The sequence below is a fragment of the Hetaerina americana genome, unplaced genomic scaffold (assembly GCF_022747635.1).
Source record: "Hetaerina americana unplaced genomic scaffold, ioHetAmer1.1.p SCAF_56, whole genome shotgun sequence".
NCBI classification, from domain to species: domain Eukaryota; kingdom Metazoa; phylum Arthropoda; class Insecta; order Odonata; family Calopterygidae; genus Hetaerina; species Hetaerina americana.
The window spans coordinates 1,146,254-1,276,551 of NW_027287161.1; the positions used below are offsets into that span (position 1 = coordinate 1,146,254).

General features: G+C 42.1%; 3 protein-coding genes across 3 annotated transcripts; 2 read left to right on the plus strand and 1 right to left on the minus strand.

Annotated features, from left to right (window-relative positions):
* The first annotated feature begins 46,306 nt into the window (after nucleotides 1-46,306).
* LOC139694822 (uncharacterized) lies at nucleotides 46,307-47,518 on the plus strand. Its single transcript, XM_071593339.1, has one exon. The coding sequence runs from the start codon at nucleotides 46,307-46,309 to the stop codon at nucleotides 47,516-47,518; it is 1,212 nt and encodes a 403-aa protein (XP_071449440.1).
* Nucleotides 47,519-59,357: 11,839 nt separating this feature from the next.
* LOC139694819 (uncharacterized) lies at nucleotides 59,358-118,505 on the minus strand. Its single transcript, XM_071593337.1, has 4 exons — nucleotides 118,482-118,505; nucleotides 116,213-116,262; nucleotides 66,611-70,568; nucleotides 59,358-60,513 (listed from the first exon to the last, which is right to left on the minus strand). Coding segments are annotated over exons 1-4 (4,503 nt in total). The 5' UTR covers nucleotides 118,484-118,505; the 3' UTR covers nucleotides 59,358-60,020.
* LOC139694818 (uncharacterized) lies at nucleotides 88,311-111,357 on the plus strand. The gene is made up of 3 exons (XM_071593336.1): nucleotides 88,311-88,570; nucleotides 107,302-107,494; nucleotides 110,360-111,357. Exons 1-3 carry the CDS (start codon nucleotides 88,435-88,437, stop codon nucleotides 111,147-111,149), a joined length of 1,119 nt encoding a protein of 372 aa, XP_071449437.1. The 5' UTR covers nucleotides 88,311-88,434; the 3' UTR covers nucleotides 111,150-111,357.
* Nucleotides 118,506-130,298: the final 11,793 nt, after the last annotated feature.

A 130,298-nucleotide genomic window follows, 5' to 3' on the forward strand; every position in this document is an offset into this window, starting at 1 on the left:
GGTAATTTGATATGGGTAAGATGTTCAGGGAACGGAGGAAAGGTGGAGAGAAACCCGGCGTCGACATTAACCTACTCTTGTCGAAAGGCGCCAAGGGGTCCGCAGTTTAACGTCCCATCCGACGGGCGGTATGCTCACATAAAGTGCTCTCCACAAAGCTCCTCAAGTAGGGATCGGCGAAAACATAATTAGAAACATAAACACAACATGCGCTCAGAATTTTGTTTTTTTTTTAATTTAGATGAAAAATTCACCGTTATCAACGGAAGGAAGAGGGTTGAGAGGCCGGGGCGATGAGCCGGGGGAAAGGACCAGTGAGGGGAGAGTTGGGAGGGAGTGTTGGGCAGGGACGGGGATCGCTGGGAAGACGGACGTACTCGTACATCCCCTAGTTGGCAAGGTCCGATCAACCCCCTAGGATTCAAATGCATGTCGCCTCGAGGGTTTTAATCTATAGCGTGACGTGTGACTGGGGAAGGGAAGCGATGATTGATACCTTTGCAACAGTAGCCAAAGGAAAAATGGTGGACGGAGGTATGTTTGGGAACTGGTAGAGAGGCTGGTGCAGAGGAATGATGGCATGTGACGCAGTGATTGTTCAGTCGGATATTGAGGGGTGTGGTGCGTTGCCCAACAGGGGAGGGGCAGAGCAATTCATTTGCTAAATCATATAATGGGATGCGTGTGAGCGAGCACCGATGGGATTGGAGAGAATTGGCTAGTTGAGAGGGGAGGCAAGGAGTGGCGAAGATGGGGCATGTTTTACATTTGGGGTCGATTGAAAAGTATCCTTGGTTATAATGGAGGGTTAAGATAAAGACTTACATGTCGGATGGTTGGCGAATGGTTTAGTTATTTTGCGTCAGCCCGGAAAAAACACTTCGACCTTTACATCGAACTTTGAACATTGATGTAACAATTTGACAAATACATACACCCAAGTAATGTAGACCCTTTAAGGTAGTGTGCTTGACAGACCAAGTTAAGAGACAACGGAATAGCAGGAACAGTGCAAAGATGAAATAGTCTCTAAAGGCGAATCTGCTCCGAAGAAGGCGAAGATGGTGAACTCGGTCCACGGTTTTTTTGAATGTGCACGGACTCAATGATTGCTTGCAAAAATGACAAACGATAAATGGGGAATATTATGCGCCGTTATTGCACCGGTTGAGCCAATAAGTTACGTAAAAACGTCTTAGGGCTTATAAAACAATTCTTATCCATCAAGACAATGCACTGGTGTATTTTTCTTCTAAACTTGAAAAAATGTCTCGGCAGAAGACGATTCACGTCGAACGAGGAGATCATTGCCAACAATTTTGAGTATCTTCCGCAATCCTACTCTTTGGATGGCTTGAAAAAGCTGGAAAACGCTGGGAAAAGTGTATAATGCTAAAAATAGATAATGATGGCAAATAAAAAATATATATACCCAAAATAATGTTTTTCTATTTTCCCCCCAAGGACTTAATGAGCGACCCACTACGTGTGTATCCTACCCAGAAGACGTTCGAGAGGAGGGGATCGAGATGGTGCGGGGGCTAACGTACTGGCTTCCCACCCTGAGGGCGCGGGTTCAAATCCCGGCGGTGTTGAATATTTTTCAGTGGTATCTTGATCCCTACTTGAGGTGGTTTGTGGAGGGCACTTTGAGTGAGTACGTCGTCCGTCTGATGGGACGTTAAACTGCGGACCCCTTGGCGCCTTTCGTAAAGAATAGGATAATGCCGACGCCGGGTTTCTCTCCACCCTTCATCCTTTCCTGTCCATCCCCTATGGCGCAAATGACCTTAGCTGTCGGTCGCCTCCCCTAAATACTGCTACTACGACGTTTCAGGAAGCAACAGGGAAGGAAAATTTTCTCAAGGAGGCCACGGCAGAGGTTTGAATATGAAGGGCTGAATCCTCTTTGTAACGCACAGATATTGAACTGAAATTAATATTTATTATGGAAGGAGGAGAAGGAATTGTGGATAAGGGTAAAGTGGGAAAAATTCAAAAGACACTCAATGCTGAAACTATGTGGAGTGGGATGTATGGATAGATAGAGGCGGAGGGATGAAAAACCTTCCGAATGAGAGAATGAAGTGTAAAGGGATGCGAGATTGAGGGGAGAATGAGGTTGAGGAAACGTTCACGTGTCTTTAGGACGTTAGGACATAGGACTTAAGAGCTATCGGTTGGAGGTAGTGGCCCACAAAGACAGGGATGCTCTCTGTCGTCGACTAGTAGGAAGAAAAACTTGTTCGCGTGGGGTATGTGGGTGAGGCGGGCTAATGATGGACATACTATCATTGGAGGTGAGGCTTAGAAAGGAGCAATGATCATCAAGAAAGGACACTATATCTGCCTGGAACTCGCTATTTGGATCGTTTGGCACGGGCTTGTGCGGAGAGGTGTAAAATAGCAGTTTATTTGCTTCCTCAATGTAATCCAGTGAATTTAGAACGACTGCCGTAGAATGCGTATCGGGCGACGGATGTGATGAACTGGTCAGGATTGTTGGCGAGTTTTTTAAGGCTGCGCTCTCACGTGGAGATGGGATGGATTTGGGATTTGGGGAGCTGAGGAAAGAGGGAACCAAGAATTAGAAGAGGAGGCGAGAAGATTAATGCCCGCAGGTCAACCCCCGAAACCCCGCCTCTTCCCTCCCTTTCATCGCCTCTCGCACTCCCTCTCCCACCCCTTCCCTCCTACCTCCCTTCCCGTCCAGCCCATCTCTCTGATCCGCAGCCCTCCTCCTTCAGTTGAAAAAAGTGGTCGGTCAATCGAAATGTCAAAGTAAAACCCAAAATTGTGAATACCATTTTGGTGTTTATCAGTTAAACATGCCACGCCTCTGACTAACCAGATATGAACGCCACTTTTGTGAACATTTTTCGTGAATACGTGTACATTTATTTGAAAAAAAATCGTGCGGAAACGTGGTCACTGAAGCAAGATGATAGAAGTAGATTAGAAGCTTTTTAAATATGGGTGTGGAGAAGGATGGAGAGGTTGAAATGGACCGAGAAGAAAACAAATGAGGAAGTACTTGGTATGGTGGGCGAAGAGAGGGGTTTGTTGGGAGAAATCCTGTGGAGGTTGGAAAAATGGATGAAGGTTGTATTGATCGGCAGTGAGATGCTGAAGACTGTAATAGAGGGGAGAATGTTAGGCAAACGAGGAAAGGGCAGGAACAGGATAGGGATGTTGGACGGGATGAATAGAGGAAGGAAGCACACAGAGGTGAAGAGGGACTTGATGTAGAGTAGGATGCTTGATGGTGTTTTGTTATGAGTCACAAAATAATTATTTGGTAATTATGTCCATCCAAAACCTACCGTAACCGGTTTATTACCCATAATAATAAAGTAATAATAATGTTCACATATTATTATTGGTAATCTAAAATACGCTTTGGGTGGACTAAAGCTACCAAACGGTAAAATGACAATTTGTTTTCCCCCTCCTCAGAAAACACAACGCAACATCCAAAAATACCATAAGCCCCTCTTTAATTCTGCATACTTTCTTTTTCCCTTCATCCCGTCCAACACCCCTATCCTGTTCCTGCCCTTTCCTTACTCACCTTACATTCTCCCCTCTATCACAGCCTTCAAAACTTCACTTCAACTCAAAATGCTCTGCATCCATCTTTCCTGCCACCTTTGGATTTCTCCCAGCAATCCCCTCTCCCTGACGACCGTTAGAACATTGTATCCGTTGGAGCATCGCTGAGCAAGGTAACGGGGAACCATTCCCTTTAGTCATCCGATGAAACAATAATGGACATAAACCCGAGTAGGAGTGCAGGGAACCAGAGAACTCGTCCAGGTGGGCCGTGTCATGCACGGCAGCGGGAGAGTTAATGCTTACGTGGTCGTCATTTGCCTTGCTAAGCGAAATCGACAGCAGCAGCACAGGCGACACGGAAAAGGAGGAAACCAGTTAAAATAGGCACTTGGAATATCAGGACGATGTTGGGGAAAGGAAAATTAGAAAATATAGTGCGAGAGATGGAGGGAGGGAATGTAGATACAGGGTGCGGGAACATGGCTTCCTTTTTTACACACAAATTGAATTGAAAAAAGGAAGTCGTGTTGCCGCACCATGTATTAGGGACAATTGAACGATACTGCTCAGTCCAATAAATACGCGAACTGAGGCCATAAAAACTACAATTTGTAAAATTTAGTCTACATCGATTTTGTCCCCTTCAAAGTACTCCCCATTAATTGCTACGCACTTATTCCATCGTCTTTTCCACTGTTTCAAGCGCCCTTGGAAGTCCTCGGCAGTTAGGCTTTTTAGTTGACTCGTCATTTCTTGCTTTATTGGGTCCAAATCTTCCCAGTGGCGTGCCCTCACCACATTTTTGAATTTTGGAAATAGGAAAAAGTCGCAGGGGGCGAGGAGATTGATACACGGAGGGATCAGGCAAACACTTAGAATTTTAGAAAGGCACAGAGCTCCCAAGTTTGCAAAATATATATTTGCGTATTTATTTTTATGTACACATTAATACAAAAACACCAGTTGGCCTAACCCCCTCCCCCGCTACACGCATTTGGAGTGGCATAAATGGCATTTGTAGTTTTGGAGACATCCAAGCACTAGGCTTGCGTAATATTGTAGGGGCGGGGTGTTGGAAAAGAGAGATGGCGGATGAGAGACAAATGATAAGCTCTTGTGATGGCAAAGATGGTGAAATTAATATTGAATAATATAGATAATTTAAACGTGTAGCGAATAGGGGTTAATGCTATATGAGATAAAAAATAGGAATATTACTGAGCATTCCAAAAACATACCCATAATAATATAGGAGCAAATGAGTTTAGATAAGAAGATTTGCCTCAAATAATGTGTTCAAAAAAATATTTTAATATTTTTGGGCAACATAATCAATCATCCCTCGAACTTTTATTTTCCTTAAAGTAGTCCCCGCCGGATTCATTGTATTTTTTGTCCCTCCTTTTTTCTCCAGCCTTTGAAGATATGTCGGGAGCCATTTTTGGATTCTTTGCTCTTCTAACGCGTCCTTGACGTTAAATATATCACAGGCTCAAAATAGCTGCGACTAATTAGCCAGAGATAATAACAAACGTGGACATAACTGAGAGCATTGGCGACCATGAAGCTATATTTGTAGCGGTGAAAACTTAAGATCGCGAAAGCCATTAAGGAAATTCATTCAGGATAACTATTCAATAAAAGGAACTTTGCTGGGCTTCCGGAAGAACTAAAAAGCGAACTGCAAGCATTCATGTTAGAAGCATACAGAGCTAACATGGAACACACTTGGAATAAATAAATACATTAAACATGACGGATTGGAGATTTTTTGGCACAAACCCAAACAAGATGGTATAGTCTACAATCCAGTTTTCTGTTCTACAGTCTTGGTGACTGTAGAACAGAAAAATCATCAGCACTTATGAGGTAAAAACTTCACTCATATTATAAAAATGGTGAACCAAGCATGGGAAAACATAAGTTATGCAAAAATATTATAAGCATACACATATTATATATAAATAATATATAAAAGATATTCACATAATGCGGGGGAAATATTATCATGCGCATAGCCACACATAAGCAGAATGTAATTCGAATGTTTGGAATGCAACTCATTTCATGTTATGGAAATGCAAAGGAAACCCCCGACTGTACATTCTTTAAAGGCAGAACATGGTGTAAGGTAAAAAGTGCTAATATCCTGGACATTGTTTTTCAGAAGGTTCAAAGCTGAAGTATCTGTGTAAAGTGAAGACCCTCAAAAATCTGAAGAGCTTAAGACCGGCATATTATTGTCCCTGGAATGAAAAGAAGCTCCGAATCAAAAGGATAATTTTAAGTTCCAGGTCCGAAAGAAACTCCTGCTAGAATACAAAAGGACCTCGCTGAATGCGTGGTGCTGTAGTTAAACCCACTGCTTACGAGCTAATGGAAAAGCTTCAGTACTAGTAGCCACGTGCGGTTGACTTGAACGCCTTTTAAAAGGGCGAGACTTTTTAACACCATAATACAGGTATACTGGTATCAGTATATGTTAACCCGAGTGTATGGTAATACCACTCACTCGTGTCATGATAATACGAGTGTACTGAAGTCAGATAAGGCTCACGATGTATTTTTAGGCTTCTAAGAAATCCATTGACTATTGCACCTCACACACATGCAAACACACAAACTACTAACTAACATCCACAATATAAAAATAATAATGCACCTAAAAATATACTTGACATCTTTGCAATATTTTGATTCAACTTGTAAATCAAATGTTTTTAATATTTCCACACTGACTTCGGTTTCTTACTATTATGATTTCTGATTGTTCGGGGAAAGAATGAGTATTTGTATCCATCTGCAGTGGAATCTATCTCAATTATTTTATCTTTGTGGTCTGATCTACCTAAGTAGTGTAGGGCCATTAGAATCCCTTCAGTGTCATAGTTAAACTCGTATGTTCTGAACCTTTCTAAAAGTCTAAGGCCTCGCTTGTTCTCTCCGCACTTCAAGTGGTTCCCAGCCTCAATCCCCTAGGAGACCTGTCACACTTGTGTTCTTATCATAACAATTTTAAACGAATCTAGCAGATTTTCTCTGGACTTTATCTAATTCTTTTTTAAAACTAGAATTTTCTCCCAAGGATCCCAAATACTTGCGGCATACTCCAAATGACGTCTAACTAGAGCACAATAACACCTCTCTTAAACTTTTTCATTACATTTCCCTGCTACCCGTTTTATGAAACCGAGGTTCTTTAAAGCTGAACCGCATATTGTCCTGATATGTGCTCCCCATGAAAGGCGTGGTGTTAGAACTACCCCCAAATATTTAACTTGATTGGCCGTAGTCAGTACTGAACCCTCTATTTCGTAGTTTATATCCTGTTCCTCGCTTCCTTTGTTCCAAAATGTCAAAACTGCGCATTTATCTATATTAAGTGTTAATTCCCATGTATTGCACCATTCTGAGATATTGTCTAAGTCTCTAGAGAGTAGCTCGCGATCTAGTTGGCACCTCATTTCCCTGTATACCACCGTGTCGTCAGCAAATAACCTCAGATTGCTACCAACGTGTGTGCTTGAGTCATTAATGTATATTAAAAACAGAAGAGGCCCTATTACACTTCCCTGGAGGACGCCCGAAGTTACATCTCTATCCGTTGAGCACAACCCATCTATGACCACTATTTGTTTGCGATTTGACAAGAAGTCTCTAATCCAATTAATTATTTTCTCATTGATTCCATAGTATTTAAGTTTATGTAACAGTTTATTGTATGGGACTTTGTCGAAGGCTTTTTTGAAATCCAGGAATACTGCATCGATTTGTATTGTTTTCTCCCGATCTAAGTATATCGTGAATGAAGAGACCAAGTCCTGTTTCGCAAGATCTGCTTTTCCTAAATCCGTGCTGGTTGTGGATTAGTATTTTCCTACTATCAAGAAGTTCCATAATGTTAGTGACAATAATGTGTTCCAATATTTTACAAGAGATCGATTTTAAGGAAATGGGTCGGTAATTAGTTGGTTTATCCCTATCGCCGCCTTTATAGATGGGAGTTATATGGGCTAGCTTCCAGTCGCGAGGCACAGAGCCTTCTTCTATCGATTTTGGAAAAACAATATGTAAAAACGGGGGAATGTCTTCGGCTGATTCCTTTAATATTCTAGCAGGTATTTCTTCCGGACAAGGTGCCTTGTGTGCTTTGATACTACGGAGCAGATGTACTATTCCCTGCTTGGTCAGAATAAGATCGCTCATGTGTTCCCCGGGTGGGTGTGGAGGATCGTTTGGTGCGTTTGTGTTTTTATTGTAGACGCTCTGGAAAAAATGGTTTAAAATATTTGCCTTTTTCACGCTATCTGTAATGATTTCCCCATTTTCCGTCTTCAAAGAATGAACAGTTGGACGTTTACTCTGTATTTCCCTAACATAGGACCAGAATGACTTTGGTTTTTCCTCAAGATATTTGCTTAGCATTTTAGATTTAAAAGAGTGTAGTGCTGTGTGCATAATACTTTTCGTCTTACTACGACATTCTTTTAGTTGCTCATTGGATGTATTCATATAAACTATATCGTCACTTTTTAAACTCTTTTTGAAATTCGACTGTAGCTTTCTTTGCCTTCTTAATGCTGATCTGACTTCCCCGTTGTACCATCTAGGTTCCTTACTGTCGCATTTGAGTTTGGACGGGATGTCCGTCTTCATTCCTTCGCGTAAAATATTTAAGAAATAATTCCAAGTGTTCTCTGTATTGGTTTTCAGTGTTTTGGTCTTGTATTCTGGTAATGCTATTTTTAAATATTCTCGTAGTCCGTTAAAATTTAAAAATCCGTTGAGTCCTGCGTCAGATGTGGGCTTGTTTTTATGTGGTGTGTGTGGTCGGGTGGAGCGGTGGATTTTATTTTGTAGTAGCTTTTCTGGGTAACCGCGTTTGAGGAGTGCAAGATGTAGATTTTCAAGGTATTTTTTGAGAGTGGCTGTGGTGTTGCAAATTCGTTGTCCGCGGATAGAGAGAGAGAGTTAGGAATCGAGCGTTTCATGTGTTGAGGATGACAGCTTGTGTGGTGTAGGTATTGCTGATGGTTAGTGGCTCTTCCATTTCAGACTCCACCATCACCTTTCTTGACACAGACATTTCACTTCAAAACATCAAATTCACCACTTAAGTACACATCAAAGCCACTAACCATCAGCAATACCTACACCACACAAGCTGCCATCCTCAACACACGAAACGCTCGATTCCTAACTAAGCGGCGCTAAGCTTTGCCGCGAAACTGGTCTCAGTGCTCTCCAAGCTATGGAGGCGGTAGGATACCAGTTACTGTAAACCTCTACCCGCTGTCCGTGTCACGACGAAAATGGAATCGACGATCGAGCAACGTTAATTTATTACTAAGTTTTCTTCTAAACTGAAAACATCTCTTGAAGAGACTAACAAAATGATTCACGAGGCTTACGTGGACTCTGCTCTGTTCTACTCAAACGTTTCGAGGTGGTAAGAGGCCTTTAAGAAGGGTCGGGAAAACATTTACGACGAGCAACGCTCTGGGCGGCCGTCAAGCAGCCAAACCGAAAACAATTTGGCTTGCATTCGACAATTGTTGGACTCTCACCGTTGATTGAATATCAAGATGGCTACTGAAGATTAAGCGATGAGGAAAGTGTGCGCCAAGCTCGTGCCCAAGGTGTTGTCAGACGACCAAAAGATCAACCGAGCGGAAATTTCAAGAGAACTTTTGCAACGTATTGAAAATGAACTTGAATATGTGTACAACGTCATAACTGGTGATGAAAGCTAGTTTTTTTTAATACAACCCAGAAACAAAACACCAAAGATCTGGATGACACACCGACCAGTACCTCAAGCCCAACAAGGCAAGAATAAGCAAATCAAAGGTGAAAACAATGCTCATTGTCTCTTTCGACAGTAAAGGAGTGCTCCATTCATATATTTTCCCTCAAAGACCGACAATTGTGCTGCCTACTACGAGGATGTGCTGGAAAGACTCCGAAAAAGGGTCATCAGGACGAGAAAAGACATCTCGGCTACCTGGCAAATCCATCACGACAACGCACCTTGCCACAATGTGCCACGGGTTCACGAGTTCGGGGCCGAAAATAAGTGCCAACGCTGCCCCACCCCCCTTTAGCCCTGACGTTCCCGCAGCAGACGTCTTTTTGATCCCTCGGATTAAGGCAGCCCTGACGGGAACCCGTTTTTATCCATAGAATAGATGCAAACAGCCGTGACCTTGCGAGAGGTCCCAGAAGACGCCTTCCAGGGCGTTTACTGCTCATGGCAGAGTCGCTGGAAAAATGTGAAGAGGCCCAAAGACAGTACTTTGAAGAATGTTAAATGTTTCTGATTAATAAATTACTTTTAAAAAAATTGCATTACTTTCGGCACGGACCCATTATATAATATATATATAATATATATAAAATAATATATATTATATATATATATATATATATATATATATATATATATATATATATATATATATATATTATTAGGTAATCTACCGGTTAAGGTAGGTTTTTGGATGGACACAGCTACTAAATTAATATTTTTTGACTCCTAGCAAAACACAACATCCTACTCTACATCAGATCTCTCTTCATCCCTGATTACCTTCTTCCTCCCTTCATCCCTTCCAACATCCCTGTCCTATTCCTTCCCTTTCCTCGTTTGCCTAACAGTCACCCCTCTATCACAGTCTTCAACATCCCGCCGCCGGTCAACACCCTATTCATCCACTTTTCCTGCCTCCATAGGATTTTTCCCAACAAACCCCTCCCTTCGCCCACCATACCAAGTACTTCCTCATTTGTTTTCTTCTCGGTCCATTTCACCTTCTCCCCTCTTCTCCACACCCACATTTCAAAAGCCTCCAAGCTACGTCTATCCTCCTGCACAATGACCACGTTTCCGCGCCCTACATAGCCACGCTCCATATCAAAGTTTTTCAAGTCTTTTCTTAATATCCTTACTCAACGTCCCTGTCATCAACTCCCTCCTCCTTGTGAAAGCCTCTTTGCCTAGCGCAATTCTTCTCCTTACGTCCCTACGACATTGACCGTGTTGGTCCAAAACACTACCGAGATACGTAAACTGTTCTACCTGCTCTAGTTTTTGCCCTCCTATGTAAATGTTTAGCTTAGCCTTTTTCTTTCTAGAAAATCGCATAACCTTTGTTTTACCTGTATTAATATTGATTCTCATCTCATACCTTTTGTAATGAATTTCCAATTCACTATGCAATGCTTTGCAACCCCTTGGCTGACTGACAAACTAAAGCTTGGTCATCAGCAAACCTAACTGATTTTACGAATTCCCCGCCCACTTTCATTCCTACCTCCGGTTCTTCCCATGCCTCTTTAATCATTTCCTCTGCATACAGGTTGAACAGCAACGGTGATAATGGGCAACCCTGGCTTACACCTATTCCTAACACTGCCCATCGAGACTCCCGTTCCCCACCCGCACCTGAGCAATGGATAGTACAGGCTGCGGATTAGCCTCCTTTCCCTCCAATCTATTCCTATTTTCTGCAATGTACTCATTAGTTTTTCCCAATTCACTCTATCAAACGCTTTTTCGAAATCTACGAAGTAGGCAAATACCTTCTGGTTTGCGTTCTATATTCCTCTCGATTAATAATCTCATTACTGCAATGGCATCACGCGTACCTCTCCCCTTCTTAAACCCAAACTGATCATTCCCTAAGTAATCATTTGCTCTACTCTCTATCCTTTTGTTTATGATCCTGAGAGCAGCTTTAGCTGCGTGGGATATCAAACATATTGTCCTGTAATCCTCACATGATGTAGCCTTTACCTTTTTCGGGATAGGAACTAAAACTGATCTCACAAAGTCTTCCGGCCAAATTGCTTCCTCAAAAATACTACGAATCAGCACATATAGCCTCTTCCTCCAACATTTCTCTAAACATTTCAATAGTTCCGCGGGAATGTTATCCACCCCCACGGCCTTATTTAGTTTCATCTCCCTTAAAGCCCTTTCTATCTCATCGCCTAGTATGCCTGGATCTAAGCTATCTTCCTCTACATCATATTCTTTTTCTATGTCTAACTTTGCTGGTATAAGTTCTCTACTTTCCAGTTCTTTTATATATTCCTTCCATCTCTCGTTGACCTTTCCTGTGTCCACTATTATCTTACCCGCATTATCTCTAACTGTTAGTATAGATCTTACTTTCTGATAAAGACTTAACTTTGCTGTGCAGCGCACCAATTTCACCCTTCCTCTGCAGACTTTCCATATCCTCGCACTGCGTCTTCCATCATGCTTCTTTTGCATCATTTGTTGCCCGCCTCAATTTATTGTTTAACTCTTTGCACTTCATTTTGCCCATCTCTGTATTTAAAATCTTCCATTTTCTCCTCTCATCCATCTTTGTAATCATCTCATCCGTGATTCATGGTTTCCTAGTCCTTTAAATATATGGTACAAATATTTCCTAGTCCTAAATATACGGTACAACTTCCACCAATGAATGCCGTCCGCCGAAGCCTTGGCCATCTCATCGTGACCACCTCAGATAGTAATGCATGGCGTCAGGCTATTACAGACGGGGTAATTTTCCCATCCCTTGAAATTAGAAAACATTACCTTCCCAGGGGAGAGTGAGACACATTAAGCCCTCACAAGGAATAAGAAACATGCGCTCGCGCGTCGGGAAGCATAGGAATCCCAAGATCCCTAGTTAAGTAAACGCCAAAAGATTTGCAATGACTTCTACAAGGAGTTCTTTCTCTAAAGAGGATTTGACTATCCTTTTGTGCATTCTTTTTATTTGAAAATTTTAAATGCTTACTCTTGCTTGCATTAATGCTCATATTATTATTTTTAACCCATTCACCAAGGCGATCAATGTCATTTTGTAGTTCTACGCAGTCATTTACATGCTCTACCCGTCTGTATATAATGCAATCATCAGCAAAGAGTCTTACTTGGGAATGTTATTTATACGGTAGATCGCTTACGTAAATTAGGAAGAGTAATTACTCTGGAACACTGCCTTGTGGAACTCCCGCTATGACGTCCGCCTCCTTTGAAAATGCATCCCCTGTTTTTACTTCTGGAATTCTGCCGATAAGAAAATTTTTTATCAATTGCTTTACCCTTAAATTGAATGGCAATGACTCCCTCTCTAACAATTTTATGTATCGCGAGGCACTCGGTCGAAAGCTGCCGAAAAATCAACGGTTATCGCATCGCCATCCTTTCGTTCATCACGCTTCCGCCTCCAGTCATCCGTCTCCGATCGGCCGGCAGCCGGTCGGAGGTCTCGGGAGCCTGGGGGAAGGACGAGGGAGCAGGCGGTGGGTGAGAGGAGGAGAATGAACTCACCGGCCGCACCACGTGGGCCGATTCGCTCGCTCCGATCCTGTTACCAATTTCGTCGAATGAAAACTGACTGCAAACATCCATGCGAGCTGGGGCGAGTGAAATCAATCTTGCCAAAATAAATTTTGCTGAGTCATTTGCAGATCTGGAGCGAATTGGAATAGAACATGGTCGATATTATCAGATTTAAACATGGGGAGACGCTTATTAAAAATAAACGATTTTAGAGAGAATCCAATCCGAATTACTTTCGTTTGGATTCATCAGCGACCGTGGCTGGCTGGCTTCCAGCCTTGGCCATCACGAAATCCCCGCGCTTGCATTCCTCTCAATCGACGGATGAAGGAGACGAAACAGAAATATTTGAAAACAATCAGTTGCAACAAAAATGAAAGAAAATTTACGTTGAAAACTTGTTTGTGAGGGTTTCCTCATCATATTGCATGCCGATCGAATTTACCCTGAACGGTTGAAAGGCTGCTTTCATAGTTTTCCCATTAGGATACACATTTGCATTTGAATTTTTTGGTACCCTGAAAGCCACCGATAGGGTGCGTGGCAGGGATTGAATTACACACTAGACTGCTTTTGACCCTAAATACTCTCTACACCTAGCGCTGTCAGACAAGGCTATTCTGATTCTTTGTCGATCGTGTAACAAATGACATCTTAAATCTATCTTTTCTACCCTTAATCTCTCTAATTATTTTGACATGATCTCTCCTACCCCCATAGTACTACTATGGGGGGAATAACACATTTTTAACATCACTACTAAAGATACCTCCTTTCAGTTAATGCAAGAGATTTAATCTGTAATTTAACCTTCGCTCCGTTATACAATCATCACATCTAGCTCCTCGGCAGTGCACGCGATCCAATTCGGCAATCAATCCAACTTCGTGAGGATACCCCATACTTGCAGACTATTATAAATGAAGCCTGAACAGGGACAGCTAAAATTTCTCTTTCAGCTTTTCATCAGATTTACCGAGAACTCTTCCATTAAATCCTAATTTCTTGGAAGCTTGTCCACACATTCCCCGCATGTGTTTCACCCAGGTGAGATCTTGAGTAAGGGTAACGTCGAAGTATTTAATCGAGTCTACACGTTCCATTTTGGCGTTCCCAATGCAGTAGGCGTTCGGGAGGGAATTGTTCTCTTTCCATCAATTTATCACTACGAACTTTTTTAAGAATAATTTTAATTGGTTAGTGTCGCACCAGCGTTGTATAGCATTAAGGTCATCTGATAAAGTTTCTGTATCCTCATGATTATGGATATCACGGCGAACTACTGCACCGTCGACAAATAATCGTATTTTACTAGTGACTAGGAGCCAATTTCGATAACGTAAAGTAGGAATTAAAGAGGTTCGATAGCACTTACCTGGGGCACACCTGAAGTTACTTCTACTGCAAAATATCACAAAACTGCGTCTGCTTTCACACAACTGCGTCTACGTAATTGCTTAAGATTCGCCATGAGGGTCTGTTGGCAAGGGTTTTTTCGGGTACTTTTACTATCGTATGAATACTGGTGAATATGATGCATTTATCCTAAGGATTTTGGTTGAAATTAGCCGAAAATGAACTTCAACCAGATGACAGTTAACTTGAGAAGGAAGGATGGGGAAAGAGCAGAGCATTGTCGTTCGTATTGCAAGAGATAATATAATAGTTCGAATAGTTCGATAATAGAATTGTTTGTCGAAGGAGGCCATTGCTTTATAGCCATTAAAATATGTGTCATAGAACTTGTGAAGCACAGCATTGCCTGAGAATAGCGATTCCTAACAAAGAACTTTGCATTCGTTCAATGGATCGATTGCCCGATACACTTTGGCAATCTGGTCCGAAGGTGAAATCATCGTGCTGTCGGATTCAGGCGGCCAAATCTGATTGGATAAGCGGAACATTTTGGTTGGGCATTCGATCGTTATCCGCGGTAGTTGAAAGCACTATTTAAAAAAATGAATATCGATATTTCGATGCATCGGCAGAGTCCTCGCCCGCTAAAGCCCAATAACGTGTCACGGAACGGATGTTCGCCCGAACTTTTTGTTAAATGACACTCCACGGAGCCACAGGGCCTCGTGAAATGTTAACTTATGTACCGCGCAAATGGACTAGGCGCAAACTCGCTTTAATTGTCAAGAACCGAGTTCTCCTTGAATTCCCACAACAAACTGTCCCTAAATCATTAACGGCCAAAGGCCTTGATTTTCAGAAAGCTTGAAAATTTATTTTTTTCACTTTTCTCAATTTGTTGTTCGTGCACAGAGTTTTAGTAGAAAACCGAGGAGATATACTTATACATTAAATTATCTACGCCTACACTATACCCTGAGACTCACTGCAGAAGCGTATATCAAGGGGTGTCAAACCATCAATCATATAACACGTAAATTAACGAGAATGTGAATAGGGATTTTAGATGACGATTAGATACTATGGGCATTACAGCTGGGGCACCTATTTTTCCTCTTTCCTCTTCAGGAATTATCTGCCTATGTATCGTGCAAACCTAATGATTCTCTCGGTATCCAAGTCGTATTTGGAGCAACTCCTTCCTAATTTATCAAATAACACTCCTCCACTTTCTTCTTATAACATTTTTTACCACTTTTACTGATTTTCTTTGAACTTGATCTAATGAATTAATTTACACCCTCCGAAGGGTCCCTTGTACTCGGAATGTATTCCCAAAATGCGGGGGATTACTAATGCTAAGCAACGGCTTTCCTTTGCTTTCTCATTGCATATTCCAGGCATATTTTAATGAAAACAAGTTTATTACCGATAGATATCTTATGAAAGAATTGAGGAGGGGGTACGACCGTAGCGATTTCCCACATCGGCATTAGCCTCCTCCGAACGAAGTCGGGGCCGCTGTTTTATTTCCATTCAACGGATGGTGTCTGCGGTATACTATGTACTCTCCGAACGGCACAAGTGTACATATATATATATATATATATATATATATATTTATACACTTATGTATATTTTATAATTTCGACGGAATTATCTAGAAATAACGTGTGAGTGTTCTTTTTATGTGTTTCTATATTGCTTGTTTGTTGCTGTCCAATTTATTATCCGGCACTTCCGTGTTACGTCGACGAAATCATCTATATACTTATATATATATATATATATATATATATATATATATATATATATATATATATATATCATATATATATATATATCATATATATATCATCATGTGAATATATATATATCATCTATATACATATATATATATATATATATATATATATATTTATTTATTTATATATATATATTTATATTTTCTATATTTATATACATATAGCACATGGCTCCCTTTTTCAAACGCAAAACGTTATCAAAAAAATAAGTTGTCACCAAATCCTGTACATGGCGATAGCTTAAAATACACGAAAGATCGCTTTGCGTTTAATCTATTCCAGCTTACTTCCACTTACTTAAATAAAATGTATTTTAATGTAGTTTTACGCATTGATAAATCACATAGACCGTCACACCGGTGTCGTGCAAAAGAGGTTCGGGGCCATTCAACCGCAGCCATTAGCTTGGGGAGTGTTCTGGTAAATGACAGCACAGAGCCTATATTTTACCCATTAAATCGCACAGTGTCACCCACTCAATCACGCGTTCAAGGTGGAAAAGATTGTATTCTTTTTCCCAGGGAAGTTTGTATATGCTTACTCGTATATATTCATTCAGATGAATAAAGATACAAGGAAATGGGTCATGGGAAAAAATATAAAAGACGAACAAAGAAATGGATGGGAAAAGTGGAAACGAGCAGATCACAAGCGCAAAAAAGTTTCCTTGATCGAAACTCGAACCACGGATATTATATTTCTTTGGGGATAAGAAAAATTCTCGTCTACCGTAAGTACCTTACTTCTTAGACATATACACGTATAAATATACATATATATTTGAGTAGGATGCTATATATATTGTGTTTTGGTAGAAGTCACCAAATATTTATTTAGGAGCTGTGTCCATCCAAAAACCTACCTTAACCAGTAGATTACCTAATAATAATAATAATAATAATATTTATTATTATTAAGTAAACTACCAGTTAAGGTAGGATTTTGGATGGACACAGCTACTAAATAAAACATTTTGTGACTCCTAACAAAACACAAAATCCAGAATCCTACTCTATATCAGGTCCCTCTTCATCTCTGAGTACTTTCTTCCTCCCTTCATCCCGTCCAACATCCCTATCCTATTCCTTCCCTATCCTGTACCTTCCTTTTCCTCGTTTGCCTAACATTCTCCCCTGTATCACAGTCTTCAACATCCCCCGGCCGGTCAATACCCCCTTCATCCACTTTTCCTGCCTCTATGAGATCTCACCCAACAAACCTCTCTCTTCGCCCATCATACCAAGTACTTCTTCATTTGTTTTCTTCTCGGTCCATTTCACCTTCTCCATTCTTCTCCACACCCACATTTCAAAAGCCTCCAGTCTACGTCTATCCTCCTGCTTCAATGTCCACGTTTCCACACCGTACATAGCTATGCTCCATATCAAATCTTTTACGAGTCTTTTCTTAACATCCTTACTCAACGTCCCCGTCATCAACTCCCTCCTCCTGGTGAAAGCCTCTTTGCCTGGCGCAATTCTTCTCCTTACGTCCCTACTACTTTGACCGTGTTGGTCCAAAAAACTTCCGAGGTACGTAAACTGTTCTACCTGCTCTAGTTTTTGCCCTCCTATTTTAATGTTCACCTTAGCCTTTTTCTTTCCGGAAAATCGCATAACCTTTGTTTTATTAATATTGATTCCCATCCCATACCTGTCGCACTGAATTTCCATAGCACTCAGCAAGGCTTGTAACCCCTTGGTTGACTGAAAAACTAAGCTTGGTCATCAGCAAACCTAACTGATTATACGAATTTCCCGCCCACTTTCATTCCTACCTCCAGTTCTTCCCATGCCTCTTTAACTATTTCCTCTGCATACAGGTTGAATAGCAGCGGTGATAAAAGATAGTAGATAATAGATGTGAGACATGTACAGGTTGTAGATTAGCCTCCTATCTCTCCAATCTATTCCTATTTTCTGCAATATTCTCATTAGTTTTTCCCAAATCACTCTCTCTAACGCTTTTTCGAAATCAACGAAGCAGGAGAATACCTCCTGGTTGTATTCCATATTCCTCTCGATTAATATTCTCATTACTGCAGTGGCATCACGCGTACCTCTCCCCTTGCTATACCCAAACTGATCATCCCCTAAGAAAGCATTTGCCCTGCTCTCTATCCTTTGGTTTATGATCCCGAGAACAACTGAAGATGCATTGCATATCTAACTTATTGTTCTTTAGTCCTCACATGATGTAGCATTTACTTTTTTCGGAATAGGGGCTAAAACTGATCTCACAAAGTCTTCCAGCCAGATTCCTTACTCATAGATACTACGAATCAGCCCATATAGCCTCCTCCTCCCACATTTGCCTAAACATTTAAGTAGTCCCGCAGGAATGTTATCCACCCCCACGGACTTATTTAGTTACATCTCCCTGAATTCCCATTCCATCTCATCGTCGAGTATGCTTGGACCTAAGTTCTCTTCCTCTACGCCATGTTGCTTTTCTTTGTCAAACTTTGTTGGTCTAAGTTCTCTACTGTCCAGTTCTTTTATATATTCCTTCCATCTCTCGTGGACCTTTCCAGTGTCCACTATTATCCTACCCGCCTTATCTCTAACTGTTAGTATAGATCTTACTTTCTGATAAAGACCTTACTTTGCCGTGCAGCGCAACAATTTCACCCTTCCTCTGCAGACTTTCCATATCCTCGCACTGCGTCTTCCACCATGCTTCTTTTGCTTTATTTGTTGCCCGTCTAAATTTATTGTTTAACTCTTTGCACTTCATTTTGCCCATCTCTGTATTTACATTCTTCCATTTTCTCCTCTCATCCATCTTTGTAATAATATCATCCGTGATCCATGGTTTCCCAGTCCTGCCAGCGTTAACGGTTCCAATAGTGTCTTTTGCGGCTTTCGATAACCCTTTCTTGATACTTTCCCATTTTTCTTGGATAGTGTACTTGGCTCTTTACCATCCTCTACGATTTCCTCTGCCGCCTGTTGGTACTCCTTCCTTGTCATACCATTTAATGCTTCTGCATTCCATTTTCTAACCCACCGCCCCTGCCTTATCTTTTTGAAACGGACACTACATTTCATAACAACTAAATTGTGGCCAGAGTCCGCATCCGCTCCCGGGAAGCTGTGCGAATTTATCATACTGTTCCTAAACCTAACCAGAAATAATCCAGCTGATACCTTGCTGAGTCACCTGGCATTTTCCATGTATACCTGCGTCTTTTGTGGTATCTAAACCAAGTGTTGGTGATGACTAACCCCTGTCCCCTGCAGAACTCAACTGCTTTCTCCCCGCGGTCATTCCTCGTGCGTAAACCGTAGTCCCCGACCTCATCATCATCTCTTCCTTCGCCTACCGTCGCATTCCAATCCCCCATCACTATCCAATGTTTCCCTGCAGGAACACACGCGATTATGTCCTCTAGCTGACGTATATCCTATCGACCTCTTCTTCCTTATGGTTGCTCGGTGGCATGTATACCTGAATAATAACCAAGTTCGTCGGTTCTGCTTTTATCTCTACTAGTAATAATCTATCCGTTACCTGCTCTATGTTGACTACGCTTCTTCCTACCTCTTCATTTAATACTTTGGCAACCCCTCGTTGGCTCTCGTCCCCGCCGCTGTATATTATTCTATAATTATCACGCCAGTAATCCCCGCTATCTTTCCATCTCACCTCGCATAGGCCTAAAATATCTATATTTCCCCTTTCCATCTCTCGCTTAACATTCTCCAATTTACCTGTCCTTATCATTGCCATAACATTCCAAGTTCCCATTCTAACTAATTTGGTCTTCTTCTTCTACGTCTTCTGTCCTGCTGCTGCCGGTTTTCCCCCGCAAGGGTTTCGTGGGATGACGACCGCGGAAGCCTTGCCTCCTCCGCTGCCGGGCACGACACACGGCCGATTGGGCCGAGCCCCGTAGATCCAGGACTCAAAATCTCTTTATAGTCCATCATTTAAATCTTGGGAGTGATAATTGAGGTGGTTTCCCGCTGCCTTACTCAATAGTGTTTTCAACGTGACACCATCACTTACTGGCCGCCCCACTGGGGTCAGACGCCATTGCGCCTCACTGAGGAACAGACGCTGCGTGGACTACCTTTCGTCGGGCTCCTAACCTTCGACCGATCTGGCATGGGTTACCCTACCAGGAGCAATTATTGTTACTACCGCCAGCACAGCTCTAGGGGTCATCGGAACGCACAAGCCCTTCCACCACGTCAAGGTTGTAGTCCGGGGAGGGAATAATATATGTATATATATATATATATATATATATATATATATATATATATATATATATATATATATATCGATTATATAGTTACACTCACACGAGCAGTATAATATTTGGATTGCACAATAGAACACAAATAAAATAGTAACACTTAGAAGGACACTCATATTATAAATAGTTTAAGCTTTCGGCCTTATCCGAGGTTTTCTTCAAGTAAGTTATATATAGATGATTTAGTCGAAGTAACATGGAAGTGTTGAATAACAAAGCTTGAGAGCCCCAAACAATACAAGAACACCTAAAAAGATCACTCACACGTAATTTCTTTATCATTTCGACTAAATTCAACTCCGTGTTTATCGGAAGAAATAGAAGAAATGATCACTTACGGAGGCGCTGCAAGGTTCCGCTCTGGCCTCGATCCCTCTGACCAGAACACGACGAAACGAAACAGTATGGTGGAATGAGAAACTTCATAGGCTTAAGATAAATTGTAGAAACCTACGGAGAACTTACCAGAAAAGCATAAGCGGCGAAGAACGTACCATCAACAAAAGAAGATACTTTGAGGAGAACTATGAACAACTAGTGCAAAGAAGCAAGGAAAAAAGCTTGGAGAAATTCTCGAGGCCAATTGCTGAGGAAAACCCCTGGAGGTTAACATTAAAATCGCCAGAGAAAAATTTAAAATCCTACCAAGATACTCAGCTAAGAGCAACGCCAGAGGGACCTTCTATTCCTGGACGAAACCATTTCCAACATCATCAACACGCTAGCGCCGGATGATAGAGCAGCAAATGAAGCTGAAGAACAAAAAGTAATTGGGAGTGAGGCCAACCTCCCTTGCCTGCAAAGTACGGAGATAGACATCACCGATGAGGAAGTGAAAACCGCAATTAAAGAGATGAAAATGAAAAAGGCCTCTGGCATTGATGGCATAAACGCTGAATTAATCAAAGCAGGGGTGCTGGTTATCCTCAAGTATTTAACTAGATTGCTACAGGACTGCTGCAGATACAAATACTTCCCGGCGGCATGGAAAATAGGGTGTTCTATGCACCATCTTGAAATCTTAGGAAAAAGACCTCTCTGATCCTAAGGCCTACAGACCCATAACAGTACAACCCGAAATGGGGGATATGTTAGAAAGAATCATCAAAATGAAAATTGAAGAAGCAGTTGGTGAGGAAGATCTACTCCACATAGGTCAATTTTGATTTCGAAGAGGCGGATCCACCGCAGCCGCGGCAATAGAACTGCTGCAAGTAATCAAAAATCCTAGATATAAGTATAAGGTGGCCTTATTCATAGCTTACGAAACAGCAGTCGATTCATTATGGTGGCCCCATTGCATAAATCAGCTCAAAAGTTATAAAATCCCGGGACCGATAGTAGAACTTATTAATAATTTTTCTTTCGTAGAACTACGAAAATACAACTAAATAATCTGGAAGTTGAAAAGAACATTACAAAAGGAGCACCACAGGGATCCATGCTCGGTCCTTTCAGTTGTTGTTATGAAATGTAGCGTCCGTTTCAAAAAGATAGGGTAGGGGCGGTGGGTTAGAAAATGGGATGTAGAAGTATTAAAAGGATTGAAAAGGAAAGAGTATCCACAGGCTGTAGAGGAAATCATGGAGGATATTAAAGAGCTAACTACTATCAAAGAAATATATATATATATATATATATATATATATATATATATATATATATATATATATATATATATTTACATGAAGCTTGCACCAGCGAACAAAGGAAAAAGCACAAAAGCACAAGAAAATAAAAAAAACTCACACTTCATGAATTTTCGGGAGTACAAGCTACCCTGCTCAAAGAATAGAAAGAAGGAACTGAGGAAAATGGTTTTCTTAAAAATTAAAAAGGAAATTTTTAGGAGTTTGGGAATAATATGGAAGTTTTTGAGTATGCTCTGCCTTCTATATTAGGATATTAGGCCGTGTATCAGAGCATTTAAATAATAGAATTAATAACCGCCGGCCCTCATGCAAGAATTCTTCCCTAATTGGGATGCTCCCCATTCCAAAGCGCACCTCCGAAGATAACACTCCCTTTGATAAACGCCTTAATGTATCCATTTCAGCATCTCTCCCAGCCTCTGACCCTCCACTCAAACTCTAACAATAGAGCAGTCGTTTATCTGGCTCCTAGAATTCTGGAATAGCCCAGGTGTCAATATTAGACATTTATGACCCCGATCTTTTTGCATATTTTCGTCCCCCCTACGCTCTGAACACCTTCCATATTATTCCCAAACTTATAAATACATCCATCCAAACTCTTCCCATCGCAAACCTTTCCCCTCCTTCCCATTCCATTCAGCATCTCCAGCCCCTTCTGTTACAATCTTTTCATCAGTTCTTCCCTTTTCATCCTTAAAACAGGTGGAATTTACCACAGAAAATTCAAAAGATTTGACTTTAATTTTCTTTTGCAATGCGCTTCTTTTTTTTGTCTTTGTTCGCTAGTGCTAACTTCATAGTCAGAGAATTTAAAATACTCATTTAAAAAATTGCACAAGACAGTACTCAATTATTTCTAAAATGTTTGATCGAGAGGCATTGATTCCTACCCACCCATCATCATCCCCATCCCTTTCCACGGCCCCCTAATCCAACGTCGGTCATGGAATGTCCCCTACCCCCTTTTAACGATCCCCCCTTCATGCACCCAATTGTAACCGATATTCGCCCTCCACCTCCCGCCATCCCTGGGCACCCTCGCTTCATCCCCCGCCGCTCTTTGTTTTGTCATCGCCCACTCTCAATGCCTTCTTGTTTGCGACCAACGGTGCCAACCGCCCGCCGGTCGGCCCCCTTCTCCCTTCCGCCCTTTCCCCTTCGCCGCCTCCACCTCCCTAGCGTGTAGCGTGTAATTTCATATCACCATTCAAACAATTTCATTGGACTTTAGCTTCGAATTAACTGTTTTCGGGGATCAATAAAGAGCAATAAACTTGATCACATCAGCTATGACTTCATTTAATCACGCATATCACTATTACTTTGTTGCTTTCAAATGTTTTAATTGAACGCATATGACGGAATGGTTCCCCGTACCCCCAATAAATACGTTTTGAAATTATAAATTACTTTTTAAATGTGAGCACTTGATGAAAATTGTCTGTTGTACCCTTCCATTCTAAGTCCTCACTCCCGCTCTCTTTATGCACAAGAATGCGTTTCTCGGCAGGGCAATGTTTCAGCGGACGCAGCTTTTCCAGATTTTAAGAAAACCTACGACAAAATATAAATGCATTGTTAAAAATATTCTTCGTTGGACAAAACGATTTTTCAATGGTCGGACAGAAAGAGTTTTATCCCGAATGTCATGTTTATTTTATCCCGAATTTTCGGTTGCGATACCACCTTTCTCAAGGGAGAGAAGGACCTGAAGAGAAGGTTTCAATAGCTGGATGGAAGGGGAGGGCGGGGACAGTTTTGGAAGGGGAAGAGTTTGGATGGGAACGTGGGATTGATATTGAAGGTTATTTGAGCGGAGGGGGGTGAAATTATCTGAAATTTGGGATAATTAGTGTCTGATATTAATGGCTGGCTCATTCCAGGAATCGAGGAGTAATTTATATGACTGTTCTATTGTTTTGATTTTGAGTGGAGGGTCAGAGGGTGGAAGGGATGCTAAATTGGACACACTATACAATTTATCAAAGGGAGTGTTGTGTTCGGAGGTGTGTTTGGGGATTGGTAGCATCCCAATTAGGTAAGACTTTTTGCATGAAGCCCGGTGGTTATTAATTATAATATTTAGGGGAGTGATAGACCATTGACCAATGTAGAAGGCAGGGCATAGCTGGCACTTCAGAAGGAAAACTACATTCCTAGAGTTGCACGAGGCATTGAGAATTGGCTGGAGAGAGTTAAAGAGCGGGTGGGAGAGGGATGGGGTTTCGGGTTTTGAAAGATGGATATGTTTTGCATCTAGGTTTATTGCATGGCATGGGAGTGGCTTTGAGACGGGGCGGGGATTTAAGGGGTGGAATGGTTGATTTGAGAAGATCTTATAAGTTGGATGGGCGTTTGAAAGTAACGGAGGAACATTTGGGAAAAAGGTTGGTGGTGGAATTATGGCTTTTGAGGATAGGTTAGAGGTTTTTTAGGATTGATCTCAGAGGCTGTAGGCCAGGGAAGTACATGGCACAAATTAAAAAAAGGATAGGTTTCTGCGGTGGAGGAAGGTTTGGGAGTGTAAGCATATCTTTGGATTCTTTTGTTTAGGAGGGATTCAGGATAACCTCTTTGGAGGAGGGAATGGTGTAGATTTGAAAGGAATTGAACAAGGTGTAATTATTGTTTTTTGCTGGTCGGTTTTTGATATAGCGCGGAATGTTTGTCTATTAATGATACGCTTACGTCTAGGAAGGTGATTAGAGAGGAGGAAACGGTAGAAGTGAAGGTGAGAGAGGACGAAGCATTGAGGTTGGGAATAAATGTTTTCAGGGAATGAGTACTACGTGGCCAGAGTAGAAAATATCATCGATATATCTGAGCCACAATTTAGAAGTTTCAGTGGTTATTTTAACAGGAATTTTATTCTCTGCGAGACCAAGAGATAGGTTTGCATAGGATGACGGCCGCGGCGGACTACCTTTCGTCTGGCTCCTAACCTTCGACCGATCTGGCATGGGTTACCCTACCAGGAGCATTTATTGTTACTCCCGCAAGCACAGCTCTAGGGGTCATCGGAACGCACAAGCCCTTCCACCACGTCAAGGTTTTTTAAAATTCCAAGTGCCTAATTTAATTGGTTTGGTCCTATTCTGCATCTTCTGTGCTCCTTCTTTCGCTTTCTCTTTACAAGGATATCGCGATATGACGACCGGGGAAGCCTTGCCTCTCCCGCTGCCGGGAACGACAAAACGACCGATCGAGGCGAGCCTGTTGTTGCCAAAACTCATGGTCATTACGGTGTCAATCCTTACATTTGTGGGATGAATAATTTAGGTGGTATCTCGTTGCCTGCCTCAATAGTATTCTTAATGTGACACTATGACTGGCCGCCCCGCTGGGGTCTGACAGCTTTGCACGCGAGCGTTCTTGCTTGAGGGCGTCCACGTGCATAGCCCAAGTGAGGATAAATTATCAACAAATGGAAAAAATATTTTTTAAAAGCATTTCCCTGATAATATTTCAATTCCAAGGGCAATTATGGTAAATTTTCTAAACTTTATTCAATATTTTCTATCTTTCTTTATCAATCAATAGTTCAAAGTTAAACGGAAACCGATACCTTTCCTTTTCTTCATATTTACCTGCTGTCGTCTGGACAGACACAAAAATTTGGATTTTCCATCAGTTTTACAGCCCTTTTGGAGAAGCACTTACTTTTGTTTTGTGCTTCTTTGATTGCTGTTTCCGGATCTGATGTACTCAGAATAATATGGAACAGGTTCTCTTCCTTGAATCTTTTCTTTTTTTGTATTTTTTTACATCTTTTGCTATCTTTGTTTTGTACCTCGTGGGTTTCTTAAGATAACTGTCCAATTACCAGTACATTCAATTGAATAATTCTGTAATCATGAATTGAAGTTTGATATATCGCGGCTGGCATGTAAAGACATTTATAAATAGGTACACACATCTGGGTCGCTGTGACGTTTTCAAATACATTCATGTTTATTACAGGCGATGATATTTGTTTTGACGGATTTCTAGGCAGAAGATACGAGGTAAGGAGCGAATCGGGAAGTTTCGGCCCACTCACTCGCCCACTTAAACTATTCAATTTTCCCTTTGACTACGTTTCTCCAAAGCCTTCCTCATCACCAAAATGCGGTCCGCCGCTCTTTCCCTTCTCGCATCCACTGCGAACCTCCCTAATCCTCCGACAGACCTCGCCACTTGGTTCTGTCCCTCACATTTCTCCTCCAATCCCTCTCTCTCTCTCGCGAGTGTTATTCAACTCCGATTAACATCAGTCTCCCTCTACATTCTTACACGCATAACCCACCACTCTCAACGTCCCCCAATCCCGGGCCATTGTTCTTCCTTTTCGCAAATTGGACATCACAGAAAGTTTTTCGAGTCACTTTAAGAAAATGGAAATTGAGTTTGATTATATGTGATTGCCTGTCCATTGTTTCGCAGCGAGAATAGTTTTGATCGCGTTCTGTTTTTCTTTTCAGTCCGCTTTTTCGATCTCCTCGACTATACCCTGACACCCTGCCATCTCACGCCTTTGAATTTTGTTCTCATTTAATCAGTAATTAATGCCGAGAATCAATGCCTTCATTCGGTCATCGAAATGGAAGTAGTTTAAATGGGATAATATTCATATCAATTCCTTATCAACGCGGCGCGTTCACTGGGTCGTGCCTCTCGCATTTATATCCGATACATCCGCTTCAACTCAACTGGATTAAATCTTGCTCCAGAGGTTGTGTAAGGTCGTTGCTAATCAATTGCCTTCCCCGATGGATTTACTCTGCATATGATTTTATTGCGGGTTTCGATAGTTTATTATTTTAAAACTTGCCAAAGATTGTTTTTCCCAAATTGTAACATAAATGGCTATCGTACGCAAATGGTCATCAGATAAAATGTTTTACAAAAGTTACATTAATAAAAAAATGACAAAGAAGGCTTCAAGTTAATTGCATACAGGTATGTTGGAAAAATTAAATAGTATTCAACAGAATTTAACATTGTTCTACCGCGATAGGGTCATGGTCGGGCAAAATAAATCAAGTGTGCGTTAACCCCCTGCCACACACCCTAGTGATGGCTTGCAGGGTACATATAAAACTGAAATAAAAAATAATTAGGGCTCAGGAAATTGTGGTGAAAATCGGGCGTCAAACACCCGCCCGCCTAATTAGTCCCATTGGCCAACGGATAGCGCTCATTAAAGATTCTCCTGACCGAAAAAAATCCATTTAGCAAATACTATTTTATTAACAGCATAAAAAATAATTATGATAACAAAAGTTTATAAATGATAAAAATCTTTAAATAAAATTTAGTTAAAAAAACACTCGATATAAAATAAATTTCTAAAAATCAATATCACCGAACCATCCATTAACACTTCTTCAAGCTCTCTATGCCTCCAGTGGAACCTGGTTCCGGCGGAGTAATTAAACTAACACTGACTTAGCTCTGGCTCTGGCATTATCTCCTCCATATACGCTTCAGTTATGGTTTAGAATCCCACCACCATTCTGTCACCAGCCAACAAATATTGAAACCTCTCTAAAATAGTCACAATTTCGGATTTTTTGCGGTCTGATTTGGTTTCTAAAAGAATTAACTTATGTTCAAACGCTTATGACTAGGAAAAACCAAGTAATACCTACGAATATTCACTATGTAAAGCTAAAAATGCTACAAATTGCTCTTTCCTTGGTGTTTTACGTTTGCCCAAATATTTAGGCTATGAAGTGCTGGAATAAAATTTACATTATCATTAATTTTCAATTATATTACATTATTATCATTATGTATCCCTGATCTAATAGCAGTGAGAGACATATTTAGTCCTGGATAATAGTAAAAAAGGAAGTGCTGGAATCGTTTTTTGGTCATAAATGAGTATGTTGATTGTTTGGTCATAATACAGGTATATTTCACACAGTCCTTTTTCCCACAAATTCGAATGAGGAATTCAGAACAATAACAAATTTAGCCACCAGCAATGGATATAACCAAAATATCGTTGGAAAAATTATTAAAAAAAGCGGAAAACAATGACCATAAGTCGAATTTCCCCCTCTCAGCCCTCCACTTCTTAAGACTTCAAGTGGTGTTCGATCCCTTCCCTATCTCGTATAAAATCTCAAATCGCCTTCCAACTACACTCAAAGCGGCCTCTTACACACCCCTTCCTCTCTCTAAACTCTTTGCTAATGGCAAAGACAAACAGGATATAGTATTTAATTTATCAGGCATCTACAAAATTAAATGCGATAATTGCAACATATATTATGTCGGTCAAACTGGGAGGAATATCAAAACACGAGCCCAAGAACACACAAAGTGTTACAAAATGCAAAACCCCAATTCCCTCTTCGCAAAACTCTTCTTAGATTGTAAATATAATAATAATGTTGCCCCAGAAATATTACATGTTCTCCTAAAAGGATTCAAAAATCGACGCTCTAGAGCAGTGGTTCCCTAAGTGGGCGTTATCACTCCCCGTGGAGCGGTACTCTAATCTATGGGGGCGAAAAGAAGCAAGGAGGTGATAGGGGGGCGTCGGAGGGTCCTGACAACGAGACATTTGCGAAGGCTTGGTAACCTACCGTTTACCTTCATTTTAAAGCTTCGTTTTTAAAGTTTACATTATTTCCCGCATCCGGAAGTAATTCAAACCATGCGTTTTCCTACATTTTAAAGTATGGACGGTTGAAAAATATTTTCCCAGCCTTTTTCGCAAAAAGGAAAATTTTTGGAAAGGTTTGATCTCATTTGGTCAATCGTTTGCACAACTTCACGACACTGAGTACTTCGGCAGCAATGTTCCGTGTGAATAAAACGGGTGTGAATACAGAGAGGAATCAGCTCATCTGATAATTAGATTCGGTGGTTTTACTTAAAATAGTTACCTGAATAATCATTGTCCAAACCATTTGGTTCCAACGATATTATCAAGGCTGTATTGATAAGTTATTTTTCATTAATCGCATGATATCATTCTTGTTTTAGCACAATTAAATACTTTTTTGTATTATTTTATGATGGCGAAGTATATTACGAAAATAAACGGCCAGTGTATTATGCTTTACATCTTCAGGCTTCACTTCGTGGAATAGTTTGATGACCATATGAAAAGAGTTTGCAATTTTCCACAGACTTTATTTCAAAGTACATCGCGTTTCACCGACTTGCGTTTTCATCAGGTAAAAGTAACACACAGATGCTGTTGAAAATACACCCATTGGACAAATGAGAGGTTGAAGGTGGGTGGGGGGCGGGTTTTCACTTGTAGTTTGGAAAAGGCTAACTGATTATAGTCCTTCTTTCAAAGCGTCTTCCCTAATATCTCACAAAATACCTCCGATAGCTTACCAAATCATTCCGGTCATCAGATGCCCAAAATTGAAATCTCATAAAATGGAAAAGAAGGTTTGCTGAAAAATATTAAACCTAATGAATCCTCCGAGCCTCATGAAATACCCGCTCCGTATATTTAAATGCTTCGATATTGTAGCTTTGGAAATTGTGCCGTCTCTAGCAATTATATTTAAGAAGTGGCTCCTAGACGTTCCGGTAGATGTTCACATAGTTCCTAGAGATTGTAAAATGGCTAACATGACACCAATATTTTAAAACAGAGACAAGGAGGAACCGAGCGATTACAGACCTATTTCCTTCACATCCATTTTCATGCAAGGTTATGGAACATGCAGTTGCTAGTTCGATCGTGATAAACTTCGATAATCAGAAGTTATTGATGAAAAATCAGCACGGTTTCTGAAAAGGAAGATTCTTTGAGAGACAACTTGCGCTTTTTGTTCATCATATTTTTATTTCGGGAGAGAGAAATGTTCCAGTGGACGCGATTGTGCCTTCGCTGAGGTACCTCGTCGTAAACTACTCGTAAAGCTAGGAACATATGGCATAGATAACAATATCCAGGGTTGGGATTAAGACTTTTGGAATGGTCGGGTAAAGAGAGTGGAGATCTGGAGTTAGCTCAAATGTAGTTGAAGTTACTTCAGGTGTTCCACTGGGAAATTTCATCGGACGTTATTTACTTTACGTTGAAAATATTCACGCCGTATTCGCTAGTAAGATACGTGTATTTGCCGATGATGCAGTGGTTTACCGTGATATCTTTGATATTGAGGACACAGCTGCATTGTCAGATGACCTTAATGCTATACAACTCTGGTGCGATACCACTGGCAATTAGAATTAAACTTAAAATAGTGCGTAGTCATAAATTTATGGAAAAAGAGCAATTCCCTCTCGAGCACCTGCTGCATTGGGAACACCGAAATGGAATGTGTAGACTCAATGAAATACAAAGGCTTTGCCTTCACTCACGATCCCTCCTGCGTAAAACAAATACGGGAAATATGTGGAAAAGCTAACAAAAAATTAGGATTTATTGGAAGAGTACTTGGTGAATGTGATGAGAAGGCCAAAGAGAAATGTTATCTGCCGCTTGTTAGGCCTCATTTAGAATATTCTGCTAGTATATGGGATCCTCGTATGGGTGCAACGTAGAGGAGATAGATTTGTAAAACGTTGATAAGATAAACATAGCAGCGCATCCGAAATAATAGAGCAGATAGGCTGTGAATCACTCACGAAGCGAAGGTTAAATTACAAATTGAAACCCTTGCGTGAATTGAAAGGTCTCTTTAGCAGTGATGCCAAAAATGTATGATTACCCCCATCGTATTACGGTAGGAGATATCATGTTAATACAATTAGTGATATTAAGTGTAGATTTCCACGAACAATAGGGTATCATAATAACATTGTCCGACCGCGGTAGGGTCATGTTTGGGTAAAAATTAGTCTGGTGTGAATTCACCCCCTACCACACACCCTAGCAGTGGCTTACAGGGCATATAAATAAATAATATAGTCGTTGGTCATGACGTTTTCGGTTAAAGGAAGAAGAAGAGGCGTTGGCGCCGAGGACTAATAATTGGGTGTGGCTCGGGTTTATTTAAGGGTGGGGGGCCAAGAGCGGACGGCTACCTGTGGGTAATATTCGCTATAATTCTTGGAATAAAAAGAAAACGCGTTGTATTGTGAAAAAAAGTCTGTGGAAAATTACAAACTCCCTTAATATGGGCAGTGTATTGTTTATGTTATCATGGAATGGAACTAGATCTTTCAGGAATAGGACCTTTTCTCTCCTACTTCGTATATATACGATTGAACTTTCCCTTTTCCGGCTAGATATCTTTTAAATAAATTCCCGCTTCACTGATCTAAGACACGGTTTTTCATTGTGCAATTCCTTGAAGCGTAGGTTTTTTCATACAGTTGGTAATATTAGCAATTAATCTTTCATAAAAAGAAAACTTTGAAAGTATATCGCCTTCACGATAAATTGAGTGGAAAAATACTTGTCCACAAAATTCCTCTTAATAACATAGAATCAAATCCTATATTATTGGTGGTCTTGCTATGGAATAAATTTTATTTGAACCAAGGCACATACTAGTATCCAAAAATAGAATACCTCAATAAAAAGCCAATTTCATCGCAATAGTCCCTTGAACTCCCTTCGATCATGAATGCAATTTAGGGAATTGCATGGACAGATATGGCCATAGCGACAGAATAGAAGCCAAAGAAATATTGTTTCATCCTCAACTGACCAGACCAGCCTTGTAAATCGAGTTCGAGTAGATCTTACGTTGCAGCCCAGTGTTTGGTTTCTCTGTGAAAGACGGCGAAGGTGCACGCATGTACACACAGACCTCCCTGCACCAGCTCCCTGCGCACCATTTTGTGTATTCGCGCTCGCGTCATAAATGTATTGCATTTATACATGAAATTTACAATATTTATGCTACACAAATAAAATGTATTAACATATTCCGTTAACCCGAAGTGAAACTATAACTGTTCAAGAGCAAAATAACGTGCACATAAATCCTGTTCCATACCTGGCATGCAGAACAAACACATAATTCAGCCTTGCCAATATATGTTTGAAATTATGCCACAAACACATGAATATTTTCTTTTGAGATTTTTATATTGTTATTAGTAATTTTATTTTAAAAAGCGACTACTTAAAGATTGAATACACGTCTTATCATTAATTTATACATTGCATTTATTTAATATACATATATATATATATATATATATATATATATATATATATATATATATATATATATATATAACATTATAACATTTGATTTTTGCAAAATTTAATATTTGAACCTTTATTGTAGAAACAAAATGGCGGGAAATTCCTTATCAAAGAAGAAATGTAGACAGCATGATGTGGATTATCTTAAGTGCGGATTTATAGAGACACCTATCAACAAGCACATGCCTATTTGCTTAATATTAATCGTAAGGGTGTTTGTTTTCAAATGAGGCGATGAAACCTTCCAGACTAATTGGCCACTTTAAGAAGGCACATTCTGATGAGACAGACAATGCCTTGCTACGGTAGGAGACACCACGCTGGTAAAATGAGAGAGATTAAGTGTAGAACAGATAGATTTAATGCAATGTTTTGCGACGAACGATAAGGGAGGATAATATCATTGTCCGATCGCGGTAGGGTCATGTACGGGTAAAAATTATTCTGGTGTGTATTCAGCCCCTGCCACGCACCCTAGCGGTGGCATGAAGATTACTTAAATAAAGATGTATGTGTCCTATCTCTATTCTTCTATGCATGTATGTGTATACATACATATATATATATAAATATATATAGTACAATACCCAGTGACCCAAATTATAGAAACCCAAAAAAAGAAGAACACTCACACGTTATTTCTTGATATTTCGACGGAAACAATCCGTCTTCATCTGAAGATATAAAAGTAATCTTCAGATGAAGACGGATTGTTTCCGTCGAAACATCAAGAAATAACGTGTTCTTCTTTTTTTGTGTTTCTATATTGTGTGTTACTGAGTATTGTACTATTCGGCACTTCCGTGTGTTACATCTACGAAAGCATATATATATATATATATATATATATATATATATATATATATATATATATATATATACACACACACATATATATACACAGTGCCAACTATGCCCTGCCTATTATATTGGACAGTGTAGCACACCCCTTAATATTATAATTAACAGCCACCGGGCCTCATGCAAGAATTCTTCCCCTCCAAACACTTCCCCTTCCATCCATTGCTCCAGCCCTGGTATTCCCTTCAGTTCCATCCCTCTCTTCCTTGATGAAGGTGGCTACGACCACCGAAAATTCGAAAAATAGTGAGTCACTTTTTTTTGTGCTTCTGTGTTTTTGTCTATGTCCACTAGTGCTAAGTGTTATATTTATTTAGTAGTTGTGGCCATCCAAGAACCTACCTTAACCGGTAGACTACCTAACTTATATATATATATATATATATATATATATATATATATATACATATATGTGTGTGTGTGCATTATATATATGTATTAGTTTTGTATATATATATATATATATATATATATATATATATATATATATATATATATTTATATTTATTTATAAATAATGTTCGAGTCAAATCAATATCCTCCCTTTATCCATCATGTGCTGCTATTGTTGGCCGAACTACTCTCGTGCTGGCTTCCCACCGAGATGGCACGGGTTCGGATCCCGTTGGTGACAGGTATTTTAAGTGGTATCCTTTCCCACCCATCCCTATTGGCGTAAATGACCTCAGCTGTCGGTCGCCTCCTCATAAATCTACTCCTACTACTAGTATCATCTCCCCTAACATTTCTGGTTTAGTGTTCAGTGCCCTCTGACAATGGTAGAACAGTTTGGAGGATGTCCTAAACAATGAAATGTGAACCATTGGGCCAATGAGCATGAGGGGGTCAGCATTTGCATCTAAAAGAATCTTAGCCCTCTCATACGTGAGACCTTACAGAACGTGCAGGTTTTTTTGTATTTATAATTAGCGCAGGAGAACTTCCGCAAGCCCCTCTTCATAGAAGGTCCACAGTACATTAGCGTTCTTGTCTCCATTTGAGAGTGGCGACTTTATTTTGTCAAACATGTATTTCTTCATTTTCACTCGCTAGGCTTCGCATTTTCCAAAAGATTCATGTTCTCATTCTTCCCTCGTATGTTTCGTAAGCATAAAAAATTGAAGCGTTCACTAAAAGATCAAAATTTAATGAATTAGTCAAACGCCAATTATTGTATGGTGTATCCCGGTGTGAGTATATATATACACACATGTGTATATGTGCACATATCAGCTAATATGTGTTCAGATGCATGTATGACTGATATCCAAACGAAACGATACAGGAACTATTCCAACATACATGATGGAGGAACTAACAATTGGACGGATTGTAGATATATGAGATGAAAATATGATTAGAAAGAAATGCGCTACCGCTCCACGCGTTAGAAAACATTTCTGATACGCGGAAAGTGCTTAGGATCCTTGGGAATAACCCATAATTAAGGCATTTGGAAAAGGTTTAGAGAAAATCCGCGTAACGTGATCAAAGTTGCCACGAGATGTGTAGTAAGTATGTTCAATAAATTTGACCGGTAAATTGCCCTCATCGTGAATCATGAAAGGAAGCAAACCCCGTGAGTCACGATTAGAGCCAGAATAATTGCATGAATTAATGGTGCCCTCCCGCGATGCAATCGTTCTAGAGTTAGGCCTCGTTTAGAATGTGCTACCAGTAAATGGGATCCTCATGGAATTGGTTTAATGCCGAATTAGATCCTTTGCGGCTGTGATAAACTTGGAACCTGCGTAAGTGGATTATTGGATAAGTATGCTTGGTAACACTCACGGAACGGAGGTTGAAAAACAGATAAAATCTCCTGCATAAATTGGAAGCGGGCCTCGTCGGCGATGATTTTGAAAACATGCTATTGGCCCCATCGCACTGCTTCAGGAGAGGGAATGAAAATCACATCAGAAAGATCGTAAGCAACGATTCGAAAAATTGAAGATCACATTTTTCTGGCGAACAAGAAGGCTTCAGAAAAACTTTCAATGACGGCGCTAAGGAAACAAATTTTATGCTGAATAGTATAGCATGTGGTCAACATTTTATCCAATCCATATTATATTGTTCTTCTTGTTGCTATCAGTTCAATCGCATGCTTGGATAAGTGTTTGACATGTACATGGCTTTATGCACGCATCTGTTGTCAAGTTATTTCCATCATTTCTATTTTATAACATATTAATTGATAAATAAAATTTTAGCAATACTTAAACGTTGGCGTGCATGCCAATTGTGAAATCATTCCTGGTTCACACCCTAGCGGCTGCTTGTAGGGTATTCTGCTGTTCGTAGTTTTAGGGGAGGCGGCCGATAGCTGAGATAATTTGCGCCATTAGGGGGTGGATCTCCACAAAGCAACTCAAGTAGGGATCAGGATGCCACTGAAAAATATCTGCCTCCTTCGGGATTCGAACCCAGGCCCTCTAAGGCGGGAAACCATTACGTTAGCTACCGCACCATCCCGATCCCCCCCGTAGAATATCCTGTAGATATGATGGCGTGATCTTTCCGGATATAGAATTCTTGATGCAATGTAGCCTAGGCATTACGCCCATGCTTATTGAACTGCCACCAATACTAGCAGCTGGTCTCACATGCGTACGTGATGTAGTAAGCACTTTACCATAGGGCTCATTTTATGACTCATATCGTCATTTGAACAACTTGGAACTTCTCATTTACTTCCCAAACTTTCATTGATATGCATTCGTATCCAGGGTAGTAGTGCGCGTCCTGTGTGGTTTACCACCTGGAGTTTATTGCAGTACTTCAACTGGCGCCTCTGACACCAAGTAAAGATAAGATTAGTTTTTATTAATAAATAATTCATTGAATATCGAGCAGCGTTTTCGTTCCATTTTCAGACACAGTAACTCGCGTGAGGATATTTAAAAATCTGCAGTACTTGGCTTTAGGCAGCCATGCTGCCGCATGTTTAATAAAACTCGAAATGGCGTTTTTTAGATACATACAGATACTTTACTGCCCTGCAATCCACCGCTATGGCGCATGGCACGGGGTGAATACACACCCGACTAATTTTGACCCGAATATGACCCTATCGCAGTGGGGCAATGTTATTCCGATCCCATATCGTTCTTATAAGAAATTACATCTTAAATCTATCTGTCCTATACTTAATCTCTCTAATTTTACTATCATGACCTCTCCTACCGTAGTATGATGGGGGTGATAGTAAATTTTCAACTCCACTGCTAGAGAGACGTCATTCCAATTCATGCTAGAGTTTTAACCTTCGCTCCGTGGAGTGATTCCCAGCCTAGCCGATCTAATGTTTTGGATGCGCTACTAATTTTATCATAACAACGTTTTACAAATCTAGCCCCGCTACGCTGCATTCGATCCAATTCGGCAATCAGTCCAACGTCGTGAGGATCCAATATACTTGCAGCATATTCTGTACGAGGCCTAGCAAACGAATGATAATACAGTATCTCATCTATTTAATGTTCGAAATTCTGATTACTCTCATTGAGGCAAAGACAGTGAATCACAGCTGGTTCAGTGGAATCAAAGGCTTCTGGCATGCGGAATGATCTCAACATCATACTTTGAACAAGCCAATAATATCGGATAATTATTCTTGTGTCCGTCAGAGGGATAACTGCGCGGAAATACTTTGACCTCTCCAAAGATAGGAGTTTCGAGAGATTGTGAACTTTGGCCTTAATCTCCCGTCAACTATAACTTATTTTACGCAAACAAATGATAAATTTGTGTGCTCTTGGAAACTCGCGCGTGAAATACGTCAAATTCCTTCCGGAATTGGAGGCGATATTACGAGATTATAACGAGGATCCGTGCGTTCCCTTCATTAATAGTTCTCAAAAATATTCATTACTTTCGTTCAGACGAAACTCTTATATTAGTCATTGAGGGTCGCGGTAGTCCAGTGGGTAGAGCGTTGGACTGCTGACCGGAGGGTCCCGGGTTCGATTCCCGGGCAAGGTACTCTGGGCACCTGCAGCTGCACCCAAGCTGAGGTGATTTTTCGGCTACCAGATCTTCCTGGGAAACTATAACCGGCACAGGGAAAGGAACTGGCCCCCCTACCCTGATGTGTGAATTTTCACACGCCGTATAGGGCTTAATTCTGGGTGATCTCTACCATCACCTACTAAACCGACCTTCGGGTAGATTACTGTGTTTATGGTTTTTTATATTAGTCATTAACTTCCATGTCTCTTTTGAGAGATCGTGTTATAGCCGTACCCTTGCTTTTAACCTTATCAATTTGAACAAGGTCAAGGAAATTATTCTCAACCTATGGCTGATAATTTAACCTCGAAAAGACTCCTTCGCGATAATGCCAAGGCAATAATTCACTGTTGATGATTAAATAGGCAAACTATCGCCAAATTTGCGTTCGCACTAATGACGTGAATGCTTATATCCCTGGGGAACGAATTATTGCGGCTGGTCCTGATGGATCACACTTTTTTATCACTTATATTCAGTATGGGAAGCGAGAGTCGTTCAATTCATTCAGAATATGTCGTTACGTCAGAGTATTAATTCTGTAAATGATTCAAATGAAATTTCCATGGAAATGCAGGTTTAGATCATCGCCCTTTATTTTGCACTCGGTGAATTTAATTGGCTCCCAATAGATATTACTGATTACATTAGATTTCGAAAGCATTGTTACTGGAATAATTAAACTTGTTTCCGTTTGGATAGCGAATTGTGCGGAGGAATGAATAGAATCCGAATTCGTACGTCCAACAAGTCTATTCAACTTATTTTACCCGGGAGGTCACATCTATCGTCAGGGTCCTAATTTTGCCCTCGATATCACAAGTGCAATCAAGCGTTCCGTGCTCGCATTCTTAAAGATTTTATGCTACGACATGTTACTCTTGTATTTTATAGGCACACCTATCCTAGGTTTTTCAAGCGCTTTCATCGCACCGATTTCCTTTCCGTAACAATTTTAGACAAATCCGGCAGTTCTTCGTTGATCTTCGCCAACTCCGAGGTTCTGTAATTCCTAATACATGCCGCATGTTCTAAACGCGGCCTAATTAAATGCAAAATATCATCTCGCCATTAACGTTTTCCCAAAATCTAACGGAATCAAATTTCTAAAAGGTATTAGATACTAGTATCTTTCTAATGTGTACGCAATATGAAGGAGGTATTGGCGCAATACCTGTTCCTAGTCAACATGAGAACTCCCAACTTTAACGAAATTAATAAATTGCCGAAAAAAAAGTTATTATTGCAAATTCTCAAGTTTTGTGGTTAGAAGAACAAAGTGGAACCTGCTGCAGTTGAAGTTTTGAGTTGTGTTCTGAAAAGTTGATAATAATTGAGGAAATGTACGGGCGTCGATATATCGCATTGTTTCCTTTTGCGGGAACCTTGGAAAAATTCCTTTCGAGTCGATAACTAATTACTTGCATAACGGATCAATGCCCTGGATCCCAGCGTGCCATGCCCCAGTTTGGGCTTGCATAATGAATGTCTGGGGGGTGGAACGTAAACGCCAGTGCTAGGGGGTCAAAACGACGACAATTAATGGAGAATTGTATGTTCCAAGGGCATCAGACTGCTACTGATTTGCTTACATCTGGAGTAGCTTTTTTGCAAGACAAGATAAAGGTAGCAGAACTTTCGATGAATAACTGAGTGCACTATGATCGATTTCCACCACATGAAACGACCTCAAAATACTCAATCAGAACTTGATCGATTGTTTCTGGTTCAACTTTGTGGAAGTTCATTCTCATGAAATGAAGAACACAATGCATTTTTCCACTGTTCTTCATTTTGGTACCAAGTACTTGTTTCGACGCTCCCCTCCTCCTTCCCCCTCTCTCACCCTCCCTTCCCCCCACAAGAATGGTATGTAAATGGACCACAACTTTAGTCATTTGTACCTGATGATGACACCTAAGCGTTGAAACTAGTTGTACGAAAATAAAGAGCAGCGGAAAAATGCACCGTGTTCTTCATTTCGGCAACAGGATTTACCTGGATATCTGAGCGAATCCACCCATCGATCGTCTTCAGTGACAACAAATCTTCTTCTCTTGTGAGAGTTGCCATTCACAACTTCTTCAAAATTCACGCCACACGGAAATTGTATTTACAGAATGTACAGTATTTACGTTACATTAATCACCTCAACAATGTGCAACAACCGTTTCGGAATTGTGTGCGACGACAGGCCTGCAAATCAGTCCGACTTGGGGCGGCGAGTAGAGAGGATGAATGCACTGGACGTTGCGCGCCCTTGCTATGCGAGAACGGGTGATCGAGTGGATTTTTAGTTTGTTCTATTTATCATTGTTATTTTTATTAATTTGGCCTTTATTTAGTGTGTGATTGAGGTATACGTGGGTCACTGTTTCCCAAACACACCCAAGTGACCTAATGTGTGTTCCCGATCTTTCCCCTTACTTTTAACTTTGTTTTATTTCCCCCCCTTTACAAATCTTGTGCCAATCAAGTTTACGGGGATCGAGATGATGCGGGGGCTAACGTACTGGCTTCCCACCCTGAGGGCGCGGGTTCAAATCCCGGCGGTGTTGAATATTTTTCAGAGGTATCTCGATCCCTACTTGAGGTGCTTTGTGGAGGGCACTTTGAGTGAGTACGCCGTCCGTCGGATGGGACGTTAAACTGCGGACCCCTTGGCGCCTTTCGTAAAGAGTAGGCTAATGCCGACGCCGGGTTTCTCTCCACCCTTCATCCTTTCCTGTCCATCCCCTATGGCGCAAATGACCTTAGCTGTCGGTCGCCTCCCCTCAAAACTACTACTACTATCAAGTTTACGGGCTCGGCTATCTCGTGTTCATTACTTCACGACCGCAGGTACGTTCATTTTATACTTTCATTCTCCTTGGATCTTTTCTCCCTCAGCTAGTACTTATCCCGACTCATCTATAATTTTTAACACAGATTTCCTCTTCGTATGTCCCGCTGATGTTCTGGCCTTCTACAGCGCATTAAGTTCATCGTATCTCTGCGAAGTTTGCATATTCTCGCTCTGCGTATTCCAATGCTCTTCCTTTGCGTTATTTGTTTCCCGTCTCCATTTATTATCATTTAAATCTTCGTACTTCCTTCTGCCTAACTCTTGTGTTTACATTCTTCCATTTTTTCCTCTCCTTGATGTTTATAATCACTTCGTCCGTTGTTCATGGTTTTCTTTTCCTTTTCCCATTATCAGTTGCTATACTTTCTTTTGCGCCTTTCGATAACCCTCTTTTGCTATATTCCCATTTTGACTCGATAGTCCTCAGATCCTTTCCCCTTAATCTTTATTCTGTCTACAGACTCATTACTGGTCAAGTCAGTTCAATGCTTCTACGTTCCATTTCCTAGTCCGCCTTTCTTGTCTTATCTTTTTGAATCGTACGCGTAGCTCCAATTCGGCAATCAATCCAACTTCGTGAGGATCCCAGAGTATACTTGCAGCATATTCTAAATGAAGCCTAACCAGCGAAAGATAACATTTCTTTTTGGCCTTTCATCTCATTTAACCAGTACTCTTCTGTAATCCTAGTTTTTTATTAATCAGTAATCCTATATTTTTGTTAGCTTGTCCGCATATTCCCCGTATGTGTTTCAGGCAGAATAGGTCTTGAGTGAGAGTTACGCCGAAGTATTTAGGCGAGCCCGCACATTACGTTTCGGTGTTCCTAATGCAATAGGCGTTCGTTCGGGTGGTCTACCAGCTACTTCTTAAATATTATTTCTAGCTACAGCGCAATTTACGAAGCTATATCCTTAAATATACTCGCGGATATTTCATCGAGTCCGGAGGATTTATTAGGCGTAATATTTGTCAGCAAACGTTCTATTCCATTACTACCTTGATCAAAAAGTTCCCGGAATAACCACCGTGTGGCGCTCCCATCGTTCCGATTTGAGTTCTGTTTTTTTGTTAAATTGGTACATCTGTTGTTGATATTCCCTTTAAATCTTAGTGTCATAACTTGACATTTGAAAAAGTTACGGTCGGTTTTCGGTATGTCCATCAGTGCTTCCTGCGATTTTTCCATTACTTCCTCTCGGCTGCTAAAACGCGTTCCCCGTAATGGTTTTTTAACTCGATTGAACAGAAAGAAGTCACAGGGAGCCAAATCAGGTGAATTCGGTGGCTGTTGGATGGTATTTGTTGCATTTTTCGTCAAAAAATTACGAATAATGATAGCACTGTGCGACGGTGCGTTATCATGGTGCAAAATCCACGAGTTTTCTGCCCACATTTCTGGTCTCTTTCGGCGAATTGCTTCACGCAAACGTCTCATAACGCCCAAATAATACTCTTTGTTTACTGTCTGGCCTTCTGGCAAAAATTCATGATGCACTACACCGTTGTAATCCATGAAAACCGTCAGCATTGCCTTCTTTTTTGACTGAAAACGACGTGGTTTTTTTGGTCTCGGCTCATTTGGTGAACGCCATTCACTTGCCTGATGTCTGGATTGCGTGTCGTACTCATAAACCCACGTCTCGTCTCCAGTAATGATCCTTTTGATGAATGTGGGATCGGATTCAGCCTCGCAAATCATGTCTTTTGCGACGTCAACACGGTCTCTTTTTTGCATGAAATTGAGGTCTTTTGGCACCAACTTTGCTGCTACACGACGGAAACCCAAATCATTAACCACAATGTCTTGGGCGGATCCATAGGCAATGTTCAAGTCCTCCGCTATTTCTCTGATGGTTAATTTGCGGTTATTGACCAACATTTCTTTTACTTTATCAATTTTTTCACCGACTTTCGATGTCGATGGTCTGCCACTGCGTTCATCATCTTCGATTGACTCACGACCACTTCTGAACCGCTCGTGCCACTGGTAAACGACCGTTTTTTTTAGAGAATCGTTGCCGAAACACTTTTCCAACATTTCCAACGTCCGTGCGCCACTAAATCCGTTTTTTACGCAAAATTTAATACAAGTTCGTTGTTGCAAATTTAAATCCATTTCTGAAATTGTAAAAAATCGCCAACACACACAGAGATAGATGTACTCTTGGCTACGTAACTTTTGCAAATGTCAAGTTATGACACTAAGATTTAAAGGGAATATCAACAACAGATGTACCAATTTAACAAAAAAAACAGAACTCAAATCGGAACGATGGGAGCGCCACACGGTGGTTATTCCGGGAACTTTTTGATCAAGGTAGTATATGCTATTTCAATTTTGGGCATCGGTTGACCGGCATGATTTGGTTAGCTATCGGAGCCATTCAATGAGACATTGGCGAAGATGTTTTGAAAGAAGGAATTTAATAAGTTAACGTTTTCCTTAGGAATTTAATAACTTAGCCTTTCTTTGGGATAATAGAAATGTCTGAATCCTGGTCTCTGATGTGAATGCTGAATATCACAGAGACAGAGAAAAGGATAATTTAGGAGTACATAGAAGTGTAGATAAGGAAAAGAAAATTTGGATCAAGAACAGGGAAAGGATGAATCTGATTGGACTCACTTTGAGACGAAATGTAAAAGTTGGCACTATTTTAGAAGGGAATACATGAAAGAGTCTCAAAGAATGGCTAGGAACAAGCAAAGTCGTCAAGAGAGAATGGATGCAGGACGAAATACCAAAATACACGGGCAACAATAAAAAGAGGTTTTCGTGAAAGAAGAACGGAGCGTTGCATTAAATTACTCTTCGGAATGAGTTACCCTCTCCACTTAGAATTTAAGTCATCTGTTTATCCTATTTTTGATGTTTGAGTGCCTGTATGCATAGCTTTTAAAATCTTAGCCGCACATTGTGTACGCCTTAGTCAGAATGAAAATTACTGAAACATTATAGAGGACAGAATGAAAATCAAAGATTAAATAAACTATGACACTAACCTTGATGGCAAACTTTTTCCCTTGTTTTCTCCACCATATGTTATAGCATCCATTGCAGTTCCAACTCGGCAGCGTTTTTCCTCTCCCGGATCCACAATGGCAATAGCATCACTGACTGTATATGTATTTTCCTTCCTCTTTGCGTACCAGTCCCTTGCACGGTGAAATAAATTATATCATAGTACAACCCCAGCATAGAATAACTCCTTCAAATGGCTGCGTTTTGATTTTACGCATGATTACGGTATTTGAACGCCTGAATACATCGACGTTTCCAAGCTAGATGAAACCAGATTGTTTCGACTATTTTCCCTCTTACATTTAAGATTTATCTTTCAATAAATAACTTTGAAACCACGGGTTATGCAAGGTCAAAAAAATAGGCTCTCTTAAACAAATTTCCACCACACTGCCCTGCCTTTCTCACTTCTTACGCCTCTGTCGTTCATCCCTGGACTTCTGTCTAGAGCTTCTTTCATTTCTTGTCTTTCCTCTATTCGGACACATCCGCCCGCGGCCTTCTCGATTCCACCCCCCCCCCATCCAATCAAACAATAAGTTTCCTTTGTATGCCTCTTTGAAACTCAATTCTCATCAAGCCTTTCAACAGGCCCAAACCTGCATAGCTCACCTCTTTCATCGCGCATACTTTAAAATCCATCGATGCCTGTGTACCTGCGAGAATGTGTCACGATATCATTGCAGTCGTAACACGAGAACCAAGGAGAAATGGTTTAGATAACAGGAGTGATTATTTTTTCCATTCAAAATGCATCAAGAAGTCTAACAATTCAATATGTCATAAGTGAAAGCATGGTAACGACTTCTTTACTGTTTTGATATTGTAGACAATGTTTAACCAACATTGTTTTTGACTCTCGTGAGAGAAATCGGTCCTTTGAACCAAGGAAAATGAAATGAGTTGGAATTGAGAATTGGCGAGTGCGACGACATACAGGTACGAGTATGTAATAGTTTGACATATTCTGTCAATACATCTGCAGGGGCTATAAATAGTTATGATGAAATTCCTCTTTTCTGTAGCACGTACAATTCTTTTTTTTTGTTTTTAAGGTAGTAATTCTTTATTTTCCATTTGGATTTAAAACGAATCCATCTATTTTCGTAAAATCGGTTGAAATTTTTGATCAGGCAATTTCTTCTCTCAGTTCAGAATTGCTGTCATCTTAGGGACTTTGACTCCACGTAGCATCAGTATTCAGTTTCTTTCTTTTCGTTTCACCAGTTATATCGAAATATGCTCGTTACTCTTTTCATTTTCCAAGCATTTTGCGAATCTAAATTTACTGCATAATTCTGCTTGTTCTAATGTTTCATTTTTTTTAGCCGACACAATTTTATAAATCAAACGAAAGCCCAAAACAGTGTAACCCGTGCGTACTGCCATTCAGGGAGTTCAGCGCTATGAACATCCAAAGAATGACACGGTTTTTTCAACATTCTCTCGCTACGCTCGCTACAGCATGGTAGTAGGATCTCACTGACAGTCAAAACGGATCATGCCTTTTAAGTACGTGAAATGTTATATCCTCTTATTTTAAATCGAGGTGCAGGCGGCTTTGTGGTGTAGATATGATAAATGCAAAGATCAAAACTTTTATGCCCATATACTGAGGAGACTAAACCCTTAAACGTTCGATGAATATTTATATGTAGTAATGCAAACAGTCAAAGGACATGTACGAGAATGGAAAGCAGGCATTTGCAACTATAGATGGCGGAGTCCCTCAGGTGGCAATGTGAATCACTAGAACTAACATCAATGCACTTTAGAGATATAATATTTTGTTACAAATGCTATTGAGATACCGGTTGTGTTTTACAGTACTTTCAGCAAACTATGAAAACACGCTTCGAACGAAATGTATCCATCCTAATATTGGAATGTAGCCGTAATATTGGTGTGCGTTTGGATGGCGCTCAATCACACACGTCCTTTTGGTTTGCGGGACTTTGTGTGGATGCAGATAGCTGAGGATGTTTTTCTCGATTACGATTCTATCATGGCAGATAAAGAGAGCGAGGGAAACAAGTTTTTTCGCATCGATGTCATTCGACGCGCCATCCGCTTACAGTTCATATTGCATCAGGTCTTCCCAATTCTGCTCGTGAAACTCCTCCAGACGAAATTTCTCTCCACTCCGAAGGACGGAAAGCGCAGTTCCTCCCATTCGAGAAAATATAAGTACTGCGACTCGGAGAAGAGAAATCCCTCCCGAGAGTCTCCAGTCTCGGTTCCTTCCCTGGGTGGTCCTCCTTCCCCTTCGGGGGTGGGCAGCCGCCCCCGCGACGGGACCCCACACTCTCCGCCGCCATTGGATGAGGTCAGCACGAAAGCTGATCTAAGCGCGACGAGGGAAGACCGAGGGGACTGACTCTCGAGGGCTGAAGGGAGGCGGATCTGGCGAGGAGATAATTCAGGCGCGGAGGGTTGCCGTGGGAAGGGAGGAATAAAAGGCGCCCCCCCGCTGCATTCTAGTATACGGGGTCTGTCCAATATATACGTGAACTGAGGCCATAAAAACTTTATTTTGCAAAATTTAGTCCACATCGATTTTGTCCCCTTCAAAGTACTCTCCATTCATTGCTATGGATTTATTCCATCTCCCATTTCGTTGTTTAAAGCACCATTGGGTGTCCTCGAAAGGAAGGATTTTTGGTTTTCTCGTCGTTTCTTGCTTTATTGTGTTCACATCTACCCAGTGATTGCCCTTCATCACATTTCCGCATTTTAGGAACAGGAAACAGTCGCAGGGGGGGGCGAGATCTGGCGAATGAGGAGGATGATCATAGATGGTGATTGAATTTTTTGCCAGAAACTGGCGAACAATCAATGCTGAATGTGCAGGTGCATTGTCATGGTGAAGGATCCATCCATGGCCTTGAGTCAAATTTGGTGGCACCCGACGCACGCGATCTCTCAAACGCTTGAGAACTATAAGGTGGAACGCAGCATTTACGGTAAGGACAAGGGACCACACACGATCAATGTTGTCGTGAACACAGGTGATTGAAGGTCGTCCCGGCCTTGCATCATCCGTGGTGTCTTTTCGGGCATCTTCAAAATGCTAAATCCACTTGAAAACGGATGTTTTCTTCAGAGTATTATTACCGTGAACGGCTTTCAACATTTCAGTAATTTCTTGATAACCTTTACCGTACTTCACCGAAAACTTGATGTTCATTCGTTGCTCCGTGATTTCGTCAATTTCTATTTTAGACAAGCAGTAAAAACAAGGACAACAGAAGAGACTGACAGACAGGACAGACAGGACAAGACAGACAGGACAGGACAGACAGGACACACAGGAGAGACAGGAAAAGGTTTTTACAGGAGAAGCAGGAAAAACTGAATTCCATCTTCGTGCCCGCCTGCTCCTTTTGCACCTCTTTTCATCGTGCCGCTTACATCTTTGGCAATTATTAAAGCTGCAGCGACCTCATCGCGTCAGCTCGTTACCATGGCGACCGCCCCGTCGCCATGCGTTTCCCGTCCCGGTTCTCCCGTGGACAATGAGGGGTTCATTACACCGCGGCGCCAAGCCAAGTTGATAGCTCCACTATTCAAGCGTCCATTTACATCGCTTACAGACGCCACCCTCAAGCGTGCACGCACCTCTGCGGACGCGTTTATCCCGACGCCGACGTCAAATGCTTTCGCGGTCCTCGCCCCAGCGACCGATTCATCCGAACCGGTCCCAGCGGCCATGGAGGAAGATCCAGCTTCCTCCCAGGGAGTCAACCCCGAACCATCAACTGCTCGCCCCAGCCGTGCCAAGCGCCCCCCTCCTCTCGTCGTTTACGACGTTGAGGACGTGCGCGCCTTTCGCGATTTGATCCGTTCAGCTGTAACGGATCAATCGTTCACCGTGTCATATGGGGAGTCATCGGCGCGCGTGCAGACACGTAACATCGAGGACTTTCACTCCTTGAGAAAGGCCCTCTCAGAGGCGGACGCCCAAATGTCGACTTGGGGAGTCGGGGAGGAGAAGACCACGGCATTTACTTTCCGTGGCCTTTCATCGCGCCACCAGGTGAATGACCTGCTTGAAGATCTTCGCGACATCGGTGTCGATGCGCGTCGGGCTCGCCAGCTGACTTCCGAAGGGAAGCCGATCGGCGTTTTCGTCGTAAACATCGCATCCAACAACAAATGGCCGATATCGTCCATTAAGGCGCTCCGCAGCGTTGGGAACAACGTAGTGTCGGTCCGCCTTTACGTTTATCGGGACCCGCAGCTTTGCCACCGTTGCTCGCGTTTCGGCCACGGCAGTTTCTTCTGCTCGGCATCCCCCCCCTGCCCACTATGTTCCGGAGCTCACCACTTGGAGGATTGTGCGCGGAACGGCGAGGAGAAATGCCCAAGCTGCAACGGAGCGCACTCGGCTTTCTCTCCGCAATGCCCAAAATGGATAGCGGAGAAGGAGAGGCGTGCTGAAAAGCCGTCTCAAAAACGCCGCGGACGAGGACCAGCTGCAGCCCCTTACACCAGGGCACCGACATCCCATGCGCCAACCAACACGTTTCCTGTTGCCTCTTTGGGCACCAGAAACCAGAAACGCGTGGAAAGGCGCAGACGCATCCCGCGGATCAGCTCCTCAGCGTCCAACTCCACGTACGCGCCTGGGAACACAATTCCCAGTCCTCCCGGTTCCTGCAGCGAGCACCACTGAAACGGCCGCGTCGCTCATGGTCCCCCTGAGAGACTGGAAACGCCAGCAGAGGACGGCGGCTTCCCAGCCTTCGGTCCTTTTAGGGGCCACATCCACTTCGGCCGCCGCTGAGTCGGACGTCGCCGCAGAGGAGAATCCCCTTCTCAGCGTTCTCGGAACGCTGGCCACCATCTCCGCTGCGCTGCAGACGCAGCTCCAGGTCCTCTCGGCAACGCTGCAGCAGCTGCCGGCTCTTCTTGCGATCCATCATGGATAATACGCTTCCAAGACGACGTAACATCGTCATTGCGTCTTGGAATGCCGGAGGCGCCGTCGCAAGGAAGACGCCGGAGCTACTCGCATTTCTGTCTCGACAGAAATGCGAAATAGCGCTGCTTCAAGAAACATTCCTAAAGCCGAGGAATAGATGGACGGTTCCGGGCTTCAGGATTTTCCGAGATGACCGGACGGGAAAAGGAGGAGGGACTGCGATCCTGGTCGCCGATCATCTGCGTGCGCAACGATTGACGCTGCCGACGTTTCAATCGACGGAAGCCACTGCCATCGAGCTGGAATGCGGTGAAGGTCCTCTTCGCCTCGCTTCGCTATACATTCCACCAAAGGCGACGTTTCGCTCAGTAGAACTCGCGGCAATATTCGCGGGATCCGTTTCCATTATAGCCGCGGGGGATTTGAACGCGAAACATCCCAACTGGCACTCCAAGACGGGAAACCCGCGAGGACTTCGCCTGCAGCAGTGGACTTCCGCTGAACGACTCGACGTCATCGGTCCACGTACGCCGACTCATTTCGCGACCTGCGGATCGAGCGACGTACTGGACATCGCTGTGCACGCAAGGCTGCCAACGGCGCTGTCTGCGAGAGCCATCTACGCCCTGGACAGCGATCATCTTCCTGTTCTCCTCCAGCTCGCGAGACGGCCTTTAGAAACTCCACCGAGAACCATTCGCGACTTCGCTGCTGCGGACTGGACTCTTTTTCGGGACCGGGTCACCGACCGAATCAATGCCATTCCGCTTCCTCCGTCTCTCAGTTCTCCCGAGGAAATCGACCGTCAGGTCGATTTTTTGACGGAAACTGTGCAGGCGGCGTCTGCAGCTGCGATCCCCGAACGTCCCGCTCGTGAATGGAATCACCTGGCGCTGCCACGATCCATTCGCGACAAGATCCGGGACAAGAACCGGCTCCGTCGTCAGTTCCAGCGCTCTCGCTGCCCAGCCGACAAAGCGATTCTCAACGGCAGTCAGCGTCTCATCAGGGAGGAGATTGCGGCCTTCAGGACAGCCACCTGGGAGAAAAAGGTTTCATCTCTTTCCCCGGAGGATGGTTCGGTCTGGAGGCTCACAAGAAGCCTTCGAGGAGAGCCGCGAGAAGAGGCGCCGCTGCGTACCGCTACCGGGATCCTGAAGACACCAGAGGAGAAAGCTACGGGGATGGCAGACCACTTGGAGGAAGTGTCCTCTCCTTCCGAAGGAGATGAAAGCCAGGAGGACCCTCTCCGCTCGCCAGTTCTTCCGCCAAGATCGCCCAGCCGCGTACGCGACCGCGAAGAGATGCCGCCAATCGTCGACGAGGAGGACCTTCGAGGGGCCATAAAAACTCTGAAACCTCGAAAGGCGCCGGGACCGGACGACATTGCGAACGCTGTGATCGCCAAAATGCCGATTTCTCTCGCCTCTCTACTAATTTGCATCTTCAATGCGTGTCTCGCCATCGGACATTTCCCAACCCGGTGGAAGGAGGCACGCGTTGTGTGCATCCCAAAGGCGGGGAAATCGCCATTGCCGGCGAATTTCCGTCCGATCTCCTTGCTCGACGGCCTGGGAAAGCTGTTTGAGCGAATCCTCCTGCACCACCTAACTGAAATCACCGAGGAACTGAACATCCTTCCGAAGCATCAATTCGGCTTTCGCAGCGAGCACTCTACGACGCATCAGGTCGCGCGCTTGCTGAACTTCGTCACAGAAGGTTTCAACCGACGGCATTCCACCGTCGGCGCCTTCTTTGACGTCAGCAAGGCGTTCGATCGGGTGTGGCACGAGGGTCTCCTGTGGAAGCTGAATTGCTTCGGATTTCCTCGCTGGTGGACAGCGATAGCGGCATCTTGGCTACGAGATCGAACCTTCCGAGTCAGCTGGGGACAAGCGGCATCAGAGAAGCGGCAAATTCGTGCAGGCGTCCCGCAAGGGAGTTTGCTCTCGCCGCTTCTCTTCAACATCTACTCGGCGGACATCCCATCGGACTTCGGTAGCAACGTTCTCGTCGCCACATACGCGGACGACACGGCGATCTTGGCGAGATCAACACGACAACAGATGGCGGCGCGATACCTGCAGAGGGCGGTCGACGATCTGATCAGCTGGTATTCCCGCTGGAGATTCGGCGTGAACGAGGACAAGACGCAGGCGATCGTCTTCTCCAAGAGGCCGATGGAGCCCGGCGAAATTCTCGTCGGCGCGACTGAAGTCCCTTGGAAGAAGACGGTATTATACCTCGGCGTTGTCCTCGACAAGCGGCTCTCCATGCGGCACCACGTGAAGTGGGCATCCGGCATCTCCGCATCCCGGCGGCAGCAACTCTCCCCTATTCTTTGCAGTCCTTACCTCCCGCTTCGCAGGAGACTCCATCTGGTCGAAGCTGTGCTTCGGCCAACTCTGACATATGCCGCTCCCGCGTGGTGTGGCATTATGTGTGAAGCTGCGAAGAATAGGCTGCACACGACGGACAGGTCCAACCTACGAGCAGCATTGCAACTAGGGTGGACCCCAAGCAACGAGGCACTCCAACAACTCTCGGGCGTGATCCCGCTGGAGGCCGCACTTCGGGAGCGAGCGCAGACGTTTCAGAGGAAAGCAGCATCCTCATCCCATGGCGAAATCCACGGCATCACTGAGGTAGTGGTTTTCCCATGGGATAAAAATCCCCGGCCTTTAGCAGCGACAGGGAGAGCAGAAGACCAGCCGCCTGCCAAACGGCGAAAACGCTTCGGCCATTTCGGGGCCATTAGCTCCGAAATGGTACGATAGCGGAGGGGTCCTTCGGGACTTCGCTTTTTCCGAACTGAACATCGCTGAGGAGCAGAGATGCTGGGCAGCGAAGGAGCCGGCCGTTGAGGAGCCGGACGACCACGAAGCCAGGACAACAGAAACTAACATAACTGGCACCATACGCACAGCTCGACGATCCGCCAAGCACAGACGGCTCATTGGGTTTTAGGAAACTAGCGCCGCTAGTGGGCGGGACTATAGTCCGTGTCATGGCCGACAGATTGCACCAGTTCGCGTATTTATCGAACGTACTACCGATTCTCCTTAGTGTTTCGTGGTGCATGCACATTCGTTTTCGTCCGTCAGTTACTCACGGAATCTAATTACGTAGAGACAATAAGGGTACGCAAGAATCGAGGAATCTTCTGAACAACTACGAGGGTGGTTCAACGCAGAGCGATGATAAAAATGTGTACTATGGGTAATCTACCTCTAGCTTCAATCTGTAATTTTACCTTCGCTCTGCGAGGGAGTCCCAGCCTAGCTGCTCTAATTAATATTTTGGATGCGCTACTAAGTCCATCATAACAACGTTTTACAAATCTAGCTCCTCTACGCTGCACGCGATACAATTCGGCAATCAATTCAACTTCGTGAGGATCCCATTATATACTCGCAGAATATTCTAAATGAGGCCTAACCAGCGACAGATAACATTTTTACCTTTTCGTCACGTTTACCAAGCACTCTTCTCATAAATCCCATTTTTTTGTAATTTGCCCACATAGTCCCCGTATGTGTTTCACCCAGCAGAGATCGTGAGTGAGGATTAACACCTAGGTATTTAATTGAGTCTATAGATGCCATTTCGGTTTTCCCAATGCAGTAGGCGTTCTGAAGGGTATTTCTCTTTTTCCGAAAATTTATGACTACGCACTTTTTTAAGTTTAATTCTAATTGCCAAGTGTCGCACCAGCGTTGTATAGCTATACAGCATTAAGTTCATCTGAGCTGCAGCTGCAGTGTGCTCAGGATCACGGATATCGCGGTAAACCACTTCAACGTCCGCAAATAAACGTATCTTACTTGTGACTACGGAGTAAATGTCACTAACGTAAAGTAGGAATAGCAGAGGTCCGATGACACTTCCCTGGGGAACACCTGAAGTAACTTCTACTGCATTTGTGCCAACTCCATCTATCACTACTCTTTGTACCCGGCCATTCAAAAAGTCTTTAATCGAACCCAGGAGACATTTTAATCTATGCCATAAGCTTCTAGCTTTGCGAGCAGTTTAGTATGAGGTTACTTTCGGAAGGCTTTCTTAAAATCTAGAAAAATGGCGTCCACTGGTACATTTCTCTCTCCCGAAATAAGAATATCATGAACAAAAAGCGCAAGTTGTCACTCGCAGAATCTTCCTTTTCGGAAACCATGCTGATTGTTCAGCAATAACTTCTGATTATCGATGTTTCTTTCGCTCGAACCAGCAACTATTTGTTCGGTAACCTTGCACGAAATGGATGTGAGGGAAATACTTCGGTAATTACTCGGTTCCTCCTCGTCTCCGTTTTTAAATATTGGTGTGACATCTTCCAAGCCGCTTTCCAATCTTGAGTAACCTTGTGATACACCAGCGACTTCTTAAATATCATTTCTATATACGGGGCAATTTCAGAAGCTATATCCTTAAATATACCAGCGCGTATTTCATCGGGCCCGGAGAATTCATTAGGCTTAATTTTTTTCAGCAAACGTTCTAATCCATTATATGAGATTTCAATTTTGGGCACTGGATGAAAGGCACGATTTGGTAAGCTATCGGGGGTATTCTGAGGGATATTAGGGAAGACGATTTTAAAGAAGGAATTTAATAAGTAAGTCTATTCCAAACTGCTGGTTACTCTTTCGGCTTCATTATTTTTGAGTGAATTAACAGTTGACTTATTTCCCTTAAACCTCTCTGACGCATGACCAAAATGCTTTTGGATTCCCTTTCAAATTTTCCGTCAACATTTTCCTTTTGAATTCCCTTAACGCTTTCCGAAATTCATTCTTGGCATTCGCCCTAGATATCTCAGTAATATTATTTAGGGCAGGCAACCGACTGCTGAGGTCATTTGCGCCATTAGGAATGAACAGGAAAGGATGAAGGGTGGAGAGAAACCCGGCGTCGGCATTAGCCTACTCTTTACGAAAGGCGCCATGGTGTCCCCAGTTGAACATCCCATCCGATGGACGGCGTACACACTCAAAGAGCGTCAGATGGGCTTGTGCCGCCGCAGCGACCTTCAAGTTGATCCTTAAGACTGGGATCCACAAGCTCGGACTCGTGACTCTTTCTGTAGATTAAATCATGTAAGTGTCTTTGTGAAAAGACTCGTGTGTGTCCTGAACAATTCCCAATTAGAAATCGCGCACTGTATCGCCTGAGGTCAACGCATAGGCATAAAACATCCTCGGCTTCTCATTACGTAGTTCGACTCAACACATTCTCTGTCTCTGCGACACCCCACGCCCCCCCGTCACGCACTTGCGACGACTTGGGGGTATTTTGTATGCATACCTCAATATACGGTGCAATTTCCGACGCTGGCTCCGGTTTTTGGTAACTGGTATTTGATCGGGCCCGGAAGATCTTTTCCGGGTTAATCCTTTTCATATGATGTTCTGTTCGGCAGCGTGGAGTACCCATTTCGGCTGTAAGAAGTGCAAGGTGAGATGATCGGAGATATTCAGTGAGGATTGGGCGTCAACGCTTAGAAACGGGAATTCGGCAATTTTGAATTACCTGAATTATAAGTTACTCTTTCACCGTTATCGTTTTAGTCAATCAGGTGAGAAAGTTTCTTGCAATCTCCTACTTCTTGCAATACTTCCAGCAACCGATGTTATTCTCTAATTAAGAATTCCGAAGGATCCCAAACACTCAACGTGAGAAATAAAACAGTTTCTGGCGACACTTGGTGGAAATTCTTCATATTGAACTTTTAAGTTCAATTCAACGTGAGGATTAACAAGCGAGAATCAGCATATCCCGCTTCCTTTTTTATTTGAAAATGTCCGTACTACTCGTTTCATGAACCCTAGTTCCTTGATGTAGCTCCGACACGTGGCTAATGCTTCCCCTCTCTTTAAGGTTTGATGATAGCGTAAACCTTAGGTACGTATTTACGAATCCCTCTGTATCTCATTTCTGCTCTTCTGAGTCTTTTCGAGTAAGGGTTCGAATCCCAGTCAAGGCGAATGATTTTTCACTCTGAAATTGTTGAATTAAGAATGGGGTAGTTCACCCGAATGCCAATACATTCGCACTCGTGTTCATTCAAGACTTCAACATTCGAATGTCGAGCTGCTTATTAAATCGGGAGACGCCTCTTTCGATCACGCCTACTTTGAATCAGATAATTAGGCAGTTTAACTAACACACTCTAGGGATAAAACGGTGTCTAGAATTTGAAGAGAATATTTCCCATTTCACTCACGCTAAATCTGCGATACTTGGGGTCACCAACTCAAATAACACCTGCTTGAATTAATTGATATACAGCGTAGAAAAACAAGTAATAATTAACACTTAACGAGCAACTCACCGACTATTTGCTTTTTTCTCGCTGTTATCCGTCAATAATTTGTTATGCTAAAACCGAAAACTTCCCTTATATTTTTAGTGGGGTAAATATTTTGGATGGTTAAAGAAGTTTTGGAGGCGGGGTAAGCCCACAGATAGCGTGTCTGCCTGTGGAGCCGAAGGTCGTTGGTTCGAGTCCCTTGACCGGCAGCTTATTAATAGGTTTTTCGCAACGAGGCAACCACACTTTAACAGAAAAACCACAATAATGGTATTTCGGAACGAGACAACGGGAACAATGACTCCAAAACTCATGGTGAAATGCAGCAGTTTGACCATTAGGCACTGGTGGCGCAGATCTAGAGGGTTCCGCGGCTACAAACCATCTACTACGATGCTGGAGAGAAACACAAGTATACACTGCCTAAAGATATTACTCGCCTATGAGTCTTTCCTATGTCTTTTAATTTTTAAGTCTCTTGATAGCATTAAGCCGCCTCACGGCCCGACGGGTCTTTTCCTCCGTCCTCAAATGTTATTTCCGTATCATTTTATCTACTTCGCGGTCTTGCTACCACCCTCTTCCTCATGCCCAAGTGTTATTTCCCGCTGTGGGAAATGGGCGCTCCTTGCCTCCGTTTCATTTTTGTACCGCTCTACAGGGTTCGTCCGGAAAATAAGTGTACTGATTTTTTCCCGCCGCTCCAGGCGCGCCCAGCACCGCTCTGACGGGCTGCGATTGGAGGGGGGTATGTTGGCAAGCGACGCTGAAAAAGACAGTCGGCTCTGAGCTGTGGTGTAGTGAGGAGCTCTGTTAACGCGAACCTCCACGCTCGACCCACGTCACGGAACGCGATGCCGAAGTTTTTGGAGCAGCGTTATTCCATCAAATTTGCGGTAAAGCTTGGGAAATCGTCTACCGAAACTGTCGGTATGATTAACCAGGCTTACGGGGAGTCAGCCATGTCCAGAAACATGATCTTTCGGTGGCACAAGATGTTCGTGGAGGGCAGAGAAGAGGTCGACGACGAACCACGGCCTGGACGCTTATCAACGACACTCACCGACGAAAATGTGCGAAAAGTTCGCGATGTACTGAACTCTGATCTTCGTCTTAGTGTTCGGATGATAGCAGAGCAGTGTAATGTGCCAAAAACAATAGTGCACGATATTATAAGGGAGCAATTACAGATGCGAAAAATTTGTGCAAAGTTGGTGCCGAAAGTGCTCTGTGATGATCAAAGACTCAATCGTTTGGAAATCGCGACACAACTTGCGGATCACTGCAAAAATGATCCACATTTTTTAGAGAACGTTGTTTCTGGTGACGAGACGTGGGTCTTTGAGTACGACCCGGAGTCGAAGTTACAAAGTGCGCAGTGGCACACCCCATCATCACCCCGTCAAAAGAAAGCTCGCATGAGCAAATCTCGGATCAAGGCGATGCTCATTGTCTTTTTTGACAAAAGGGGAGTCGTCCACTACGAATTTATACCTGAACGACAAACTGTAAATGCTGCATTTTACGTCCAAGTGCTCGACAGGCTTCGAAAACGAGTCGCCCGCGTCCGGCCAGCGATCAAAAACATCTGGCGGCTGCATCACGACAATGCGCCGTCTCACACCGCGCTTGTCGTGTCGGACTTCTTGGCCAAGCACGGCGTGGCAACGCTGCCGCACAGCCCGGACTTGGCACCACCGGACTTCTTTCTGTTCCCGAAGATAAAGAGGAGTTTGAAAGGAAGGCGATACGGGACTTTGGACGCCGTCAAAGAGGCCGTGACGACGTGTCTTCGAGATGTTCCCGATGATGCCTTCGCGGGAGCGTTCCAGGAATGGGAACGCCGCTGGAACAAGTGTATCGACTCACAAGGGTCCTATTTAGAGGAATATTAGCTTAAGATATGTAAAAGTGTAATAATTTTTTTTTCCTGAGCTCAGTACACTTATTTTCCGGACGAACCCTGTATGTTCATAGTGTCGGTGGGCAGATAACTGTTACTGACTTTCTTATTTGTACTTCTTTGTAAGAAGCCGTACCTCGTCGGCTTTTCTTACTTGTTAGGTTAATATTTCATATTTTATACCTATTTTTAAGTTTCTTCTTCTCGCAAACCACAGTTTCACTTTAGCCATGTTTCTTTCTTCAATTCCATGCGTTTCTTGAGTTCAATGATCGGTTAAGGTGAGACTTCACTCACCGGGACGGTTTATACTTGCCCGTTGGGGGAGTCGATGAACATTTCGAGACCGAGTAGTGGGTCGGCCCGGCATCAGCTGCGGGCGAGAGTGAAGTTCACGGTATCGGCCGCAGTACTGCGATGTGGAAGGCTACGGGAACCACCCCATTATTCTCCCTAGAATATGCCGCCTTGCCTCGCATTCAAATATGGCAGAATGGGAACAAATGTGCTGTAGTAAAGCAAGGATTGACACACTTAAAAAAAATGGAGTTATAATATACCTTTCGATCCAGCATGGGATAACTACTACTGCCACCATAGTGCATTATTCACCTGCTATGAAAGAAACCCGATTTCATAGAAAGGTAATCGGAGGCCTTTAGGAGTTTACTTGTATTTTTGGAGACTCGAAATCAGCCCAAATCATGAGTGCTAATTTTACTCATTGACCAATTTCATACTGCTCGCTTATTCCCTGAAACTACCCGTTCTCGAAGAGGGGAAGGGAGCATGCTCATTACCAATGCAGTCACTCAGTTATGGGTTTCACTCTATCCTCGAGTTTTTCTGATTTTCGCCTTTGCATCATGCAGACTCCTAGTCGTATTCGGAACGATTAGCACTTTAACGATTCGTTTTAATACGTCTTTCCGAGTAATTCAAATGTACTTGAAAATAACATTCATTGCAATCGCATTACAAAACAACGAATGGTACCGAAAATACATTGAATGTACGTATATGACGTCAAACCTATAAATGGGTCGACAACGACTTCCACCGTAATTTATGTAGCACAATTATATTTACGGGGATCGGGATGGTGCGGTACCCAACGTACTGGCTTCCCACCGAGAGGCCCTGGGTTCGAATCCTGTGGGCGGCAGATATTTTTCAGTGCCATCCCTACTAGTGGAAAGCATTTTGAGTGAGTACGCCGTACGTCGGATGGGACGTAAAATTGCAGACCCCTAGGCGACCAACGTTAAGAGTAAGCAAATGCCGACGCCGGGTTTCTCTCCATCCTTTTTTGTATATCCCTCAAGACCGCGTAAATGACATCGGCTGTCGGTCGCATACCCTATACTCTTTACTAATATTTACCGTAATATACGAGCGTTGATGGTGTGTGTTTAAGAAGGCACGTTTGGGTGAAAAAACATCTTCGTAGTATTCCCAGTACGGTTTTCCTGTTTTCAGAAGTGGATCTTCTCCTCAATACCGACGAATCCATGTACACACGCATACATACACTAGACAGGGTATGTCTTACAGGGTTCGTCCGGAAAATAAGTGTACTGACTCCTGGGCTGGGCGCGCCGCTCCCGCTCTGACGGGCTGCGATTGGAGGGGGGTATGTTGGCAAGCGACGCTGAAAAAGGCAGTCGGCTCTGAGCTGTTGTGTAGTGAGGAGCTCTGTTAACGCGAACCTCCACGCTCGACCCACGTCACGGAACGCGATGCCGAAGTTTTTGGAGCAGCGTTATTCCATCAAATTTGCGGTAAAGCTTGGGAAATCGTCTACCGAAACTGTCGGTATGATTAACCAGGCTTACGGGGAGTCAGCCATGTCCAGAAACATGATCTTTCGGTGGCACAAGATGTCCGTGGAGGGCAGAGAAGAGGACGACGACGAGTCTTCGAGAGGTTCCCGATGATGCCTTCGCGGGAGCGTTCCAGGAATGGGAACGCCGCTGGAACAAGTGTATCGACTCACAAGGGTCCTATTTTGAGGAATATTAGCTTAAGATATGTAAAAGTGTAATAAATTCTTTTTCCTGAGCTCAGTACACTTATTTTCCGCACGAACCCTGTACGCTAGCTATGATTTCCATTGCTAACATCCCGTTTTTAAGGCTGCATCAGCTCCAGGAGGAAACAGGAGACACCGAAAACGCTGTTGTTTTGCCGACTAACAAGCACGCACCTGTTTTCGCTCGCTATGGCAACTACGGCGCCGCAGCCTCCGGTGAAAGTTCAGCGTTGGTCATCATGTTCATCTAGGGATTCGCGAACTCGGTTCAGATTGGTTGCGAAGTCTTCAGCGCCGCTAAACCGGATGCCTAAGAACAAGACTTCAGGGTATGTATGCCTTTAATTAAAGAACTTGTATATCCATCACGAAAAATATACTGAGAGAGGTTCTCAAAATTCACAGTCCCAAATTACTTCAGCTGCCGGTCGCCTCTATTGACAACTAAAGCATAGTCGCCTAGTAAATTGTTACAAAATACAAATAAAAAACGAGATTTCTTTATTTTAATAATTAAGAAATGCAAAAATCTAGTTTTAAGTTCCAGACCCACTAATGCCAACATTTTGTGCGTAATCAATTTTTGTTTGTAAACTCAATCAAACATATGGCAATAATTTCACACATAGAGCTATTAAATTTAAAATACTTCACCTGGGCTTATAGAGATCTAAGACGGCATAGATAAAATTGCCCTGGGCAGAATTGGAGACTTTTTGAATGGTAGCGTACAATCCACATATTCATAGATGTGGTGTTAGCTCAAATGCATTAAAAGTCAATTAAGACGATCCCCAGGGAAGTGCTATCAGACTTCTTTCATCCCTTCTTTACACCAACGACATAAGTCTCCATGGTCAAGATACGTTTACTCACCGACAAAGCTTTTTACAGTGATATCCGTAGTTCTAATGATTAAGTAGCTTCAGAAGATTACCTTAATGTCGGTATACAACGTCGGTTCGACACTTGGCAATTAGCATGAAACATGAAAGTGCGTCGAGATGAATTTTAGGGAAAGGACTAGTTCCCTTCCCTCCCTTCTGCACCAGGAATACCGACCGACATACAAAAGTGTAGGCTCGTGAGTGGGGGCAGTAGAGAGACATTCCACACCCTAAGCTGCTACACCCCTTAATCGAGAATCACTGTTCATAAAATGATAAATACACTGTGAATTGAGCAAAAAAGAAAAACCACAAAAACTGATACATTTCTAAAATTTCTCTGGAACTGAATTTCCTTACAATACTGAAGGTATTACAGAAAACATAATGGAAAAAATTAATTTGTAATAGAGGCTTATTTATTTTACAAGTTATATTAAACCTCATGGTTAATTTTTGTCATCAGTACAAATATCCATGCTTCACAACAAATAATACAGTTCTCTATGATATTCTTTATCATATTAACATGAAAAAACACATATTAAAATAACTATTATTCACAATATGGAACAACAAAACACAGACTCAGCCAACTGCTGATGAGGAATACTTAAAAAAATCTCTTTCATACAACATCAACAATGCATAATAAAAAAAATATCATATTTATGCTATTAATACAAATTTCTTTATAAATTACAATATTTTCATTGTTATGAATGTACAAATATTAAGGAAAATTGCCATGCATGTCCATTCAATTCACCATTGAGGCAACGATCACTTGAAACATATATCATCCACTTGACAACACAAAAATCGCAAATTGCTTCATTCGCTTAGTCCTTCAATGCCACCGCAGAAAAATGACCTTATTTTGTACACGAGCACAGAGTGCAACCATGAATAGAACAAATTAATAAAAAAAATACTGCTGTATCTCTGAAAATAGTTTTTCCATGTCTTATCACTGAAAAAAACCGCAGTCTTTCCACTATCACTAGCAGGATAAATCTCAAACGCTTTAAACTCGTGCATCGGCAAGAACTTAACTTTATCTTCGATAGTAGTACCAAGATATCATTGACTTAAGTAGATATCACTGCTAGTCACCCTATTTATCTTGGAGGACCCTGGTTCGAGGGTTGTGCATATTGATGCGATGCGGGCCTCAAGGGAACACCTGGTGGTATACTAGCATTTCCTTGGTTCATCGAGGGGACTGTTTGGGGTTGCTGGCTTTGGGCCTGTGGAGAGTGTTGCTGCTGGGCAGCCGGCAAACTTTTGACTGGACCGATTGGTAGAACTGCAGAGGTTCCCATGGACATTAAGCCACTAATATTATTATTCCTCGCCTGTCCACTTGAATCCAGACTCATTATTGGAATGCAAAATGTGCCATTGTCAGCGCTCATACCAAGCTGACTCAGTGAAATGACATAATTGACTCCCAAGTTGGATAACCTGGTCATAGCCCCTGCATTCTTGAGATCGACCAATGGAATGACCAGTTCAGGAGGAGATCCCGAAGCACCACCAAATTTATGGACCCTTTTTATGTGATTGCTCAGTGCCTGCTGACTAGGGTGTTTTGTATTGCAGATGGAGCACCTGTAGAAAGAGAAAAGTAATCATGTTTAGACAGCACCAAAGGAATCCGACGTATTTTCTGTTACCATTGCATCGACATAATTTAATGAAAATGAAAAAAATGCATAAAATATTTTTATTAAATAATAAGCCCTTTACGCACGCAGTCCTTGTACTTGGCCATATACAAATATCCCCACATACAAGTACAAATACAATACGTACAACTTCAAATTTGATGAGGTAAGAGCTAGTCCAATTTGACTGAAATACAAACGGGAAGTTAAATAAACACAGAAACAAAGCAACGGAATGCAATTAGCATTTTTAAAATACCAATAGCCATTGATTGTTTATCTTATTATTCCCAAATATTCCTTCTAAAATTTTAAGCAGCTGACTTTGATCAAGAAGTTAAAAAAGCTATCCATTATTTGTAATAAGCATTTTGTGCACATGCAAAGAATAAAATAATATGTAAATGCATATGTATACGTAAATATACATGTAAAATATGTAAATGTATACGGAAACAATATTTAAATGTATATGTAAAAGAATAGAATAATAAAGTAAATGTTAAATCAAACCCTGGTGCCATATGAATCATGGAGAATAATGAAAATACTGGGTTCACTAAGACAAAAATTGCAAGCGTTTCACTGACTGGTGATAGTGACATTCAATGCCAATTCAACCACCACTTCCATGGGCTCATACGATGACACTTAAGGAATTATAATGGCCCCACACTACTAAGGTAGATCAGACCAGAAAGATAAAACAAGGGAGATAGATTCCAGTACAGATAGATACAAATACTCAATTCTTTCCCCGGGCACTCAGAAATCATAATAGTAAGAAACCGAAGTCACTTTAGAAATATTAAAAACATTGAATTTACAAGTCTGAACAAAATTAAACATTGCCAAGATGTTAGGTATACTTTCAGGAGCATGCGTATGTTAGTTGGTAGTTTGTGTGATTGCATGTGCGTGGGTTGTAAGGTTTTTGCATGAATGTGTAAAATTTTCGTTTGTGGATTGTATAAACTTGTGGCTTTTGCATGCGTTTTTGTTCTTCTTCTTAATTACGGGTGGTGCCCTAACACCCCCCGTCACACGCCCTTGCGGCGGTTTGCGGGGTAGTAGGTAGATGTAGATATCTGTAACCTCTTAGACTATCCGGTGGGTTTCAACACCAAAGTTATCCGATGAAGGAAAGAGAATGAAAAGACCCGATTTGATCTGAAGTTTGAGCCAGGGACGCTATTATCCTTCTCAAACATCTCGGGGACTGGCCTTTCGTGCCTGCCTGAAACGATGGAGCGCGTCCGGTGTCACAACATCCACTGAGAAGTGAGCTCGCCTCTGAAAGGTGGCAGGTCAAACTCAGAAGTTACCATGTGCTCTAACGATAAGTGTTGGCCGGTGACCGCCATTCCTTAGGTTCTTTGTTCACATTCATAAGGAATTTCGCAAGGAAATAACCCCGATGTCCATAAAAAGAGTAATTAGCCTGTAGTCACCGGGCGGACACCAGAGTCGCGAAACAAAAGGGGATTCTGTCCCTCAATGGCCGGAAATTCTTTCACGCCGGAGGCCTCTTTCGGAATTTTACACGTTAACGGCCACGGGGAGAATCTGGAGATATTTCCATGATGGTTCACAAGTAGGCATTTTAAAACCATAACTTTTCTCTTTTGAAAACAAAAAATATGGTAAAATTTTCATTTCCTAACTAGTCGATATTTTTATCAGCGAATAAAAAATTCCTCTGGCATCAATGGATGAAGTAAACATAAAACGTCGGATATGTCAGCACGAATAGATCCTTAGGGTGTTGGCATCGGACATTGTACCATTTTAAGAGAATAGATTTAACGAGATCTCTTCGGAAAGCAAAGTGTCATAAAATTGGAAAAGATGCCATGGCATCCGTCTTTGTAAAAAATATAGACCACAGGAAACCACAGGCCGGTCTCATTAATATTCCTTTCGATTTTAAATTCTTGAGCGTATTAATATGAGTTCCGCAATGAACTTCGTATACAATATTCGTTTCGTATAAAACACGTAAAATACATGCATGTCCCAAAAGAACAGATCTGGTGAACTAGGACTGAGGTTATCCAACCACGACGTCCTGAAATGCGAAGTGCAGGCAGACGCTATAGGCATTCAAACAATTCGAAAAGTGCTTTTGTTTAAGTAGCGCATTGAAAGATGATTTACAAACGAAGATCATGCGGATTTAATGACTAAGTAGAGCGTTGTGGGGTCTTAATTTCTTTCCGAGTGCTAAAAATACTATCATTCGGATATACTTTGCAAACATATGAATTGAGCCCCTGGTGTTCCGCATAAAAGAGTGATCGGTCATGTTGTTCCTCTCATTTAAATCGATGGTATTCATTAAAAAGGAACCGGGAAGGACAGTTATTACAATTTGATACATTTTTGATACGTGATTGCTTGATATCAAGAGTAAGGTCGCCATTAAATTTCAAAACTTCAGCAATGAGTAGCTGGCAAAAGTAATCCTTACAACTTCACGCACCGACTAGCACTAGAAATAAGATTGTGGGTCTAATTATAAGTACATTACCTAGGATTCATACCTAGGGTACGTTAAGCACACCTGCGGAGAAGAATACTAGGTTTCATCAAACAAAAAGTGGAAAAATAATTGAATGAAAAAGTTTCGGACAGGCGTCATTTCATGTTGGCTAGATCTCACATTGAAGACTTGACGAGTAAGAGACATTTCTGTAACGAAACAGGACACAAACAAAGTCTGCTTTTAGTTACGGATTGCAATGAAAGAATAGAATCACTTAATTATTAAAGGCCTGGGTTGCAAGACACTCGAAGGGCGTAGACGCACGGCTTTCAGAGAAGTAGTTACGAGTTAGTAGTTCGTATTCCTGTTTAATGCAGAATCAGAGAGACAGTCAGAACTCCGCATGACACTGATAGGTAAGGCTCTGGGGAGAAATTGGTGAAATCAGCAGGAATCAGGAGTTTTCTCTCGCGTGATTCTTTACCACAAACGATCTTCCCGAAGGCCGCCGACCAACAATTACTCTTTAATTCCCGGTGATACGTGTATATCACCCTCTGACAAAAGCCCCAGAGAACGGCTTGCAGACTAACTTACAAGATGTAGCGAAAGTCTATGGAAAATTGAGCAAATGCTGGAATAACGTATCTCTGGGAGCGCGGTTACCCCCCCTTAACTTTAAACCCTCCTTTATCCGTCTCAAGATACGAGGGTCGTACGCAGGGTCCAAGTTATTTGAAAAGGGTAATAATACTCTCTGAAGAATGCTTCATACAACCCTCCGAAGGCAACTACCACATCTTCAGATGCTATATGAAAGAGATACCATAGACTTCCCTGCTGCAACAGAACGGCGAAAGAGGAGCCTATTCGCACCTACAGTTCGTGGCCACTCACAAGAACCCTTTCCAAGCACTTGGTGACTTCAAAAGAACAAAAAAAAGTACAACAATCAGACAAGAATCCAAAAGCACTTTGGTTCTACGCCACGAAGGTCAACGACACTAAGCAGAGAGTCAAAAACGACACACGCGAAATCGCAACCAGCAGTTTCGAAAATGGCACCTTATTTAACTACTTGCAAAAATTTGTCATAAGGTCCCCCCGAGAATATTCCCGAAAGCATGTATTGGCCTAAATAGATTATACATAAGCCTAGAGATTTTAGATAAAGCTATTAGATTGAGCTGGTAGATTATCTAGATGGAGGCCTATTTACATTATATCTATCCAGACTTTACTTGCAGTTGACAGCTAGTATTTGGGATCCTCAGATGTGGCCTAGCAATAAAATAATATCGTGCGCGCCACTGGGCAGCGAGATTTGTAAAAAAAAAGCTATGAAAAACGCAGAGATATTTCTTAAACCTAAGCAAGTTAAAATAAATGATCGCAAAACAAAGAGTTTTACGATGTTTTTTTCCGGGAACAGTAATAGAGGTAAACCGCATAGACCCCCCACGAGAGCTAGGGAATAAAACAACGTCATGACGCAACATCCTATACATGTAGAATGTTTTTTGTTTTCTTTCTTTTGTGTAGCTACGAATGCTAACTTTTGCTGACCAAATTATCTGCTTTCGAATGATGACGGTATATTTTTTCCTAGCGTGGTTGTCCCCTTTCTTAGGCATGAAACACTAGAAAATCTTAGTCATAGTCACATGAATATATTTCTTCGTTTGCAACCCCGTCGTAATAATAATAATGGTCTCTTCTTCATAAAATTCAAACTCATATTATTCATAAAATTCAAACTAATAATATCCAACTGCCTTTCTTGAATGATACACATGTTTCTTAATCATTCGTGTACGCTAATCGCCACAACACTTCGCGTTCCACGAATGCCTGGTGTACAGGTAGACGCACCCACTCACTCCCTGCCGCACGACCGTGCCCTTGCAAGCTACCATGTCGTACATGAAATTATATTTCACGAAACGGAATAAAACACCCGCTTAAAGCAAACCCTAATAGATCCTACAGACCCGGTCAAAAACGAAATAAATTCAAAAATTGTTTTGCTTAATCAAAGAAAGGCCACAGAGGAAGAAGAGGACCGTTCCATTCCTTTCTGAAGATGTCTGCTTGGCAGATGGAACACCTGCTGTCAGTTGTTTTGGCATTCGCGTCCTTGGGTGACTTCATGTGTGTGATTCTTAGTGCGACAGGTGCAATATTTTGGCGGGTCACTGGCGAAGGAGTTGCCCTCGTTTACTATATTTGTGAGTGTCGCTAAGATTCACGAGAAATAATGTAGATCATGAGCCAGGGTACGAAAACGTGTGCAAATCTAGTTTGATCCTTGTTTATTACTTTTAATTTTCCTATGAATTTCATTTGGACTACTGGTATTTGTATTGCTCTCGAAAAACCCTCGGTATGTAATGACAAGATTCACACGCGGCTTTCTGCATTATTTTAAACTGAGACTGTAGTTATTTTTAGTAACAGTGTTCCGTTTTCCATAGAACTCCTGAGCCCTAACTCTCCAAAGATTACGGAGTAGTACACTAATTTAAACTTAAGGACATCATGTCAACCTCAATAAGAACCCAATTGATAAATGGTTCTTTCATCTCTGCTCATCGTATTTATTCACTCACCTCGTCCGCATTCACAACTCTTCTTCCCGCCTTTTCTTTGACACCACTGCCACCCCCTCTCACCTTCCCCAGTCTTTTATACTTTTAAGTATCCCTACGATAGTCGTCGCTCTCTTATCATCTCACCTCCATAGGCCTTGCTTATTTTCCATATTTTTCCTCAAAATCACGATAGAGTAACGGAATCGGGCAAAGACAGTACATTCAGCATGAAATTGTCGAAAAATATAAAATCAACTTGCAAAATTTCGAAGAATTCAAACTGGTTGGTAGGTATTCCAATTTCCAAAGCAGGCAATTCTAGCAGGTATTTCGGGGATATTCAATCACTTCGAACGAGAATCTAGGATGTAAATACTCTTTATTTCTTCGAATAAAAGAAATTCGCGATTACAACGCTGTATACACTGTCTCATGTTTATTTTTTGCTTGGAAATCCACATGGCAATACAAAACAAATACCCCATAGTTCCCGTTCCATACGTATAAACCTGCATACAGACGCCCTCCTGTCACTTGCGGCCGAACCTGAATTAAAATGAAACATCTCCGAAAAAGTCGTGCTCCTAATAGGATCCGCCATAGATAATTGTAGAATTTCCTCGATTTTCGGAAATTTTTAAAATGACCAATTTTGCAATTTGAAAATTCTGAAAATGCTCGGGCAACAGTGTTATAGTCTTTTTTTTAAAATGAAATGAGACTGTAAATAACCATATTATCACTCAATTCGCACCATTGAAATGTTATAGTTTACAATATTGTTCCCCTTTGTTCATCAGTGTGTGTATATCTGTACATTCATCTAATTCTGATAAATGATAAACAAAAGGTAATATATTCGATGACTAATTCGAAAAATTTCCAAATAAGATTACATGAAGAAAACAACAAAATAGCCCCAAGAAAATGTGAACACGTGTGAACGAACGCAAGCCCCAACTCACCGAAAATAATTCCGTGTCTGGTGGATAACATGCATGTGCTGTTGGAGTGACTCGTGCGATGGAAATTGCTTGTCACAAAGACGGCACGTAACAGCGCTATTGACCGCCTGAGCGTGGGCATTCTCATCCGTCAAGTCAACAGTAGGAGGCCGGGGAGGACGATCAGCTGTCGGCGGTGGCTGCCTTGGTGCGGTTCGCTGAGATGCGACGGGAGCAGGGACCGCGAATCCTTCATTGGCCTGCTGAGGCGGTCGCGACGAGTGGGAAATAGATATAGCACTGTTGATGGTCATGGGAGCATTCTGGTTGGAAGAAGGGGCTGCCTGACTGTGGTTCAGCGGCGGGGATGGCCGGGCTCTCTGACTACTGCTACCACTTCGAGACGGGGTGACTCCACTCGCTGGGGTTACAGTGATTCCCCTAGTCGCTAAAATTGAAGCGACAGCATTGGCACTGTGACCCTTACTCACCGAGACATTTGTTGACCCAGGTGGCTGACGAACACTCAGGGTTATAGAGTCTGTTAAATGAATAGTGGATTCACTAGTTGTGGGGACGCTGGTGCTTGCCGAGGACGCCGAATTCTCGCTCCCAGGAATAGAATTATCCCCATTAGATGAAGCATTAGCTCCCTGGATGCTCTGGATTACCGGCACTCCCTCCCCCCTCTGCTGAACAGCAATTATTTCACAATCGGAATCAGTCTGCTTGGAAGGTATACCGATGCTATCCCTCTGCTGCCTTCTTTGTTTGGCTGGAGGTGGACCTGCACTCTGCTGGAGTTGGTTTTGAAGCTGTTGCTGATTTTGCAGAGCAGTCTGGTGATGATACCTCAGGTGGGAAGGGTTATTCGCACTACTCTTCCTCTTCTGAGGAGCCTGCTGTTGCGGTGGGGCGGGAGCACGGATTTGCTCCTGCTGCGCCTGTTGCATCATTTGATGGTGAGGTTGCTGGAAAAGCTGCTGTTGAAGTTGCTGTTGCTGCTGAAGCTGTTGTTGTTGAAGTTGCTGCTGCTGGTAGTGTTCTTGTTGCAAATTCTGCATCGACTGAAGCATGGCAGAAGACTGAGGTAACTGCATCCTTGCCTGTTCCAGCTGAGCCTTCAGTAGCGATTGATTGTAAGCCTGCTGAGAGCTAGGCATACTGTATGCATTCGGAGGAATTACTGCAGCCCTCGGATTTTGTTGGAGATGGGGGGGTAGTTGATTTGGGTATGGAGGTGGAGGGGCCATTTGATACCTTTGCTGCGCTTGTATTGGTTGAGTAAAAGCCGCATATCCGGGTTGAGGTTGAGAGCCAGGAGGATAGCCGTGATGCATAGTCTGATATCTTGCATTCAGCGCAGCCGCAGATGCTGCCAGGTGATTGGATGCTGATGATACAAATGGGTTTGCCACAGCCGCAGCTTGAATATCCGGCTGGTAACCTGAGGCTGGTATTCCTCTAATATAGGAAGTACCAGGAATCGTTGGCAAGGCTGGAGTGGGCTGAGTATTATTCATTCCATGAGAGGAGGGCATTTTGTATAATGCAGGAGGTGCCTGCATAGGAACATTGGCCATGCTGCTCCGAGGCTGAGAATCATTGTTCCTAGAATTTGGGGGTCGCATTAAAGGAGGTGGCATGGTGTCTGATAACCTGCCTGGAGGTAGACGAACATGAGGATTTTGCTGAGAATTTCCACGCATGGAATAATTACTTGCAGCGGCAGCAACCTCCGGGGGAATAGCAGTGTTTGCAGATGGTGTATTTCGCCTAGCATCTTGTTCATGGACTCTTGCTGCACTCATCACAGCTTCACTTCTCTTATTCTGGGTTGCGTTTTGAAATGTCTCCTGAACTCGAACGCCAGTGGGGGAGGGTAATGGCGGAGTGCGTATATCTGCAGATGGGGATGGTATTGACGGTGAATTTGATAAATCGCTAAGGGAGTCCCTGCTTGCTTCCTTATCCGAAATCTCCGCATGTTTCTGCCTTACAGACCGCAAGCTACTTTTCTTTTTTCTTTCCGTTAGGTGCGCAGATAAATCTGCGTTGGGATGAGATTCTTTGGAATGAACAGCAAGGGAATCGGTACTAGCACACGCCACGGAACATATGGGACATTTGTAATGACCCCGACACAAGCAATGATCCTCGAGGGCAGTTTGATCTCCAATGACTGTTTCGCCGCAGGCTTCACATAATATATGCGTCTCAGACACATTCTCTTCAGAAGCAAGGCTTGATAGAACCAATGAGCTAACAGGTGCGCTAATAAGAGGAGGAGGGCCATCTTTATTGAGTTTTTCTATAGGAATAAATTCTGGCTGCAGTGATTCGCACTCTGCCACATTTGGGGAACTTACACCATTTTTGTCACTGGCAATCTGCCTGGAATCATGGGAATTATGAAGAACCGATGGTGATTTGCTCTGCATCTTTTCCATTTCACTCTCAACATTTTTCATCTGCCGCATAATGCGTTCTTCTCTACCTTGCTTTCCTGGTTTCGAAGGTGGAACAGAAACAGAGGGAGGGTTTACCTTCGAGGGAGGGCTAGGAGAATTTTTGAACTTCGAGGGAACAACAGGAGACTCCTTTGCCTTAGATGCAGGGACAGGAGGATCCTTTGCCTTCAAGGGAGCAACAGGAGGATCCTTTGCCTTCACGGGAGCACCAGGAGGATCCTTTGCCTTAACGGGAGCAACAGGAGGATCCTTTGCCTTGGAGGGAGCGACAGGAGAATCTTTCGCCTTCAACGGGGCGACGGGAGAATCTTTTGCTTTCAGCGGAATGGAGGGAGAGTCTTCAACTTTTGGCGGAGTGGAGGGAGAATCCTTAACTTTTGGCGGAGCGGTGGGGAAATCTTTAACCTTTGACGGAGGGGTGGGGAAATCTTTAACCTTTGACGGAGGGATGGGGGGATCCTTAACCTTTGACGGAATGATGGGGGAATCTATAGCCTTTGACGGAGTGGTAGGGTAATTTTTAACTTTTGATGGAGTGAGGGAATCTTTGGGTTTCGACTGAGTCGTAGGAGGATCAGTAGCTTTCGTAGGAGCTGAAGAGTTATCTTTAGCGTTTTCAGAAGAATTTGGTTTAGATTGCTCTTCTAACTGAACACTACACCACGGATCTACGGTAGGCCTCACCTCTGGTTTTTCAGTCTCAGAATTCCCATCACCATCTACTGTTTTCTCTTCTTTATAACTAACTCCTGACGGAATCTCTTTCTTTTCACCTGGATTTCCAATATGAAGAACTTCTTCCGCTGACTCCTCATACACAGTGTTTTCATCTGCCGTAACAGATGATTTGTTCTCTATTACATCTTTGACATCTTCACTAGGTTCCTGAGGGGCATCGGAGACCTCCGGTTTTTCACTTTCCTTGGCAGATGATTTTACAAGCTTAAACGAATCCTTACCATCATTAACATTTGTACACATCAACCGAAATTTCAAAGGAGATCTTGCATGACTTGACACCGTGATACGTTTTCTTGCCACCTGAAGTCTACCTGAAGGAACTACTTCCGAATCCTCGCACTTTTCCTCTTCCTTGATTAGCCTGGTAAGTTTGACATCAGGCAGTGAAATATGCAACAGCAAATGGCGTTGAAAACTCAAGTATGACGCAAAACTTTTCCCTTTACATTTCAAACAAGCATAATGCTGCACTCGCTGTTTAGCAGTTTTTTGCTGCTGCAGCTTGGCTGTCTTTTGCGGCTGTGAAACAGGGCCAGGATGACTATTTTTGGCGTGACCGCCGAGGTCCACACCGGAATGGCCCTTGAGAACACGTGCAGGACACTTCACTCTAGGCGACCCTGTCTCGTTGAGACCATTTTGAAGCCCCAAAACTGTATCCGAGTATTTCTTCTCCTGTGGCAAATCTCTATCCACCTCCTCTTTCTTCACTTTTCCCCTTTTCCACTTTTCTCTTAGCGGCTCATTATTCTGGACACCACCTACACCTAAAATGAAAAGAGAAATGGCACACATTAGGTGACATTCATACATCATTTTCTAATCTACAAATAACATTAATCAAACAGGTTTGTTCGCATCTATACTTTTACGTTATTTACATTCAACCAGTATTACACGCACGAAAGCGTAGAAAGAGCCTCAAAATTAGAACTACTTCACTTCAAAACATTAATTTTTCTCATTATCGGGTATAAATTAAGGAATCCTTCTGTAACTCCATGCTTATAGGCACAGCATATTAACTGATTAAAATCTTTTACCTATATAAGATAAAATTAGACATCGTAGAGAAAAGTTTGAGTCCAAGTCCATGAAATAACAGCCAACTTAAATGAAAAGACTAAAGACAATTGTACATAAGAGAAGATTTCCACGACTTCATCTCTACTTGATAATACTTGCCTCATAATAATTATAGTTACTGACACAGAAATGAAACGCTAAAACATTCGTGTGAAGTATTGCAATCTATGGATTACGAGGAATTCGTAAGAATGTGGGCCAATGTAAACGCTGACGATGGTAGAACAGGAGTCTCTAAAATACAATACTATACGGTAGTGCTGAAGATACAATGGACAAACAGGGATATGCGAATTTATTACAGAGACGTTAAGGGGAAAAAGCAGTCTAGAGCATTCAGCCGAGCAGAACAACCGAATGCACTGAGATGTCGAGAGGGGCGGTAATGGATTGCGCAACATAATAAAGGGTTTTTTACAGCGAAGAAGATCGAGGAACAAATATGTCAGCAAAGGAAATGGGAGACAAAAAATGCAATGCAGCTATGAATGCTGTTGGAAATGGAAGAGTGGAGGGTTTCAAAAAGTCAAAACCCGCATGAAATAATCGTACGTAGTAATCAATTAACAATTTCATTGTCATTAAATAAAACCAGCCAGCCAGTCCGGTTGACACACTGTGAATAAAAATGAAGTCTTGGGCAAAAGGTGTCAATGGACAAAAAAGGGTGATTATTGCGATGGCTTAAAACGTTAAAATATGAAATCAAACCGCCACGACAGTAACTTTTAACGGAGTCATCCGCTAATATCCATTACAATGCAAATCATTTGCAAATCCAGTCAAGGCGAATGATTTTTAAACTTCTGTTGCATTGTAACATTAAAATACCCAAATAAAAAGTCAACAAGCACTTGTATCCTGCGAACTGTTTCGACAGATATTTAGAAATATCTAATTCTGAACTCAATGTGTGTAGATTAAGTCAATGGCTTTCAACTAATTGGTAATCGCACCAGTAAGAACCGCAAATTAGATATCTCAATTGCGGAGTTTGGTTTGGATGTGTCATACGCAAGTTATTCCGGACGACAGCGAATAAAAATTTCTGACTCATTTCTTCTTGCTTTTCACGCACTATATCCCCAAATACCACGCAGATACAAATAGCGTACTTACACAATACGTTCGTTTTCATTTAATGGATTAATCTACGAAGTCCATATTTTTATAACGAATTTTTGGAGAAGTGACATAGCAGTAGTATTAGCGAATGTTTCGCATCTCGCATGCGATGAAAGGCCATAATAATTTGTGAATAATGATTTAATTCCGGCCAGGGAATGGATTACCACTTGGAATACCGCCTAGTGACAGACCAAGGCGAAACTATCGATTCTGCCATTGATGACATCACACTACACTTGACGCGTCGGGTGGCTGTGATAGCCAAGAATAATTTCGGTTATCAAAGAATTAATTGGATTTATTCTAAATCTTCGGGCGTAGGATTTACTTCGCATTTGAAGGAGGGTTTTGCCTTTCTTTCCACCACGTATTCAGGGTAAGAGGATAAAATGAGGAGGGACATGGTCCCTTTGCACCTGGCCTTCGTGTCTCGGGTTCTTCTATTTACCATTAAAATATTGCGTTCATTCCACTCATCATCGCCTTAAATTATTTTCACCAGACGAAGAAAGGTAAGCTGAATAAGATAAAGAGTTGTTTCCTAGCGCGAATAATTTCCATTCTCCTTTAAAAACCACGCGGTATTGGCTAACCGACATGAAAAGCAAGCGAAGCACTGCTGTTGAACTAGTTTCATTTCGCTATATGCAGCATAGAATCAATTGTCTTTCACCTGAAATGCGCCATTACGTGATTTGTAGGTGCCTTTTTCTTAGGATAGTTTGACATAACCAAATTAACCAATTAATTATTATTTATAATTAGAGAGATAAAGTCCAGAACAGAGATAGATTTAAGATGTATTTTTTTTGCACGAACGATAGGGGATCATAATACTATAGTTCGACCACGGTAGAATCATGTTCGGGTAAAATTATCCTTGTGTCTATTCACCCCCTGGAGGTGGCTTGCAGGGTATATAATAATAAAATAAACCACAACTCCTGACACCGCTCAGTTCACTAGGATGGCTAAAGAACAATCGACTAGATTTTCCGCCGCATTAATTCCATTTAAAATTTGCGGTCAAATCAGGGGCGGCGCTGTGTCTTTAGCTTTAGAAGTTTCGCGAGATGATCGATCATCCTGCGAAACCTCTAAACCTACATTCAAGCGCTCTTTTTCTACACTTGTCTTCCTTTTTAAAAAAGAATTTTTTGATTCAATGGAGAGTAACTCGATGGTAATCCGTTAGGGAATTCCCAACCTTCAGGGAATTTCAAGGATTTCTAACTCCCTGGCTACCCTGAATGATTATTAAAAGTAAAAGTGATTAATTAAGATTCATGTTTTCTGCGCAACTTTCTTCATCCTCGGAATTTCCGCCCAATCCGTGAGAGGGACTGTGTGTGGTTCGAGGTGCGATATCCTGCCCGCATTCCGGTACAAAAATCATCTGCACTTCATAGTATGGGAGTCCCAAGCGGCCTGTGTACCTACCACCCTACTGCACATCCAGATCGTAGTTAACCTCGACTCACTCAGTGTGCTTAGACATATGCCGCCGCCCCTTTTTCTGATTGGCTTAGCAATTTCCAGAAAGTTTCGTAGTTTCAATTCTGAAAGCTAAGAGATGAGCAGTCGACCGAAAGATTCGAGGGTGTTATGAAATAGTTAGAAGCACAAACGATATAAGTTACCCTTAATCTATTTACGTTTCAATTCCTTTCGTGTTAATACCGGCACAAAAAACACCAACCAAAGGGCTGGTTCGATAAGTGAGCATTGAGCTAACCCAATACTAAGCCCTACGGTGTGCCAAATTCACGCATCAGGTTGAGGGGGGGGGGGCAGTTCCTTTCCCTGTTCCGCCTGTGATTACTCTACGTTGATATGCGATCAGATTTTGATAGTTTATTTTTTTATTTTTTGTGAAATTACAGTAAATGAAACCTTGTGTGTGGGATATTTTATGAACATCGGGTCCATTTCTTGCGTTTCGATTTTTTTTCAATTCTACTTGGTGAAACGTACGTCATCTAATGGAGGGCATTTGCTTAAGCATTTTGCAGTGGGATCTTTCAAATGTTCGGGGTTGTAAATGTGGCCTAAGGCTATTTTCGTTCCGGTAAAGTTTATTAATTAGATCTTCTGAATGGCCATTGTTTACTGCTAACGTTTTAATTACATTAAGTTCCTTATTTACATGGTCAAAGTTCAACGTAAAAAATAAGACAATACCATCCCTCTTTGCAAAGCACCTCATCGAAAGTGACCACAAAAGTGATTCTGACTAAAATTATTCAATTTTGAAACTAAAGGTCAAAGGCTCGGTGCTTTGGAGCAGTTGGGAATTTTGAAATGCGTCCGTTTCAAAGGTGAACTTGCCAACGAAATTTTGTATCCCTCCCACTCCCCACTCCTAGAGCTACCACTCAGCCAAGACTCTGTTGATACCGATAGATGTAATTCTCTTCATCACTCAGCTACGAGGGTCATCCGGAAAGTAGTACCCGTTCGTGCGGCATGAAGTGCTGACGACGCGAGTAGCCGCTGGACGAGGTCAAATAGCTTCAGTGGCTTGTCTGCCTTCTCTGAGCCAAGTTATTCCGTTGTTCTTTTTAAAAACTCCCCGAAGATGACACAAAATAGGACTGAGAAAAGGGACTTGGAATATATGGATGATGATAAAGATAGGGAATTTAGAAAATATAGAGCGAGAGATGAAAATAGATATTTTAGACCTGTGCAAGGTGAGCTTCACCGATATTTATAAAGTTATATGCAGCAGAGAGGAAGAGAGCCAGTGAGGGAGAAGCGTATCAAATATGCAGCAGGCGACTAATAGAGCATTATTAGTAGAAGTAAAGGCTTCATCAACGAAATTGGTTAATGTTCAGGTCTGCACGCCGCTGAGGAAATACGAGGGTCATCCGGAAAGTAGTACCCGTTCGTGCCGCATGAAGTGCTGACGACGCGAGTAGCCGCTGGACGAGGTCAGATAGCTTCAGTGGCTTGTCTGCCTTCTCTGAGCCAAGTTGCGTGACGCTAGCATTGCCTGTGTTGTTTCTGTGATTGTTTACAATGTTTAAAAAAATTGAGAACGCCGCCTGTTGTGAAGTGAGGGCAGTGATTAAATTCCTCAATGCAAGAAACGTTCGCCCATGTGATATTCATCGCCAATTAAAGGAGGTGTATGGAGACAATGTAATGGACGAGTCGTCTGTTCGGCGGTGGTGTCGCAACTTCAACATGGGGAGGGGGAACACACACGACGATGAGCGTTCGGAGAGACCGTCTGTCATTACAGACCAACTGGTGAGCTCAGTTGACGAATTCGTGAGGAACGATCGGCGCGTCACAATTGATGACATCTGTGAGCATTTTCCCAATGTTTCTCGAACAATTGTTCATGAAATTGTTAAACACCATCTGCATTATGCAAAAATTTGTGCAAGATGGGTCCCTCGCGTATCTCAATGAGCTGGCGGCGAAGGACTATGCAGCAGGAATACAGAAACTTGTCACACGTTATGACAAATGCCTTAATTTGCTTGGAGATTATGTTGAGAAGTAGTTTAAAGTATCCTCTTTCAAATAAAATTTTTTATGTTTGTTAATATTTACTTTTGTGTCTTTATTTCACGAACGGGTACTACTTTCCGGATGACCCTCGTACATTGCAACCTTTTCACCCCTCCACCCCCCACCCTCCCATGATCAGAAGGTATAATACCAAGTTTGCTTCTATGAGGACTACCTAATGATGACGATCAACGTCGAAACCTGGGAAGTGCTTTTTTTAAATCAAGTGTGTGTAATTACCAAGTGAATTACTTCACATCAATATGCTTAAAGCAATTATTAATTGACAAGGAGCACTACGTGAGCCCATCACTACTTTCAAGAGATCCGGCGCTCATACTATCGGAAGAGTTTACTTTCAGTAAGCCTCAACTCTCACTTGACGGCTGTTAAAGTTACACCGAAAATATCAAAGCCTAATCGGATGAAGTTCATGGCACATCGGCCTCGGTGTGTGCGACTGCTTACCACCGGGTAAATGAGTCTAAACGCGGCCGTTAACGCACGAATGGCTGGTGGAAGTCTCTGAAATTAAGACAAAATCCACATTACGGTTTTCAGTGGTCGACGAATCAAAATTTGCTAAATAGATATTATAAAATACAAGTCGTGTTTTCAGTTTTGAAAAAATTACAACATATAATAACAAAACTTTGTGACTCCCCAATCATGCGGAGTTAAAGTTTTGGTTTAAAATGATTTATAATTACACCAAAATAATAATAACTATTCCACTGAGACATCACCGAACTGCTTTCAAAGTTTATGAATTGTCATTACATTTTCAATTTTCGTATCCATTCTTCCGACGCTTATTCACACGATACCAATTACTAACAACAACAAAACGGTATTTTTTTGCCGAGTTCATGAAAATATAGGAAAACGATAATCAGCCACGTTGCCTTTCGAGCTCGGAGCATAGTTAATTATGCCTTTTAAAACAGGCATTAATTAAAACTTTAGAAAATACGCCCATTCGTACTATTTTTTTCTTTATTTCATCTACTTATATATACCCATCAAGCCACCGCCAGAGTGTGCGGCAGGGGGTGAATACGCATATTAATAATTATAATAATTTTACCCGAACATAACCCGACCATGGCCGGACATTGATATTATGATCCCCTATCGTTTGTGGAAGAAATGATATCTTAAATCTATCTGTTCTACACTTAATCTCTCTCATTTTATTGACATGATCTCTCCTACCATAGTAAGATGGGGCAATAATTCATTTTCAACATTACTGCTAAAGAGACCCCTTCCACTTTATGCAAGAGTTCCCATATGTAATTTAACCTTCGCTCCGCGAGGAATTCCCAGCCTAGCTGCTCTAATTATTATTTTGGACGCACCACTAAGTCCATCATAACAACGTTCTTATAAATCTAGCTACTATACTGTGCACGCGATTCCATTGGGCAATCAATCCAACGTCGTGAGGATCCCATTATATACTTGCAGAATATTCTAAATGAGACCTAACCAGCGACAGATAACATTTCTCTTTGGCCTTCTCATCACCTTTACCAGGCACTCTTCTCACAAATCCTATTTTTTTGTAATTTACCCACATATTCTCCGTATTTGTTCCCCCAGGAGAGATCGTGAGTGAGGATAAACACCTAGGTGGATCACGGATATCACGGGAAACCACTTCAACGTCCGCAAATAAACGTATCTTACTTGTGACTACGGAGTAAATGTCACTAACGTAAAGTAGGAATAGCAGAGGTCCGATGACACTCCCCTGGGGAACACCTGAAGAAACTTCTACTGCATTTGTGCCAACCCCATCTATCACTACTCTTTGTACCCGGCCATTCAAAAAGTCTTTAATCGAACCCAGGAGACATTTTAATCTATGCCATAAGCTTCTAGCTTTGCGAGCAGTTTAGTATGAGGTTACTTTCGCAAGGCTTTCTTAAAATCTAGAAAAATCGCGACCACTGGTACATTTCCCTCTCCCGAAATAAGAATATCATGAACAAAAAGCGCAAGTTGTCTCTCGCAGAATCTTCCTTTTCGGAAACCATGCTGATTGTTCATCAATAACTTCCAATAATCGAGGTTTCTTTCGCTCGAACCAGCAACTATTTGTTCCGTAACCTTGCACGAAATGGATGTGAGGGAAATACTTCGGTAATTACTCGGTTCCTCCTCGTCAACGCTTTTAAATATTGGTGTTACGTTAGCCGTTTTCCAATGTTCGGCAACCTTGTGATCTACCAGCGACTTCTTAAATATCATTTCTATATACGGGGCGAATATAGAGCCTTAAATATACTATTTCATCGGGGCCGGAGAATTTCTTTGGCTGAATATTTTTCAGCAAACATTCTAATCCATTATATAAGATTTCAATTTTGGGCATTGAATGAATGGCACGATTTGGTAAGCTATCGGGATTTTTCTGTGAGATATTAGTGAAGCCGCTTTGAAAGAAGGATTTTAATAAAATAACCTTTTCCAAACCGCTGGTAACTTTTCGTATTAATCATTTTTGAGTGAATGAACAGTGTTTGGATTCACTTTCAAATTTTCCGCTAACCCTTTTCTTTGGAGTTCCCTTCACGCTTTCCTAAATCAATTCTTGGCATTCGCCCTTGACATCTTGTAGTCATTAATGATCTCATTTCTGATGTCGCCACAGATAACATTCCGAACATTTTTCACTCTGGCATTGCATAGCTTTTGACCTCGTAATGCCTTTTTAATGCGAATTGTACCATTTTGGTTCCGTGTTACCTTTTATAAATTTACTAGGAATGAACTTGTCGACTCCTGAGCGCGTGATCTTAAGGAAGTGAATCCACGTATCCTCAGTATTTCGGTGATTAATTTCTTTCTTAAAACTATAAATTAATTATGAAGCACGCACTTTAGGCCATTGTAGTTCCCTTCTTTAAACAAGTAAACTTTCCTTCAGGCTTCTTGTTTTGGACCCCAAGAAGCGAAAACTTTGCATTTACTGCCCCGTGGTCAATAATTTCTTAGTTTCTATATTCAAGACCTTTTTGGGAATATTCGGTGCTAGTAAATGAAGAATATCATGACACCTAGTTGGGGAAGTGACACGTAGTTGCAATGAGTTCAACGTAAAGAATTCGCAGATATCTTTGTCTCTACCGCCCGAGTTAGAACTACGTGTGTCCAGTCGAAAGATGGAACATTAAAACCTCCACCGATGATAACGTCGCGATCGGTGTGTTGGGATAAAAAACCTTGGATTTTTTTATCTAATTCTAGTATTAAATTGTCTCTGTCGACTGGCGGCATGTAAAATGTGCATACATAAATACTTTTGGATTGAAGACTTCTAATTGAGCACCAAACGCTTCCCAAACCATTACCCGGAATTAACTCAGCTCTGCTGATTAAAGAATTTTTAACTGCAACAAAGACACCATCTCCAATTCTATTGGTTCTGTCAATTCCATAAATGGTAAATTTTGGGAAAATTTCAAAGTTGACAATATCAGTGGATAACCAGCTTTCTGTCCCAATGATTATACCTGCGCCTGTGCTATGAATAAGGTGATGATATTCTGCGACTTTGTTTTTTTTTAACTTCGGTAATTTACTACTAGTACAGATAATGTACCCTTGACATTAGGATTTTTTGAATTTTTAACAAGGATCGTATTCTTTATATGCTGAATCCCGTATAAAATTTTCCTCCCGATCCTATCTGATCGATGTCAAATGAACTATTGCTAGCACTGAACTTCAGTCATTTAAAGCTGCATAATTTGGCAAAGAAGACTTTAGAGCCCCACTAATTGACCTACACACACTTTCATAAAAGAAAGCCCTGCAGTGCTCGAGTATCCCACCTGCTACACAACTCGCGGCCTCAGATGTGTAGTGAACACCAGAACGGTGCAGGGGGTTCCTACAGGATTGGATCGCCGGATGAAGGTCCACGAAGGGGGCGCCCCGATATCCCTGCAGAAAGCACGCAACCTCTGATTGACGCCCTCCACTCGGCTCCGCTCCAGACGTCCACGATCAATCCTCGGGACAAGTCCGCAGATCGAGAGCGGTTCGGAGCAGATCATCAACCCCCTCGACACCACCCACCCGCTTCACTTCCGAGTTCAATTCCCTGAAGGAATTCAGAATCTCTTCAGATCCACGATCGACGGCATCGTTTACACCAGCATGAGTAACGACCCGCAGCCGCCGCTCCAACCGCCTTCGTCACCTGGGGAAGGCCGCCTCTAGGAACGCACCATACCGTCAGGCGCTGGCTGACACCTTCATCGTCTGCCCTCTCCCGCAACGGGGCCCATCACACGTCTGACGTTACTGTTTCCTATCACTAGAATCCCCCCTTCCCACTCTGACGGTTCTCTTCTGGGTGGTGATCTCACAGGGGCAGAGATAGAGGCTGTGGATATCGCTGGGCTATCCCCCGATAGAACCTGATACCTGTTGGAGACGGGGACGAGGTTAGCCTTCGCCTCTCCCATTCCTCGCCGCAGCGTTAACTTTCCCCGCTGCTGCGCGAGACAACCTTCCAATCCTCAGCCATCCGGAACGGCATCGCTCCCCCTTCAAAGGATCCCCCTCCGTTGTGGCATTCGGACGAATCCGTTGCCCCTGGCGCGGCGAGTTTTCGCAACTCAACCGCGAGTCAGGCCCTTCCGCGGGAGAGCAACCTTCACCGCCAACCTTTGACCGAAGCTCAGCCACGATACCCTCAAATGCAGTGATAAGGACCCTTAGAGCCACGTACACACCGGCGCAGGCGTGCATCGCAACAGAAAACCCAGTGGAAACCATCCTAATTTTATCAAAAATGCCAAATTTATAAAAACGGCTAGGTTAAAACAATAAAAGTAAAAAAACAATACATACAAAATTTCCTTGGTTGCATCGCGTCCTACCGGTCACCGGCAGATAACCAACTGACTGATTATCGCCCCGCGACCAGGGTTTTTATACCCAACTTAGGAGCCAGGGAAGGAATACTACTACGTCGCAAAAGACATGATTTGCGAGGCTGAATCCGATCCCACATTCATCAAAAGGATCATTACTGGAGACGAGACGTGGGTTTATGAGTACGACACGCAATCCAGACATCAGGCAAGTGAATGGCGTTCACCAAATGAGCCGAGACCAAAAAAACCACGTCGTTTTCCGTCAAAAAAGAAGGCAATGCTGACGGTTTTCATGGATTACAACGGTGTAGTGCATCATGAATTTTTGCCAGAAGGCCAGACAGTAAACAAAGAGTATTATTTGGGCGTTATGAGACGTTTGCGTGAAGCAATTCGCCGAAAGAGACCAGAAATGTGGGCAGAAAACTCGTGGATTTTGCACCATGATAACGCACCGTCGCACAGTGCTATCATTATTCGTAATTTTTTGACGAAAAATGCAACAAATACCATCCAACAGCCACCGAATTCACCTGATTTGGCTCCCTGTGACTTCTTTCTGTTCAATCGAGTTAAAAAACCATTACGGGGAACGCGTTTTAGCAGCCGAGAGGAAGTAATGGAAAAATCGCAGGAAGCACTGATGGACATACCGAAAACCGAATATAAAAAATGTTTCGAGGATTGGATCAAGCGCTGGCATAAGTGTGTTGCAGTCGATGGGGATTACTTTGAAGGGGACAATATAGATTTAGATGAATAAACTTGTATTTTTAATTTTCTGAATAAATTCCGGGAAATTTTTGATCAAGGTAGTATGTCGCATACCTGCAACATTGTGTCTTTGACAACTTGGGAGATTCGGAGGAGCCAGGGAAGAAACACTGTGTCGCAAGTATGCGACATAGTTTTCCCCACGACAGATAACCTGAGTGTAGAACAGATAGATTTAAGTTGTCATTTTTTCCACGAACGATAAGGGATCAGAATAACATTGTTCGACCGCGGTAGGGGCAAATTCGGGTAAAATTATTCTTGTGTGTATTCACCCCCTGCCACAAACCTTGGCGGTGCCTTCCAGGGCATACATATAGTCGAAATTTGGGAAGATGATTATTGGATTGACTCTAATCTTTTATGGGAGGAACATATTAATAAATTAACTCAAAAACTGGCACAAATCTGTTATGCATTCCGTGTACTCAAGGAGTTCATTTGCATTCAGGTATTGAGTACTATATATTTTGGCTATGTGCAGTCACTTCTCAATTATGGTATTCCCTTTTGGGGCTCGTCTATCTTCCTTCCAAAATCATTTAAAATGCAAAAAAAGATTATTCGCATAATAACTAATTCTAATAGTAGAGCTCCCAGTAAACTTATTTTTGAAAAACTAGAAATCTTACCTCTTCCTTGTATATACATTATTGAAACAGTGTCTCTTATTAACAAAAATCAAGACATGTTTATTAAAAATTGTGACCTTCATAGTCATAATACGAGAAGTCAAAATGCATTCCATGTTAGTCAGCACAGAGTAAATAAAACGATTTAAGGGATAGATCATCAGGGAATACTTATGTACAAATAAATTGCCTGCTTATATTAAAAATATCAAAAGTTCCTTTAAATTCAAGTGTGCGGTGAAAAAACTACTTTCATGTAAATCATTCTGTAGTGTAGATGATTTTCTAATGCATACCATTTTAAATGTATAATTGAAATGTGTTAATCCCAAAAAATTGTGAATTGTATGTATTTGTATTTTTCATATTGTTTTGATATTTTGCATAATGTTTTTTTAAGGATTTTTTAAGGTAATCTACCGGTTAAGGTAGGTTTTTGGATGGACACAACTACCCAACAAATATTTTATTACTCCTAACAAAACACAAAATCCATCATCCTACACTATATCAGGTCCCTCTTCATCTCTGAGTACTTTTTTTATTGATATGAAGTGTAAAACATGTATTGACAAAGCCATGCATAATTCTATGCTTATGGTGAATGAATAATATGAATTGAATTGAGGTGGAGACTACCTGGTAAAAAGAGGGTTGGGTGTTTGTTACCAAACATTATTCCCGGGGCAAGTAATCACTAAGCGGACGTAGTTCATAGAATAAAGATTAAAGAAACGGAAAATAAATTAAAATAAAATTTTAAAATTGAAGAGGAAATCCTGAAGGGGAACTGCCCTGATATTCAGAAAATGCCGAACCAAAACCAGCCTAAACAAAAAAAAATAGGCAAAGCAGAAAATTGGTCAAACTAACGTAAGTTACAGTCCCAATCCGGTACTGTTTCACAAAATCAGACCCACCACCTCACAAAGGCAGAGGTACATCGGATATGGCTACAAGATAAGACAATTCTGATAACAACATAATCGAAAGTGTTCACGAAATAATCAGTTTGAATGAAGCTCGTAGACGAAGTGGCAAGAGGAGAACTATCGCAGTTTATCGTTAGAGCCAGAACACACTTTGTAAAACAGACAACAGCGGAGCCACGCAGTCAGTCAGTAATCGACGCCGGCTGCCCTAATCTCGCGCGTGCGCGCGCACACAAGTACGAAAAGCCGTCTGGAATCTGGTCACAAGTTGTCTGGTGGACCTCAAAACGTGCTTATCCGTTGAAGTCCTATGAATTTTTGACGAATGCAGTACTTCAGTTCATATCAGATACAGATGAAGACATCAATTCTGGTAGTAGCAAACAGAAAAAACCATAAAACAGCTAGTGGAACATATCCTAAAATGAAATTACAAAAATGTTTCTCAATTATAGAAGCTTCGATATACTTTGAATAAATTTTACAAAAGGGAACTTATGTAATAGATAAATACATGAGTTAATATCGACAGACTGAAGATTGAAAGATTCACAACACAAAACCTGCGGTATTACTATTTGTTTCGTTGGAATGGCTAGCACAGCTAGCTCTCTTTCAACTCGGGAGGAATGGATTTAGAAATATTAATACCTCATTGCAAAAAGGCAACTTCTAACAGAGAGCTAGAACCTCTGAGCGAACTCCACGTGGTGATTCCGATCGGGATGGTCAATCATCACCACCGTTGAGCTAATATATTTTCAGGTCAAAAACGATGAGACAAGAATCTAAATGGCTAATTCGTTTAGTCATCCATCAGAGTCTTCTGCCGTCCAGTTTATTTCAGCAACTCCCGTTCGACGCAAGGAAGCTGAAAATTCACAGTGAGGCGTCAAATACACAACTGGCAAACTTGCAGAGACACCAAGAACCAAAACAGCTCCATACTCTCATGTCGCAAAACGCTGGGGAAATCTAAAACGGCTGCGCTGAAGCGCTACTTTCAGTAATGAATCTAAACCTGGCGATGCTTCCCCAAATTGCAGCTAAGAAGTGCGTCACTGCTTCTTTCTATGGACTCTCGTAACATACCTTAGAATCACTGCTGCGGCTATTACACCTCCAATCAATTAGTTGGTCAGGAATACAAGTTGCGGACAAATTGAAATACAGCGCCGATAACGAAGCGCGACAAGCTTGATAAGCATGCCGTGATCCGCGATCGCGATACGCCTCCACTAGCTGCTAGCTCTAAGAACGCCTGAAGCGTTCGTTCCGTTCCGCGTCCCAGAAACAACAACCGATGCGAACTGGAGTGGCGGAGAGGGGCAGGGAGAGGGGAGAGGAGTCAAACGGATAAGAGCCTCACACTAGCCGAGGTCGAGCTTGGTGCCGCCGACGTCGCTTGCTAAGACGGACGTGCCAAGGGAGTTGCGCCCCTATCATCTACGCGACGTCTTCGGGAACAAATATAAAAACACCCCATTCTCTACCACGTGGTTCTCCGCAACATTTGTTCGACTACCCCTTCCACCACACTAGTCAGGACACTTTTTTGCGGCACAAGTTTTTTCGACATTGGTTTAGGAGGGGCTAACGGCATGTGAAAATGCCGCATCACGCGAGCACTGAACCCCGTCTCCTCAAAGCAATCCACAGAGAATCTACGTTAAGAGGCTAATGCGCTCCCCATTTTAACTCATTGATCAAAGGAAGCGGGGCGGTATTCTTAGAACTGCATTTAACACGAAATACAAAATGAAGAGCAAATCAACTTCGTCACGTAACGGGTACTCAATGGAGTCTTTCCGATGGAAGTTGGACGCCAGAGGAAAGGTGGCATTATCAGCACTGACCATTCCGGTTCATTGGCACTCTTCCCAAAAGAGCGAAACCAAGGCAGCGCCCACGATGACATCCGCGGTACGGTAGCTCCTTAACAGTACCGACTATGTACCTCATAATAAACTACTCGCAAAGCAATAAGTACATGGCATGGATAAAAGTATTCAGGTTTGGATTGAAGACTCAATGAATGTTCGGGTTCAAAGAGTAGTGATAGAGAGAGTTGGCTCAAATACAGTAGAAGTTACTTCAGGTGTTCCCCAGGGAAGTGTCATCGGACCTCTTTTATTCCAACTTAACTTGAACGAAATTGACTCCGTAGTCACGAGTAAGATGCGTTTATTTGCCGACGATGCAGTGGTTTACCGTGATATCTGTGACACTGAGGACACAGCAGCTTTGTCAGATGACCTTAATGCCATACAACGGTGGTGCGACACTTGGCATTCAGAATTAAAATTTAAAAAGTGCGTAGCCATAAATGTTTGGAAAAAGAGCAATTCCCATCCGAACGCCTACTGCATTGGGAAGACTGAAATGGAATGTATAGACTCATTTAATACCTAGGCTTAACCCTCACCCACGACCTCCCCTGGGTGAAACACATACGGGGAATACTACGTACTTGCCTATGTAGGCAAATTAAAAAAATGAGGATTTATGAGAAGAGTACTAGGTACATGTGATGAAATGATCAAAGAGAACTTAGTAGCGTATCCAAAATATTAGAGCAGCTAGGCTGTGCGAAGGTTAAACTAATAACAAATTGAAGCTCTTGCATAAATTGGGAGTCTCTTTAGCAGTGATGCTGAAAATCACCCCCATCGGACTACCGTAGGCAAGATCACGTAAATGAAATTAGAGGGATTAAGAGTAGAATAGATGGGGGATCATAATGACATAGTTCGACCGCGGTAGGGTCATGTTCGGGTAATATTATTCTGATGTGTATTCACCCACTGCCATACACCCTAGCGGTTGCTAGCAGGGTTTATAAACAAATAAATAAAACTTAAGTGCCACCGGATATGCCTCATCTGCGTCTATGTACAGTAAGCCTTTATCGGTTTTCACCAATGCTTTGCAAATGCTGACTTCGCCTAACGAAATAACCACAAAAATTATGATTTAGTTTGCATTAGTACACACATTTCTTTAGCGAATAAAGATATTTTGTCCCACATAAAACGTATTAGTCCAAGTGAACTAAAAGTTTTGGACCATGGTACAACGTAAGTCCAGTTGAAAGGTGCAATTACTTGTCAGGGAGGGATACGAGTAATTAATTGCATGCACAGCAACTTGCTACATGCATCCCTACCACAGAATCGGTGGACTTCTATTCCTACACACATGTGTGCACACAAAGAATTGTACGTGGGCTTGCATTCATTATTAATTTCAGCGAAAGGCAACCGTAAAAAATATATTCACCACTACTGATGGTCTACTGCCTTGCACTTGATGATTTTTTTAGATTAACGATTAAATTCTGGGATAAACGGGAGAAAAACGCGTAAAATTATTTGCATTGCACAGTAAACCAAAGGAAAAAGCTGATTAGAAGTTGAAATGCATTCATTGGGAACCGAAATAAATCCATAATAACTGATGACATTTTTATTATTAATAGTTTTCTTCCAGTAGGGTACATATTGGATGGACAAAGACTGAACAACGTAAAATTTCTTACACCTTCCCTACCCTTTACTCGCCTGTCTATTGCTTTCCCTCGACCACAGCCTTCGAAATCCCATCGCCCAACAAATTGCTCTCCATCCACGTTTCCTGCCTCCATTGGATGATTTTTTCCAACAAACCCCTCTCCTCCTCCACGGCGCTCGCTCATTTGTTTTCCTTCCTGCCCATTCCAACCCCACTACAACATTTCAAAAACCTCGAGCCTACACCTCACACATCCTGCTTCAACGCCATGTTTCCGCGCCCTACAAAACCAAGCTTCACATTAGAGTTTAGTCTTTTCCCAACGTCCCTGTCAACTGCTGGCATATGAAGTGCCAATCCGAGTCGTTAAAACTTAAATGTTAATTGAATACTTATGACGATTCGAGAAAATCACGGTAAACAGGATAAAATGAGGTCAATTTATGACGGGGAGACCAAAAGATTTCAATTTAATACTCAAAGAGGTCTACGAATTAGCAATATATATCTTTGAGGGATCCGTCCGATTATTGTTGCCACAAGATGGTTAGTGAGTTACGGAAGGAGTGGGGGGGAGTTAAGAGGGTGTTAGGAAATTCGGCCCCAGTATTGACCAGCTACCGACGTAAAATGTCAGGCCTCAAAGTGCGACATTCCCTTTTGTGATGGCGATTTCATTTCTAATCGTGGGCATATCATCTATTAAAGAGACATCCTTATAGCATCGGACCAATAACATTACAACAATACTTCTGCTAAGTCAAGGATCGAATTGGGACCACCAATGGGGAAACATTATAGTCACCCACCAGACCATACATCGTATGCACTACAGCTGGTAACAAAATTACGAGAAAAACATGGATCATTCAATCGGTACTTCGTCAAGTATAATTATGTTCAATAGCAAACGACTTTCCATCAAGCCCTTTCTTGAACCTATTATTTTCGGTTAGGTGGCATTGGTTGCCTCAACTGTCATCTCCAACGGAAAATGAACGTTAAAACATTAAATTAAATGAAAAATACAATGCATCTTTCCTTTATGTCCTTCATTCACGTACAACGCCCTCAGCAATGATTGCAATGAACGTGAATAAAGGACAGTGGAAAGATGAATTGTATTCTTCATTTAATTAACATGAATTTCCACAAAGTTGAGCCGGGAACAATTGAATATAATAAAGCATCAAATTACTGATTTGAAATAAATAAAAGATAAAAATCATATTAAGAGAGATCGCGGCACCTTTCCGCGAAATAATTCGTTCTAATAAACTACTGGCATTTCAACTCACGGAGTACATTCAGTACTTAAGTTTAAGACACACACCTTGAGAATAACAGCGAATTTAAACGCGCGTCGTTCACTTAAATCACTTATTTTGGAGAAAAAATGCTAAAATCTCAAAATATTATATGAATTCCTTCCACCACATAAATCCGGAAACTGTAAATCAAATACCAATAAGTAATATTACTTGAATTCCTTACTCCCTTTTAAATGTACTCGCAAACCTATAGAATACACATGACTCTTGTTTACGTGAATTTAAGTTGACTTAAACAAGGAAATACTAAATGAGCTGTGTTAAACTGTCGAACGAATTGGTCATTGGAAATAGGTTTTCGGGAGTGTAACACGTTACTACGAACAGCTTGTTCATTACGATCGTCGACTGGCGTGTGGCATTGGCCAAGGGTTTGCCGTGGATCACACGGCAGCTTTGAATATTGCGCGCGCTCACGGAGCGCCGCACTTCGGATCAATTCCCATGCTACGCTCCCCCTTGCGTAGGGCAGGGAGCCTGGAACAGCCATACCGGACGGTGGCAGGGGAGTTAACCGCTGACGTTATTGCCTCTGCGGGAAGGCAAGGGGGAGAGAAGCGATGGCGACAACCTCGCGGCGAGACCCAGACGGGAGGCTATCTGTTACGGCGCATGCGCGAGGGTTTCGCACACGGCGACTGCCGACGCTAACGTAGGAACGTAGAGTCAAGGCAGGCAGGCCGAGGCCATCTTGACGTGACAGAGGCGACGTTAATTTTACGCACGGAATATCGAATAATCAGTTTACTCGCACGTTTACAAGCATCTAAAAATCACATATTCAGTTGGATAACGTGAAGTTAGGTGTACAATCAACGACATGATCGACGATCGGAAGCTGATTGCTGAAATCAAGAGTCACCCTCTTTTATACGATCCCGGAGTGCCTGAGAATAGGGATGTTAACGCTAAGGAGTCGACTTGGGCCTTCATCGCCAAATCCCTAGGTTATACAGGTAGGTACAATGACTTAATGAAACTCGTAGCTTCAGTCGCTAACCTCCCGCTTTCACTGACGCCCTTGTCCTTCCGTCTAACCTTACGCTTACCGTTGGTTTGTTTAATGTTCGCGATACGTCTCGCCGCGCTTGCGCAAGGAAATAGTCTTTTGTGAAGAGCAATGTCTTTTACTTCAGGAGTAGCGACTCTGATTGGATACATAATAGCGCATGCGCAGATAGCTTTTATGTCATCCCATGCTCGAGACATGGCATGAAGCACGCGCGTACTTGAAGCTATGACCGGGGCGGGTGGGGTGTGAGTGCGGCGGTCTTGAGCCTGCGCAAGGCTGTCTGGAATTCATGCAAGCATTCGTACGTACACACAGTCAAAGACTGCATGCGTGCGATTAACCGTCAAGCATCCGAGAAGAACATTTCTGTAACGGCAACGACAAACAGAAGAGGAGCAGGGGGGGTGAATATCTAACGTTTAAACATTTCATTGAGTGAGACGTAAACTTTCGCGCGAATTTCGTCTCACGACGGATCAATCGCAATAAGGGGTGCAGCTTCGACGATCCTCGCTCGCCTCTATAGATTTCTCAGCATCAGTCGCGAGGGAAGGGGGACATTATTTTCATTCCGCCTCCGGAAAAAGCCGGACGATTGAACTCGTCCCTTATCGAATTAAACTTGCGAAGTAATGACGCGTTTCAAGTGCAAGAAAAAGTCTCTCAACTCCCCAAAAAGTTTTGTGTACTCCGGTGTAGTTAGTTGGATCAGAGGTCAACATTTTCATCGTACTGGAAGGAAAATATTACGAAACCCATTGCTGTAGTAAATACAATACAAAGTCGGGGGGACTCACAGCAAAATCCCGCGGTATTCAGGTAAATTTTCCATTTGCAGCGGAATTTAGGTAAGGCGAGTGGCGTTGACTCACCTCCACAGACCCGCTATGCCTCCTTCATTTTCATGTGATGATCATGATGCGTAGCCAAGAGGAAGTGACCACATTCTTACCAGGTCGAGAACTCGGACACCACCAACATTTCATCCGCGACATTCATTTTCCTACACCTCATATGCAGGCAGTTAAACATTGAAACGAAAATAACATTTGCATATCTTCACATATAGTATTCCTCAACATAGCAGCTTGAGTGGTCGAACACGACTCCCGGAATTAGTTAATAAATGCCTAGAAATTTTTAGAAATGCCATTTTCACTTTCCTGCTAATGCATAAATGCGTGGGAAGATTTATGGCAAGGGATAGAAAAGCCTAACTTTAAGGGAAAAAACGACCATAGCCACAAAATAAAAATAAGGACTCAAAAAACCAATAAGAAAAAAATACTCTTTTTTTAAATAGAACCATTATTGATTGGAACCAGCTGCCTGGAGGTTTGTTTGAGCCCTTTCCATCCAATTTTAGAAGTTTTAAGTTGAAATGTAAAGTAGCCACTGGGTAATAAACTTCACTGCAGTTTTGAAAATATTGTTTGTATGTGATGTGGACGGCATTTTGTATGTGGTGTGGAAGTTTGTTTGTATGTGATGTGGAAGTGTGATTGTATGTAAAAATACTATATTTTGTCTCTTATCGGTTTTTATGTGTTCGTATGTAATTTTCGTTGTTAGCAGTTATCTTTGACCGAACCTGACCGTTGCCACCAGGAAATTTGCCTAATTGCAACGTAATTGTGTCAAAATAAAAAATAAATAAATTTCGTAAGCAAAAAATTTGCGTGGAGCTAGGCGCATCTTCAATACATCAAAACATATGTTAAAATGGGCTGCTAATCAAACCGCAACATTTTTTTACTCCCAACTATATTCCACAGGCATCGAAAACCTCGCCACGGAAATATTTTGGTTGCTGAGGTGATACTATATGTTTGAACTTATAATTGGCATTAGGAAAAATATTGTTAATATCCGTCCCACATATCGTATGTCACGCCATGCAGTTATCCACCTACTAAGGGAGAACCTATTTCATAACCGAGTCTAAGTAATCGTCTTTTTTCAATTTTAAAAGAGATTTATAATGTCTTCATGAAGTTTTCTCGGGTCTTCCCCGGGTCAGGGGTTCCATGTTGGCCGACGTTTCGCGGCCTGACTCGTGCATCGTCCTCATCCCCGAGGACGATGCACGAGTCGGGCATCGAAACGTCGGCCAATTTGGAACCCCTGACCCGGTGGAAGACCCGAGAAAACTTCATCAAGCAAATACGCCGTGAAACTACTTACTTTATAATGTCCATAATAAAACCAGTATGATAACCAATGTAGCCATTTCAATACTCTTAGTACTTATACTGTATGTTCGTTGCACTTTACCACTTCTGGGGGCAGGAAAAGATTTTTTTTTATTTTTAGTACCCTGCAAGCCACCATTAGGGTGTGTTTCGGGCAGAGGGAGTAGTTTAGAGCAGCTAGTATCGAGAAATGCCGTCAGGAAAACTGAGAAGCGAATCAAAATTATTACAGGATATGGATAGGAAATCACTCATGGAGCGAAGGCTTACAGATTAAGTTTCTTGAATAAATTGTAATGTGTAATGATTACTCTGTATCAATGATGCTGAAAGTGGGTCGGCCCATCGTACTACGATAGGAAAGGTTATTTCACCGAAATTCGAATACGACGATGGATTTAAGATGTTGATTTTTGATCAAGGCTAAAAAATATTCTATCTGACGTGTGCATTGATCACTTGTTAAACCTACTCACGCTAAGAGAATTCCAGAAACAGATGATTACGCATTGTATTTGAACTCAATTGAATACCTAGGCGTTAACCCCACTCACGACCTCTCCTGGGGGAAACACGTACGGCGAATATGTGGACAAGCTATCAAAAAATTAGGATTTTTTAGAAGAGAATTTGGGTAATGTGATGAAAAGGTAAAAGTTAACTGTTATCTTTCGCTGGTTAGAACTCATTTAGAATATGCTGTCAGTATATGGAATCCTCACGAAGTTGGATTGATTGCCGAATGGGATCACGTGCAGCATCGAGGAGCTAGGTTTGTAGAACGTTGTCATGATGAACTTAGTAGCGTATCTGGAATATTAGAGCAGCTAGGCTGGGAATCACTCACGGAGCGAAGGTTAAATTAATTCCAGATTAAATCTCTTGCATAAATTGGGAGGGAGTCTCTTTTAGCAGTGATGTTGAAAATGTATTATTACCCCCATCGTACTGCGGTAGGAGAGATCATGTCAATGAAATTAGAAAGATCTAGCGTAGAACAGATTGATTTATGATGTCATTCTTTCCACGAACGATAAGGGATCAGAATAACATTGTCCGACTGCGGTTGAGTAATGTTCGGGTAGAAATTAGTCTGGTGTGTACTCACCCCCTGCCACACACCCTAGCGGTGGCTTGCAGGGTACATAAATAAATAAACTTTTGAATTCTGTAACTCCTTCGCCGGCGAAACTCATCGCCGGAGGCACCCGGCCTTTCTTTGACGCGGGTACAACCTAGGCCGTTCCTTCAAATCCATTGTCTCTGCTGGATTGAGCGAAACAGCATAATTACTACACGCGAGTCTGTCTGTTTAGGGCCTGACACTGACAAGCATGCGTTACAGACTTAGCCATTACAGCCAGTGTAAAATGCACTTGGCCATCACTCATTAAGGCAAAAGTCAATGCACGATCGGCAACGCGAGAGCATTGCTTTTCAAGGTTACGGCCATACCTTCTTCAGCAGTGACGTATGAAACAATCGAAAAGGCGTGGATTTCAATCAAGTGCGCGCATTGTGTATATAATATGATGAGTGCGAATTGAAGGGAATGGCACTTGTGGGGGGGGGCGAATGGTCGAAAGCGATGGAGGGGTGGTAGCGCGGAATTCGGAGAGGGGGGCGTGGAGGGGAGGTAGAGTGAGACAAGGGGAGGAGGCGGCGGGAGGGAGGGAAGGGGAGCGAACGAACCACTCGGGCGAGCGCCGCACGCAACGGATGGCTGGCAGCGGCAGTCACTCCCCCCCGTGTTTTAGCCTCACAGGGTCTAATTTTTCGCAAAAATTACTCGCTTAACACGTACAAACACTGTTTTCAAATTTGGATTTCATGATGGGGTGACACACGTACGTGTTACTGGATCTATGAATACATTTACCATGCATTTAAGTTTGCCCGTTGATATTTGGGAATAGTTAACGTCGGAGCAATACGTACGATCGACCGGGTGAGCATATACCGGTCGATTGTACGTCGCGAAAACCTAGAATGAGTAATAATTCCGCACGAGGGTTTACTTATTCATAGGGGCTGGACATACGATGCAGCCGCCCGCGAGAGATGGCTAACCGCGAGGGTGGAGGTCCGGGGGAGGTGACTAAAAATACGCGTAGTACACCCCTAAAAGTGAACCCGATAAAGGAGAGGCCTTTAGTGACATTCAAACGCATTTCATTCCTAAAATCTGCAAGCCCCAAAAGCACCTTTCCAAATTGACCATCGGAGCAAACTGGAAGGAGTATAAACGGGGCTCAGCTGCGAGTGGGGTTTGAATGTTCTTTCACAGTGGGCGAGCCGAAAGAGCAGGTCGAAGTGCAATTGGCCAGTTCCTCTCGTCTGGCTTCAACTGGCGGGGCTGCGGCGCGACTTCTCGACCAGCAGTGCGACGGGAACGGGAACCGCTCGGACCACTCGGGGGGCCCTCGACGACAAAGTGGACGGGATGGGGGGGGGGGAGAGTGGGCGCCCGTGGTAGAGACACGCACACACACACTAGCAGGAATGCCGAAAGAGCGAGGGACCGGAGGTGACGGTGATGGCCGGCCGCGGAACACGCGAGCAGCCCGTTCCATCGATCGGAAACGGTCCAATGGGAGGGAAACGACGCTTTGTTTAGCAACCCCCCCCCCTCCTCGCTGCTGTCACTTACACGTGGAGGCAATGGACGACTGCAATCATCCAAAAATTACGTCACGCTTGCTGTGTCGGTCATTTGCTCCCCGGGGGTGGCGGAAGTAACAATCAGGAGAGGAACGCCTACTGCATTAGGAACACCGTTATGGAAAGTGTTGACTCAATTCAATACCTATGCGTTGCCCTCACTCACGATCCTCTCTCCTAGGTGAAACAAATACGGGGAACATGTGGGAAAGCTAACAAAAAATTAGGATTTATTAGAAGAGTACTAGATAAGTGCCTTGAAAAGGCCAAAGAGAAGTGTCATCTGTGGTTGGTTAGGCCTCATTTAGAACACGCGTGTACTGCAAGTATATGGGATCCTCACGAAGTTGGATTGATAGCCGAATTGGATCGCGTGCAGCGTAAATGAGCTAGATTTGTAAAACGTTGCTCCTAGTTCGACCGCGTTAAGTTCATGTTCGGGTAAAACTATTCTGGTGTGTACAAGTACTTGGGCTGAATACAAGTACTTGTATATAGCAAAACCTGCATAAACCCTGCAAGCCACCGCCATACACCCTGGCGGTGGCTTGCTGGATTTATATTTTAAAAACATATCTCTAATTTTCTTGAATGAATCCCGGGAGAGTGCACCGGAAGGGGAGGTTTGCGATGATGGAGGTGTGATCTACGAGGAGCGAACAAGTATCTCAAGATATATACGATGGTGTGGAGGTTATGCAGAGTAAAAGAAGGGGTTCTTCGTGGCGTTTAAATTCCGGAAGGGTCCCGTCGACTGAAATACTTAAAGAAAAATTGTTTCTCGCAACTCTGTTTCCCTGTGGAACACATTGCACTTAATTAGAGAAATGCTGTTATGCAACATAGCGGCGCATTCTTTACACAGTACAGACTATGAAAAATCATACATTCGCAAAGGAAAGCGTCGCAAGAAGAAATTGAGGTACTCGGCAACATCTTTGCAAGATCAATAGCTCCTAAAAATATTTCTTCGCTGTCAACAATATGCTCTGATTAATGATCGAATCGCTATTTATATCAAGGCCCTATCCTACAGGGTGCGTTCCGTAAGTAATGCAAGTATTTTTTAAGAAGTCATTTATTAAACAGATTTGCACAAACACTTAAAATTCTTCAAAGTACTCTTTCCTTGGGACTCGGCTGATTGGATCTCTTCTATACACGAAACACGGTTTCCTTTCAGGCCTGCCTCTTTACTCCGAGGGAACGAAAAGAAGTCTGATGGGAACGACGACGTCAGGACTATAGGGGGGTGGGGCAGCGTTGGCACCTGGTGTTTGGCCAGGCACTCGCGGACTCGTAGCGCGTTGTCGTGATGGAGTTGCCAGGTAGCCGAGATGTCTTTTCTCATCCTGATGACCCTTTTTCGGAGTCTTTCCGGCACGTCACGTAGTAGGCAGCGTTAAATGTCTGTCCTTGAGGAACAAAATCCTCATGAACCACTCCTTTGATGTCGGAAAAGACAATGAGCTTTGTTTTCACTTTTGATTAGCTCATTCTTGCCTTTTTGGGCTTGGGGGACTGGTCGGTGTGCCACTCGAGAGCTTAGGCGTTCAGTTTAGGGGTCGAAATTCAAAAAAACAGGTTTCATCACCAGTTGCCTTATCAGACGTTGTCCTAATAATCAAATTCATTTTCAATTCGTTCCAAACGGTCACTTTAAATTTCCGCTCGGTCGGTCTTTTGGACGTACATAGCGCAATTTTAATTTCCTTGTGAGGGTACGCCGCAATGTACCTTGGTGGCCACATTGCCGCGAGTATTACTCCAATTTAACTGCGCGGTAAAATCAAAGGAACAGGGGAGATTTTTTAACCAAAATTGTATGCTATAAATTCACTTTATAAATGATTAAAATATGTCCGTGAAGGTAAAACTGTAATGGTAATTGAACCTTACATTTTATTTTGTAATATGATTGCTCATAATAATTTACGTAAAAATAAACAAATTTTCGACGCAATTTATTTTCGTTTGTGACACACACAAAGGCTACTAAAATATGACGAATTCTAATTATGTCCACGTAATTAACTACGGTCGCCTTTATGAAGTTAAATTCGTTTAAGAATTTTTCGAGAGGCAACCGAATGGCTGAAAAAGACCATTCGAATCTAGGATATTCTGCCTTAAAAAGCTGCCGTTACTGTAGTAGTGTTAAAAAATGTAATAAAAGGAAATCATGAAAAGCCTTTAATTTTATTAACTGGAAATAATTCGAGTAATAGCACTCCGCCCAGAATTTTTTACGTGGACCAAGACAGAAAATCTTGCTGCATTGATTAATCATGCTTGTTGGATCATGAAAAACTTGAACAAGCTGGCGAATGTTCTTCGTAACACTTTCAAAACTTTTGTCAAAGCTATTTTCTCTGATTTTCTTTCAATTTAAGGAAGGATGTAAACCTCATCGATGATCGTAGATATCTTGAGATACTCCATCGCCCTTCATAGATCACACCTCCGTCACCGCAAACCTCCCCAGAAAGTCTCGGCCTCGTCTCAGTGCGCTCTCCTGGGAATCATTCATTATTCAAGAAATTCAGGCATTTTTTTATTTATTTATATACCCTGCATACGGCAGGGTGTGTGGCAAGGGGTGAATAGACAAGAATAATTTTACCCGAACATGACCCTACCGCAGTCGAACTATGTTATTATGATCCCCTATCGTTCGTGGAAAACATGATATCATAAATCTATATGTTGTACACTTGATCTTTCAAATTTCATTGACATGATCTCTCCTACCGTGGTACCAAGGGATAATAATACATTGCCGACATCACTGCAGAAGAGACTCCCAATTTATTCAACAGATTTAATCTGGAACCAATTTAACCTTCACCCCATGAGTGATTCCCAGCCTAGCTGATCTAATTTTTTGTACGCGCTACTCAGTTTACCATAAGGTTTTACAAATCTTGCTCCTCTACGCTGCACGCGATCCAATTCGGCAATCAATCCAACTTCGTGAGGATCCCATATACTGGCAGTATGTTCTAACTGAGGCCTAACCAAGGACGGACAAGATTTCTCTTTTACCCTGTCATCACATTTGCCCAGTACTCTTCTTAAAAAACCCTGATTCTTTGACAGCAGGCCCACATATTCCCCGTATGTGTTTAATCCAGGATACGTCCTGAGTGAGGGTAACGCCTTGGTAGATAGCCTAGTATTGCCTGTCAGGTCTTTTCAACATTTCTTCGCACCATTCTACACGGCAGCGCTTTGGTGCGTCTGGCTAAGTGTGAGGAACCCATTGAGATGAAATATCCTTGACTCAAAGATTTCCGTGCAGGATTTTGGAAACTGACTGGCGCTTCAATGTCCTCATATGTCTTAAGATTGTTTTCGCGCACCAGTTTTTCCATAACGGCGATGTTTTCCTCAGTCACTGCAGTCGCCGGACGGCCGCTCATTACTTCGTCAATGAACGAAGTCAGACCTCTTCTTAAATCTTGAAACTACCGAAAAACTGTCGCAGCAGAGGGAGAAAGGCCTCCGAAGGCCAGTATCAAACGATCAAGGCTTTCAGATTCCTTTAAACCACTTTAAAAGTGATATAGAATTATCAGCTTGTTCCTTGACCTCGTAGTCACTCCTCCCTATAATGGGTCAAATAAATCCCAATCTTTATTTGCTGGCCCGCAGATTTTACACCATTATTTGTTACATTTATTTTTCATTTTCTATAATTATTCATTTTTATAGTAATTTTATACATTAATTTATTTATACCTTTTCGAAATGCAATCTAGATCCTTTGCTAGACTTAAATTGTGCTCATCCCTATTTACCTCCCGAAAAACCATCTTGTCATCCTCGAACATCTTGATCTTAAGTTTTACTTCGCGGTTCAAATCGTTAACAAAAATCAAGAAAAGCAACGGTCCGATTACACTTCCCTGGGGTACCCCCGAGATCACTCGTACGCTGTCGGAAGTAGCGACGTCAAGTACTACCCTCCATTCCCGCTCTGAAAGAAAGTCGTCAACCCAATTTATTGCGCTCTTGTTTATACCTGCGACCTTTAAATTATGAATAATTTTACCATAAGAAGCCTTATTAAATGCCTTTTGCACATCTAAAATGATCGCATGCACTTGCTATACCACGTGCACCCGATAACAGTAAGTCATGTGTAAATGATCCTAAATGGGTTTCGCATGGGCGGGTTTTCTTGATTCCGCGCCAATTTTTACCTAAAACGTTAATGCTACCGAGTTATCTCATCATCGAACTCACACTATTTTTTTCCAAAATTTTGCAGCATATAGAAGCGAGATAAATGCACTGGAGCCGGCGCAATAACTTTCGGGTGTGAACTACTGTTTTTTATCCAATGAAAACTATTTTTGAGGTCTTCAAGAGGTTCTTTCACCGCACGAAACACAAAATGCTGTGGCATATCTCAAAAGCCACCCATCTTGTTTAATTAACGAATATATCAATTAAATGTCCATGAGGGCATGTTAACTATGGATTTACGGCAACCAAAATGCTAATATGACACGATGGTTCTAATATTTAGTGAAAAAGCAACTCTATGGAAAGAAAAATAATATTTACACCCAGAGGACGATGACGGATTAGGTCATCGAGAAGTCGGTAGGTGACACTCCCGCCCTGTTGAAAACCTTACAACATTTCCCCGCAATTACACGCCGTGAAAACACCAAATCTAATGAGAAATAATACCATGATTATCAAATAAATCGCCGTCGGGGAAATTTTCAAAATGTTGCTTGCGCTATCTTCGTTGGGAGGAAAAAATTACAAATATAGGTGGCAGCTTAAAATACGCTCTAAAAGACCCCCCAAATGACATTGCATTGAAAAACACGAGGATCAATTCACGAACAACTTATTTCCAATTGGTTCTAGTGTACAACAAAGAAAGAGTTTTCGAGACTGAGCCTCAGCACACCTTGACCTATATGAACAGCAGACATAATGGAGTCCTTTTTGAGGTTATGTTCCTTCAAGTTTTACCCCTTCGGAGATATTTTCTCTCGTAGCTTTCCGGTGTAATTTAACGAGAGTTGTTCCCCAGCTCCAACCTTAGTAAGGCTTGGCAAGTCAAATTTTTCAAATTATTTTCCATTTGATGAGGAGGAGAACATTGGTTTACAAGGAACTTCTAAGGTGGGACAGGGGCACTAAATCTAAAAGGGGGGAGTTTGGAAGGGAGGAAACTATAGGGACATTGGCGGGAGGTGTGGCTAAGAGGTATGCGGGAGTTGCAGAGAGACCGAACAAATGATAGAAGTTGGTTGAAGCCAATAGCCCTGATTCCCTCCGACCCACACTCTCCTCGCATTTGTCTCGAGATTCAAATCTTGACACCCTTCTGGGTACTTCTCAACCTTTAGCACCCTTGTTTCCTACGCTGGGCTGTTATCTAGAAGTCCCCTAAACTCTTAAAAATAACCATTGAAACTTTGAGAGATAATGCCTGATTTAATTAATAATGGTCGCAATGCGCATACTTGCCGCTGTAAACTTAAGACCTAACTTCAACAAAAATCACTTTCAAATAACGATACACCTGAAACCACAACGAAAAAGAAATGAGCCACAAGGCAATGGGTACGGAGATCCCATGGCCACTGCAAATGGGAAAACTTGGGATGGATAAAATTAGCCAAGCCTAGAGCAAAACTAATAGGTGCACCAATCCAAACGTAACGGTACTATTAAAAGAGCCGCCACTTACCTACGCAAATTTGAAATGAATGGTAAGGCAGGGAATATCAAATTTGACAATTTTTGGGAAAATAGACGCTGGTTGAATGGAAAAATTACAAATATTACGTATATATACTACGTATCATTCCTTGGGATGACAGCAGTATAATTTTCAATGCGAGAGTCTCATTATTAATGACAACGTTATTGTCATTAGTCTGATATCTCGTGTCTGCATAAGCCGCAAGCAGAAAAGAGGCCGATCGAAGGTTACATAAAATGAAATCAGAGCATGAAATCAAAGCATGTTTAAACGAAAATCCTGGATAAACTTCGCGACTTATTGTCGGTCAAATGTATGCGCCTCATATTCCAGGCCGGGGGCACTGGAAATGTGAAAAGGGGTACGCCCCCCATAATACCTCCACTTTTCTCAAAAAGACTTTCATTTGCCTCCCATACAAAGTTTTAAAAAGACTTTTGCAACCATTACCCAATTTGGTAAAAATTACTACAAATTAGTTAGCATACAACTAGCAAGGAAAATTATTTGGAGACTTTGAATTCCATATGGGACAAGTTTGGCTTGTGAAAGGGTACGTATATAACAACAGGTTGCATTTCCAGTATCACGTCCTCTTCAAAAGGCGCCTTCATCAGTGCACATATCTCTGTGCCACGATCCCTATAAGATACGCTTAATTACCGACGATGCAGTGTTTTACTACAGAGATATACGTAATTCTGTGGACGTACCAGCTTTATCAATTTAACTTAAAAAATTGCGTAGTGATGAATATTCAGAAAAGGAGCGATTCCCTCCCGAATGCCTACTGATTCAGGAATCCCGAAATGAAATGTGTCGACTCATTTAAATACCTAGTCGTTACCCTGATTCACAAACTCCCGTGGGTGAAACACATACGGGGAATATGTGGATAAGCAAAAATAAAATTAGGATTCATTAGAAGTGTACTAGGTAATAAGATGAAAAGGTCACAGAGAAATGTTATCTTTCGCTGGTTAGGCCTCATTTAGAATATGCTGCAAGTATATGATGGGATCCTCACGAAGTTGAATTAATTGCCGAATTGGATCGCACGCAGCGTAGAGGAGCTAGATTTGTAAAACGTTGTTTAAGATAAACTTAGAAGCGTATCCAAAATATTAGAGCAGCTCGGCTGTGAATCACTCAAGGAGCGAAGGTTAAATTAATTTCAGATTTAACCCCCATCGTGCTACGGTAGAAGAGATCATGACAATGAACTAGAGAGATTAAGTGTAGAAACAGATAGATTTCAAATGTCATTTTTTTCCATGGACGAATATGGATCAGAATAACATTGTGCGACCGCGGTCGGGTCATATACGGGTCAAAATTAGTCTGGTGTGTATTCACCCCCTGCCACGCACCCATATGGGGTGAATCCAGCTTTCCGTCTCAATGATTATTTCTGCGCCTGTTCTTTGAATAAAGTGACGATATTATTCTCCGACTTTGATTTTTAAACTTCGGCAATTTTCTACCAATTCAGATAATGCTCCCTTGCCATTAAGTTTTTAGCTTCAGTTTTAAGCTTCAGTTTTAAGTTTCAGTTTTAAGATTCAGTTTTAAGTTTCAGTTCTAAGTTTCAGTTCTAAGTTTTAACGAGGACCGTTTTCTTATTGATACTGAATCCCTTATAAAATTTTCGGTCCGATGCCATCTGATTGGCATAAAATGAACTATTGCTAGCACTGAACCTCACTTCATTTAAAGCTAAATAATTTGGCAAAGAAGAATTCAGAGGCCCACTCAAAGGCCTACACTTTAATCTAAAAACAACCTGCTGTGCTCGAATATCCTACCCACTACACACTTGGCGGCCTCAGACTTGTAGTGAACACCAGAAGGGTCAGGGGGTTCACAGACGATTGGATCGCCAGATGAAGGTCCACGAAGGACGCCCCGATATCCCCGCAGAACGCACGTAACCTCTGATCGATGCCTTCCACTCGGCTCCAAACCAAAGGCCCACGATCAATCCTCGGGACAAGTCCGCAGATCGAGAGCGGTTCGGAGCAGATCATCAACCCCCTCGACACCAATCACCCGCTTCACTTCCGAGTTCAATTCCCTGAAGGAATTCAGAATCTCTTCAGATCCACGGTCGACGGCATCGTTTACACCAGCATGAGTAACGACCCGCAGCCGCCGCTCCAATCACCGTCGTCACCTGGGGAACGCCGCCTCTAGGAATGCACCATACCGTCAGGCGCTGGCTGACACCTTCATCGTCTGCCCTCTCCCGCAATGGGGCCCATCACACGTCTGACGTTACTGTTTCCTATCACCATAATCCCCGCCTTCCCACTCTGATGGCTCCTGCTGGATGGTGCTCTTTCAGGGGCAGAAGTAGGGAATGCAGATACCGCTGGGCAATCCCCCGATAGCACCTGATACCGGTTGGAGACGGGGATGAGGTTAGCCTTCGCATCTCCCATTCCTCACCGCAGCGTTAACTTTCCCCGCTACTGCGCGAGACAACCTTCCAATTCTCCGGCTCCCGGCACGGCTTCTCTCCCCCATCTAATGTTATTTTTTACACGAATGATAGAGCACCATAATAACATTGTGCGACCTTGGTTGGGCCATGTTCGGCTAAAATTATCCTCTTGTGTATTCATCCCCTGCCACACACCCTGGCCGTGGCTGGCAAGCTACAAATAAAAAATAAATAAAAAATCAAAGGATCGGACTCCGGGCGGCCTCTCGATCACTCCGTCGATCTTTGCATTCGGAAGAATCCGTGCGGTTTGTTTACACAACTCCACCGCGAGGCAGGCCCTTCCGCGGAAGAGCAACCTTCCCGTTAACCTTTGACCGAAGCTCAGCCACGATACACTCCAACGCAGCAGCGATACGGCCCATAGAGCCACGTACTCATCGGCCAAGGCGAGCATCGCACCAGAAAACCCAGTGAAAACCATTCTAATTCTATCGAAAATGCCAAAATTTATATAAAGGGCTAGGAATGAAAGTTACTAATTTAATAAATAAAGAATCTCCTTGGCTCAACGAAGGCTACTTTATCGTGGAAATCATTGTCACTGGCCTGCTTAGCTAACAAAAAATACACAGCTTTTTAAGATAATGGGTGAAAACGAAAAACTTTAAAATCGATGACAACATAGTATGTACAAGGCGCGCGATTGAGAGCGATTACAGTGAAGCGCCGGCGACGCTCGGCGCGGCGAAACTCACACGATCGACTCACTTGAAGTTACGACATTGCACACACAAAGTAAACTCTCCCCGCCGGGGTCGAGAGCGTTCAAAATGAAGTAAAAACTAAGCACGGGCGAATTTCCAATCGGCCAAGAGCCAGTGCGTAACTGCAGCGAGTACGACACGAAAACTGCCCTTACCATATGCAACGAAGGAAACAACCAACCTTGTTGGCTGAAGGGAACCAAAATGCCAAGTCTGGACAACTAAAATTTTCCAGCACAGAACTAACGCCGAAGGACCGAACACAACGGGACTAAACAGACATCTACATAAGACAGCCACGCGGGGGAAAGGAAATAAATGTTGTGTTACTCTTGAATTGAAAATTGTTAAGGGTGAATTTCTACTGAACGTTCAATATCATTTTATCTATTTTTATTTGAACATACCATGCAAGCCACAGCCCGAGTGTGTGGCAGAGGGTGAATACACACACACCAGAATAATTTAAATATCATTAGTGATGCAATCGCGAATGGGAGTCAACAGAAAATCCGCGTCTAGCGACATAGTGAATACAACGCCCGCCTTCCGCATGGATCACTTCCGACGGGAGTAAAGTTTCCGCGCATACCTCAGCCACTACGTTTTATCGATCTGGCTGGGGACTTGTTGCGGCAGGCCCTGGTCGGAGTGAGCACGTGCCTCGAACATATTCCGGGGGCAGGGAACTTCGCAGCGAGGAAACAATGACAAAACGTCGTCATATTTACAACGGCAATTACGACAAAGGTACTGGGAATGAAATTTACATGCCAGCAGGACTACAACAGTGACGTGCATGGTCTCGTTGGGAGAAGGGAAAATGGAATGGCAGGCGATGGAACAATAATAACATCCAATATCTTCTATATATACGACTTTATAAACATGAAATAAAATTAAAGAATTCATAATCATAAATGATACTCTGTTTCATTCCTTGAAATGAACCGGGAGAGCACACCAAGATCGAATGCGACCACGGGTTTCCTATTGCCTAACAATGATTTCTGACATTTTTTTATCTTCAGGAGGTTCTTTAGGGTCGACTAATTTTTAACGCAGATGTACATCTACCGTCCGTCTATCTCGTGTTACCTTCCTCGCAGATACGACATCACCACGTTTACCAAAAGACGACAGGTTGAGGAAATAATATACATACAAACACGCATACCTACACACGATCAAGTCTTGAGAGAAATCAAATCAAGGCATCGAAACCTGCTGTTGCAATGACCCTTCGATCCCCGATAAAATCCACCTTCATATAAATACTTCGGCACGTAACTTGAAGTGCACATTGCTGGCATTGCACTCCATCCGCGCGTGTACAACTTGGACGAAAAGCTCTAGCCTCAAGAACATTCGCCAACCCTGACCTAGGAGACGGTAGCTAAGGTACCAATCGTGATAGGCCCCAGACGGTTTGCCTTATATTTGAATAAATACCTTTGTTTTTCTTTCGGCGTAGAACTTTAAAACTAATAAAAGAATGAAAACGCTAGAAGGGAGAAAACATTATCTGTTACCGAGCCATTTGTCCGACATTAAAAAAAATAAGGCGTCTCATCTGACTCGAAATTCATATTTAGATTGCACCACGATATTAACCAAAATTTTCTAGAGAATTTCCGTTTTCTACAGTTTTTCCGTTGGGAAATGGGCTGTAATAATTTAAAGTGATGTATCAACATTGTGTTTCCAAGATGCTACCACTAAGTTGTACGTCCAAAAATAAATTGGCACTACTCCCATACCCCAGAGAAAGCTATCATTTTTAGCAGCAAACCACTGTATTTACGGAAAGCTAGAAATTAACGGCTAATTTAGAAAGCAAACGTTCTGGCATACAGTTTTTAAGTTAGCCTAGTTTCGACTTTAGATCTAGTATTGTGAAGATGACAACTCAACATTTAACACACTGGCCATGCGTATGACTCCATCAACAAATGGGACACACAACATCCAAAACAAAAAAAAACAGCTACCTTTTTCCTTAGACGTATTTCCAATTACCGCAAGTTCATTGTTGTCAGGGATTGCACGATCAAAGGAGGTATCTCCAACTATTACTTTAATCTTCGAAATGATTTTTCCTTCATTATGCTTCTTCACACGATAACACGACGACTCTCCTACCAAAGAGCAGTGCTTAAACACCAACTTTGGGACGACTTGCTGTGCCTTGCACGTATGGTCAATATTGGCAGGAGCGGCCGAATCACCCGCGGCGTTCACATTCCCCGACATTGCCAAAATCATCCAATGGGGCTTTGTATTCCTTCGAAAACCAATAAAATAACCAAGAACCGCCTAGATTTCGGTCAACCATTAAGTAGTTAAAGATGAGAGCACTGAATAAATTAATCCGTTTGGAAAGCACATCTCACCGAGGACTGTCAATGCATAAAACAATAGCGGCCCCGAAAAACTCACTGCCACTCGGCATTGCAAATGTGTGACATAAAGGTTTTTTCAGATAATGGGCATTAGAGAAGGGTTGAACTTAAGTTATACACGTCCCCCGGGCATGCGATCGGATGAGTTAGTTAAGTGAATGATCATCGCCGACAGGACTGGGCACTGGGGAAGATCCTCAAATTGGGTTGGGTCTACGCTTCCAGCAGCAGTGAGCAGATGAAAACCACACAAGGGAGAAGCATGATGGAATCATCGAAAGTCGAAATATTTCCACTCGTGTACGGAAATTAGGAAACAACGACTCAAATTGCAACATGAAAACGCATTCTTGCCAAATTAAGACACGAAGGGTCGGTGGCGCGGTCGAGGGGCACTGGGGATTGGGAAGAGTTGGAGTGGTCGCACCGCCAAAGAACGAACCATAGGATAGGGATCTCCAGCGACCTCCCCTCGCCGGACTCTTAAATCTGCACAACCGACGACCCTCGGGGTGTCAGGGCAAGTGTCAACCCACGACATGCTGTGCTCAGGGGCGATGGGAAGATGAATGGCACGCCGCCGCTTCCCTCCCTCCTCCTGATTCGTCTGGCGCGCATGCCCGGCCCAATGCAAATGGATCTGTTGGCGGAAATCCTAACCATCCAAAGAGGACGGATAATGAAGTCGGCCCGCTCTCTGGAGAAACCCCCCGACCAATCATAGGTAGGTACTCCCACCGAGGAGTTCGATCACACGTGGTCATGGATAAGGATGAACCCCTGGGAGGTGCGCTTTATGGAGAAAGGAAGTTGCTGCTGTAGGGCACGGTCTGCTTTACGGCAACAATAAATCACGCGGGGGTCACATTCCATACCCTGTGTAGAGAATGTGACCCCCACGGGCAGCTTTGTGGTTATGAAGCTTTATTAAATTATTTTCGACCTTTTAATATCACTTTAATTGTTCACAACTGGTTCTAAATTCTTAAACCTAATGGAGTGGAAGGATCTACATTTTTCGTCATTCTAATGTACGGAGATAATGCAATTAACCAGTAAACACACCCTGGGGAAAACAGAAATCTTAACTGGAAAATCCATAATAAATACAATCAGACGCGAGTTTGTTCCAAAACATGCCTTTTTATTTCTGATGGTAGGAGTGCCGGCAAAGCAGCCCGCCGTATTTACGTGATCCGGCATTCGTATCAACATTGCATTGCATCTGCTCGATGTGGTGGTTGAACATCGGAATGGAAGTGGAAAACAACTCAAAATAAAGAGCCGAAATATTTTATTTTTATAACCAAAGATGCTCTGGGCTCGTTCGTTCGTCGATTGATCGATTCAGGGTTCACCCCCAAGGTATGGGAATTATCGTCAACTTTTAAAATATCTAAATTCTCTGGTTTCTGTCCTGATGTGATGATTTCAGGAGAATTATAATGATAGACTTGAGTTATCATTATGGTTGCCTAATAGGGCAACCCTACATTACCATTAACCCTTCTCTGATTATTTACTACCAGCCATCATTCCAAAACGCTATGCTCCGCGTGAAAACTTCCTTGCATAAGGTAACTCTTCTTCTTCGTATGTTCCGGTCTATCTATCATCCATGTCATATTCCTCTCTTCATTCCATCCATTAGGTCTATCCTATTCCTACCCCTTCAATGCTTGTTCCACACACTCCCCCCTTCTATCACAATCTTGAAAAAACAAGTCTCCAACAAAATCCTCTGCAGCCATCTTTCCCGTCTCCTTTGGACTTCTAAAACCATTTAAATTCCATAATAAACACTCTTCAAAAGGCAAGGATGACTGCAAATGAGATATCCAAAAATGTATTCAATGGTCGGGGAAGATGTTTCAGATTCTCTACATTTCATTGAGTCAGTTACATTTTGTCTGTGGAGAAGTTAATTTGGGTTAAATTAAAAATGAATTTGATTGTCCCCGAACTGCTGTGTTTAGTAAAACAATTTCAGTAAAATGAAACGAATTCTAATGCTTGGCATCACCATCACTTGAAAGCATGACATGTAGATAATGCTAACGGCTGCACTCCATAACAAATGATAACATCAAAAATTCTGTCAATTAATCGTCATTTGTCTCTAAAATCATCATAAGTTATCATGATATTTTCTATTTCAACCATATTAACTTGTACATTTTATCATCAAGAAAGAAACACTGCCATAAAAAAATCGTGTCAAAATGGATTACCGCAAAACCATTACACACCAGTTAAAATGAACAAATTTGAATTCAGTGAGACCATTAACTAATTTTGGAGAGGATCACAATTGAACCTTGGTTTTCTAATTGCAGGTCAAATTAACCATCATAAATAATTCCATTGCACAATTTTGTTTACAAGCATCAGGAAAAAAATAATTTGACTCCAGTTTCCATCTTAGTGTCACTTATTGAAATGCATTTCATTAATCACTTTTTCCGGTTTCTTTTAGTTAGGGAGTGCAAAATGCGCTGGAAGTCCCTGCGAGAAAGATTTGCACGTGAAAGGAAAAAAATTATAATGACCAACCATGGTGAGGCCATAGACAGCGACGATAACCATGAAAAGGATGGACAGAATAAACCTGGCTCGTGGCACCTGATGAAGGAGATGTACTTCCTATGGAACTTTGTTTTTCACAGAAAGTAAGTGTTTTTTATTATAATCAATCTATATTTTATTATAATCAATTAATAACTTTCACAGAATGGAAACCATCTCTATTATATTTCCCAGAGCCATCACCTAAGCCAGTATCGTATTAATAATTATATTTGATGGCTGTATGAATATTTCAAATCTGCTGTTTAAAAATATTAACAAACCAAGGATTACAATTATTTACAGAACTCCCATTAATGACTGGATCTACTTATAAATAGCTGTTTGATGACCTTGAACTTTAAAAGATATGACTACATATCATTAAGCAAGTTTTGCTTTCCTCTGGTCAAAGGAGTTAAACCAAGCATCTTAAATTCGAAGTCTGCCTCTCACTGGCTGTAGTAGAATCAACCTAAATTTTATTGGCACAAAGAATGCTGAGCAAATCCTAAGAAAAAACAATGAACAAATATGTTGGAAGCAATAATATTGATATTTTGGCTGTAGAGGTTGCTCGGGTAAAAATTGTGCAAAAAAATACAATTACGAGTATTTCCTCAGCGGCGTGCAGACCTGAACATTAACCAATTTCGTTGATGAAGCCTTTACTTCTACTAATAATGCTCTATTAGTCGCCTGCTGCATATTTGATACGCTTCTCCCTCACTGGCTCCCTTCCTCTCTGCTGCATATAACTTTATAAATATCGGTGAAGCTCACCTTGCACAGGTCTAAAATATCTATTTTCATCTCTCGCTCTATATTTTCTAAATTCCCTATCTTTATCATCATCCATATATTCCAAGTCCCTTTTCTCAGTCCTATTTTGTGTCATCTTCGGGGAGTTTTTAAAAAGAACAACGGAATATTTACGGTGACTGGCAGTTTGGGACAAAAAGGCACGTTTTTCTAACTACGGGTGCAATAGTTATTTTTCGAGTCATATCAAGTAAATTGCTATACATATAGAAAATACACCATTAATTGGTATTATTTTAAAGCATTAGTACGGCTTATGAAGTAAATAAGAAACGGACGATTAATTAAGGAAAGAGAAGTATTCGACTAATTCGAAGCATCCGGCAATAGGTCTTCGGGGGTGTAGAGATGAACAGAGTACAGGCACGATAAATGCCATTGTGACATTAAACTTTTCACATGTGATGAATATCACATGGGCGAACGTTTCTTGCATTGAGGAATTTAATCACTGCCCTCACTTCACAACTGGCGGCGTTCTCAATTTTTTTAAACATTGTAAACAATCACAGAAACAACACAGGCAATGCTAGCGTCACGCAACTTGGCTCAGAGAAGGCAGACAAGCCACTGAAGCTATCCGACCTCGTCCAGCGGCTACTCGCGTCGTCAGCACTTCATGCGGCACGAACGGGTACTACTTTCCGGATGACCCTCGTATTATCACCAAAACTTCCCCCAGAGATCTACTCATAGAATAATTAGCACGTACGGCAATTGATCAGTCAACTGGTTGTTAAGGGGTTTGGGATTGATGAGGAACCCGCCTGGTATACACCAGGACGACAACAATGCAACACTTCCCTCCTGTTGAACTCTGCGGTCCAGCGGATTCATTACACGCCGGACATTGGAACTGCCTAATATAACGGTTCCCTCCCTTCCCGACCGCTGATGCCTTACCCTAGGCAGTGCCCTCGGAGTAGGGGTAGGGGCTGCAGGCACGGTGGTGCTGTCCTCCGACAGCACCTGGTACCTGTTAGAGACGGGGAGGGTATCTGCCCTCGCAGAGTCCAATCCTCGCCGCAGCGTTACCTTCCCCTTGCCCCGAGAGACGACCCTCCAATCGTCCGACCTACGGACGTGAGACACTCATTCGTTGAGAGAAGAGACACGAGGTAGATAATGGAAGTTACATATACGAGGGTCATCCGGAAAGTAGTACCCGTTCGTGCCGCATGAAGTGCTGACGACGCGAGTAGCCGCTGGACGAGGTCAGATAGCTTCAGTGGCTTGTCTGCCTTCTCTGAGCCAAGTTGCGTGACGCTAGCATTGCCTGTGTTGTTTCTGTGATTGTTTACAATGTTTAAAAAAATTGAGAACGCCGCCAGTTGTGAAGTGAGGGCAGTGATTAAATTCCTCAATGCAAGAAACGTTCGCCCATGTGATATTCATCGCCAATTAAAGGAGGTGTATGGAGACAATGTAATGGACGAGTCGTCTGTTCGGCGGTGGTGTCGCAACTTCAACATGGGGAGGGGGAACACACACGACGATGAGCGTTCGGGGAGACTGTCTGTCATTACAGACCAACTGGTGAGCTCAGTTGACGAATTCGTGAGGAACGATCGGCGCGTCACAATTGATGACATCTGTGAGCATTTTCCCAATGTTTCTCGAACAATTGTTCATGAAATTGTTAAACACCATCTGCATTATGCAAAAATTTGTGCAAGATGGGTCCCTCGCGTATCTCAATGAGCTGGCGGCGAAGGACTATGCAGCAGGAATACAGAAACTTGTCACACGTTATGACAAATGCCTTAATTTGCTTGGAGATTATGTTGAGAAGTAGTTTAAAGTATCCTCTTTCAAATAAAATTTTTTATGTTTGTTAATATTTACTTTTGTGTCTTTATTTCACGAACGGGTACTACTTTCCGGATGACCCTCGTATTATCACCAAAACTTCCCCCAGAGATCTACTCATAGAATAATTAGCACGTACGGCAATTGATCAGTCAACTGGTTGTTAAGGGGTTTGGGATTGATGAGGAACCAGCTCCTTGAATACTCGAACAAAGCAATAGTTTTCTATGATTCACACAAGGCATGAAAATAGTGCTCAACATTCAACTAAGTGTGGCATAAAATATTCAATTTTAAATGATGAAGCTTAACGCTAATGCAACTCTTTTTTATTTCAGCATGAACAGATCAAAGAGTCTACTGTACCTAAACGCTAATCAGGACGACCAGTCAAACATGCACATTGCAACCAATTCTTTGAGTGCACCAATATGGCTTCTACCAAGCATAAACCACAGTAATATCCCACAGACTATCCAACCACAGTCAGTAAACCAAGACGACACGTCGAGTGAGTGCGGGGAAACAAGCACGGGTCGAGTGAAAGACCCATTAAGCAACGACGAGGATAATTCCCTTTGCTTTGATATTGGTTCCAGCGATTCCGACGATGAATCCAGAACAAAGAAAAGGCCAATGGATGAATCACAGACCAGGTCTAGAATAGAGAGCACAGGACTTAAAAGAGCACGCAGAAATAGCAGCATGTACACTTCCAACCCGACAGCCAGGAGTACGCCAATTACTGCAGTGGCACCCCCACACCAGAATGATACATCGGCCAACAACGGGATTCGTGGCGGAACAAATGTGGTGATTATGAGTGACGGTGAGAAAAACCAATTGCATTCCAATCCACTGAGTGAAGCAAATCGTGTCACCTCAAATCTTTCAGAGTTCAAGGAAAGGGAGGACAACAATGCAGAGGACAATGTAAACCCTCTTCACAGTTGCACTGCTCCTCCGAGCAGTAAGTGCATGTGTCAATGTGGGTGTAAAAAGCAATCGGAAGATGAACTCTTTTGCTCCAGCATCGCAGCATCCATGCAACGCTTAACTGCTAAGCAACGGGCACTCTTAAAGCTGCAAATTCAGAAAGTGCTGTATGAGATTGAGTATCCTGAATGAATTAGATTGGAACCATTTTTGTACTTGAAACTTGGTAATAAGCGCTTCATAAAAATTGTTTGCAAGGTGTCATTCATAATCGAGGCTGACCATGCAAAGGTGTTGACTGTAGATGACCAATTACTTCTCTAATTAAACAAAGCTTCTTTGATAATAACATCACGTCTTTACATTTGGATTTCACACCTGAAATGACAACAAAAATACATGCCCTCTATAGAGTTTAATATCTGCAGCTACTTTGAGCAATATATTACATAATCATTGATAATTTTCAATTAATTTACGGCAAGAAATAGTTTTATATGAATCCTCTGCATCAAATACTTAAATGGTTTGAAATTTATTTTAAATGTACTGTACCATTTGCTCATTAAACCTAATCATAAATTACATTATCCTGTGATTAACTTATGGTGAGCCAGAATTTTCTCCCTACATAGTTATACAAATATTTTGGACAAAAATGAATCAATGAGTAGCAAAACATGAAATAATTATCATAACTCGGTTACCAACAAAATCGCAGTTTTCATACAATGTAACAAATTATGCAAAGAGGAATAGTGACCAAATTTTTGGTGACCATATGTATGATTTATTTGCATCTCACAGAAAAAATGTTCTAAAGAAATATTGAGCACGCAATTAAAATTTCATATTTTTCGAATAAATTTTTATCAGACAAACCCTGAAATGCAGCTATGGTGGTAACAAATTTATAAATGGAAACCTGATGGTTTTTCTAAGAATAACAAGCATTTAGACTAGCAATTAACGCTTTCGTTTCTTACAGCAAAGGAATTTCTAAAAATCACCACACAGGACCAAAGGAAAGGTACAGATTAGGTGAGTGGTCTGATATGACATTTTGATAATGGTTATTGATGATGGGGAACCAAGTAACGCTCTTCATTAACCATAATCCTTGCAAATGGGTTCAACAGTCATATTACAGCATCATTCAGGCACCACAACACTCAATAAAAGATGATCAAATTGGCTTATGAAAAACAAAATTTGACATTCCATTTAAGGCAAACAGTTTATGATACACTGTGCTGAATGAAGTTTTAAATATATATTGTTTGTTTTCTTATTATGCCTACTCCCCTCTCCCTACATCCCCTCATTGCCCCCTCACCTCATTCCCATGCTAATTGCCTCTCAAAAAACATTATTTATCTTTTCTCATGCAAACATTGCACTTCCTTTTACATAGGCGAATGTATTACCCCCTTATCCATCCGAATGAATAATCCCCGGTACTCCTGCAATTCTGCCTCACTCTCTTCTCTTCCTATCCCTTCAGATGCCAATTCCCACAACCTTTCATTCGACCAGTGTTTTGCTCTAAGCATCCTAGAATCCCTACCTGATTCAGCCACCAACATAGAGGTGAGAACTCGTGAATCTGCCTACATACTATCCTTCCGTTCCTTTAAAATTCCCACCCTTAACCGCCATATTTAATTTCCCTCCCTGCATTCCCTCCACACCTCCCCTCCCCGCCCACACCCCTTACCACTCTCGAGCATATTTTCAGTCTTACTTGAAGAAGGCCTCTGAGAGGGCCGAAAGCTCAAACAATTTACCGTGTGAGTGTCCTTTTAAATGTTGCTATTCTATTCTATTTGTGTTATATTGTGTCAGCCCATATATATTATTATTAGGTAATCTGCCGGTTAAGGTAGGTTTATGGATGGACATAATTACTAATTAAATATTTTGTGACTCCTAACAAAGCACAACAACCTACTCTACATCAGGTCTCTCTTCATCACTGCGTACTTTCTTCCTCCCTACATCCCGTCCAACATTCCTATCCTATTCCATCCCTTTCCTCATTTGCCCAACATTCTCCCCTCAATTACAGTCTTCAACATCCCGCTGCCGGTCAACACCCCCTTCAGCCACTTTTCCTGCCTCCATAGGATTGCTCCCAACAAACCCCTCTCTTTGCCCACCATACTAAGTACTTCCTCATTTGTTTTCTTCTCTGTCCATTTCACCTTCTCCATTCTTCTCCACACACACATTTCAAATGCCTCCAGTCTACGTCTATCCTCCTACTCAATGATCACGTTTCCGCACCATACATAGCTACGCTCCATATCAAAGTTTTTACGAGTCTTTTCTTAACATCCTTACTCAAAGTCCCTCTCAGCAACTCCCTCCTCCTTGTGAACGCCTCTTTGCCTAGTGCAATTCTTCTCCTTACGTCCCTACTACTTTGACCGTGTTGGTCCAAAACACTACCGAGATACGTAAACTGTTCTACCTGCTCTAGTTTTTGCCCTCCTATGTAAATGTTTACCTTAGCCTTTTTCTTTCTAGAAAATCGCATAACCTTTGTTTTACCTGTATTAATATTGATTCTCATCTCATACCTTTTGTAATGAATTTCCAATTCACTATGCAATGCTTTGCAACCCCTTGGCTGACTGACAAACTAAAGCTTGGTCATCAGCAAACCTAACTGATTTTACGAATTCCCCGCCCACTTTCATTCCTACCTCCGGTTCTTCCCATGCCTCTTTAATCATTTCCTCTGCATACAGGTTCAACAGCAACGGTGATAATGGGCAACCCTGGCTTACACCTATTCCTAACACTGCCCATCGAGACTCCCGTTCCCCACCCGCACCTGAGCAATGGATAGTACAGGCTGCGGATTAGCCTCCTTTCCCTCCAATCTATTCCTATTTCCTGCAATAAACTCATTAGTTTTTCCCAATTCACTCTATCAAACGCTTTTTTGAAATCTACGAAACAGGCAAATACCTCCTGGTTGTGTTCTAAATTCCTCTCGATTAATAATCTCATTACTGCAATGGCATCACGCATACCTCTCCCCTTCCTAAACCCAAACTGATCATCCCCTAAGTAATCATTTGCCCTACTCTCTATCCTTTGGTTTATGATCCCGAGAACAACTTTAGCTGCGTGGGATATCAAACTTATTGTCCTGTAGTCCTCACATGATGATGTATACATATGTATAAATATATGTATATATATATATGTATATATACATGTGTGTATATATATATATATATATATATGTATATATATATGTATACACATATATATATATATATATGTGTGTGTGTGTGTGTGTGTGTATATATATATATATCGCGTACCTCTCACCTCCGTTGGACTGCTGACCGAAGGGTCCCGGGTTCGATTCCCGAGCAAGGCACTTTGGGCACCTGCGGCTCCACCCAAGCTATGTGATATTTCGGGTACCAGATCTTCCTGAGAAACCATGACCGGCGCAGGGAAAGGAACTGGCCCCCCTACCCTGATTTTTGAATTTCACACGCCGTCGGGTTTAGTACGGGTGAACTCTATCTATAAATATTACAGCAACAACATAGGATTAATAATTTATATATTATCATGTGTTCTCAAAATTATACCTACCATTAAATATCATAACATCTTTCAACAACAGCTGCACGATAACTTCCGCCAATTATCTAAGGAGCAACAATAATGGGACTTCAAGACGTCAGGGGGTAAATATTAAGAATACATCGCCCAGAACTCCACAAATACCTTCTACGTTAATATTAAAGCACAGTAACACGACTAAAGGTCCCCTTGGTACATTGGGAAAAATTCTGGGATAACATTTACAAATGTTTAACATAATTTAAAGGAGCATACCTATTAAAGTCATGCAGTCCTTGAAAACCCTCAACGGAGATTTGAAAGCCTCTAATATAGCTCCTCCTTAGGGCACTAAGTTTCTGAAATAAAGGTGCACACATTGCTTATTTCATATACCTCACGATTCGAGGAATAACTTCAAATATTGATTGACCGATCACACAGCCAGTAGCGTAGACCGGGCCACAGCAGCGTAGGCTTAATATTTATACTTGGAGTATCGTACGTTAGTTCTAATAATTAATATTATAAATATATCACGGACTGATTAGAAAAGCGATAAAAGAAAGAATTTTAAGAACTATCTTGTATCTGGGTAGCACACCGTTTCCAAATGAAGAAAATTTTCTTTGGAGCCATATATTATTCAATGAACAGACAAATGAAGAGTTCAACTGACTCGCTACACAATATCCGATAGGATATTGCATTAGAGCACTCCAGTAAGTATCAAATCTATGGACTGTAGGAAAAATAATAACAAACTCTTCTAGAATTTAGGAAAGAAGAAAATGGGTACTGACAGAAGACAGGAATTACACTGGAGAAAAAGGTTGCTGTCATTGTTGCTAAGTAGCCAGTCTCTGCTCCCGAAGAATACTTAATGACTAACTCAACTCTAAGCATCTTGGCCATATGCCTTATAAATGCCATTAATTATAGCTAGCAGAGGTAATAGCATCTAATATTATTCGGCTAGTCATGAGCGTATATTAGTGAAGAATCAGAAGAAATTTTCATGCATTCCTTAAGTGACAGTGACTAACACCGAACAATATTAATACTACTTACAAAACATCAGCAAAAAAACCGTATTTAATTCAGCAAGTGCGATGCATGGTTCTGGTCATCAATTCATCGCACTTGGTAAATATTACATGGCGAATATATTAATAATAACCATGTTAGCTAAGCCCTCGAGTATATTTTTGCTTGGAGGGAGGTCATACCTAAATTTTTCCTGAATACACAATGAAAAAGGATAGGGTGAATACGGCTGTTGTTCAAGAAATAGATCCAGAATATTAAAAGCCTATACAACTAAAAATTCCTTGCTTCGTATGCTTATTCGCCATTAGCACATATTAAACGAATAAGTATATCTAAAGCTCACCTTTCAAAAGTTAATTCATGGCGCACAATTTCACGCTATTTCACAAAACCGCCAAACAACTACTGCTCTGGGGTATATTATTTTTCCATCCGGGTTCCAAATATTAAACATTCAGACGCACAGACAAATTACATCAAGCAAGATTCTTCGCACGACACACAAAAATAACATACTAACTGATGTTTTCACTCTCATCTTTCGTAAGGACTTCAGTGTTGTCAGCTACGTCTTACCACTGTACGAAATGGCAAAATATTAATTGAAAACTTACAATTCTGATCAGCATTCAACGTTGCCGCGTCTGAGTCACTCATGGCCAACCTGAAAGGACGAATTAATAATGTCTTTGAAACATTTAATGGTAAAACCGGTGGAAATAATTGACAATATTTCACACATACATTTCAAAACAATATTAACTGCCAAGTTGAAGCTTTTGTGGGGACTATTTACCACTCGGTGAAAATTAGTGTCTATAATACAAATAATTCTTTCGACATATTTGGCGCCCAAAAAATCAAGCACATGAGCAAACAAACGCGCAACGAGCTGAGTTCGGCAAAATAATCAATGTGATAATAGTATATTCGCGAACCTTTTCAATAAGCACGAGAAAATATATGTAGCTTATGGATTATAAATGTCACGAGAATTCATGAGAGCACTTAATACTTAAGTATAGCGTGGTTAATAAATAACTAAAATGATGCGACAACACTTTTACCCAAAATGTCAACATCATCAGAAGCAAACTATTTCATCGAAGTCAAGGTACTTGTGATAAACTTAAACAAGCCGCCGCCTCTGCAGTTTATTAAGCTACATCAAATATTTAATAATCGCTATGATTCCCCAGAATGAATTACATTGACTACGATTAGTATTTCGTTTTTTCTGATAATCATTCAAATCAACGCTAGTAAATAATAAAATAAACTTCAAAGATAATCCCGACAAATCCTCCGTTCCAATCATAACAACAATCCTAACAACATCGCAAAATTGCCGCCACAATAGTGACGTGCGTGATTAAATTAATCATAAAAAATAAATTGATAACAACCGAAGACGACAGGGATCATTTTTAGGAAAATAAATGACGTTCGATTTGTTTTCCAATTAAAGAAACTTACCAATAGGTGTCAGAACCATCGTGATACACAGCACTCGAGTATACCTTCCACTTATAAACAGCGGTATGAAACAGAATTGCACACTTTTGCAGCACTAATAGATTATTGAAACAATCACGAACACGCGCACACAAAAACACACGGCGAATGAACAGGCAACTTCCGCCTGCAGCGCTGTACGTCACCGAAGTAAAGGCGACAACTCCGTTCTGAAAACCTACCTCCCCAGGAGCACACAGCCGGCCTACCTAACACCCCTCACTCTGAAGTGGCATCGCCTAGACCAGACAGAAGGTGAAGCCCCGCCTCCCTACCATCTGCTCTCCCCCTCCCCTCCTTTCCGTTAACCAACCAGCAACTCCAGGTTTCATGGCGTCCCGGGGAGCGTGGTATGGGGAGCATAGAGGTCAGGCGAATGAGAGCGCGGCGTACATCCGCCCTTACATTCCCCAAGGTTATTTATTTTACGGTCTACACTCTTTTGAGAGGAAACATTTCAGCTGCATTCTCTGTCACACTATTGTCTACTTTGACATTCTAACTTGCTGTGCTCTTACATTTTACCATATAAGTGATTGATTTGGATTCCTAAAGATTTATGGCACTTAGGCCAGTGAACTAAGACCACAGAAGATAACAAAATAAAGCCACGTCATTTACAATCTTAACTACATGCGCTTCGATGATTAACAGATACAGGCTACAAGTTGCATTCGTTAATAAAATGATAGTAGATATCAGTTCCAGTGAACTTTCCCCCTCTTTTCACCGCTTCAAAGGGGAACATTCCCCCTCCCTCCCTCACCCCCCTTCTGAGGAGGGTATTCCCATCTGGCGTACTTCCAGCCTTCCTCCCCTCCAACACCGCTCCCCCTCCACTCCTACTCCACCTCCCATTTCTCTCGCACCTCCCCTTACCCCCTCCAGCTTTCTATACTCGCTGGTTGCCAGGCAACGCTTCCCCCCCCCTCCGCCGGTGACATATATGTAAGCGCTCTAATCGCATGGGGCCGTAACAATATATTATTTACCAGGAGGGGAAAAGCCTCCATCCACTGAAATGGCGCTGAGGTTGGAACACTCCATTATATATACAAACCAATGCCGGAAATTAACGCATAAAATTACGTTCTTCATACACATTAGTTTTGCAGGTAGCCAAATTCCACCGGCATATGGACTGCAATCTTCTGACGTTACGATATTATGAATATGTGAATGCAACGAGCCGTTTTCGCCCTTTTAAACACCAGAGTAACATCCTCGATGTATAATACATGACTAATCAAATGTTTGAACTAATGAAGGGCTCAAACGACATGGACATTAAATACTTCAATAGCTGAGAGTATGTTCATTAGCAGAATCCCAAAATAAGCAATATTAATTATATTGTAGAGTACTCACATTAATCCAGACACTCGCAGGGATAAGGATAAGCTTTACAACGGCAAATACTGAACTCCGGCACCAACTAGCGGCACTCGGTTCACGTCGTTGGTTGATGAATACAGAACTGCTGGTTGTAGGGGCAGCTTGGAAAGGGTTTTTCTAGAGGATTGAGAAGGGCGTCAAAAGGGAAGTAGGGGAGTGAATGCGGGGAGAATGAACTAAAGGGGGAAGGGTGAAAAGGGAACTGCGGCTTGTAGTCTGACGGAGGGGAGGAGCGAGCACTGTCTACTTGGACTGGCAGTGTAGGGGGGGCTTGGAGTGGGGGGGGAAGGCTGTGAAAGCTTCGGCAGCATGAAAACGGGGAGAGGACCGGCACTAACTGAAACCCAAGGCAAATTCGAGCCTCTCAGCCTCCGATGTGGAAACGTGGCACGCCACCGCTGTTGGGGTTATAACCACGTAATTAGTGGCTCTTCACGCATGCGTACAGTAGTATGTGTTGTAAACTATGCTTTATGTATTGTTTATTATAAAACTGACTTCGATTGTTTGAATTATATATACATTTATATCTACGCATTGTATATCCGCACAATACCCTGGATACAATGGTTTGAGACGTCACTTTGAGGAAGCGATTCACATCAGAAAAGAAAATACTTTGTTCTTCCACGTTAATTTTATTATAAACGACATTGGAATTCACTTAAAAAGCACAAATACCTACTAAGACTTACAAAGTACTTGATAATGACTTTGTGAGTCAAAACATAGGTCGTATATAATAAAATATATGTGGAAGAGCCAAGTATTTTCTTTTCCGATACACAATACCCCGCAACCCGTTACAAGGGCATGTCACCAGTCATTCTACAGGGTGCGGCGCTTAAATCCGGACACATTTAAGTTTGAATTCCCCGCCATATCGCAGTTCTAATCAAGGTCGCAATTGGCGTTCTTGAAAGCTATAGGCATCTAGCAAAACAGTCATAACCTCAAAATGGCCGAGATGTTACGTACAAGTACGACAAAAACACTGACAACCAATACAGAGAACACTTGGAAATATATCTTAAATATTTTACGCGAAGGAATGAAGACACACATCCTGTCCAAACTCAAATGCGACAGTAAGGAGCCTAGATGTTACAGCGGGATGTTAATGTCAGATGTTAATGTCAGATCGGCATTGAATATTAAAGGAATTAGCTGAAGACATTGCCCCGTTTTTACATGTTGTTTTTCTAAAATCGATAGAAGAAGGCTCAGTGCCTCGCGACTGGAAGCTAGCCCACATAACTCCCATCTATAAAGGCGGCGATAGGGATAAACCAACCAATTACCGACCCATTTCCTTGACATCGATCTCTTGTAAAATATTGGAACACATTATTGTCACTAACATAATGAGATTTCTTGTAAGTAGGAAAATACTAATCCACAACCAACACGGATTTAGGAAAAGCAGATCTTGCGAAACACAACTTGGTCTCTTCATTCACGATATAATTAAATGGGGAGAAAACAACACAAGTCGATGCAGTATTCCTGGATTTCAAAAAGCCTTCGACAAAGTCCCACACGATAAACTGATACATAAACTTAAATACTATGGAATCAGTGAGATAATAATTGATTGCATTAGAGACTTCTTGTCAAATCGCAAACAAATAGTGGTCATAGATGGGCTGTGGTCAACGGATAGAGATGTAACTTCGGGCGTCCCCCAGGGAAGTGTAATAGGGCCTCTTCTGTTTTTAATATACATTAATGACTTAAGCACACACGTTGGTAGCAATCTGAGGTTAATTGCTGACGACACGGTGATATACAGGGAAATAAGGAGCCAACTAGATCGCGAGCTACTCTCTAGAGACTTAGAAAATATCTCTGAATGGTGCAATAAATGGGGATTAACACTTTATATAGAAAAATGCGCAGTTTTGAAATTTTGGAACAAAGGAAGCGAGGAATAGGATATAAACTACAAAATAGAGGGTTCAGTACTGACTACGGCCAATCAAGTTAAATATTTGGGGGTTGTTCTAACACCGCGCCTTTCATGGGGAGCACATATCAGGACAATATGCGGTTCAGTTTTAAAGAAACTCGGCTTCATATTATGTGTGGCAGGGAAATGTTATGAAAAAGTTAAATAAAGGTTTTATTTTGCTCTAGTTAGACCTCATTTTGAATATGCCGCAAGCATTTGGGATCCTTGGGAGAAAATTTTATTTTTAAAAAAGAATTAGAAAAAGTCCAGAGAAAATCCGCTTGATTCGTTAAAAATTGTTATAATAAGAACACAAGTGTAACAGGTCTCTTATGGGAATTAGGCTGGGAACCACTTGAAGTGCGGAGAGAACAAGCGAGACTTAGACTTTTAGAAAGGTTCAGAGCAAACGAGTTTAACTATGACACTGAAGGAATTATAATGGCCCCTCACTACTTAGGTAGATCAGATCACAAAGATAAAATAAGGGAGATAGATTCCACTGCAGATAGATACAAATACTCATTCTTTCCCCGAACAATCAGAAATCATAATAGTAAGAAATCGAAGCCATTTAATAAATATTAAAAACATTGAATTAACTAGTCAGAACAAAATTAAACATTGCCAAGATGTTAGGTATACTTTCAGGTGCATGTGTATGTCAGTTGGTAGTTTGAGTATTTGCATGTGTGTGGGGTGTAAGTGTTCTTGCATGAATGTATGGCCTGTCTTTTTGTAGATGCATGAATTTGTGGTTTTAGCATGCGGTTTTTTTCTGTTGTAAATTGCGGGTGGTGTCCTAACACCTCCCGCCACACGCCCTTGCGGCGGCTTGCGGGGTATTGAGTAGATGCAGATGTAGAAGTGCGGAGTGCAATCGAAGAGGGGCTGTTATCGAAAGTGTTCGTTAGTGGGCGTTATATTTCGAAATAGTTCGATTCTTCCGGTGGTACCCCAGAACAACTGTTTGCGATATTGTGGCTAAGTACAATGCTCCGTAGAAGTCTGGGGAAGTTTTCACTTACCTGGCGAGGAAACCTCATTCGAGGAAAAGCGTGTTTGTCCGGATTTAAGCGTTGCATCCTGTGCATACATTCACTCTGATTTCCTCAAGCACCTGGCACCCCGCGATCCACCAAAATCCGCGTGGAAACGGGGCGACCGAACACCAATCATGCCACATTACCACATATATTACAAGTATGACATGATTATAGCAGCTATCCCTGTGCATACACAAAGAGGACAAGAAAATACGTTATAAGAGGTCGCGCACACATGAAATTCAGACTTATTACCAGTTATTATTCTGCCCATTGCGGACGGACAATTCACAAATACAATAGGCTTAATATATACATTCATCTACACCCCTGGGGCGCACGGCGGGGGGCGTTAGGACGCCAGACGTGGATAATGTTTTGTGGGAATTTAACCTTGTACACCCATATTTTCGGAAATGTGTATATTTTCCGAGATGTTCCACTTTGATTGTTGTTGCGAATAGTGGCGGGAAAACGAATACTTTAATCTATCAGTTCGACAATCTAAATCTGTAATTTTGTAGCGATTGTCGACCCTTCCAATGTAATTAGGGGGCGTAATTATATCTCAAATGCCGGATTCAAAACCACACGCTTTATATCTATGTAATAAGTTTAATCTAGCCCTGAGTCTTCGCATATCTAAAGGTTCCCACCCCAGATTCTGTATTAAATGTGTGACGCTTTGGGTCTGTTGGTACGAGTTTTTTTACGAACCTAGCGGCCTTTCTCTGTACCCTATTCAATCAATTAATCAATTAATGTTTTTTTAAATGAATCCCAAGCACTCGCCGCATACTCAATCTGAGGTCTTACTAAGATAAATATCACGTTTCCTTAACCTTTTCGTCACTACACCTCCCGACTACACGTTTGACGAATGCCAGCTTTTTTAGCGCCCCTCCACAAATCCGGCACCATGCAAGACCCCAAGAAAGATCCGATGGATACAATGGTGACACCCAACTATTTTCCTTCATGCACGGCGCTCATTCGAACACCTCCGAGTGTGTATGTTGATAAAGTTTGGTTGTGTTTTCTAATGTTTAATAAATGCATTTCGATAGATTTCTTCACATATAATTCCAGCCCCCATTCTTCACACTATTTTTGAATGTTGTTTAAGTGAGTTTTCATTGATTCACGATAAATGTCATTCGCTATTTCCCTGTTCATTACAGGGTCGTCGGCAGAGAGTCTTATGCTGCTTTTTATTTACTGGTGATACCATTAATGTATATACGAAAGAGCAGAGGTCCTATGACGCTGCCCTGTGGGACGCCGGATGTTACTTGGACATAACCAGCACTTTAGCCATTTATCACTAACCTTTGTATTCGATCGGTAAGGAAATCCCGAATCTAGTTTATTACTTTGTCGTTTATTCCATACCATTGCAACTTATGAATCAATTTAGCTTGTGGGACATTATCAAAGGCCTTTTTGAAATCCAAGAATATCGTATCTGTTTGTATCTCTCTCTCCCCCAATTTACGAACGTCATGTATAAAAATTCCCAACTGCGTTTCACATGATCTCTCCTTTCTGACTCTGTGTTGTCTGTTGGATAATAGCTGTAACGTGTCGAGCAATGTTATGAAGTTACTAGCAATAACGTGTTCCAATACTTAACAGGAGAGGGAGGTTGACGATATTGGCCGGTATTACCGGGGTCCTGTTTATTTCCGCTTTTATAAATAGGTGTGATGTTGATTATTTTCAAGTCCAGGGGAACGACTCCTGAAATCGATTTGTCGAACATGTATTCAAAAAAGGCGCAATTTCGGTCGAGAGATGTGTAAGTAACCATGCAGGAATATTCTCTGGTCCGGATGATTTATCACTTTTTACGTGAATGAGTTGTTTTGTGATTCCTTCGCGTCTAATCTACGAGGGTCATCCATCTTTGCGATAGGTGCGACGTGGCCTTCACTGATTATCTCTCGGTCATTAGTGTAGACGATTTGAAAGAAATTATTTAAAACATTAGCTTTTTGGGTGCTGTCTGTGTGTGCAATACCATTGTTGCTTTTGAGGTACTATGGCTGGTCATTTTACCTGCGATTTCCTATCGTACGACAAGAATGCCTTAGGGTCATTCTTCGAGTAATCGCACAGTATTTTTACTTTGAAATTTATTAAGGCGCGTTGCATTCCTTTCTTTGCTTCCCTACGATGCGTTAAGAATAATTTTCATGCACTTACAGAGGTCGTTCCTCGGCCGTTTTTCAAAGTTTTTTCCTATTTTGAGTGCTCTATTTCCCTTTGTTATCTTGAAACCCTTCTCACCTCCCTGTTGTACCATCGTGATTCGTTCTTTTTGTTTTTCTCTTCATTAGGGATAAAAGTCTCTACACCGTGTTTAATTCATTCCAAGTAATGCTTCCATGTAGTAGTCTCAGGCCCAGCGCTGAGCGTTTTCGTAATGCGTCATTGTAGGCTCTTTCTAAGGCACGCCGCAAAATCCTTGATGTTTATTTACTCGAATAGGTATCCCTTTCGTCTGGGTTTAATGGTTTTGTTTACCGAAACAGACAATTCTATTGCAATTACTTTGTGGTCACATATTCCTCCCGTTACATATGAATGTGTGGCAATTGCGGGATGGTTTATTGAGCAAAGATCTAGAATGTTGTTGCCTCTGGTTGGTGTTCTTATGATTTGGCTCACTTTGTTGGCGGTGAGCATATTAAGGTAACTTCGCATTGATTCTGGTTTCTTGCAGCGGTATAACTGCAGTATTTGCCCCAGTCTATTGAAGGAAGATTGAAGTCGCCTCCGACTATAATGTCGCTTTTCGTGTTCTTGCAGATGCGTTATTTTGTTATTTAAATCCTCTGGCATGTAAAATGAGCATACGTGTATACGTTTCTGGTTATTTCTCTCTATTCTGCACCAAAAGCTCTCAATGTGGCCATCCAATTTTCGCGCATAGCTCTTCAAGTGTTTTCCTAATGGCAATGAATACACCTACTCCGTATATGTTACCCCTCTCTCGTCTGCATATACGACTATAATCTAAATAGAAAACTTCACCGCCATTTACATCCTCCGTAAGCCAGCTCTCCGTTCCCAAATCTATGTCCGCGTCTAGATTTTGGAAAATATGATCGACTTCGACTCTTTTGTTTTAATACTACGACAGTTTAGTAATATAATTTTGATCCGTTTCTCGGCATGTAATTCGTTTATTTTTCGTGCAACTTGCCCACAAAGTGGGCTTTATGTCGTTTTAAGGAAAGTGTTTATTTGTTCTATTATTTTAGGAATCTGACAGCCAGATACGAAGTGACAAAAAGCGCTGGATTCTACTTGATTTATCCCAATACATGACCTGCGCTTTTGCCTACCATCTATGCTAAAACCTCGAAGAGGGTCCGTGTAACCTACGCGCTTCAAATTTCGATGCCTCGGGTGTATAATGAACCCCGGGGCGATTAAGGGGTACCCGACACGATGAGAGGATAGGCCTCAGATCAACAAAGCCCGCTCCAATTTCCCGACAAAATCCCAACAATCTTTGATTTACAACCTTAATTGGGCTCCAGACGAGCCTTCCGCGGTCAATACGTGGCACAATGCTAAAAACAGTTAATTTAATTGGGACCTTCAACTCCGCCTCAACCCGGTTCAACTCAGATTACATCTCCTTAGAAGAGCGCAAGATCTCTTCAGATAGACATTCCAAGGCGTCGCTTGTCACCACATGAGCCACAATGCGACGTATTTGAGCGTACATACACACACATTAATATGCGTGTGGGCATAAACCCAAAATAACCATGCAATGAGAGCACCTGCATGCCTCGCTGGGCACCTGCGGGTCCACCTAAACTGTTTGATTTTTCAGGTACCAGATCTTCCTGGGAAACCATAACCGGGCCAGGAAAAGGAACTGGCCCCCCCTACCCTGATGTGTGAATTTCACACGGCGTCGGACTGAGTACTAGGTGATCACTAACATCACCTACCAATCCGAACTTCGGGATTACGGAACTTATAGTACATATATTCATGAGAGATCCCATTGGAACCCCGCCTGACATAGTTGTTTCAACAACATCACCGCATTAGAAATTATGCAATCTATAAAGCATATGTTTCAAGTTTGATGACGCCGCGTCGTTTAGTATTTGTTTGGCAGCAATCAATAGTGAACGTTTTGAGTGAATTCGTGAAAATTGAGAGCATTGCTCATCGTTATGTGACACAAAACTTTTATTTGAAAGGCCACGACCCAACCAATATGAAAGCTGAACTGGATTCTACTCTCGGTGAGTCTGCTCATTCGTTTACAACAGTAAAATATTGGGTAGCAGAGTTCAAACGAGGCTGTACGAGCTGTCAAGATGAGCATCGCATTGGTCCACAAAATGAGGTGACGACTCCAGAAACGGAGAAGAAAATCCACCAAGTGATACTTCATGATCGTCGACCGAAAGTGTGCGAGCTATCAGACATATTAGGCATTTCGAAAAGTGCGGTACAACGCATATTAACTGAAAATTTGGACATGAGAAAGCTGTGTGCAAGACGGGTGCCGCGTTTGCTCAAACTCGAGCAAAACCTGTGACGTGCAGATGCTTTAATTGAGTGTTTACAAGAGTTTCACAGCAAAAAAGCAGAATTTTTGCGCTGTTTCATAACCATGGATGAAACATGGGTTAATAACTTCTCACCCAAGGCAAAAGAACAATGAAAACAGTGGATTCAAAAGGGATAACCGCCTTAAAAGAAGGCGAAGACCGTTCCATCAAAAGGTAAGGTAATGGCGTTATTTTTAGGAGATAAGCGTGGAATAATTTTCATTGACTATCTTAAAAAAGAAAAAAACTATCAATGGCGAGCGTAGATTTTTAAAATATAGGAACACAAGGAAAGGACACTGCAATAAGATACATGAGACATGAGAGAAGAAATTGGAAAAATGTGAACCCAGAGTTGGGCAAAATGAAGTACAAAGAGTTAAATAATAAATTGAGACGGGAAACAAATAAAGATAAGAAGCATGGTGGAAGAAACAGTGGTAGGATATGGAAAGTTTGCAGAGGAATGGTGAAATTGGTGCACTATACTGCAAAGTTAAATCGTTATCGGGAAGTAAGAAAGGAATAGCTATGCTAACAGTTAGAGATAAGGCGGGTAAGGTAATAGTTGACGCAGGAAAGATCCAAGAGAGATGGAAGGAGTATATAGAAGAACTGTAAAGTAAAGAACTTAGACCAACAAAGTTAGACATTAAAAAAGAATATGACGTAGAGGAAGACAGCTTAGGTCCAGGCATACTAGACAATGAGATAGAAAGGGCATTAAGGGAGATGAAACTAAATAAGGCCGTGGGGGTGGATAACATTGCCGCGGAACTATTGAAATGTTTAGGAAACATGTGGGAGGAGGAGGTTATATGGGCTGATTCGTAGTATCTATGAGGAAGGAATCTGGCCGGAAGACTTCGTGAGATCAGTTTTAGTTCCTATTCCGAAAAAGGTAAAGGCTACATCTTGTGAGGACTACAGGACGATAAGTTTTATATATCACGCAGCTTAAGTTGTTCTCAGGATCATAAACAAAAGGATAGAGAGTAGGGCAAATGATTACTTAGGGGATGATCAGTTTGGGTTTAGGAAGGGGAGAGGTACGCGTGATGCCATTGCAGTAATGAGAGCACTAATCGAGAGGAATATAGAAAACAATCAGGAGGTATTTGCCTGTTTCGTAGATTTCGAAAAAGCGTTTGATTGAGTGAATTGGGAAAAATTAATGAGTACATTGCAGAAAATAGGAAAAAATTGCAGGGAAAGGAGGCTAATCTGCAACTTGTACATATCTCAGACTGCTCAGGTGCGGGTGGGAAACGGGGAGTCCGGATGGGCAGTGTTAGGAAGGGGTGTAAGGCAGGGTTGCCCATTATCACCGTTGCTGTTCAACCTGTATGCAGAGGAAATGATCAAAGAGGCATGGGAAGAACTGGAGGTAGGAATGAAAGTGGGCGGGGAATTCGTAAAATCAGTTAGGTTTTGCTGATGAACAAGCTTTACTTTGTCAGTCAGCCAAGGGGCTGCAAGCATTGCTTAGTGAATTGGAAATTCAGTGCGACAGGTATGGGATGAGAATCAATATTAATAAAACAAAGGTTATGCGACTTTCTAGAAAGAAAAAGGCCAAGCTTAACATGAAAATAGGAGGGCAAAAAATAGAGCAGGTAGAACAGTTTACGTATCTCGGTAGTGTTTTGGACCAACACGTTCAAAGTAGTAGGGACTTAAGGAGAAGAATTGCGCCAGGCAAAGAGGCTTTCACGAGGAGGGATTTGATGACAGGGATGTTGAGTAAGGATGTTAAGAAAAGACTCGTAAAAACTTTGATATGGAGCGTAGCTATGTACGGCGCGAAAACGTGGTTATTGAAGCAGAAGGATAGACGTAGACTGGAGGCTTTGGAAATGTGGGTGTGGAGAAGAATGGAGAAGGTGAAATGGACAGAGAAGAAAACAAATGAGGAAGTACTTGGTATGGCGGGCGAGGAGAGGGGTGTGTTGGGAGAAACCCAATGGAGGCAGGAAAAGTGGATGAAGGGGGGTATTGACCGGAAGTGGGTTATTGAAGACTGTGGTAGAGGGTAGAATGTTGGGCAAAAGAGGAAAGGGAAGGAACAGGATACGGATGTTGGACGGGATGAAGTGAGGAAGAAAGTACTCAGAGATGAAGAGGGACCTGATATAGAGAAGGATGATGGATTTTATTTTTTGTTAGGAGTAATTAAATGTTTGTTTGGTAGTTGTGTCCATCCAAAAACCTCTCCTTAACCGGTAGATCACCTTAAAAAAATATAAAAAAAGATTACATTAAAGGGGTGGCATTACTTGCAAATAAAATAGTTCTTTGCATTTATCAAAAAAACACCAATCAACAAAGAACCCGTAATTTCAAGTGTCAGAATGGATTGCAAGTGTCCCATTTCAGAATTACAATATTTTCAAATACAATGCATGCAAAATAATTACAAAGTTCATCTTGGTTCCCTCCAGGTACTTCATTTATCCAGTTATGCACAAATAACTCTGGCGAAACGGTCATGCAATTCATAGTGGAAATGATTTCGAAAAGGTGACCGACAGCTGAAGCCATCATCTCCGTAATATCATCTCCGTAATATCAGCATCAATGTACACGATATCCCGCCAGCCTTCGCAAGGGCATGTGGCAATGGTGTTAGGGCACCACCTATTCATTAACAAATGAGTTCATTCATGAATATACATACATTTTCTCGTATGAACAAATACACGTATACATTTACCACACACAAATATGCCTGCATACTTTTTCGGCTAAATAGTTCAACTTTGTTTATAGTACACACTTAATAAAGAAACAGGTCAACTTTGATAAACATCGGGTGTTTGGGTTCAACTTTGTTACGGTTGCGTATCGCGCAAGACGAGTACCATAATCTGTAGGTGACAGTGTCTATCTTACTTATTGTATCTGCGTGCATGAATCTAACAATATCATTTGGGGTTATAATTAATTCCCTCTGAGTCGTAAATTAACTCAGGTGTGAGGACCACTTTAAAAGCCTAAGTCTTGATTTCTCTCTTCCTGAATTCAAAGGGCTGCCAACCTAATGCCTCCAACGTACCCGACACACTCCCTTCTCGTAGCAATTTATAACAAATCTAGCTAATTTTCTCCAGGTCTTTCAACGAGGAACGCCTCGCTAATTCCTTACGTTAATGTATTCTCCCACGGATCCTCATTTATTGTCGCATATGCCAATTGTGGCGTAACTAGATGAAGTGCGTACCAACCGTCCCTCATTGCATTTTCCTACAACCCAATCCAATGAACACTAATTTCGTTAAGGCAGTGACCCTCATTACAATGATAGGTCCTACCCTAGATTGAACCTCAGATCGTTGGGTTCACGAGTCTTGAGTGATGACCATCACACCACTCAGAGCCAGGAAGAGATCCTTCGATTAGCAGGAATTGGCAGTGGGCGATTTGGGAGAGGTCGGATTTCCAGGGAATAGGGGTGGGTGAAGAGAAAGAAGCCCAGTGACGGCATTAGCCTACTTTTGACGGGGGGCGCCAAGAGGTCCATCACCATTCAGCGTCTCTTACGACCGAGGGAGGACACTATTTACAGTGCTCTCCGCATGGCACCCAAGTGGCGATGGTGATATCGCTGGTAAATCCGCCCAATAAGGCTATCAGTTAGTTTCTTTGAGCATTGCTGTTGAGGTAATCAGCCATGTTCCGTTTGTGTGAGGTTAGAATGAGTACCAGGAACTGCCGGTTCCACTATCATCAACAATTAATATCGATAATCGACATCGACAATCGACATAGACAATCGACATCGACAATCGACATCGACAATTGACATCGACAATCGACATCGACATCGACAATCGACATCGACAATCGACATCGACAATCGACATCGACAATCGACATCGACAATTATCAACAGTGAATGATAGAATTCCTTTCTTATTGTTCCTCATTATATCATTACGGCACTTTACATAGCATACGACAAAACCGATTATAAAACCATGGAATTTCCTTTCATTTTAATGCATAGAAAACTTAACGTTTTCAGTATCCTTTCGCCCATTTATTCGTGGCATTATTTGCAGAATTAATATAATAATGATACCATTACATGCAGTCGAAATACTGGCATATCTTTACGTAGTCTGTCATCAAGAAAAAGTTATGGCTGTTTATTTAAACGATTGAATCCATTTGAAAGAGCAAATTATTCTAAAACCCGAGTGTTATG

Excerpts from the sequence above, each read along its gene's own strand:
- LOC139694822 (XM_071593339.1), top strand. The coding sequence starts at position 46,307 with ATGGCGACCGCCCCGTCGCCATGCGTTTCCCGTCCCGGTTCTCCCGTG.
- LOC139694818 (XM_071593336.1), top strand. The coding sequence starts at position 88,435 with ATGATCGACGATCGGAAGCTGATTGCTGAAATCAAGAGTCACCCTCTT. Across the intron at positions 88,571-107,301 it reads CAAATCCCTAGGTTATACAG|TTAGGGAGTGCAAAATGCGC; the intron begins GTAGGTACAATG and ends GGTTTCTTTTAG. Across the intron at positions 107,495-110,359 it reads AACTTTGTTTTTCACAGAAA|CATGAACAGATCAAAGAGTC; the intron begins GTAAGTGTTTTT and ends TTTTTATTTCAG.
- LOC139694819 (XM_071593337.1), bottom strand. Across the intron at positions 70,569-116,212 it reads GTTGAATGCTGATCAGAATT|GTGTAGGTGGTGTCCAGAAT; the intron begins GTAAGTTTTCAA and ends TTTTCATTTTAG. Across the intron at positions 60,514-66,610 it reads CAGACACGGAATTATTTTCG|GTGCTCCATCTGCAATACAA; the intron begins GTGAGTTGGGGC and ends CTCTTTCTACAG.